General features: G+C 32.4%; 3 long non-coding RNA genes and 2 pseudogenes across 5 annotated transcripts; all 5 read right to left on the bottom strand.

Moving 5' to 3' along the window:
* Window positions 1-16,952: 16,952 nt before the first annotated feature.
* LOC112941378 (uncharacterized) lies at window positions 16,953-26,251 on the bottom strand. Its single transcript, XR_011220769.1, has 3 exons — window positions 18,478-26,251; window positions 18,091-18,196; window positions 16,953-17,196 (listed from the first exon to the last, which is right to left on the bottom strand). It is a non-coding gene; the product is annotated as an uncharacterized lncRNA (long non-coding RNA).
* A 7,254-nt stretch (window positions 26,252-33,505) lies between these two features.
* Window positions 33,506-64,559, bottom strand: LOC101249171 (uncharacterized). 3 transcript variants are annotated; one of them, XR_011220767.1, is made up of 6 exons: window positions 64,160-64,559; window positions 63,779-64,029; window positions 61,762-61,824; window positions 61,506-61,585; window positions 34,230-38,677; window positions 33,506-34,042 (listed from the first exon to the last, which is right to left on the bottom strand). It is a non-coding gene; the product is annotated as an uncharacterized lncRNA (long non-coding RNA). The 3 variants fall into 3 exon arrangements; XR_011220765.1 differs by lacking the exon at window positions 63,779-64,029; XR_011220766.1 differs by lacking the exon at window positions 63,779-64,029 and having other exon boundaries at window positions 34,230-37,554.
* A 2,426-nt stretch (window positions 64,560-66,985) lies between these two features.
* Window positions 66,986-72,529, bottom strand: LOC138348314 (uncharacterized). Its single transcript, XR_011220768.1, has 3 exons — window positions 71,654-72,529; window positions 69,108-69,983; window positions 66,986-67,101 (listed from the first exon to the last, which is right to left on the bottom strand). It is a non-coding gene; the product is annotated as an uncharacterized lncRNA (long non-coding RNA).
* Window positions 72,530-77,388: 4,859 nt separating this feature from the next.
* LOC112941314 (bZIP transcription factor 17-like) lies at window positions 77,389-78,727 on the bottom strand (annotated as a pseudogene).
* Window positions 78,728-94,817: 16,090 nt separating this feature from the next.
* LOC112941313 (bZIP transcription factor 17-like) lies at window positions 94,818-96,163 on the bottom strand (annotated as a pseudogene).
* Between the last annotated feature and the right edge of the window lie 21,435 nt (window positions 96,164-117,598).

The following is a 117,598-nucleotide window of genomic DNA, read 5'->3' as shown; positions in this document are numbered from 1 at the left end:
TAGGCACCATCAATACACACACATGTATGTCTCAAGGACTAACTTTCGAACGTCTTGGACGTTTGACCTCTAAACTTCATGAAACTCATAAAAATACCTAAAAACATCATTTTTAATCATTTAAGGACCTCATAAGCTTATGACACACACATAAGAACATAAAAACACATAAGGCTCCTTAGGTGACTAATCGTCGAATGTCTTGGTCATCCCTTGAGGTTTTACTTTCAAATGACTCCAAATCATGCATGCATACTTTAAATCACTTAATTAATCATTTTAACGAGAATATAGGCACAAGTGATTATCTATATACCCTAACTCATTTTGGGGGTCTAACAATGGAGATTTTATTCTAAAGTACTTATTGTGTGCATTTACTTTGATCAACCTCTAAAAGATTATTTCAATACTCTTTCTTAGATGGATAACTTTAAGTATTCAGTGAATGTAAATGGGATCTCAACCCATATTATTAGGACTTTTTATGTAAACTCTTTATTGTGATCATTATCTAAGGGTAGACCCTTGAGGATGTTTAGAGCAACCACATGGTCTGTAGGCATGGCTTCGATAAGATTTGAGGCTTAGGTACACCAAGTGATTCTCAATACAAATTTGGATTCGTAAGTCTTTAACAAAGTGAATTTACAGCTTTTGAGTACAATATAAAACTTCTTGAGTGGTGTAGTAATATCCCACATTATTTCCTACTCAAAAGGATTTAACGTGGAGATTTATTAGAATATTAGTTTTGCCTTTTCCTTTAATCGAGCACTTGATAACATCTAACTTTATGTTTTTCCTAGAAGTTTTTCATCTGAGAACCATGGAGCTTGTGTGATTTGATACCCACATAGGATATGGTAAGAAGCCCCACTATTAGTATAGTAGTGATAGCTTTTTGCCCCAAAGTGGACACTTCTCAGTAGAATCACAATCACTCTCAACTTATTAAACTCATGACGGTAATATATCAAGTTGTATATGGATTTTAGGTAGATTGTGATGTCCATGTGGACAGAGTTTAGGTTTGGCTTCCCGTGGTTTTCATTATGATTTTTAGGCCATCGGGTTCATTATATTCCAGTTGAGCCATCTCGACGGGTTGTGTTTGATAGGAAATGTCATGAATGTGGCGTGTAGATCCCCTTTGCTAAAATATTTATTAGATGTCATCTTCTTTGGAAGTAGGGTCAACATGTTTAATCCTCTAGGGCTTCGCCCAGTCATCTAGGGGTGGTCTTAGGGTGTTAGAGATGGTACCTAGTCTGGTAGAGGTAGTCAGGGAAGCTTATAACATTGTTCACCTAAACCTTAGCCTATATATGTTGCTATGATTATGGTGAGATTGACCATTGGCCTAGATAGTTCCCAAGTTGTGATTCAATAATTAAAACATTTCATGTGTTAGTCCTTTGACTAGGGTTGTTGGGGAATGTTATTCTTGTGGAGAGATGGGTCATTGGTATAGAGAGTCCCCGCTATGGGATAATATTCTGCCACATTTTATTGTTTGATATTGTTGGTTTTTCTTGTTGAGTATAAAATATCGCTTGAGTTATAGCTAGACTATCACTCCCTAGTTTGTATTTTTTTCATGTTACTCTGGTGCGCCTGGCTTAGGTCAATACTGTAACACCTCGTAAATTGATAGGCTAAACTAGAGATTTCATGAAGGTTTTAAAGTTTGACGTAAGGGTTAGAATCATAAAATGACTTCCCATACTTGGAATGAAGATTTTAGGGATAGGGAATAAAGGTACAACCACCCAACGGCTAACCAAGGGTCTTTGAGGGGGACGCAATATAGTATGTAAAATCTGCCCAAAAAGGGGCCACCTAAGATTGTGACTCACATACCGTATGTGGACCTGCACCTCATGGGAAAGGGTTGTGGCTCAATACGCCGAAAAGTAGACCCCCATCTACGATTAAATAACATGGATTTTGGATGCACTCACGGCCCATGGGTCAAGATTTCGTAGGTTGGGGCAGTTTGTTCTTAAGTTTGTTTAAGTGAGGGGTTAGGGGAAGGTTCTAGAATTAATTAGTTATTAAGTAGGGTCATTTTCTTAGTAATTATACTACCTATATAAACCTAAAAGACCCCTAAAATAAGTCAAACAAACCATTCTTATAAAAACCCAAAGCAAACCCAATTTCCTACAAAGAAATTCTCTTTAGAAAGTGAAGAAGAAGAAGGGTTTAAGCTAGGTCAAGTCCCCAATATTTCAAGCTTTATAGGGACATACATCTAAGGTGTATTAGCTTATTTATCCATGGATGCTTCCATCTATGGAGTCCCCTAGGATTCCCTAATTTTAAGAAGATTGTGTGGCTATTACAATGCATCTATAGGGACTTAAATTTGTGTGGCTATTACAATGTATCTATAGCCACGAACTTTAAGTTATGAATATAAAATTCATAGCAATCACCTCATAATAGCAAAACAAATTTTGCTTTCGTATCTATCTACTAATTTGTAAATTTTCTTAGCCATGAAATTGCTATTGTCAAAGCCAATTCTTCATTTATGCTACAATTATTAATATCCGAGGCAAAATTGACTAAATAGCTAAAACTTTGTTACTATAATAAAATTTTGTAACTGATAATAAGTTTTTGTCACGACATAAAAGTTTTTGTAGTAATAATAACCTTTTAGCCACAATAAACTATGTGAGACGATATATTGTAGCTAAATAAATATTTTTGCTTCAAATTATAAAAAAAAATTGTGACAATAGTTAAATGATGTAGCCACGTCTTTTCTGCTATGGTAAAACTTCGAAGTGAATAGTAGATTTTTGCCACGAGTTGAAATTTATTGTAATTATTGTAACATTTTAGCCACAATAAATTATTTGGCACAAAATATTGTATCTAAATAAATATTAGTGCTTCAAAATACAAATACGTGTGGCAATGTTAAATGATATAAAAGTTGTTGTAATAATAGTCTTCATAGCTTTAATTATTTGTCATAAAACATATTATAACCTCAGAATTAATATATTGATAAATTTCGTAGTTACTATTATTTTTTAGCATGAGTTGAAATGAAGTTATAGCAATACTAATCTAGTGTAATTATGTGTGTTAATTGTTTAATCCGATTCAATTTTAAAACTCTACTTATATTCAAATATAATTTCAATAAATAAGTGACTATATCTTGTAAATTTGGATTAACTAATTATATCGAATTTAAACATTATTTCAATTTTCATTGAAACTTCATCTTGATTAAGTGCTTTTAAAATTGTTGCTTGACTTAAACTTGTTTTTATCAAAATAATATGTTTATCAATATAATATAATTAGAAGTATTAATTGTTAGAATCCATTGAATTTTATAGCTTGCAAATCTATAATTTAACTTAAATATATAAATAAATATGTTTTCTTCTTGAAATATTACATATACACACTCTCGTCTATAATTAGTTCGTAATGATCTTTTATGCTAAAAAACTTCATCACTTTGACAGGTATATCAATGGAGTTAAAGCATATAAATGACAAGATCCGTGTAAATCATGCTAAGATTCAGTTGAACGTTGTGGAAGGAGAAATACGAGAAGAGTATATCACTTTGTACTCAAACAAGATAGTGTATTACAAGAGTTGTATCTAATTATAAATATTCTTAAAATTGTAAATTGTTATTATATGTAATTTGGGAAGTGTTTTGAAATCTTGAAAATTAATCCATAGCTACATTACGCAGCTCTTGGAACTAATAAAGCTTGCAAAAAAATCTCTAATCATATTAGAATTATATATTGAATGCAAAAATTTTTCTATATATATATCACGTTAAAGAAAGATTTGTATATAAATTTTTACTTTCCGTAGGAAATGGTTTTTTTAGCTAAAATTGTATATATTTCATGGCTAAAGATATGAATTTTTAGTTATAATTCGAAAATGCTTGTGGCAAATACTTCATGTTATAGCCATGAATTTTTTTAGTCATGACTAAATCATTTTTGACGTGGCAAGAGAATAAAGTTATTTGACACACACACACATATATATATTTATATTGCATGGCAAAAACTTTTTATCACTACATCTATAACTCAAAATTGTTGTAGCAATAGATATTAGTGCGCTTGGATGCATAAAGTAATAGAATCACTTAAACATTGATTGATTGTCGAGGACATTCTTCCATGAACCATGAGTGTTACTCAAGGCTTAATAATGAATCTAGGGGTGTATGCTAGGTCCGAAGTGGACGTTGACATTAGGATGGAGTGTCACACAAGGTAGGGTCCGGGCTCCGAGTTGAAAGGATAATCATATCTAGTTGATGTGAGGACCATCCAAGGTAAAAGGGAAAACTCTCACATAGTAGAGTCGGGTTTCCCCAAAGTTATGTCCCATGATATGGAAGTCTTCACCTAGAGAGTTAGGCTTTCTAGTAGAAACCTTCGTATGTAACACCATGGAAACTTGTAGGAGAAACTAAAGCCTAACAAGTTTGTTTATAAGTTTGATATGTGGTTTGAATGTATAGAATGTATTCCCGATCTTAGGATTAAGTTTTTAGGGGTTAGGCGTCAAGGTACGACCCCCAAGCACAACCCAAGGGTTCTTTAGGGGGAGCTAAAGTCTAACCCCAAGGTTGCCCCAACTAGCAAAAAAAAAAAACTGCCAAAAACCAAGGAGCTATGGATGTGACCTACGCTCCGTAGGTAAATCCATGCCCCTTGAATGGACTACGTGGGTCAAGACCCTAAATGGGAAGTCTCAAACCCAAACCACAAATACGCCGTATGGGGCATCACCCCACTCTCGTTCCGTGGGTTGGAGTCGTTAATCCCATATGCAAAGGCTGTCAAGTGTCTCAGCCAAGATGGAGGTAGGTAAGTAATTTCCTTTTTAGTTAGTTTTCATTAGAGGTCATTTTATATATAAATAAATTATTTTAAGTAATTGAATACCCTATTAACCCATTATATCTCAAGACCCCAAATCAAATCCCATAAGACCTCAAGTTCTCTCCAAAATATTCTCTCTCTAAGAACTCCATTAAAAATCAAGGGCAAGGTCAAGCTAGGGCGCCAAGAATCAACTTTATTCTCGAATTTCTTGTGAAAATCAACCTAAGTTATGGATGTTGTTCATCTTTGGGAAGCTATAACCCAAAGAACCCCAACAAACTAAGTTTTTAACATTCCATTTTCCCCAAACTTAGTGCTTTTTAATCTTCAACTTGGGTCTTCTTCAAATATAATTTCAATTGATTTATTAAGGTTGATAATGATAAATTAAGATGATATTGATGTGGATTATTGTTGTTTTATGATGCGAACTCCTCTTAGACCCATGAATCCCCCCCCCCCCCCCCCCTTACTACATTGACTTCATGATATGAGAAATGTTGAATATTGGTCCAATCATGTATTTTATGATTGTTATTGGTGTAATTACATGGTTTAAGTATAATCAAGCATGTATCCTTGATTAACCTAAGATCCTATGGTGAAAGTGATATAGTCTAGGGTTATGTATGAAAGAGGCAAATTGCGAATTTAGATGCGACCTCTTAAGATTGATGAACTTATTGATGAATTGCCTTATACTAGATCACCTAGACATGAATTGCTTATAAGTAAAGTTTGATGATATGAACTAACTTGATTAGGGTTTATACGAGGGATTGTGGTTGTTGAGTATTGAGATTGAGTTGATATCTCCTATATGACTATAATTAATATGAATGAGGCATGTGGTGAGGTTACCTTGAGAACTAGGCATACATGATGAACATGTGAGACATTTCTTGAGAGTAAGGCTTATACATGAAGATGACTCCTAAGACTTTAAGAGTAAAAGCTAAAATGAACAAACTAAGGAGGGTAAGTCTTTAATAACGAAGCTACTATGCATGTTTAGTTATATGTGGCATGTTGAGTTATATGTGACCTTAAGTGATCACAATATCTTTCAACTCACAATTTAAATTCAAATAATGATTTTATTCGCAAAATCATCATATGCGATATCTCGATGCACAATCATCACAATTGTAGCGGTCAATTCTTTACTCTTCCACACCACATATAACGATTGTTGGATTCAATCCATTCATCATTACAATCAACTAGTAATACTATTCTATTTCCCACTAATGATGTTGAAGATATATGAAGATATTATAACTTAGAACTAACTTAAAAAATTATATTTAAATATCATAGTTGTCATAAGTTATTCAGCACTTGCTGAAATAGATATAGCAATTGCTACAATTTATTCAACAACAACATTAACAATTGTTGTAAATTACTGGAATAGTTATATCAGTTGCTAAAAATTATTATATTTGTGGCAAGAACAATAATACAAAAATTAAATTTTAAATGAATAATACACACAATAATACTATTTACTTGTTAAAAATGATTGAAAATTACCTTTTAAGTAATTTCTAAAGTTTAGACCTTTTGAAATCACATGTTAAATTTAAATTTGTGATTTTCCCTTCTCAAAATTTTCAAATAAGAAGTCTACAACTGCAACACCAACAAAAGAACAACAAAAGGAAGAAGAAGAAGAAGAAGAGGAAGAGGAAGAGGAAGAGGAAGAGGAAGAAACACTAGAGAAGATTAGAAACAATAAAAATGTGAAAAACGCAGGAGTTAAGAGAACAAACTGATTTGGGGGCTTTCCTCATTACAAATTAGGGTTTTAATTAAAATTTTGGGTGAAAGTGTAAAAATAAAAAGTTGAGTACTTATAAGAAATAAGTCAATTACTTAAAAATTGTCACAGACACTTGATAATTTAAATTTGAGTCACTTTTTTTTTTTTTTTTTTTTATATTTCAACACTTTTTGGTACCTGTTATTTATTCTCCCATATCATTTCAAGTTTCGTACTTATTATATTAGTTCTAAATCAAAATTTTGCTAAACCATTAGCGAAAAATAATAATATTCGTACTTTATTTTCTTCATACAAATTATATGTTACACTATTTATTAAATTACAAACTCAAAAAGATTAATATGGGTAAAGTTGGATTATTGCACACATCATATGTGAATTTAAATGAGAGTGAATGTGATGACACCATAGAACTGGCTTCAACCATAGTTCATTCCAGAGTAGATGTTTTTATTTGCTACTAATGGATTTGTTGGGGGGGGGGGGGGAGGTTCTCGTACGAGGGATTCATATAGAGTATTCATATACAAAACTTCCTTCATATCCAATTCCATGAAATGTAAGGGAATTGATAGAGAAGAAACAATTTCCTAATGTTTTTATAGGAGAAGGTTCAAAAAGAGAAAATTACATTGCTAATAAATTTCTAAAATAAGCAATGCAATTTTCTCTTGTTAAACCTACCTCTTTTTTTAACATTAGGGAAGTGTTTCTTCTCTATTATTTTCCTTACATTTCCCAGAATTGAATGTGAAGGAAGTTTATGTCTGAATACCTGATCTGAATCCAGCGTAGGACAAGAACCCCCAACGAATTCATTAGCAGCAAAACATCTACTCTACAATGGCCTACTCGAAGCTAGGGACTGGGAAACCTTGTTTATACACCCTGCACTTCATGGCTACGGACTTCGTATCATAGTTCCTCATGTCAATCTGATGGAAAAGAGCTACAAAATTTTTAGTACAATTTCAAGAGGGTGCTTGCAAGCAATTTTGAGTGTCCAGTGAAGTAGAAAAAGTGATACAAATAACTATTAAATAGCTTCCACCCCCAAACATTGTTTGACTAATTCTAATTATTATTTTTCTAAAGTATTACAATAATAAATTTATACATTTATTCTTTCTTCCTACATTACCCATGAGAATATATTAAGTACCAATTGAAAATTTTCCTTTACAGACAAATATTGTGATAATGAGAAGGATATTTATATCATTTACCATAAGTATATAAAAAAATAAATTTATTATCCAAGGTAAGTAATTATTTTGGAAAGCGAAATATGGAATGTATTCTATCAATGTTTATTTAAATAATGTCCGTCAAAGATATTAAAGATTAAGGAATGTTAATGTAAATAATTTAGGTCAAAGAGATAAAAAATTAACTTAAATTATATCGGTCAAAGATATCAAATATTAAGGAATGTTAATTTAAATAATTTAGGTCAAAGATATGAAAGATTAATTTAAATAATGACGGTCAAAGATATCAAAGATTAACTTGAATTATATCGATCAAAGATATCAAATATTAAGGAATGTTTATTTAAATAATCCAGGCCAAAGATATCAAAGATTAATTTAAATAATGACGGTCAAAGATATCAAAGATTAAAGAATGTTATAATTTAAAGAATGTTGGTAAAAAATATATAAGATCAACAAATATTACTTTAAACAATGTCGGACAAAATTACAAAAATTTGTCAATATTGGGCCATTCGATATTTATGATTACACGTGACAATATATTCACACACTTTCATTTACATGTGCCAATATTTCTCATGCTCCTTTATTTACACATGCCAATTTTTCATGTCTTTGACATCGAACAATTATCTAATTTTTAAAAATAAGTAAAGGTTTAATTTGTTAGAATTATTATCGTAAGTTTAGGGTCATGGGGCGCCCATGTGGACCGACTCGATCCAAGAGATTAATGTCTGATAAGAAAGAAGAATTACTTATATCTTATTTGAAAAAGGAAGGGGGGGGGGGGGGCAATTATAAAATTGAAAACTTTGCAATCCCATTATTAATGGATTTATTCCTTTACGGTAAAAAAAAAGGATGTGAGAGATAACGTAAAAAAATAAAAAACAACAGAAACACCAAAAAAAAAGAGAACTTTTTATGTCTGAAGATACATTTAGTTTGTGAATCGATCTTTGATTCCTAGTGATTCAACACAGGACTTTGGAGCAATTGACTTTCGCTGCAAAACTGTAAGGTGCACATTTAATAATTTCTTCCTATAAATCCTACAAATGGCATCAGAGCCTAGTTGTTTTGCTCCTTGTTTGAAAATTGTACAAAATTGTTTCTTGTAATTTTTTGTTATGAGATAGTAGTTAATAATATATATGTTGAATTCTATGCAAGTAGACTCTTAATGTAAAATAAGTGTTACCTACTTGTTGGAAAGTATAGAAGAACAAATGCATGATTAAATATAAGAACCCTATGTCTTTTGAATGAGATATGTTGTTTGAGGCCCGCAAATTTGGAGTATGCTTTGTTTCTTTTATGAATTTTCAATGAATTAGAATAATTCAGGTTGAAAATATGATTTGGAAAACAAAAAGAAACGGTAGATGATTTAACATATCTAAATGTTATCCATTGTTCTTGACAGAATGAATAAATAAAAGAATAAATTATCTGATAGTTTTTTTATGATTTTTTTTCTTGAGATGATATATGACCTACTTATAATAGGAAATGTCCCAAAAAGTGGGCTGTCACATTTTTTTTAAAAAAAAATTGAGTTTGAATATTGAAAATGTTCAATCTTGCTACTTGGCGGAAATGAAAATTCCTTCATGGATGTGGAATTTTTGATATGGTCACTTTAATTTTGGTGGATTGAAGATCCTTCAAAGGAAGAGTATGGTGATGGGGCTTTATGAAATTGTTGTTTCGTCTCAAGTTTGTGAAGAATGTGTTGTTGGAAAACAACGTCATTTCAGTTTCCTAATAGTAAGTCATGGAGATCCAAGGAGGTATTAGGGCCAGTACACTCGGATATCTGTGGGTCATTAACATCAATCTCTAATGGGGGCAAAAGGTATTGTATTACCCTTATTGTTGAATATTTGAGTTAGACTTGGGTGTATATTCTGAAAGAAAAATCGGAGGCTTTTAATGTATTTAAAAGGTTCAAAGTACGTGTGGAGAATGAGATTGAAAGGGACATTAAGAACCTTCGGATAGATCACAGAGGAGAATAATAAATTAAGGTATTTGATGAATTCTGTGAGCCTCGTGACATTTGAAAAGAGCTCACAACAACATATACACCGCAGCAAAATGGTGTGACAGAGAGGAAGAATAGAACCATTCTTAACATGGTTCGTAGATTGCTGGCTCGGGGAAGAGTCCCAGAGGAATTTATGCCAAAATAGTGAAACGAAGTTGTTGGAATTCTGTCCCCCAAATTTTCCTAAGAAACAACTGTATTCTATATGTTCTTTTGTAGATTATAACAGTTACATTTTATGAAACAAATAAAATAATGACACAATATTTTATCGCGGAAAACCCCAACTCATAAAGGGTAAAAATAACGACCTATATATCTGTAAGATTTAACTCCACTTTATTTAACTCCGAACCTCAACATAACATTACAAGCCTATGTAACCTAAGAATTATAAACTCTAATTCCAAGCTAAGAAATTATAAACTCAAATTAATACCTACCCGAGACAAAAACCTCCAGGTTTAACTCTTCTATCGTCCGCCAAGTTTCTCAAACTTGTTAGACGAATCCTACACACACACTCGATTGTAATCAAAACTCTAAATTAAACTCTTACAACTTTTTCCTCACAAATTGGTAACACTCCCAGGTAACTCTCAAAATTCTTGATCGTGTTTTGATTGTCACTGTATGTAAATGCGCAATTTTTCTCAAGCGAAACTATCACCCTATTTATAGATTTGGACTTGAATCTAAAACCTATTTCAACTAGAAATCCTACTTGTGTTCTGCTTCCTTTTTCTCTTAAAACTTAGAAGCTCACACGTAGGATTCTTACATTGTGCGGAACTCGTCTTCGTCTTCAACTCTTTCTTCCACTAGAACATAACTTTGCCGCATCTTCAACTCGAACAACCTTGTGTTTGCCGCTGGAACAAAACCTTCTAGCATTAGGACTTCTCTTTGTACTTTGCATTGAAAGGAAACTTCTTACATGATTTTTCTTATGAACTATGCCATCTCAAACTATTTCCTTAAACAAGTAGAAAATAACTTTCTTTCTTTGTCTTGACTGCCTCAAACTATTTCCTTAACCAAGTAGGAAATAGATTTTCTTTCTCTGAATGAATTATAATAACTATAATATTATGCTTCTTTCATTGTCATTAGATTGTATTTTTTCTACTTTAAATCAGCCTCCTAATTCCTCTTCCAGTAAACTTTGGCGAGTGAATTCACATTTGCTCAGCTTGCTCCGTAATTCACCGGATTGTCAGTCTTCAAAATATACATATTCATATGTACCTAACAGGAGCATTCTTATCTTGAACATAAGTTCCACTTTTTCTCTTCGAGATGTAATACCCTAGGAAGTTTGGAGCAGAAGGAAACCGACAGTAGACCACTTCAAAATTTTGGATCCATTGCTTATGCACATATTTCAAAAGCAAAAAGAAATAAGCTTGATAATAGAGGTGATAAATCTGTTTTTCATGGTACTAGTTCTCGGAACGTGCATTGCACGTTTGTCCTCTAATTGATATTAGAATAGTTAATTTATATAGCTAAGTTAAAATCTAAAGTCCTTTCATATGTAAGTTTAACATAAGAATACAACTCTGCACAAAATATAACATGAAAATCTTGTGTTAGATGTTGGAGGTTTGATATTTTAAATATTTCATGAAAAATAAACGTTTTATTATATTAGAGGAAATAATATATTTTAATTAGAAAACATAAGTTTTAATAATCAAAAAAGAAATTGTCTATAGAAAAAGATACGTATAAGGAAAAATATTACAAAAATGTTTGGGCGGTATACCCTCAAATTTATAGAAAAATCTACAATTTCGAACGAAAAAAAGAGAAGTAAATAAAGACATGACATCCATAATAAAAGACATCACATTAAAACATATAGACAAAATATTTTCATACTAATTGATTTACATTTTGTTAGAAGTCTACATACTGTAGACAGAACATATCATATGTATAAAAAACTATAATCATATGATAATAATAAGAAAGATAAACAGACCAGAAAGCATAAATATGTTAAGAATAAACATGCATTATATTTATTGAACTATATATATATATATATAAATTAAATATGAATGTAACAATTAAGTACATGATTTTTTAAAACATTTGAGATGAGATATAGAAAGGAAAAAGTACAAATATGTTATTTTAAAAAGATAAATGATTATCAAAGAATGAAGAAGACATAATTATTATTCTTTGGGATTTAACATATTTACCCTCAAAATAATTTATAATAAATACAAATGAGATTAGCTTTACTATATATTCTAAAGATAGAAGAAAGGATGAACACAAAAAACAGTAGTCAATTACGAAGTTATATTAAAAAACTCAAAACGATGGAGATATTAAAAATAAAAATTTACTTACAACTTCATATATATTGTAGTATATTCATCTTGTAACTATCATAATTTACATATTTCTCAGAAAAAAGAAGATGAATATACATGAAATTTAAAGAATACGAATAAATAATATAGTAAGAATTCTTATATTACAAACTGGTAATGAAAATTTTACAACTGATGTAGTACCTATTCTAGAATGCAAGATGAGAAGGAATATAAATAATATGGTGTGAGTGTGTTTAATAGACTTTTCATTGCCCCTACTTATCTTACAAATTAAAATTGAAAGGCTATTAGACTCTTCATTAGCTATATTTAATTAGTACATGAATATATGATGCCTTAAGATCTTGTTTGATGCATTAATTCAAATATACTACAATTATTACTTAATATTCAATTGAGTAAATAGATATTAATATTAATTTATTTTAGGGATAAGATAAGGACAAAAAGGTAATTCAACTTTGAGGTTAGGAGCTTCCCACTTATAATAATATATGATTAGTAAAACATGGTGTGCTAGCATTTGATGCAAAAAATGAGGTTGCAGCAGTTGTACGTGTGCCTATTCCACCTGGGAGATATAGTGCGTTGACTTAGATAAATGATGAGCTATCCTATGTAACCGTTTACAACGATTGCGGGGACGTTTTTATGTTAGATATGTACGGAGCAATGGACATGAGTCTGAATCGTAGTGTGTGCATATATCTTGGACACAAGAAGTCTCGGCAAACATTGGAGAAAGATCACTTTGTTGACAATGGTACTGTGTTGTGCAACGTATTATTGTGTATAAACAGTGGTGATGACATTGTGGTGATCTACACAACTGAAAGGATATATCTTTATTACCTGAGTGGGCAAAAGGTGGAGATCTATTATTATGACTCTAGGAGAATTAAATCCTATAAGAGAAGATTCATACCGTACACAAACAGCCTCGCTGCGATATATGAGTTGAAAAAGTAGTTGTTTTGTTGCTGTCAAGTAAAATTCTCATGTTTAATTTCATCTTCTTTTGTAATAGACATGTTTTGGTTTGTCAATGTAGTCTAGACGTTTTTCCTCACTCATTTTTAATTATTTCTTACTTGATTCCGTGTTTTTACTTGTGAGTTCCTTTCAACTGCTACCATTTAAATTTGACGATGGAATGTGCGGTATGATCAACAAAAGAACAACTACTTCTTCAGCTCATGTAGCAGTATTAAGGAACTCACAAGCAAAAACAAGCAAAAAAGAAAAAATTAATTTAAAATGAGTGAAGGAAAAAAAAAGTTCAAACTACCTTGGCAATCAAAAACATGTATATTACAAAAACAGCTTAACTGCAATCCAAGTCATATAAAAACAAAAGAAGATGAAATTAAACATGAGATTTCTACTTGACAACAAAAAAAACAGCTACTTCTTTAGCTCATGTATCCAGCTAGGCTGTTTGTGTGTGGTATGAATCTTTTCTAAGGATTTAATTGTCCTGGAGTTATAATAGTAGATCTCCACCTTCTTCCCATTTAGGTAATGAAGATATATCCTTTCTGTTGTGTATATCACCACAATGTAATGACCACTATTTATACACGGTAATACGTCGTACAATACAGTACCATTGTCAACAAAGAGGTCTTTCTCCAATGTTTGCCGAGACTTCTTGTGTCCAAGATTTACGCACACACTATGATTAAGACTCATATTCATTCCTCCGAACATATCTAACATAAATACATCCTCGCAATTGTTGTAAACAGATACATAGGATAGCTCATCCTTTACCTGAGTCAACACACCATATCTCCCAGGTGGAATAGGCACAAGTACAACTGCTGCAACCTCATTTTTTGCATCATGCTAGCACATCATTTTCTCCATATAGCTTACATGCTATTCAATCCTTGACGAAGAAGGTTGTGACTAGAAGAGATGTTATTGATGAGAAGCATACTTGGTATTGGAATACACATCAATTACTCCAATGCTAATTAATAATGAAGTTGAAGAAGTAGTTTCAACCGCCAAAATTGCTGAAATTTCTACTGAAGCAGGTTATAATATTTCACCAGAAGTTCTGGAAAAAATTAATGCACCTGATCAGCCTCTTAGTTGTGCTTGCATATGGCCCACATAGATGATGGATTATAAGGTAACAACAATTCTTGTTAAGGAAGATGTTCCCCACTTTGCTTTATTTGCAGATTGTGATCCTACAACTTTTGAGAATGCTGTCAAAGAGGAGAAATGGAGAAAAGCTATGGATGGCATGATTCTATTAAAGGAAATAACACTTGGGAGTTAACATATATTCCAAACGAGCACAAAACCATTAGAGTCAAGTGGGTTAATAAGACGAAACTGAAAGGAAATAGTGAAATCTAGAAGCACTACAACATATTTGATTATTAGGGACAAATTATTTCGTCAGAAAAATTTTGTGACGAAAAGATTTCGTCATTCAGTCGTCACTAAAGGTGAGTCACTAAAGACGATTCAATATTTCGTCGCAAAAGAAATTCCATTAACTACAAAACAAAAAAATCGGCACAAAATGCATATTATTTGTGAAGAATTTGAATGTCATAAGATGTGTATTTTTTGTAGTTGATAAGAGTAATTTTGTCACTAAGAACGTTATTAACACCGACAAAACTATTTGGTCACTAATTATTTAGTTCAATTAGCGACGATACCAATCGTGTCTAAAATTTTATATATTTCGTAGTAGAACAAAAGAAATTTCGTCACTAATGACTACCTTTTATATACAAAAAAGTATTTCGGCCTCAAATGTATAAATTAGTGACAAGTTTATCACTCTAATGAAGATTAACAATTTTGTAGTCGAATATATCATCTTGTCATTAAAAGTATGTTTTTTATTGACATCATAAAATATTAAATTAATTCATATTCGATAAGGAGGGTACTAGAACAAATATATTTTCACTAAATGTATTCAAATTATGACAAACTAATTTAAGTTGTGATGAAATGTCTTGAAAAGTTATATATAGTAATCGCAAAATGTTCAATCTTTTGCCACTAATTAAAAACATTTGATGAAATTTAATTATTTCATTTTCATATTATATTTGACTTTAAATTGCATAAATTAAAAATAGAATAATTTAAAACCCATGATCATAAAATAAAGATTAACTAAAACTATACTAGATAATATCTCATTTCAAGCTCCTTAATAAAAGTAATTATGTCATATACTTGTGTTGAATGCCTTGAATCGGATCCGCTACAAACAGAAAGGACGGGGGTCTCGCTTTTGATTCTGTATGTTGGGCCCAAGCCTGTTAGGGCGTAGCTTAGCACTATATATAGACGCTATGGGAAACCCTATTCTGTAATTCTGTTTTTGCCTCTCCATAATAAAACTGCTCCCTCTCTTCCCGTGGACGTAGCCAATTTATTGGTGAACCACGTAAATCCGTTGTCTCGTTTTTCGCGTTTATATTTTCTCGTATTATCTCAAATTCCGCACAACAACTTGATAACTAAATATTACTCCTTAAAGTAAGACAAATACCTGGAGTTTCTTCTAAAGTATAAAAAATGTGGCGACATTTAGCTTTCAAGTAGTCTTGATTCAATTCTCACCTCTTATAACTGTGGAAAAAAAGGGACAAAATTATGATTTAATTTAGAGTGTGTTCATATTGAGGTAAAAAGATGGAATCTGTAACACAATCTGTGTATTCAATATGTTGTAATGATCAGTTTCATAAACACTAAATAGAAATGCAAGCATACTAATATGAAGGTCAATAAGTTGGAGCTGAAGATAAAACGATTTTATCCCATAAGTAATTGATTACGCTCCAAGAATGCTACTTACCTCCCTCGTCTCGTACCTTCTAAGGTCAATCTTCTTGATTTCCAACAGAGCAGCAACAATTTAGATGAGCTCAATGTCCAAGTTTAGGGGTGAATATCTAGGATCACATGTTACACAGAGTTCATCCATGGTTTTTCACTTTCCTTTTAGTTACTTCTTTAGTTTTAACATTTCTTTTCTTTTATCCTTTGTTTCCTTTTGCTTATTTCCTGTTTAGATAGTCATGACCTGTTCTTGGCCAGGCTTTTAGCTTTAGCTTGTATATAATTTGTTTTGAATAAATTGGACTTGAGCCAAACCATTTTATTTAAAAAATTAAAAAAGATCAACATTCAATTTGATCTGTATTATCCTTAAGATGTTGACTAAACCACATCATCTATTAGTGATAAAAGAGAGTATTGAATATTATCATGCATTAAAAGATATCTCAAATTAGAGCAAAAACCAAGTCTAAACATTTAACAGTAACATATTCTTGCATATCCAAGTCTTAGATTCCCAAGCATATCTAGACTTATGAGATCACTAAACTATGATCATAATATTATATACTATATCAGCTAAAGCAAGCATTAGAGTTGTTGTATAGGAGTATTAGCTTTTACTATACAAGTAGAAAATACACGAAAACTTTTGCCTACTAAGTATGAAAATCAGAATCAAATTAACGAGTAAATACAAATATAAAAGAGAAGAAAAAATAAAAATTGAAAAGTTGAGCACTTTGAACTTTCCTACTTTCCTCAACAGTATAATACTTCATTGATTAGAATTTACACGTCTTATTTTCCATGTTGTCCCAAAAAGAGTCTTATTTAAAAAGAAAATGATAGTTCTATGAGCTACTAGACTTCCCTAATAGTGAAAAATTTCCTATCAAGAATTAAGAAAAAATAGACCAAACCATCATTGAATAAGATGACTTACTTGAGTAAAGACAAAGAGATACATAGAGATAAATGACCTTGAAGGTGCCACCGCGTAGTGAACGTGAAAAACCCAAACAGAGGATATGATCCACTGACTGTATGATTGTACCTAAAGGAAATTATTTCATTTTGTAGTTAGGGTTATAAAATGCAACATACAACATATCGACACTCTTAACATTACTTTAAGTGAAAATTGAAACGAGCTATTGAATGAAAGCGAAAGAGGAAAAACGATCAGCCTGTCTAGAACTATTAGTACCACACGCATTGGTCAATTGTCACTATGATAGGCTATTATTACTTATGCATATTCAATAATATTTATAATTTTAGGTTGAAAACTAATATTATCTTATCGAAAACTAAAGGAACTCTTGATTTTGCATTTTTCCAATATGTTGACTTGTTCATAATACTAAATTATAATGTACTAACTATTCAACAACTCACATTAGGGTTCTCTTAACCATAAATGGATGCAAAGAACTTTAAAGCATTAAACATGTAAGTTTTTCTTAAACAAGGATCAATGTCTGAAGTTCAAGATAAATCATGAAGTTGATACAGCCTAGCGACTGAGGCATCTATATTTTTGCAGTTTATAGATTCTTCGTTTTCAAAATCATTTATTTTTTGACAGCACATTTGGCATTACTCCTTGAGATTACTTCAAACACATCAATTTCGAGTTGAGAGTCTATTGAAATTAATCACTTTAGTCCCGGCAAGAATAAGGTCTACTTACATCCTACTCTGCCCAAATATCCGTTATGAAACTATACTAGGTATGTTGTTGTTAGAGATATATGATAAAACATTAACATAAAATCCATACGTCAGATGGTTTATGATTTCTTATAAAAGGATCCACATTATCAAATTAATTTTATGACCAATATGCCCTACCATATCCTAGGTTTCTCAAGTAAATTTTAGCAAGAAATCCATTTTATGAACAAATAAGACTGAGCCTTTTATCTAATCAAAAGCTTCACCTCACCTCTTTGTTGTGCGGGTCTCCGTTTGATTAAATCTTCGTCGAAACTCCCAAATAAGACTGCATATCAAAGAATATATCTACTTTAGTTTTGTGCTTCTCCAAATAACTATAGCACTCCCAAACAAAATCGTACAATTTTCTGGTCCAAAAGCTTTGGATCTTATATCTAAAGAAGAAAATTAACCAAAAAAAAAAAGAATCGGTGGAAAAGCTGCAAATTAGGAAAAACATAATTTAACTTAATTGCAAGTGTAAAGAACAAGACATTTGTAGAATTGGAAGCAGCAACTCAATAGATTTTAGGTAAAACATAAATCAAAAGAATAAAGTAAAATCGAATTGCACTGGAAACTAAGTTAGTGGATCTATGATTTATGTTCACCTCACCTCTTTGTTGTGCGGGTCTCCGTTTGATTACATCTTTGTCGATACTCCCAATTAAGACTGCATATCAAAGAATATATCTACTTTGGCTTTGTGCTTCTCCAAATAACTATAGCATCCCCAAACAAAATCATACAATTTTCTGGTCCAAAAGCTTTGGATCTTATATAAAAAGAAGAAAACTAACCAGAAAAAAAAAGAATCGGTGGAAAAGCTGCAAATACGGAAAAACATAATTTAACTTAATTGCAAGTGTGAAGGACTAGACATTTGTAAAATTGGAAGCAACAACTCAGTAGATTTTGGGTAAAACATAAATCAAAAGAATAAAGTAAAATCCAATTGCACTGGAAACTAAATTAGTGGATCTATGATTTATGTTCACCTCACCTCTTTGTTGTGCGGGTCTCCGTTTGATTAAATCTTCATCGATACTCCCAATTAAGACTGCATATCAAAGAATATATCTACTTTGGCTTTGTGCTTCTGCAAATAACTATAGCATCCCCAAACAAAATCATACAATTTTATGGTCCAAAAGCTTTGGATCTTATATCAAAAGAAGAAAACAAAAAAAAAAGAATCGGTGGAAAAGCTGCAAATTAGAAAAACATAATTTAACTTAATTGCAAGTGTGAAGCACTAGACATTTGTAGAATTGGAAGCAACAACTCAGTAGATTTTGGGTTAAACATAAATCAAAAGAATAAAGTAAAACCGAATTGCACTGGAAACTAAATTAGTGGATCTATGATTTATGTTCACCTCACCTCTTTGTTGTGCAGGTCTCCGTTTGATTAAATCTTCGTCGATACTCCCAATTAAGACTGCATATCAAAGAATATATATACTTTGGCTTTGTGCTTCTCCAAATAACTATAACATCCCCTAACAAAATCATACAATTTTCTAGTCCAAAAGCTTTGGATCTTATATCAAAAGAAGAAAATTAACAAAAAAAAAGAATCGGTGGAAAAGCTGCAAATTAGGAAAAACATAATTTAACTTAATTGCAAGTGTAAAGCACTAGACATTTGTAGAATTGGAAGCAACAACTTAGTAGATTTAGGGTAAAACATAAATCAAAAGAATAAAGTTAAACGTAATTGCACTGAAACAAAATTAGTGGATCTATGATTTACGTTCACCTCACCTCTTTGTTGTGCGAGTCTCGTTTTGATTACATCTTCGTCAATACTCCCAAATAGGAAAAACATAATTTAACTTAACTGCTAGTGTGAAGCACTAGACATATGTAGAATTGGAAGCAACAAGTCAGTAGATTTTGGGTAAAACATAAATAAAAAAGAATAAAGTAAAACCTAATTGCACTGGAAACTAACTTAGTGGATCTATGATTTATGTTAACCTCTCCTCTTTGTTGTGTGTGTCTCTGTTTGATTACATCTTCGCCGATACTCCCAATTAAGACAGTATATCAAACAATATATCTACTTTGGCTTTGTTCTTCTCCAAATTACTATTGCATCCCCAAACAAAATCATACAATTTTCTGGTCCAAAAGCTTTGAATCTTATATCAAAAGAAGAAAATTAAAAAAAAAAATCGGTGAAAAAGCTGCAAATTAGGAAAAAGATAATTTAACTCAATTGCAAGTGGGAAGCACTAGACATTTGTAGAATTGGAAGCTACAAATCAATAGATTTTGGGTAAAACATAAATCAAAAGACTAAAGTAAAACCTAATTGCACTGGAAACTAAATTAGTGGATCTATGATTTATGTTCACCTCACCTCTTTGTTGTGTGGGCCTCGTTTGATTAGATCTTCGTCGATAGTCCCAATTAAGACTGCATATTAAAGAATATATATACTTTGGCTTTGTACTTCTCCAAATAACTATAGCATCCCCAAAAAAAATCATACAATTTTCTGGTCAAAAAGCTTTGGATCCTATTATCAAAAAAAGAAAATTAACAAAACAAAAAAAAGAACCGGCGGAAAAGCTGCAAATTAGGAAAAATATTATTTAACCTAATTGCAAGTGTGAATCACTAGACATTTGTAGAATTGTAAGCAACAACTCAGTAGATTTTGGGTAAAACATAAATCAAAAGTATAAAGTAAAACCTAATTGCACTGGAAACTAAATTAGTGGATCAATGATTTATGTTCACCTAACCTCTTTGTTGTGCGGGTCTCCGTTTGATTACATCTTCGTCGATACTCCCAATTAAGACTGTATATCAAACAATTTATCCACTTTTGCTTTGTTCTTCTCCAAATAACTATTGCATCCCCAAACAAAATCTTACAATTTTCTGGTCCAAAAGCTTTGGATCTTATATCAAAAGAAGAAAATTAACAAAACAACAAAAAGAATCGGTGGAAAAGCTGCAAATTAGGAAAAACATAATGTAACTTAATTGCAAGTGTAAAGCACTAGGCATTTATCGGGTCTCCGTTTAATTAGATCTTCGTCGATACTCCCAATTAAGAAAACATATCAAAGAATATATCTACTTTGGCTTTATGCTTCTCCAAATAACTATAGCATCCCCAAACAAAATCATACAATTTTCTATACCAAAAGCTTTGGATCTTATATCATAAGAAGAAAATTAACAAAAAAAAAAGAATCAGTGGAAAAGCAGCAAATTAGGAAAAATATTATTTAACTTAATTGCAAGTGTGAAGCACTAGAAATTTGTAGAATTGGAAGCAAACAACTCAGTAGATTTTGGGTAAAACATAAATAAAAAGAATAAAGTAAAACCTAATTGCACTGGAAACTAATTTAGTGGATCTATGATTTATGTTCACCTCACCTCTTTGTTGTGCGGGTCTCCGTTTGTTTATATATTTTTCGACACTCCCAATTAATACTGTATATCAAAGAATATATCTACTTTTGCTTTGTGCTTCTCCAAATAACTATTGCATCCCCAAACAAAATCATACAATTTTCTGGTCCAAAAGCTTTGTTGTTTTGTAAAAAAATAAGAAAATTAACAAAACAAAAAAAAGAATCGGTGGAAAAGCTACAAATTAGGAAAAACATAATGTAACCTTATTGCAAGTGTGAAGTACTATACATTTGTCGGGTATTCGTTTGATTAGATCTTCGTCGATACTCCAAATTAAGACTGCATATCAAAGAATATATCTACTTTGGCTTTGTGCTTCTCCAAATAACTATAGCATCCCCAAACAAAATCATACAATTTTCTGGACCAAAAGCTTTGGATCTTATATCAAAAGAAGAAAATTAACCAAAAAAAAGAATCAGTGGAAAAGCTGCAAATTAGGAAAATCATAATTTAACTTAATTGTAAGTGTGAAGCACTAGACATTTCTAGAATTGAAATCAACAACTCAGTAGATTTTGGTTAAAACATAAATTAAAAGAATAAAGTAAGACCTAATTGCACTGGAAACTAAATTAGTGGATCTATGATTTATGTTCACCTCACCTCGTTGTTGTGCGGGTCTCCGTTTGGTTAAATCTTCATCGATACTCCCAATTAAGACTGTATATCAAACAACATATCTACTTTGGCTTTGTGCTTCTCCAAATAACTATAGCATTCCCAAACAAAATCATACAATTTTATAGTCCAAAAGTTTTGGATCTTATATCAGAATAAGAAAATTAACAAAAAAAAAAGAGAATCGTTGGAAAAGCTGCAAATTAGGAAAAACAAAATTTAAAATAATTTCAAGTGTGAAAACTAGACATTTGTGGAATTGGAAGCAACAACTCAGTAGATTTTGGGTAAAACATAAATCAAAAGAATAAAGTAAAACCTAATTGCACTGGAAACTAAATTAGTGGATCTATGATTTATGTTCACCTCACCTCTTTGTTGTGCGGGTCTCTATTTGATTAGATCTTCGTCGATAGTCCCTATTAAGACTGCATATTAAAGAATATATATACTTTGGCTTTCTGCTTCTCCAAATAACTGTAGCCTCCCTAAACAAAATCATACAATTTTCTGGTCCAAAAGCTTTGGATCTTATATCAAAAAAAGAAAATTAACAAAACAAAAAAAGAGAATCGTTGGAAAAACTGCAAATTAGGAAAAATATAATTTAACCTAATTGCATGTGTGAATCACTAGACATTTGTAGAATTGGAAGCATAACCCAGTAGATTTTGGGTAAAACATAAATCAAAAGAATAAAGTAAAACCTAATTGCACTGAAACAATATTAGTGGATCTAAGATTTATGTTAACCTCACCTCTTTGTTGTGCGGATCTCCGTTTGATTACATCTTTGTTGATACTCCCAAATAAGACTGCATATCAAAGAATATATCTACTTTGGCTTTGTGCTTCTCCAAATAACCATAGCATCCCCAAAAACAATCATACAATTTTTTGGTCCAAAAGCTTTGGATCTTATATCAAAAGAATAAAATTACCAAAAAAAAAGAATCGGTGGAAATGCTGCAAATTAGGAAAAACATAATTTAACTTTATTGCAAGTTAGAAGCACTACGCATTTGTAGAATTTGAAGCTACAACTCAGTAGATTTTGGGTAAAACATAAATCAAAAGAATAAAGTAAAACCTAATTCTATTGGAAACTAAATTAGTGGATCTATGATTTATGTTCACCTCACCTCTTTGTTGTGCGGGTCTATGTTTGATTACATCTTCGTCGATACTCCCAATTAAGACTGTATATCAAACAATATATCTACTTTTGCTTTGTAGTTCACCAAATAACTATTGCATCGCAAACAAAATCATACAATTTTCTGGTCCAAAAGCTTTGGATCTTATATCGAAATAAGAAAATTAACAAAAAAGAAAAAGAATCGGTGGAAAAGCTGCAAATTAGGAAAAACATAATTTAACTTAATTGCAAGTGTGAAGCACTAGACATTTGTAGAATTGGAAGCAACAACTCAGTAGATTTTGGGTAAAACATAAATCAAAAGAATACAGTAAAAGCTAATTGCACTGAAACAAAATTAGTGGATCTATGATTTATTTTCACCTCACCTCTTTGTTGTGTGGGTCTCCGTTTGATTTAATCTTCGTCAATACTCCCAAATAAGACTGCATATCAAAGAATATATCTACTTTGGTTTTGTGCTTCTCCAAATAACTATAGCATCCCCAAACAAAATCATACAATTTTCTGGTCAAAAAGCTTTGGATCTTATATCAAAAGAAGAAAATTAACAAAAAAAAAAAAGAATCGGTGGAAAAGCTGCAAATTAGGAAAAACATAATTTAACTTAACTGCAAAGTGTGATGCACTAGACATATGTAGAATTGTAAGCAACAACTCAGTAGATTTTGGGTAAAATATAAATCAAAAGAATAAAGTAAAACCTAATTGCACCGGAAACTAAATTAGTGGATCTATGATTTATGTTCACCTCACCTCTTTGTTGTGTGGGTCTCCGTTTGTTTACATCTTTGTCGATACTCACAATTAAGACAGTATAGCAAACAATATATCTACTTTGGCTTTGTGCTTCTCCAAATAACTATTGCATCCCCAACCAAAATCATACAATTTTCTGGTCCAAAAGCTTTGGATCTTATATCAAAAGAAGAAAATTAAAAAAAAAAGAATCGGTGGAAAAGCTACAAATTAGGAAAAACATAATTTAACTTAATTGCAAGTGTGAAGCACTAGACATTTGTAGAATTGGAAGCTACAAGTCAGTAGATTTTGGGTAAAACATAAATCAAAAGAATAAAGTAAAACCTAATTGCACTAGAAACTAAATTAGTGGATCTATGATTTATGTTCACCTCAACTCATTGTTGTGCGGGTCTCTGTTTGATTCCATCTTCGTTGATACTCCCCAATAAGACTGTATATCAAACAATATATCTACTTTTACTTTGTAGTTCTCTAAATAACTACTGCATCCCCAAATAAAATCATACAATTTTATGGTCCAAAAGCTTTGGGTCTTATATCAAAAGAAGAAAATTAACAAAAAAAAATCGGTGGAAAAGCTGCAAATTAGATAAAATATAATGTAACTTAATTGCAAGTGTGAATCACTAGACATTTGTAGAATTGGAAGCAACAACTCAGTAGATTTTTGGTAAAACATAAATTAAAAGAATAAAGTAAAACCTTATTGCACTGGAAACTAAATTAGTGGATCTATTATTTATGTTCACCTCACCTCTTTGTTGTGCGGGTCTCCGTTTGATTAGATCTTCGTCGATAGTCCCAATTAAGACTGCATATTAAAGAATATATATACTTTGGCTTTGTGCTTCTCCAAATAACTATAGCATCCCCAAACAAAATCATACAATTTTCTTGTCCAAAAGCTTTGGATCTTATATCAAAAGAAGAAAATTAACAAAACAAAAAAAAAAAGAATCGGTAGAAAAACTGCAAATTAGGAAAAACATAATTTAACCTTATTGCAAGTGTGTATCACTAGACATTTGTAGAATTGGAATCAACAACTCAATAGATTTTGGGTAAAACATAAATCAAAAGAATAAAGTAAAACCTAATTGCACTGAAACAAAATTAGTGGATCTATGATTTATGTTCACCTCACCTCTTTGTTGTGCGGGTCTTCGTTTGATTACATCTTTGTCGGTACTCCCAAATAAGACTGCATAACAAAGAATATATCTACTTTGGCTTTGTGCTTCTCCAAATAACTATAGCATCCCCCAAACAAAATCATACAATTTTCTGGTCCAAAAGCTTTGGATTTTATATCAAAAGAAGAAAATTAACCAAAAAAAAAAGAATAGGTGGAAAAGCTGCAAATTAGGAAAAACATAATTCAACTTAATTGCAAGTGTGAAGCACTAGACATTTGTAGAATTGGAAGCAACTACTCAGTAGATTTTGGGTAAAACATAAATCAACAGAATAAAGTAAAACCTAATTGCACTTAAACTAATTAACGGCGTGTGTTTTGTATTTTGGGAAAATAATTAAAACAAAAATTTTGTTTGCCTATTGGAAAAATTTAGAGGTGTTAAATGAGAGTGTTGGTTGAATTTAAGGTAGTTAAAATAAATTGAATTAATAAATGAATGATTTATTGATTCATTCACAAGTTATTTAAGAAAAAATGTGGGTTATAATTCTCTCTCAATTTTACTAAGTCTTAATTGTTTTACTTGCTCTTTTATAATTTTAATTAAAAGTTATATTATTATAGCTAGATATAATATATCAAATAACAAAATAGTATTTATTTAAAATTATTTTGACAAGATTCATCATTAAATTATTTGGGCTATATATCAATTCAATATTTAATGGATGGAGTTAATACATAAGCGAGTCAATGACCCCGCTCAAAATTAAACAAACAAAATAAGTTGGGTTTGTTCTACCTCCCTAGAAAATAATTAAAATTTTAACCCACGACACACAAAAATTGTTGTAAAGGTCAGGTGATTTAAAATTGAAAAATTATTTAGTTATGTAATTTAAATTTTTAAAAGAAAAAACTACCTGATTGCATAGTTTCATACAAAATTTCATGTCAAATAAACCTAAATATATATTTTTTGCTATCATATAAACAAAAATAGGGATAGAGGCAAGTAAGATTCGCTTATGTATTCGCAATACATGTGAATCACATTAAATACAATTTAAATACATGTATCTTTTCTAATTCACATATAACTGAGATACCAGATAAACGATCGAGATAAGAGAGCGGTGAATGAAATTTGTCTATAATATCATGTGAATTACACTAGATACAAAAAATATACATGTATCTGATGTGATTCTATTGTATCGCATGTGATTCTTATGCATTTTGTCAAATTTTTTAGAGAATAGCCTCTTTTACCTGACAATGGACAAGAAAATTACAACATCAATTTATTTTTAGAAATGATTATTCCTCTTATTGTATTCACATATTATTAATATTTATATAAAATAACAAAAAAATATTTTATAGTAACTTGGACTCTAAATTAATTATAAGAGTTTTTTAGAATTCTTATTTGGTTTCCACTAATAAGAATGATTCTTTCACCTATTCTCGTCGTCAATCTTTTCACCTCTTTCTCCATCGACACTATTGAAGAAATTGGAGACAATAGCTTTTAATTCTTCTTAAAAACAATCTGGACTAATTAGTCTCATAAAAACTTATTCACAAGCTATTAAGTCTTTTTCGCAACATTAAAAAGTTGCTTAATAGGTGTTGCCATTGTTTCAGACTATGTTTTCTCTTCTTAGTTCATCCAATCAATAATACAATAATCGGAAAAGGGTCAAAAATACTCATGTAGTATTCAAAAAGATTTGAAATTACCTCTCATCCGTCTATTGTGATAAAAACACCCCTAAGTCAACCTTTATGGTCCACTATTACCCTTTAAACAAACCAACTTATATTTTGTAATTATTATTATTAATAATAATTATTAGGTAGCGTCTTTCTATTGGATAAAGTTTAATTCAAACCCACCAAACTTTCTTCTAACCCAACTTACCCATATTGACATCCCTTGACCCAAACCCGATTACAAGATCCATTAAAAAAATAAACTTGAATTATCTCTTCTCCCCTAAACATAATATTCTATTTTTCTTCTTCCCCTTTTCTTATTAAGAAATTTCAAGATCAATTTCACCAAATATATATATATATATATATATATATATATATATATATATAGGTCGAACTGATAAACAGATCCCCAAACTTGTTGGGTTTGTTCTTTCAGATACCTCAACTACCTCATTTTCCTACTGAATCATTGAGTCCCCCACAATTTATTCCTTTTAGGGAAAATGCGTAAGTACCCCTCAACCTATGCCCGAAATCCCAGAGACACTTATATTATACAAAGATCCTATTACCTCACTGAACTTATTTTATAAGTAATTTTCAACCCCTTTTCGTCCTACATGGCACTAGCTTGAAAAAAAAAGTCAACTAGCATTGGACCCACTAGATAGTGTCACGTAGGTCGAAAAGAGGTAGAAAATTATTAATAAAATAATTTCAAGGGATAATAGGACCTTAGCATAGTGTAAGTGTGTCTCTGAAATTTTTGGCATAGTTGAGGGGGTACTTGTGCATTATTTCTTCTTTTTAAACACTATTGACTTATTTTGATCGACTTTTCTATTGTAGCTGCCTTCAATTGTGTTCGTAATGCAATGATTTTGTTTGAAGGAATGAAAACAAATTGTGTGTTAGTCTCATTTGTTTTCTAATGTGTCCAAATGACTTGAAGTAAAAAACAATTATTCTCAAACATTTTCATTATCAATTGGACTAATGAGTTCTTGAACAACATATGTATATTATGTCACTACCCCTCATAAGATCTGATTTCCGCATCAGCCAATGATGTTTAAAAGGAAAAAATTATGGTTGGTTCAATGATTCAATCGGAAAATAGCATAGTTGAGAAATCTGAGGAGAAAATTCTAACAAGTTTAGGGATCTGTTTAAGTAAACATATTATAATTTGGTTAATTCTGAAAATTTCTTATGTGCAACATAAATTGTGACATAGTGTGTAAAATAATTATTTAAAAATTACATTACTTAAAAACATTATAAATCACAATAATTAACAATCTAAATATTTAAAATCATATTAAAAATTTTTGTGTGTCTCAATGTTTCTCGTGCCACGTAAATTAGGACAAAGTGAGTAACATATTATTTGAAAAATTATGTTAAAAGTACTATAAATTATGAAAATAACATTTTAAAATTTAAAAATAATATCAAAATTTAAATAGGTCTTTTAATTCTATTTATACCGCATAAATTCAAATTAATAAAGTAATATATATTGGGTGGGTGCTTACACTGGCTCTAGTAGATCTAGTGATAAAATATTTGCAAACTTATCGAGGCTTTTGATGATTTGGGAACATTGCTTCTAACTTTTTTGGTATTAAAATATTTTTATTAATTACATAATATTGGTATGGCGCTTGTCTACAGTATAACTTCAGATTTTCACTAAAAGAAAGGTTTGTATGGTTAATGTTTATGGATGGACAATATTTTTTATTTTTACTATATTTGAATTAAGTGTTTCTATTAATATTCATGTTATTTTAATCTATAATCAAATTTTTTTTGTATTTAATCATTTTATTAATTGACTACAAAATTTAAGTCACGGATATTTAATTATTTTTTTGTGATAATATTTTATTGTGATTAAATTATAGTTTAAATAGAGAAAATAATATAATTGTCACTAATTATTTGAATTAGTGACAAAAACTAAGGTCACAATTAAATTTTAAATTTTTTTGCTAAATTACACAAGGATTAACCACAAATTCTGATTTGTCACTATTGCATCGACATGCTTTTTCGTGACAAAAAAATTTGGTGTCCAAAATTTAATTAATTTAGGACAAATGAGATTCGTCACACAATGGGTACATACTTAGTGACAAAATAATGTGTGTCTAAGAACTTTAAATTCGTCACTAATACTTATTTTTTTTGCGGGAAATTTTAGTGGATAAAACTTTGTCACGAAATTTTATGTTTCGTCCTTGAAAGTATGTGCTTCATGTATTTCAATAAAAAATATAATTTTCATCACAAAAGGTGAACCATTGGTGACGAATCTCATGTCATAGCTAATAATTTTGTAGCTATATATGGTGTGGAATAAACTAAAGTTTTTGCTCCAGTTCATGACACAATTAGAATTGTAATTGCCTTCGCGGCACAAAATTTGTGGCCTATCTTTTAGTTGGATGTCAAATCAACTTCCCTACATTAATACTTGGACGCAGAGGTATTTATTGATAAAACTTCTAGTTATATCAAAATTGAAACTGTGCATAAAGTAGAGAAGTTAAAAAAACTCTTTTTGGACTAAAACAAGATGCGCGAGCTTGATATATTCACGTTGAGACTTATTTTTTAAAATTTGGTTTCCTGAAATGTCCATATGAGTATTCTCTCTTTGTTAAGATTTAAAAATCTAGGAAAATATTCATAGTGTGATTAAATGTTGATGTTCTGTAGGGGAGATATAAAATCTGTGAGTTGTCTACACACATGCTTTATGTTGTTCTCAAAGGCTTCAGGACTGGTGGCAAATGTAGATAAAAATAGTGTTTATTTTGGAGGAATCACGCAGTCTGTTGAAGATCAAATACTGAAAGGACTACGGTTTATCAAGGGAGAAATACCTTTTTAATACTTAGGGGTACTAAAAGAATTTATATAGTTCAATAGAAGCCTTTGATAGACAAGATGTTGAGTAAAGCCAACAACTGGGCTACCCAATTTCTATCCTATGTTGGAAGGGCACAATTGCCTAAGAAGATCCTGCATGTTAAAAGTATTTGTAGAAGGTTTCATTGTATATGGAATGTTGAGATTGTACAAAAATCACTTATTGCCAAGGAGAAATCATGTTGGTCAAAAGAAGCAAAGAAAGCACTTATTGCCTTGCCTAAGGAGTATGGGTCATACAGAAGAAAGAAGTGTCGTTGATTGTACAAAGGATCTTCAAGGAACACAAACATCTCCAGGTAGCTGGATATAATGAAAAAACTTTGTTGCTTATGGACCAGTACTCTATTAGGAATGTGTATAAGAAGATGAAAGGAAATATGGGGAAAGTGGAGTGGAGAAAGTGGTCTTGGAAAACTATGGGGCACCAAAATGGCTATTCATACTATATATTGCATTAATTTAAAGGGCTATCAACAAAAGTCGGATTAGCTAAATGGGGGATAGAAACAACCCGTGTGTCAAATGGATCATGAAGACATTTATCATCTATTCTTTGATTGTAGGATCTCAACATGCTAGATTAGGAAGTGGACTACAACAACTCGATGTATATTACTAAATGCATAGAGATAAATTTTCAAATGATAATGCTTGGGGCTTTATGTCCAAGCCTGTTGGTTGGTTATTTTGATTGCTTACTTTGGTAAATAAAATACTTTTTTTACCAAAAAAAAAAATATGTTGATGATCTTATATTTACTGGGAATGATAGTGCCATGTTTTTTCTGCTTTTAACAAATCTATGATGGTTGAATTTGAGATGAGATGCAATATTTTTTCAGCTCCTGCTCTACTCCATCTACATTACTTTTCATTTCTATAATTTCGTAGATGGATAATAAAGAGCACAAAATATTAATATTTTGTTAGGTTGTGGAGCCTGATTAATATTTGATGTACTTTCATATATTAATGTTCACGCGGAACTAAATACTCTGAGATGACAAAGCAAGTGGGAGTTGAGGTTGAGTTGGAGAAGAGTAACCCCAGAGATGTTGAAGCAGATACTCAACCAACTCCTATGAAGAATCTGAAGTAGAGCAAGTTAAACCTGAGCAGGTGTTAGGAGATCATCCAGAACCATCAGGGCACCATATAGATATTCACCTTCATAACACTATCTATTGCTGACTGATGAGAGGGAACCAGAGTCTTTTGATGAGGCCCTACAAGTGGAGGATTCTAGTAAGTGGGAGCAAGCCATGGATGATGAGATGAAGTCACTTGAGAAGAACGACACATGGGTGTTGACTGAGTTACCTGCAGGGAAGAGAGCTTTGCTGAACAAGTGGATGTTCATAATCAAGACTGAACCAGATGGCAAAAGAAGATTCAAGACTCGTTTAGTTGTTAAAGGATATTCACAAAGGAAAGGTATTGATTATGCTGAATATATTTTCTCTTGTTGTGAAGTTAACCTCTATTTGAATTCTGTTGAGTATTGTTGCATCGGAGAATTTGCATCTAGAGCAAATGGATGTAAAAACAACGTTTTTACATGGAGATATGGACAAAGAGACCTGTGTGCAGCAACCGGAAGGATTTGTGGTTCCAGGCAAGGAACACATGGTGTGCGAGCTCACTAGGAGCTTGTATGGACTAAAGCAAGCACCAAGGCAGTGGTACAAGAAGTTTGACTCTTCATGACCAAGGGTGGATTCTGCAAAGCTGAAAAGGATCAGTGTTGTTACCTCAAGAAATACACTGATTCATATGTATTTCTACTCTTGTATGTGGATGATATGTTAATTGCAGGATCTAGTTTGAGGGAGATTAATAATCTGAAGACAAGGTTGTCTGTAGCATTTGAGATGAAAGATTTGGGTCCAGCAAAGTAGATTTTGGGGATGAGGATTCTCGCGATAGATCTGCTGGCACTTTAAATCTATATCAGGAGTTGTACATTGAGAAGGTGTTTAGAAGATTCAGTGTTAATTATGCTAAACCCTGGACTACTCCATTGTAAAATCACTTTAAATTGTCAAAGAAGCAGTCACCCAAGACAACCGAGGAGCGTGAGCATATGTCACTTGTTCCATCTGCCTCAGCAGATGGGAGTTTGATGTATGCTATGGTCTGCACTAAACCTGATATAGTACATTCAGTTGGAGTTGTTAGCAGGTACATGACAAACCCGGGGAAAGAGCATTGGGAAGATGTGAAGTGGCTTCTGAGATTTATGAGAGGTACATTCAGTACTGCACTTTGTTTTGGAAAAGGCACGGTGACTCTACAGGGTTTTGTGGATGCTAATCTTGGTGGGGATGTGGACTCGAGCAAGAGTACATCTGGGTACATTTACACCATAGGTGGAACAACAGTGAGTTGGATGTCCAGGCTTCAGAAGTGTGTTTCTCTTTCATCTACTGAAGTTGAGTATGTGGAAATAGCTGAAGCTGGGAAAAAATGATATGGCTGGCAGGCTATCTGGAGGAATCGGGCAAGAAGCAGAGCGAGAAGATTCTTTACTCAGATAGCTAGAGTGCAATACAATTGGTGAAAAATCCAGTCTATCATTCGAAGACAAAGCACATCAGAAGGCGGTACCATTTCACTCCAAGGGCAGTGGAAGATGGTGATATGGGCTTGGAGAAGATAGAGGGTGGAAAGAACTCGACAGACATGCTGATGAAATGTGTTGATGTTTGGAAACTGGGGTTATGCAAAACCTCGGTTAGTCTTCTTTATTTGTTGCTATAGATGTTGCGGTGCGGTAAAGATATTGATGAAGAAGATATTTTTTTTGAGAATGTATTTTTTGGATGATTGAATCAGTCACCAAGTGGGAGAATTGTTAGGTTCTGAAGCCTGATTAATATTTGATGTACTGTCTGTCATATATTATTTTGTACTATTTATTCTCCATTTATTCTCTGTAACTAAATACTCTGAATTATTAATATATACCACACTGCCATGGAAGTTTACCCACCGGGTGTTACCACGAAATATTGGTCTCTGTCTTTCTCTCTCTAGATCTCTCATCTCTCTCTCTGTCAAAAGTTCTTGTATTCTTCATTTATTAAGTGTATGTGTGTGGATTCGAACCTAACATTTTTCCCCAAAGATGATGTCTGAATAGCTCCACACACATCAATGTAAAGCAATTCAAGTTTTTTAGCTGTCCTCCAGGTAGAACTTTTAGGAACTGCTTTACTGTGTACCTTACCATTTGAGATGTATAAAAATTTTTAATGTGAGTTCTCAAGTAAATCCTTAGTCAATCAAATTTCATACATATACTTAAAAGTAACATAGTTAAAAATGCACATATCTTTTGTACCACAATGATGACTCTCCCGGACTTGGAAAATTTGCACTATCAAACTTGTCGTCCTACAGGAAAAGTTTCATCCACCATTTCTTCTTTAACAATCAAAGTATCTTCAGAGTCAAAAACCAATGATAAGGAACAACCTTTGGACATAACTTGGCTAACACATAAAAAGTTACATGCTAAACAAGCTGTTGAGTTTCTCACTATGGTCAAGATCAAGCTGACAACAAACACACAACTAGAGAAAAGAAACCACAAATTATGAAAATACCTCAATTTTTATTTCGTGAGTTTTGTTATTATTGAGTGTGCCTCTATATGGATGTGTTCTCTTCTTTTATCCTTTCTTTTCTCTTTATGATAGGTGTGTGGTTGTATAATTGTTCTACCCTTATTTTCTTAATTCACCGAAATTCCAAGCTTTGGTTTCCTAGGTAAGATATCATATTATTTCGGAGAAATTAAAATGTTTTCTGGTTATTTGCTAATGTAAGGAATTGGCAACTACAATTGTAATTTTTGAGTAAATATCAAATGCACAAATATAATACATATAACTTAATGAACTGTTCGCTTGGTTATTTCGATATTTAAAGAGAGATAGTGTAGTATTATTGCATAAACATATTACACATAAAGAAGACGACCGATATGCTTCCGCTGTATGAATGTTCCATCTTCAGCGGCGTTCACTAGAGGAGCAGATCCTTTAAATGGAAGCATGAAAGAATAGGTTACATATTTGACAGTATCAATAAGCATAACAACGAATATCCGGGAGATCGACTTCGGACGTATGACGCCATCACCATGAACAAGAACAGGTACTACCATGCAAGAATGTGGCTAGTTCTCTTGCTTTCCATTTTTTCCTGTTTGTTCTTCAGAAATGTTGTGAGAGGGTCAAGAAAGGGAGACTGGAGGCCCATTGAGGATCCTTCTATTTCTGGGAGGCGCGTGTCATTCTTCCTTTCTTCCATAGATGTATCTCTAGCAGAAGATGACGCATCAAACTCGAACACTTTTGTACACATGCCCGACCTCAACAAAGGTCTTGCCCGAATGAACACAAAAATGAATTAAAATACTGGAGAGCAGAAGGTTATTCCAAAACATGAATTAAGTATGACCCAAATAAGCAATTAAATGTTCCTAAATTCTCAAAGAAAACACTAGAGGAATTCGTTTAAACTAAAAAAAATTATGAATTAATAGTCAGTCTAGATTTAACAACACTTACCGGCAAAACCTTCAAGGTACCACTCATGCGTAGTTGACTTTGCATTCTCTCTCCCCTCGGATGCAAGAATGCTTTGTCTCATTGCAGGACTTTGATAAAGGTGAGGATGGATTCCTGGGATAGCAGGGGCTAAATCACCTGTGAGGCCCGCCTTTCTATTTTTCTTATCATCACTTCCATGAAATACCATGGCTTTCTCACTTGCCAATACAGATTGAATTATCAACTTCCCATCAATCTAAACAAGTTTATCATTCCTTGGGACATACAGAGAGGCTGCCAGAGGATCACTACCATTTCCCATATGAGTAAACTCATCTGCAACCTAATTGGTATTTTTCATATTGCTTTCACCCTGACCTCCCCGGCAACAATGGGAGCTATGATCTTTACCACTGTATTTCCCATAACAACAAGTCCGATTCACATGATCGTCAATAGTCAAAACTTTTCCAAGACATTTTTCATAAAATTCAATCAAAAAAGCTAGTTGGGTTCATTTGATTTGAGTCGAAACCTGAATCCAACCCGAGACAGTCTGGTAGATTATGGGTTTTGAAATGCATCATCATTGATAGGGTTTGAAAAATTATCATTGAATGATTTATCAAGAATGATGGCATCTGCTGTCAAATTAACATTTGGAAATTCCATAGGGAAATCTTCAACATTTTCTTGGTATGTTGTGATCATGTGTAGGGCGTAAAAAGTACGGTCAAGAGGTATAGCTGCAAGACCGCCGAACACGTGATGAAGTTCGGTTCTTCCGCCGGTGGTGGATCGGCCATATCTAGAGTTCTTCAGCAATTGATAAGAGATTTAGGGAGAGACAGGGTAGGAATAGAAAAGAAACTTAAAGTTACTTTTCTTTTATAGTTTAATTTTTCGACGATCTTGAGATTGACCTATTAGATTTAGTAGTTATCATATCTAAGAAATAAAAATTTAGATTCTTGAAGTTTCAAAATTATTTTTGTAAGATTGTTTTAGTTGGTAATATTAATCATATTTTTAGTGTACTTTTACTTTTATTTAGTTTAATATAAAATGTTAGTTTTTTCTTTGGGTGGGGCACATCATTAAGACGACAAAGTGAAAAGACATTTTTATATATTCAACATATGCTCCTTAAATTAAAATTCTTCTTTATTTTGTAAAATTCCATATCAAAATAAGATTAGACAAATCTATATCTATATTTTTTTATCAGTCTATACTACCTAACTTAAAACACCAAATGTAATATATCTTTTTGTTTTTTATTTATTTATGTGTATTATACTATATTATACTAAAGACACACACATTTTGACATTGAAGGTTATGATATTTTCGAAGAGTTTTAACTTTGCAGATGTGTTGTGAGCTTTTAGAAGGGTTGTGACTCTTCTATAGGGTTATGACTTTTAGGAAGAGTTGTAACTTTTCCGAAGAGTGGTGACATTTCCGAAGAGTTATGACTTTTCTAATGAGTTGTGACCTTTTTGAAGGGTTGTGAGTTTTCTATAGCGTTGTGACATCTCTTTGATAACACACAATACATAGTTTTTTATACGCTACTCTTTGTTGCATATAAAAATAGGGGCTTCCTCAAATTTTTAAACTACATTTTTAAAAAAATATTCATTCTTGTTCTTTTTAAAACATCTTATTTAGTATATCTTCTATTTTTTTATGATGGAAAAATAGTGTGGTACATGATTTGATATTCACGTGCAACGCACATGCATCAAAACTAGTATTATATAAGTGGGAAAAAAAGTTAAAAATCAAATATCAAAATACCTCTATAAAGTTGAATTACTACAATAATACCATTAATAACACATATTTAAATAAATAATAAAATATCTAATAAAGAAATTACAGTTACTTATTAAGTTTATCATATTTTTATTTTTTAAAAATTAAATTAATTGCCAATAATCATCAATTTTAGTTAGTCATGAATGACCAAATTGTGGAGAATTTAAAAAGATGCAAAAAATGTTCTATATAGACCAAATCTACATCTATATCTATATTTACCCTTAAAACATTTACTCCTAACATGAATGTTAAATTACTATAATATCCCTAACTTAGGTTATGACTTTTTTGATAAGTTGTCACTTTTCTTATAAGTTGTGATTTTTTCAAAGGGTTGTGATTTTTTAATAAGTTTTGACTTTTCAAAGAGATGTGGCTTTTTAATACGTTGTGACTTCTCGAAAAGGTCATGATTTTTCAAATAAGACACAAAAAATATTTATTCGTATTACTCTTTGTTGATTATAAATGGAGGGACTTCCTCCCATTTTCCAACCACAATTTTTCCTAATCTTCTACTCTTCTACTTCTTGAATTAATTTATTTTTTTTTTGTATAATTTATTGTCGTTAAGTGAATTTGATGTTTAGTGGAATATGAGGTACCACTATTCTGATGACAGATGTATCTTACCTATAGATCTGTTTTTAAGAGACGTTTTTGTTCCTTTTCTTCTTAAACCTTTGTTCTTCATTCATATTTTAGCCCTAACTATTTGGTGAGAACTTTGATTTGGAGAAAATATAGGGGTTAAATTGGGGCTCTCAATCTCTCCGTAGGGATATGTCGTTGCCGGCGACATAGTCTGAGAATTTCGTTGTCGGTGGAAAGGTGGTAATGGCACATCAATTTTGGGATGATAAGGGTGGAGAGATTTGGCATATGCTACCGTGTGTACGTGCGTGTGGTTGGAAAGCTTGCTATATATTGAGGGGGCTTTTGACCAATTTCTCTTCCTTTAGAACTTTCTTATGTAGCGCGCTTATGATTTTAAGTTTATTTTAGAGTTAAGGTATGGTTGTCCAAAATAAATTTGGTATGCAACCCATATTTTTATATAATTTTGTATTATTTTGTATTGTTATGGAATTTTATTCATTTATTTTTGTGTTATTATTCTTGTAAGTTCTACTCAATTGATAAAACTTTTATTAATACCTGATGACTTTGATAATAATTGAATAGTTTAGCAATATGTTTCTTTTTTAAATACAAGTAATTTAAATAAATGATTGCTAAAAGATTATCACATTGAAAAAAGATTTTGATTGTGTTACTTTATAGTCAATTAACATAGTGTTGTGAATTATCATGCCCGGAGGCTACTCCCTTGATGTAAATGGGACCTATGATCAGGAGTGACCCCAACCTAACCCTGAAGCTCACCTATCATAAGCATACTGAGAATCTCTAAGAAAAACATGAACTAATGCGGAAGCTAAATCAAGTGATACCTGAAGGTGGAGAATACCCAAAATTGATATGAATGTATATAGCTTGCTAAGGTTCAGAGATACTGCACATTCACTCAAAGATAAAGCTTAATCAACTACTATGTCTAAAATGACTCTACTTACTAGAGTTAATGGGACATGCCCAGCTAACCCTAGCAAAACTGAAAACTAAACTAAAAGATTGAATATGAAAAAGAAAATGTCTATTGTCCTTAAAGTATGATATGAGGACTCATCTTTGAAGCTACTGGATACATATCTATGCGTGATCTAGATACTGAATACTTGAACCTACGTCATGAAAGGATGTAGCTTAAAGTATGTGTTAGTACTTGGAATGTACTGGGCATGCAGGATAGAAATAATATTTGTACAAATATATAGGTCGAACAAAGCATAACCGAGCAATGACATAATCTGAACATAATGAAGATACCAAATTTTTAACTGACAAATGAGTTAAATGTAATCAACAAGTATTGGTTATGAACATGACATGTGTGAGACTGAATACTAAACTAGAAACTGTAAACCTAGTCAAATGCACTAGAGTCTGATTGTAGGAGATACTATAAATCAACATAAAAGCACATGAGCCAAGACCAATGTCCGATGTATACGCCTTATGGATATAACCAAATATACCTTGCTATGAGTATAAAGGCATGACTGGCTTGATCACTAAATTTGATGCCCAATTGAGCGGACTTACAATCCTACGGGGGCATCTAGTTCTGGGACTATGAGGGTAGTCTGAACTCTAGTCCAACTTGGTGCTAATTCTACTTACAATGTAATATTCAATCTGAGGAATGTTTATTTGTTTAACTTGCCTAGCAAGTTTAATTCATGAACTAAGAAAATCTACACTACAAGAGTTTTGAGTTTCATGAAAGAAACCAAGCAACGTTTCTAGAAAACATGATAATTTGATTAAGAATACTATAACAACTAATTCACAACAATTCACAAGGTTTTAGAAAACCCTAGGTCGAAACAATATATAAAGAATCAAGAATCTAACCGAATTGTAGGGACCTAGTAGACGCAAGAAATCCACCAGTAAAATCCCACATACCTGGTGACAAAATCCAAAATCAAATCCTCTGATTTTGGGGGGTGGAACTTGAAGAATACCTTTTGCTTGTTCTGGAGAGGTTGGTAGACCTTCATCTTCATTTTACTCTATGTTTTGTCGAATTTTGGTCAATAATCGATTAGGGTAAGTTCCGACTAAATTACTAGGCTTAGACTGAGTAAAATGACATAGTTTAGGAGTTAAACAACACAATTTAAATGTCCAACACGTAGGGAAAAAGACCAAAATGACCCTAATTTAAAATTTAACGGAGGCCAAACTAGGGTGCCACTAACGGTCCGTCATTCAGACCACGACCAGCTAAGTGGGTTGATAATTGTAATGAATCATTTGTTTACAACTTCATGAAATTGGGACATAATATCTACTCCTTTAATAAGTATATGTATGTAATTAAAAAAAATTAAAATTATGTACATGTGGACGAATATATAATTTTTAATTTACAATTTTATACTGGCTACAAATTGTACATAGTAAAACGTGCATCCCACGTTCCCAAAACTAGTAAGATGCAAGGTTACATTCAAACTGAATAAAGAACAAAACAAATAAAAAATAAATTATTAACTTCCAGCCTGAAAAATTATAATAATGTAATGGGGCAATGGTCAAATATACTCTTATACTAAAGGAAATACTTTAAATATTATTTTCATTATACTCTTGCTCCAAATATACCCCTCATATTATACTTTGAGTCCAAATATATCCCTCTCATTATACTTTGATGCAAATATACCCTTATTTTTGACAGAAAAACATGTAACAAACTCAAAATAAAATTATTTACTCTCAATTTGCTTAGAAACTCACTTTAGTAACTCATTCCCTCCATTTTGAGCTGTTATTTTCATTTTCCCATTCATTTTCGATTGGGAAAATGCATAAGTACCACCTAGACTATGACCGAAATTACAAAGACACGCCTAAAATTAACGAGAGTCCTATTACCCCAAAACTAATTTATAATAGAATAAATACACCACAAACGCTGACATGTCCTAAAACGAATGCACACTCTCCTCAAGGCAAGTGATGAGTGCATAAATTGGACACATGTCATTTTTTAATTGGTCACTTTGTAATTAGGTAGTACACATAATTATTGATAATAAAACTTGTATATATTTAATGATTCTGTTTCTTTCTTTGTAAAATATTTATTTTAATTTCTTCACCTTGAATTTTTTTAATTTATTATCTTTTCACTTTTAATTATTTTTAATAAATTGTGTGTAATTTTTAGAAAATAATTTAAAACTGTCCTTTAATTTTAATGTTTTAATAGTTTTATGTTTTATTTGATTTTCTTCACGTATTTTCATATCCATACAAAATTAACTTATTTTGAATACAAGATATTTACAATCAAATCAAAACGAAAAAGACAAAAAAAATAAACTCAATAGAAAAATAAAATAGAAAAAATGAATGTAAGAAAAAAAATTATTTCGATACAAGGTAAAAAGATGTCAACTTAATTTAAATACAAGATAAATAATAAGAATTTTTTTCTTTGAAAAATTAAAATTTTATTTTTAAAAAAATTACAAAATATTAATTTTTTAAAAAATAAGAAATATTTTTAAATTTTTTAAAAAATATTTTCTAATTAAAAAAATTATTTATACACATAACGGGCGAGTGTGTACAAACACAACCAACTTGGGTGGTTAAAGGTGTCACATGAGCACAAAAGTTGCACAAAAATACGAATAAAATGAGCTCAGGGGTAATAGTATCTTAGTTATGTTTAAGTGGGTCTTTGCGATTTCGGTCAAAGGTTAAGAGATATTATGCATTATCCCTTCTCTATTTTTAATTTTTTGTACTAGAAATAATATAATATGCACATCACACATCATTGTGTTGAATTTTCACCTCGCAATTAAAAACCTTCAAATTTATTTCTATAAGGGGAAATGGACAAGTACCCCTAAACTATGACCGAAATTTCAGAAATACTCCTTAACTAAACTAAGGTTCTATTACCCCCCCCCCCCCGGATCTTAGTTTTATTGTAATTTTTTGCACCTTTTGTCTTACATGGCACACTCTGTGACTCTACGCAATTGAGGCGCGTGAGAGATATTTGAATACCACGTAAGTCAAAAAGGTGCACAAAATTACCAAAAAAAAAGTTTGAATACCACGTAAGCCAAAAAGATTCACAAAATTACAAAAAAGAGTTTAGGTGGTAATAGGACCTTAGTTTAATTAAGGTGTGTCTCTATGATTTCGGCCATAGTGTAGGGGTAGTTGTACATTTACCTTTCTATAAATTAATCATTGTACCCACATCTTCTTACTATTATAAAAGTACAAGAAAATTAATGAACGTAGGGAGTCATCGATTTTTGGATGCTGAAAATTCTTAGAACATATCTCAATAGTTTTTTTTTTATTAATATTGACACTTTTTAGAAGAGGTTAAACATGATAATTTTTTATTTAGAAAAACCTTAACTCAAAAGAAAGAAAAATCATTTTAGATTTTGAATACATAAGTTATTAGTTTCCTTTAAGATGATGCATAGAAAATAATTCAAGATGGAGGAAATGAGTTTCTTAAAAAAATTAAATATTTGAAATTCAAGATGGGTTATTTGATTTGAGCTTGTCACGTTTTTTTCGTTAAAATTGAGGGTAAATTTGTGTCAAAGTATAATCAGAAGGGTATATTTGGACTTAAAGTATAATGAAGTGTCTTTTTGAAATATTTCCAATAGAAGATGGTTAATATTTGAACATTTTCACTAATATAATTGTAAAAAATGTGGTGGGTAAAATTTAACTCTTTTCAAATTATGTATAATTGGATTTTAAAAAGAATACAAAAATTGTTCCTATATAAAGTAAGATATTTAATTCCTTAATTTGACTCAAAATGAGCACAAAATCAAATGTTCCTATATGAAGTCAGACATCTCTATAATCTCTATTTGTTAGTGGATACGATTGGTAAACTTTCTCCTTCTATTGTGTTTCTATATATGAGATTATATAAATATTTTCCCCTTTTGTTATAATTATTTTATTTCCTGTTTTGTGGTTAGGGTTGATATTTGAGATGTCTCTATTTTCAAATGTGATGAGTAGATTTTCTTGTTGTGTTGTGTTCCAAATTCTTATCCACCACCGTTCTACGCTTAATTCACCGACGTTAGCTTTAATTTGCCAAGGTAAGTTGTCCAATTTTTCTTTTTTGTTTTTACGCATTTAGATTTGTCTTTATTCAACAAAATAGGATTGTAATTTCCTTTTTTCTTCTATGTTCGGATCAAAGAGTCCTTTGTCCCGCTGCAGGACTTCGATAAAGGCTAGGATGGCTAAATCTCCAGGAACTGTGAGGTCTACCTCACCATTTTTCTTATCAGCATTTCCATGAGATATCATGGCTTTTTCACTTGCAAATAAAAACTGAATTATCGAGTTTCAGTAAATATTGACAAGTTTATCATTACTCGGTATGTACAAAGAGGCAAAAAGAGGATCACTACCATTTCCCACGTAAACAACTTATCTACAACTTTATTGGTATTTTTTTTAATTGATTTCACCCTGATCTCCTCAGCCACAATGTATGCGATGACCTGTTCCACTGTATTCCCAGAATTGCCAGTCCCATTAACATGCCCGTCAACAGTCAAAAACTCTTCCATAATGTTACCAAAAAATCCACTCACAAGAATCTCCACTCATAAATGGTTCCCTCATACCTCCATATCTCACTTTCAATGAAGGAATTAACCCACCTAACAGAAGCATGAAGAACAAAACACCAAGGAATCTAACAATAGAAACCTTCTTTGTTTTCACCTCACTCTTCTTTTTCTCCACTTTCTTGTTCCTTGTTGGCGTGGGCACTACTGCCTATCCTAGTCACTGTCCTAGTCGCTTCGTCATATAAGGTGGTTTATATGACATCCATGGAGGAGAATGGCGATAAATCCAGGGGGTGGCTGCACTAGAGGAGCTACACCAGTATCTCTAAGTTGTGCCTTTACAGTTACATTTTCTGCTGTTTCATTGGACATATTTGTATTCAAATGCTGAATAAAGTATTCTAACTCTTAAACATAATGCTTTTTTCATTGACTTGACAAGTGAGCACTTCCCCCGTTTTTCTAGCCATCTTCCTTTTTTCCTCATCATTACTAACATTATCACTCACGAAAAATATAGTGGATTTTTGGTGTTCCTTTACATTATTCGAGTCATCACTATGTTATTTCCTTTTCAACAAATAACTACAATTACATATAATTTAGCATTATATTTTTGTTCACAACTCCACCTTTTGCTGAATTACTTCCTATCTTCGGGGAAGAACGTACCAATCTATTAGAACTCAACAAATTATTCAACCCTTTTGAGAGATTGGAACCAAAATTCGCTGATGGCACGTTCAAGTACCCAGAGACATGGATAGAAATCTGGCGCAACAACACATACACTTTGTCCAAAAATCCTGAGCTGCTCCAACTACGAAGTAGCCCTGGCAATGACATGTCCTTAACAATCTCAACTAGCACTTCCTGATTGGGGGCAAAATTGCTCATTTCCTCCGACGTCAACTTGAAATTTCTAGAAGACTTGCTAAAATTCCTAATTAATTCACTCACAGGTTGACTAAAGCAATTAGGGTCCATTTGGAGTAGGTTTGATCCCGTAGCTTCCCCCTTGACAATCTCCTGAGGTTAACTTGATAGTTCCACAAGAATCATCAAAACTCCCTATCGATTGCCAAAGATATTTGCGTCCATCTGACCCGAGTCCAAACCTGACTCCGACCCAAGATAGTCAGGCATGTAACTAGGTGTTTGAAATGCATTATTATGGGTAGGGTTTCGAAAAGTATCATTAAATGATGCATAAAAAATGATGTCATCAGTTGAGATATCAATGTTCCAATATTTCATAGGAAAATCCTCAATATTTTCTTGATATGTTGCAGTTATGTGTACGGCATAAAAAGTATTTAGCAATTGATCATATATTTAGCGAGAGACAGAGTAAGAATAGAGAGGAACTTTGCATTTACTTTTGTTTTACATATTTATCTTTCGAGATTATTTAAATTGATATATCAGATATTGTAGATATCATATCTTAGAAACAAAAATTAAGATTCTTAAAGTTTCAAAAAAATAATATTTGTAAGGTAGTTTCATCAGTTGATTATGTGTATTTTACAAGTAAGAGGATACAAGAATCCACTTTTAAATGATCTAACCTTGAGGAATGATTGCTATTTTTCAATGAAGTAAGGAGTGTAAGTATGTGATCCAAGAACTATTTAGTTCTATTTTTTTTCTATGCCTCTATATTTCACACTTGGAAATTCATAATCTAGAGTTAAATGACTAGTATATCTTTTAAAAATGAATCTTTCTAGTTAAATCAAGAACACTAGTCTAACAGGTAATTAAGAAAGAAAGTTGAATTTTAGAAAACGTCAAAGCAACATACTTTTTACGTTCTACACATGACCAAAACATACTTTTTATGTCCTAAACATGACTGCGACATTTGAGCAAAAACATCGATAATTTCCTATGAAATTTTAGAACTTTGATTTCTCAATTAATTATATTATTTTTTATGCATCATTTGATAATACTTTTCCAAACCCTACCAATGATGATGCATTTCCAAACCCTAAGTACCTTCCTAACTGTCTCGGGTCAAATCTAGGTTTTACATCAGATTAGATGGACCCTAATAGCTTTCGTCAACCTTGGTGTCAACTGATGGGGAATTTTGACGATGCATCTTGAACATTGAAGTCAACCGCAGGATATTGTCTCGGGAATCTCTAGGATCGAACCCATTCCAGATGGGTTTTGATTGCTTATGTTCACCTGGGAATGAATTGGTTGGAAATTTTAGCGATTCTGTTAGAAATGTTAAGTTGACATTGAAGGAAATAAGCAATTTTGCCGGAAATCAGGCAGTGGGAGGTCTGATGGTTATGGAGCAGCTCAATATTTTTGGATGAAGTGCCTCCTTTATTGAACCATGTTTCCACGGATGTCTCCGGGTACTTGAATGTTCCATCTCCAAATCGAAGAAATTTGTCAGATTCGAAGAAATAGGTACATTCTTCTCCGAATTTAGGAAGTAATTAAGTAAAAGGTGGAGTTGTAAAAAATAAACTCAATGCTAATATAAGTAACCGTAGCTATTTTGTTGAAAAGGAAGAAGGGTAGTGAAGACTCAAACAATGTAAGCAAAAACCAAAAATTCACTATACTTACCTTGAGTGGCATTGTTAATAATTTATGAGGATAAAAAGAGGATTTCTAGATTATTAGGAATAAGGAAAGTGTTCACTTGGCAAGGAAGATACAAATGCATTATGTGGAGGAATTATAGTATAAAGTTAGCGTACTTCATTCAAATGTTACTTCATTCAACATTTGAATGTAAAGATATTTTATGAAATGGCAGAAAATGTAACTCTAAAGGCACAACTTGGAGAAAATGGTGAACTTCCTCAAGTGTCACCACTTCTGGAATGTATCCCCATCCTTTTCTAATGGATGTCACTATACAACCTTGTATGATGAAGCCACAACGAACATAAGTTCCATTGGTTCCCATTCCAAAGTTTAAACTACAAGCAGTAGTGCCCGTGCCAAAAAGTAGAAAGGAAGTGGAGAAAAAGAAGATTAGGTGAAAACAGAGAAGATTGCTAGTTTTAGATTCCTTGGTGTGTTGTTGCTATTTATGCTTCTCTTTAGTGAGTTGGTTCCTTTATTAAAGGTGATATATAGAGGTATGAGGGAACCATTTCTAAGTGGAGATTATTGTGAGTTGACTATTGATGGGCCTGTGAATTGGACTGGATATTCTCGAAAATGCGGTGGAAAAAAGCATATCTCACTTTGTGGATAGGGAGGTCAGGTTGAAAGAAATCAGAGAAGCACCAATAAGGCTGTAGATGAGTTTGTTTACGTGGGTTGTGGTTGTGATCATATGGCGGACTTTTTGTATGTCCCGAGGAATGATACACTTTTAAGGATATGCAGGGGATATTTTTAAAAGGTTCAAGCCTGTACCAACCCACTAGTTCACAATGAAAAGTTTTCAAAGTTTGAATGAAGTTAAGGCTGATCTAACAATTTATAGAAGTATAATTAGTATTGTGCTGTATTTGGCAGCAACAAGACCTTATCTCTTGTTCGCGACAAGTTGAGGTTTATGTTGGATCATTTTGGTGTTGCTAAACGAACATTGAGATATATCAAAGGAACTGTTGATTATGGTATTTGGTTCATAAAGGAAGAGCAACAAAAATTGATGGGTTATTCAGGTAGTAATTGGGCAGGAAGCTTGATGATATGCTTTTGCAAAGAAGAAATAAGTGGTTGTTTAATCTTCTGCAAAATCAGAACACATTGTCGTTGCTGGTGCAACTAATCAAGCTATTATGAGTGATTTGGAGAAAAATCTTATTGAATTTATTGTCATTAACAATGATGACATCTCAACAATAATTATGGTGCATATGAAAATGCAGTTTCATTCTATTCAGGCAAGCAGAAAAGGATGGATAGTTACACTTGTTCATTGCAGCTTAGATCAATAGATTGCAAACATAATGATCATGGCTCTTCCTAAGGGAAATTTTGAAGTTCTAAGGGATACGTTGGGAGTATCTAAGAAAAATATAAAGGAGGAGTGTTTGAAAATGAAAAATTCTTTTAATGGTTCTTTGTAAAGGAAAAGTAGTCCTTGTTTTATGGAATATGTCTTGTAACAACACACACTAGTGGTTCGATAGGAATGGTCTACTAACTTTTTAAAAAGTTTTGATAGCTCTGTGTGTGTTTGCCTTCTGTAATTTTAGAGTCAATGATGACTACGACAAAGGCAGAGTGAGAGATTTCAAAAAATCCAATGTAGAATGTTATTGTTGCTATAAATTTAGTAACTGTCATTCTGAATGTCGTACTAGGCTGCCTAATGAGAAAGAAGAAATGTCAAATTTTGTTGAGGATAAGGAAGGAGAAACCTTGTTAATGGCAATTCCTGCTAAAGTGAGCCTGGGGAGAAAGTTATTTGGTACATATGTGAATACCTACTGTAGTAATAATATGACTGAAAGTAAGTCTCTTTTACTAATTTAAGTGAAAACTTTTGGTCAACAGATAGTTTTGGTGATCTAACAATAGTGAATGTGATGGGAAAGGGTACAATATCAATTTTAGAACAAAAAATAAGTGTGTGGAAATCATATCAAATTTGTTGAGTGTTGGACCCATCAGCTGTTACAAAAAAAGGTATGCCATCAGGTTAAGTAATAATATATGTTAGATTTCTTGTCCCCAAATGAGTTATTGATTTTCTGAAAATGAGTCAAAACACATTGTTTCCTTTGAAGATTGAAAATGTTCGATCTTGCTACATGGCGGAAATGAAAATTCCTTCATGGCATTTTTTATATGGTCACTTGAATTTTGGTGGCTTGAATATCCTTCGAAGGAAGAGTATGGTAACGGGACTTCATGAAATTTTTGTTCCGTCTCAAGTTTGTGAAGAATGTGTTGTTGAAAAACAACGTCATTTAAATTTCCTAATAGTAAGCCATGGAGATTCAAGGAGGTATTAGGTCCATTACACTCGAACGTTAGTAGGCTATTAACACCAATCTCTAATGGGGGAAAAGGTATTTTATTACCCTTATTGATGATTATTCGTGTTAGACTTAGGTATATATTCTGAAAGAAAATTTGGAGGCTTTTAATGTATTTAAAAGCTTCAAAGTACGTGTGGAGAATGAGATTGGAAGGGCCATTAAGAACCTTCAGATAGATCATGGAGGAGAATAATGCTCTAAGGTATTTGATGAATTTTGTGAGACTAGTTACATTTTAAAAGAGCTCACAACAACATATACACTGCAACAAAATGGTGTGACTGAGAGGAAGAACATAACCATTCTTAACATGGTTCGTAGCTTGCTGGCTCGGGGAAGAGTTCCAGAGGAATTTATGCCAGAATAGTGAAATGGAGTTGTTGGAATTTTGACCCCCAAATTTTCCTAAGAAACAAGTGTATTCTATATATTCCTTTATAGATTACAACAATTATATTTTTTGAAACAAATAAAATAATGACACAATATTTTATCGCGGAAAACCCCAACTCATCATATATTATTATAAGCATGAAGCTCAAAACTTAAAAGTTGAATTACCATTCTGCCCCTCTTATAAATTAAAACTTATATAATTTATATATATATATATATATATATATAATCTTCTTATTCTCATTTCATAATCTTGACCTTTAAAATTTCTAACATAAATGTAAATAAAAATAAAAATGAATAATTGTCAAGAAATTAAAATAGATTCATGTATCTTTAAAGTAAATTTTGTTCTACATTTTATTAAAATAAAAAAGATTAAAAAAAAACTTTTAAACAGAAAACCATTCATTTTCTGCATTGAATTTGAATGTAGAAATTGTTCCATCTTCCCATAATTATTAAATGTTTGAATTAGTTAGTTATCACCGGTATTTATTTCAATTTTAATGTTTTATCTCTTTCATCTTCCATGTTAGTAATAGTTTTTTCATATTCTTCACAAAATTTTATAAATTTGCAAAATATATACATTGATCAATCAAATTATCACTCAAACATTTAATTTCTTGACAGAAACAATGTTAGAAAAGCAATCATAAGACAATTTTATATATTTGTTTCTTCAAGCATATATAATTGCCCTTCTCCTTCACTTCTCAGTAATCCTTTTAGATTTGTAAACCTTTTTATAAGTGTCAATTTTGATGCCGAATTGATCCTTTTCCTAGCAAGTCGTTCCAGGTATGAAAAAGTTGGTGCAAAAAATATTATGCCTCTTTGGGTTTTGATAATTGTATGAAACTTTATTTGGGTATTAGAAATATGCCGATTGTACTCCCATAATTTATGTATTAATATATGTTAATTATTTTTTGGATTTATATGATACTTCTTTTAGGATGGGTTGTAATAATAATTGTGTCCTATACATTTTTACTAATATTTCTTGCAATTGTCTTGCTGAAAATCCCTTCATTTTTTTCTTTTGTATAAATTAATCATATATTTTTCTCGCTTTGTATATTTTGATAAATAGGATTGTTGAGTTGCAATTATTTGGGTCTTTTGATAGGCTAATCTCTTGAATTATATGTCATGAGTTTTTTTTTTTTTGTAATTCTGCTTCTTCAGTAGAGAAGATATGGGATTAAATTATGAATTAGGAATTCTTTATAGTAGTGTTTCATATGCTTTTAAGTATGTAGTGCGAAGGATGATGACTCAAAAATTGTATTTAGAAAGTTATACTATAAAGTAAAGTCATAAGTTTTACATCGACTTTGTTGTTTATGTGATACAAATAATTAATAAATAAGAGTAAACAAAATAATTAATAAATAAGATTAAAAATTCAATAAGTGAAGCAAGTTGTTGTTGATACTCTTCTCTTTAAGGACTATGTAGTATAGCTTTTCATGTTAAATTTTTTATTTCATCTTGTTTGACTTGTGCAAATTAGGTATGCTAAGTTTCATTATGCTTTTAAGTGACTTGTACAAATTAGGTATGCTAAGTTTCATTATGCTTTTAAGTGTAAACTTGGATTATCATTTTACCTCTATGCTAAATTAAATATCTAACTAATTAAATAGTAAACAATATCATATATATTATACTAAATACTAAAAGTGAAAAGATGTTAAAAGTAAAAAATTGAATAGACTTTTAATTGCAATAAAATGAGAAAAACATTAACAAAGATGAAAGATCAAATATCAACACTTCTCATTTAATTTCTACAAATTAAATTTTAAAACTTCATCTTCCATTCTCTCATATTGAATGAAGGGAAAAATTGGTCTGCAAACAATAAATTATGCAATCGGTAATATCTTATAAATCATAAGAAATCGTAGTATTCAATTATTAATTTCAAAATCTTTTCTTTTATTTGATTCAATCTTCATATGTGTTTTAAAAATATTTAGTTGAGTTTGTTTAATTTTTCCTTCTTTCAGTTTTAGTGGCATCATATAAATCATAAATATAGGACAAGATATAGTGTATAACTATAATTATATGTGATAATTCAATGATTAACTATATTTGGTAAGATTCTCTTATTTCTTTAGAACATTTTTTATGTTCTGCAATATCAATTTCTAAACTTTTAAAATTTGTTGATTGCGAGAAAAATATGATATGCATACATTATTATTTGGAATAAACGTGCAACACACGTTTCTGAAAACTACTAAAGGGTAAAAACCACGACCTATACCTCTGTAGGATTTAATTCCACTTTATTAAACTCTGAACTTCTACATAAGATTACAATCCTATGTAACCTAAGGAATTATAAACTCTAATTCCAAGCTAAGAAATTATAAACTCTAATTCCTACCTACCCAAGACAAAAACCTCTAGGTTTAAGTCTTCCATCATCCGTCAAGTTTCTCAAATTTGTTAGACGAATCCTACACACACACTCGATTGCAATCAAAACTCTTAATTGCAATTTTAAAACTTTTTCCACACAAATTGTTAACACTCCCAAGTAACTCTCAAAACTCTTGATCGTGTTTTGATCGTCTCTCTATGTAAGTGCACATTTTTTCTCAAGCGAAACTATCGCCCTATTTATAGATTTGGACTTGAACTTAAAACCTATTTCAACTAGAAATCCTACTTCTGTTATGCTTCCTTTTTCTCTTGAAACTTAGAAGCTCACACGTAAGATTCCTACATTGTGTGAAATTCGCGTTCGACCCATCTTCAACTCTTTCTTCAACTAGAACATAACTTTGCCGCATCTTCAACTCGAACAACCTTGTCTTTGCCGCTGGAACAAAACCTTGTAGCATTAGGACTTCTCTTTATACTATGCATTGAAAGGAAACTTCATATATGATTTTCCTTATAAACTATGCCACCTCAAACTATTTACTTAAACAAGTAGAAAATAACTTTCCTTCTTTGTCTTGACTGCCTCAAACTATATCCTTAACAAAGTAGGAAATAGTTTTTCTTTCTCTGAATGAATTATAATAACTATAATCTTATGCTTCTTTTGTTGTCATTAGGTTGCAGTTTTCCTACTTTAAGTCAGCCTCCTAATTCCTCTTCCAGTAAACTTTGGCGACTCAATTCACATTTGCTCAGCTTGCTCCATAATTCACCGGATTGTCAGTCTTTAAAATATACATATTCATATGTACCTAACGGGAGCATTCTTATCTTGAACAGAAGTTCCACTTTTTGTCTTCGAGATGTAATACCCATGGAAGTTTGGAGCAGAAGGAAACCGACAGTAGACCACTTCAAAATTTTTGGATACATTGCTTATGCACATATTTCAAAAGCAAAAAGAAAGAAGCTTGATAATAGAGGTGATAAATGTGTTTTTCTTGGTATTAGTAAAACATGGTGTGCTAGCATTTGATGCAAAAAATGAGGTTGCACCAGTTGTACGTGTGCCTATTCCACCTGGGAGATATGGTGCGTTGACTCAGGTAAAGGATAAGCTATCCTATGTAACTGTTTACAATGATTGCACGGATGTTTTTATTTTAGATATGTATGGAGCAATGGACATGAGTCTGAATCGTAGTGTGTACATATATCTTGAACACAAGAAGTCTCGGCAAACATTGGAGAAACCCTTTGTTGACAATGGTATTGTGTTGTGCAACGTATTACCGTCTATAAACAGTGGTGATGACATTGTGAAGATCTACACAACTTAAAGGATATATCTTTATTACCTGAATGGACAAAAGGTGGAGATCTACTATTATGACTCTAGGACAATTAAATCCTAAGAGAAGATTCATACCGTACACAAACAGCCTCGCTACGTTACATGAGTTGAAGTAGTAGTTGTTCTGTTAATATCAAGTAGAATTCTCATGTTTAATTTCATCTTTTTTTTGTTATTACATGACTTGGATTTAAGATTAAGCTGCTTTGTAATAGACATGTTTTTGATTGCCAATGTAGTGTGAACATTTTTTCCTTCACTCATTTTTAATTATTTCTTGCTTGATTGGGTGTTTTTACTTGTGAGTTCCTTTCTACTACTACTGTTTAAATTTGACGATAGAATGTGTGGTATGATCTGCAACACAATAGCTACTTCTTCAGATCATGTAGCAGTAAAAAGGAACTCACAAGTAAAAACACGCAATCAAGCAAGAAATAATTAGAAATGGGTAAAGGAAAAATCGTTCAAACTACCTTGGCAATCCATGTCTATTACAAAAACAACTTAATCAGAAATTCAAGTCATATATAAACAAAAGAAGATGAAATTAAACATGAGAATTCTAATTGATTGCAACAGAATAAGTACTACTTCAGCTCATGTACCGTATCGAGGTTGTTTGTGTACGGTATGTATCTTCTCTTAGGATTTAATTGTCCTAGAGTCTTAATAGCAGATCTCCACATTCTGTCCATTCAAGTAATAAAGATATATCCTTTCAATTGTGTAGATCACAACAATGTCATTACCACTGTTTATACACGGTAATACGTTGCGCAACACAGTACGACTGTCAACAAAGGGATGTTTCTCCAATGTTTGCCGAGACTTCTTGTGTCAAAGATTTACGCACACACTACAATTCACACTCATGTCCATTCCTCCGTACATATCTAACATAAAAACACCCCACAATCGTTGTAAATAGTTACATAGGATAGTCATCCTTTACTTGAGTCAACGCACCATATCTCCAAGGTGGAATAGGCACGCGTACCATATCTCTCAATTTTGGTGGATATAAATCATAAATATAGGACAAGATATAGTGTATGACTAGAATTATATGTGATAATTCAATAATTAACTATATTGATTTAGTAAGAATCTCTTATTTCTTTATAACATTTTTTTATGTTCTACAATATCAATTTCTGAACTTTAAAAATTTATTGGTTGCATGAAAAATATAATATGCATGCATTATTATTTGGAATAAACGTGCAACGCACGTTTCTGAAAACTAGTAAAGGGTAAAAACCACGACATATACATCTGTAGGATTTAATTCCACTTTATTAAACTCCAAACTTCTACATAAGATTACAAGCCTATGTAACCTAAGGAATTGTAAACTCTAATTCCAACCTAAGAAATTATAAACTCTAATTCCTACCTACCCAAGACAAAAACCTCTAGGTTTAAGTCTTCCATCGTCCGTCAAGTTTCTCAAATTTGTTAGACGAATCCTACACACACACACACACTATTGCAATCAAAACTCTTAATTACAATTTTAAAAATTTTTCCTCACAAATTGGTAACACTCCCAAGTAACTCTCAAAACTCTTGATCGTGTTTTGATCGTCTCTCTATGTAAGTGCACATTTTTTCTCAAGCGAAACTATCACCCTATTTATAGATTTGGACTTGAATTTAAAATCTATTTCAACTAGAAATCCTACTTCTGTTATGCTTCCTTTTTCTCTTGAAACTTAGAAGCTCACACGTAAGATTCCTATATTGTGTGAAATTCGCGTTCGACCCATCTTAAACTCTTTCTTCAACTAGAACATAACTTTGCCGCATCTTCAACTCGAACAACCTTGTCTTTGCCACTGGAACAAAACCTTGTAGCATTAGGACTTCTCTTTATACTATGCATTGAAAGGAAACTTCATATATGATTTTCCTTATAAACTATGCCACCTCAAACTATTTACTTAAACAAGTAGAAAATAACTTTCCTTCTTTGTCTTGACTGCCTCAAACTATATCCTTAACCAAGTAGGAAATAGTTTTTCTTTCTCTGAATGAATTATAATAACTATAATCTTATGCTTCTTTTGTTGTCATTAGGTTGCAGTTTTCCTACTTTAAGTCAGCCTCCTAATTCCTCTTCCAGTAAACTTTGGCGACTCAATTCACATTTGCTCAGCTTGCTCCATAATTCACCGGATTGTCAGTCTATAAAATATACATATTCATATGTACCTAACAGGAGCATTCTTATCTTGAACAGAAGTTCCACTTTTTGTCTTCGAGATGTAATACCCATGGAAGTTTGGAGCAGAAGGAAATCAACAGTAGACCACTTCAAAAATTTAGGATACATTGCTTATGCACATATTTCAAAAGCAAAAAGAAAGAAGCTTGATAATAGAGGTGATAAATGTGTTTTTCTTGGTATTAGTAAAACATGGTGTGCTAGCATTTGATGCAAAAAATGAGGTTGCAGTAGTTGTACATGTTCCTATTCCACCTGGGAGACAAGGTGCGTTGACTCAGGTAAAGGATTAGTTATCCTATGTAACTGTTTACAACGATTGCAGGGATGTTTTTATGTTAGATATGTACGGAGCAATGGACATGAGTCTGAATCATAGTGTGTACATATATCTTGAACACAAGAAGTCTCGGCAAACATTGGAGAAACCCTTTGTTGACAATTGTACTATTTTGTGCGACGCATTGCCGTGTATAAACAGTGGTGATGACATTGTGGTGATCTACACACCTGAAAGAATACATCTTTATTACCTGAATGGACAAAAGGTGGAGATCTACTATTATGACTCTAGGACAATTAAATCCTAAGAGAAGATTCATACCGTACACAAACAGCCTCGCTACGTCACATGAGGTGAAGTAGTAGTTGTTCTGTTAATGTCAAGTAGAATTCTCATGTTTAATTTCATCTTTTTTCGTTATTATATGACTTGGAATTCAGATTAAGCTGTTTTGTAATAGACATGTTTTAGATTACCAATGTAGTGTGAACATTTTTTCCTTCACTCATTTTTAATTATTTCTTGCTTGATTGGGTGTTTTTACTTGTGAGTTCCTTTCTACTACTACTGTTTAAATTTTACGATAGAATGTGTGGTATGATCTGCAACACAATAGCTACTTCTTCAGATCATGTAGCAGTAAAAAGGAACTCACAAGTAAAAACACGCAATCAAGCAAGAAATAATTAGAAATGGGTAAAGGAAAAATCGTTCAAACTACCTTGGCAATCCATGTCTATTACAAAAACAACTTAATCTGAAATTCAAGTCATATAAAAACAAAAGAAGATGAAATTAAACATGAGAATTCTACTTGATTGCAACAGAATAAGTACTACTTCAGCTCATGCACCGTGTCGAGGTTGTTTGTGTCTGGTATGTATCTTCTCTTAGGATTTAATTGTCCTAGAGTCTTATAGCAGATCTCCACCTTCTGTCCATTCAAGTAATAAAGATATATCCTTTCAATTGTGTAGATCACAACAATGTCATTACCACTGTTTATACCTGGTAATACGTTGCGCAACAAAGTACGACTGTCAACAAAGGGATGTTTCTTCAATGTTTGCCGAGACTTCTTGTGTCAAAGATTTACGCACACACTACAATTCACACTCATGTCCATTCCTCCGTACATATCTAACATAAAAACACCCCACAATCGTTGTAAATAGTTACATAGGATAGTCATCCTTTACTTGAGTCAACGCACCATATCTCCAAGGTGGAATAGGCACACGTACCATATCTCTCAATTTTGGTGGATATAAATCATAAATATAGGACAACATATAGTGTATAACTAGAGTTATATGTGATAATTCAATAATTAACTATATTGATTTGGTAAGAATCTCTTATTTCTTTATAACATTTTTTTTATGTTCTACAATATCAATTTCTGAACTTTAAAAATTTATTGGTTGCATGAAAAATATAATATGCATGCATTATTATTTGGAATAAACGTGCAACGCACGTTTCTGAAAACTAGTAAAGGGTAAAAACCACGACATATACCTCTGTAGGATTTAATTCCACTTTATTAAACTCCAAACTTCTACATAAGATTACAAGCCTATGTAACCTAAGGAATTGTAAACTCTAATTCCAACCTAAGAAATTATAAACTCTAATTCCTACCTACCCAAGACAAAAACCTCTAGGTTTAAGTCTTCCATCGTCCGTCAAGTTTCTCAAATTTGTTAGACGAATCCTCTACACACACTCTATTGCAATCAAAACTCTTAATTACAATTTTAAAACTTTTTCCTCACAAATTGGTAACACTCCCAAGTAACTCTTAAAACACTTGATCGTATTTTGCTCGTCTCTCTATGTAAGTGCACATTTTTTCTCAAGCGAAACTATCGTCCTATTTATAGATTTGGACTTGAATTTAAAACCTATTTCAACTAGAAATCCTACTTCTGTTATGCTTCCTTTTTCTCTTGAAACTTAGAAGCTCACACGTAAGATTCCTACATTGTGTGAAATTCGCGTTCGACCCATCTTCAACTCTTTCTTCAACTAGATCATAACTTTGCCGCATCTTCAACTCGAACAACCTTGTCTTTGCCGCTGGAACAAAACCTTGTAGCAATAGGACTTCTCTTTATACTATGCATTGAAAGGAATCTTCATATATGTTTTTCCTTATAAACTATGCCACCTCAAACTATTTACTTAAACAAGTAGAAAATAACTCTCCTTCTTTGTCTTGACTTCCTCAAACTATATCCTTAACCAAGTAGGAAATAGTTTTTCTTTCTCTGAATGAATTATAATAACTATAATCTTATGCTTCTTTTGTTGTCATTAGGTTGCAGTTTTCCTACTTTAAGTCAGCCTCCTAATTCCTCTTCCAGTAAACTTTGGCGACTCAATTCACATTTGCTCAGCTTGCTCCATAATTCACCGGATTGTCAGTCTTTAAAATATACATATTCATATGTACCTAACAGGAGCATTCTTATCTTGAACAGAAGTTCCACTTTTTCTCTTCGAGATGTAATACCCATGGAAGTTTGGAGCAGAAGGAAATCGACAGTAGACAACTTCAAAATTTTTGGATACATTGCTTATGCACATATTTCAAAAGCAAAAAGAAAGAAGCTTGATAATAGATGTGATAAATGTGTTTTTCTTGGTATTAGTAAAACATGGTGTGCTAGTATTTGATGCAAAAAATGAGGTTGCAGCAGTTGTACATGTTCCTATTCCACCTGGGAGATATGGTGCGTTGACTCAGGTAAAGGATGAGCTATCCTATGTAACTGTTTACAACGACTGCAGGGATGTTTTTATGTTAGATATGTACGGAGCAATGGACATGAGTCTGAATCATAGTGTGTACATATATCTTGAACACAAGAAGTCTCGGCAAACATTGGAGAAACCCTTTGTTGACAATGGTACTGTTTTGTGCGACGCATTGCCGTGTATAAACAGTGGTGATGACATTGTGGTGATCTACACAACTGAAAGAATACATCTTTATTACTTGAATGGACTAAAGGTGGAGATCTACTATTATGACTCTAGGACAATTAAATCCTAAGAGAAGATTCATACCGTACACAAACAGCCTCGCTATGTTACATGAGCTGAAGTAGTAGTTGTTCTATTAATTTCAAGTAGAATTCTCATGTTTAATTTCATCTTTTTTCGTTATTATATGACTTGGAATTCAGATTAAGCTGTTTTGTAATAGACATGTTTTTGATTACCAATGTAGTATGAACATTTTTTCCTTCACTCATTTTTAATTATTTTCTTGATTGGGTGTTTTTACTTGTGAGTTCCTTTCTACTACTACTGTTTAAATTTGACGATAGAATGTGTGGTATGATCTGCAACACAATAGCTACTTCTTCAGATAATGTAGCAGTAAAAAGGAACTCACAAGTAAAAACACGCAATCAAGCAAGAAATAATTAGAAATGGGTAAAGGAAAAATCGTTCAAACTACCTTGGCAATCCATGTCTATTACAAAACAACTTAATCAGAAATTCAAGTCATATAAAAACAAAAGAAGATGAAATTAAACATGAGAATTCTACTTGATTGCAACAGAATAAGTACTACTTCAGCTCATGTACCGTATCGAGGTTGTTTGTGTACGGTATGTATCTTCTCTTAGGATTTAATTGTCCTATAGTCTTAATAGCAGATCTCCACCTTCTGTCCATTCAAGTAATAAAGATATATCCTTTCAATTGTGTAGATCACAACAATGTCATTACCACTGTTTATACACGGTAATACGTTGCGCAACACAGTACGACCGTCAACAAAGGGATGTTTCTCCAATGTTTGCCGAGACTTCTTGTGTCAAAGATTTACGCACACACTACAATTCACACTCATGTCCATTCCTCCGTACATATCTAACATAAAAACACCCCACAATCGTTGTAAATAGTTACATAGGATAGTCATCCTTTACTTGAGTCAACGCACCATATCTCCAAGGTGGAATAGGCACACGTACCATATCTCTCAATTTTGGTGGATATAAATCATAAATATAGGACAAGATATAGTGTATAACTAGAATTATATGTGATAATTCAACAATTAACTATATTGATTTGGTAAGAATCTCTTATTTCTTTATAACATTTTTTTTATGTTCTACAATATCAATTTCTGAACTTTGAAAATTTATTGGTTGCATGAAAAATATAATATGCATGCATTATTATTTGGAATAAATGTGCAACGCACGTTTCTGAAAACTAGTAAAGGGTAAAAACCACAACATATACATCTGTAGGATTTAATTCCACTTTATTAAACTCCAAACTTCTACATAAGATTACAAGCCTATGTAACCTAAGGAATTATAAACTCTAATTCCAAGCTAAGAAATTATAAACTCTAATTCCTACCTACCCAAGAAAAAAACCTCAAGGTTTAAGTCTTCCATCGTCCGTCAAGTTTCTCAAATTTGTTAGACGAATCCTACACACACACTTGATTTTAATCAAAACTCTTAATTACAATTTTACAACTTTTTCCTCACAAATTGGTAACACTCCCAAGTAACTCTCAAAACTCTTGATCGTGTTTTGATCGTCTCTCTATGTAAGTGCACATTTTTTCTCAAGCGAAACTATCACCCTGTTTATAGATTTGGACTTGAATCTAAAATCTATTTCAACTAGAAATCCTACTTCTGTTATGCTTCCTTTTTCTTTTGAAACTTAGAAGCTCACACGTAGGATTCCTACTTTGTGTGAAACTCGCCTTCGCCCCATCTTCAACTCTTTCTTCAACTAGTACATAACTTTGTCGCATCTTCAAGTCAAAACAACCTTGTCTTTGCCGCTGGAACAAAACCTTGTAGCATTAGGACTTTTCTTTGTACTTTGCATTGAAAGGTAACTTCTTATATGATTTTCCTTATAAACTATGCCACCTCAAACTATTTCCTTAAACAAGTAGAAAATAACTTTCCTTCTTTGTCTTGACTGCCTCAAACTATATCCTTAACCAAGTAGGAAATAGTTTTTCTTTTTCTGAATTAATTATAATAACTATAATCTTATGCTTCTTTCGTTGTCATTAGGTTGCAGTTTTCCTACTTTATGTCAGCCTCCTAATTCCTCTACAAGTAAACTTTGGCGACTCAATTCACATTTGCTCAGCTTGCTCCATAATTCACCGGATTGTCAGTCTATAAAATATACATATTCATATGTACCTAACAGGAGCATTCTTATCTTGAACAGAAGTTCCACTTTTTCTCTTCGAGATGTAATATCCATGGAAGTTTGGAGCAGAAGGAAACCGACAGTAGACCACTTCAAAATTTTTGGATACATTGCTTATGCACATATTTCATAAGCAAAAAGAAAGAAGCTTAATAATAGAGGTGATAAATGTGTTTTTCTTGGTATTAGTAAAACATGGTGTGCTAGCATTTGATGCAAAAAATGAGGTTGCACCAGTTGTACATGTTCCTATTCCACCTGGGAGATAAGGTGCGTTGACTCAGGTAAAGGATGAGCTATCCTATGTAACTGTTTACAACGATTGCACGGATGTTTTTATGTTAGATATGTATGGAGCAATGGACATGAGTCTGAATCGTAGTGTGTACATATATCTTGAACACAAGAAGTCTCGACAAACATTGGAGAAACCCTTTGTTGACAATGGTACTGTGTTGTGCAATATATTACCGTCTATAAACAGTGGTGATGACATTGTGGTGATCTACCCAACTGAAAGGATATATCTTTATTACCTGAATGGACAAAAGGTGGAGATCTACGATTATAACTCTAGGACAATTAAATCCTAAGAGAAGATTCATACCGTACACAAACAACTTCGCTACGTTACATGAGCTGAAGTAGTAGTTGTTCTATTAATGTCAAGTAGAATTCTCATGTTTAATTTCATCTTTTTTTGTTGTTATATGACTTGGATTTCAGATTAAGCTGTTTTGTAATAGACATGTTTTTGATTGCCATTGTAGTGTGAACATTTTTTCCTTCACTCATTTTTAATTATTTCTTGCTTAATTGGGTGTTTTTACTTGTGAGTTCCTTTCTACTACTACTGTTTAAATTTGACGATAGAATGTGTGGTATGATCTGCAACACAATAGCTACTTCTTCAGATCATGTAGCAGTAGAAAGGAACTTACAAGTAAAAACACGCAATCAAGCAAGAAATAATTAGAAATGGGTAAAGGAAAAAACGTTCAAACTACCTTGGCAATCCATGTCTATTACAAAAACAACTTAATCTGAAATTCAAGTCATATAAAAACAAAAGAAGATGAAATTAAACATGAGAATTCTACTTGACTGCAACAGAATAAGTGCTACTTCAGCTTATGTACCGTATCGAGGTTGTTTGTGTACGGTATGTATCTTCTCTTAGGATTTAATTGTCCTATAGTCTTAATAGCAGATCTCCACCTTCTGTCCATTCAAGTAATAAAGATATATCCTTTCAATTGTGTAGATCACAACAATGTCATTACCACTGTTTATACACGGTAATACGTTGCGCAACACAGTACGACTGTCAACAAAGGGATGTTTCTCCAATGTTTGCCGAGACTTCTTGTGTCTAAGATTTACGCACACACTACAATTCACACTCATGTCCATTCCTCCATACATATCTAACATAAAAACACCCCACAATCGTTGTAAATAGTTACATAGGATAGTCATCCTTTACCTGAGTCAACGCACCATAACTCCAAGGTGGAATAGGCACACGTACCATATCTCTCAATTTTGGTGGCTATAAATCATAAATATAGGATAAGATATTGTGTATAACTATAATTATATGTGATAATTTAATAATTAACTATATTTATCTGGTAAGAATCTCTTATTTCTTTATAACAATTTTTTTATGTTCTACAATATCAATTTCTGAACTTTAAAAATTTATTGGTTGCGTGAAAAATATAATATGCATGCATTATTATTTGGAATAAACGTGCTACATAAGATTACAAGCCTATGTAACCTAAGGAATTATAAACTCTAATTCCAAGCTAAGAAATTATAAACTCTAATTCCTACCTATCCAAGACAGAAACCTCTAGGTTTAAGTCTTCCATCGTCCGTCAAGTTTCTCAAATTTGTTAGACGAATCCTACACACACACTCGATTGTAGTCAAAACTCTTAGTTACAATTTTACAACTTTTTCCTCACAAATTGGTAACACTCCCAAGTAACTCTCAAAACTCTTGATCGTGTTTTGATCGTCTCTCTATGTAAGTGCACATTTTTTCTCAAGCGATACTATCGCCCTATTTATAGATTTGGACTTGAATCTAAAACCTATTTCAACTAGAAATCCTACTTCTGTTATGCTTCCTTTTTCCCTTGAAACTTAGAAGCTCACACGTAGGATTCCTACAATAAATATTAACTAAAACTATACATATTAACTAAAACTATTCTATAAATAGAATAATTAAACACCCATGATCATACAATAAATATTAACTAAAACTATACTAGATAATATCTCATTTCAAGCTCCTTAATAAAAGTAAATATGTCATATACTTGATAACTAAATATTACTCCTTAAAGTAAGACAAATACCTGGAGTTTCCTCTAAAGTATAAAAAATATGGCGACATTTAGCTTTCAAGTAGTCTTGATTCAATTCTCACTTCTTATAACTGTGGAAAAAAAGGGGCAAAATTATCATTTAATTCAAAGTGTGTTCATATTGAGGTAAAAAGATGGAATCTGTAACACAATCTATGTATTCAATATGTTGTAATGATCATAAACACTAAATAAAATTGCAAGCAAACTAATATGAAGGTCATATTGGGTGAGCAAGACTATGTACCTTGAAAGAACAATTTTTTTGTTATTTTAGAGAGCAATGAGCACACCATTATCCTCGCACAACCTGCTACACATGTATTATCAAAATGCTGATATTTGAGAACTGTATTAACTCAACTCTTAATATGTGAAGTATTAGAATCTATGAACATTTAATGTGCAATTTAGCTAATCCCTAACAATTGAACAAAATAAAATGATTAAAGACAACGTTGCATGCATTGCCTAGATCGATGAAAAGTCATGCATCATGTTGGAGTTCGTATTAACAAAACCTCACCTACTACCTAAACACTATTTTGTCCATCTATTTATTGTAGATCTTTTGTCAGCCCCAATAACGAATATGAGTTCATAAGTATTCAACTCAAGAATTAAAACAAATATCAACTTTCAAAACCTTAATTCTATATCAAGTCTACCATACAAGTAAAAAAATTAGAAGCTTACCAAGCATTTGCTGTAATAAAACTGCTTCATGTAATTCACAACTAGGACCCAATATCTTAATCATAATTAATTCACTAAATAAATATACATATGAAAAATATCATTCTTAATCTTCAACAAGAAAGAGGAGCAACAATGGGTTTTTAGTAAAATCTGCATTACTAGTCTACCTTATAAATTAACTTTCTATTTATGGATCCTATGAAAGTGAAAATTATCAGTGGGTGATATGTTATGCAAGAAAGGTATATCTATTTTGTCTTTATATTGCACAATTAGAAAGATCAAGTAAGGGCAGTATATGGGGTTTCATAACACCTATGCATATAATCCTTAAGTTATGTACAACTAGTGTCTTTTTGGACTTTGTTGCAACAGAATTTGACTTCACATGATTCGATTCACATATCTTTAGTTGGATGATAAAATCTTTAGTTATTTTGAGGCTGCTAGTTAGGAGGGTTTTGTTTTCAAACTTACACATAATAAAGCTTCATTCCTTCTACATTCATCACTGGTTCATGTAATATTGACTAAGCTGCATATATAATTCATGAAAATGTTGAACTATCTTCCATTGATGTAACTTTCTATACCAATGACAGAATGTACATAGCTCTCCATTCCTTAAACTTTCACCGCTAATTTATATTCAAGAACTCTATCACCTCCAAGTCTATATGCAGTAAACAAAGTCTCTTATTTGAGTTCTTCAAAGCAAACTTGCTAGCAAATCATGGTCTTGTGCTGTATAATTCTTGATGAGTACTGACAACTCTTTCACGTTAGTTTGGACTTTTTTTGTGGGATGAATTTTATCAGTGGTCTCACGAGTTCTTTTTCCTTGGACAATGTGTTAACAAAGAATTTGTTAAGCAAGAATGGTGCAGGTGTTGTGAGATCTATCAACAGGAAACTATGCTACATTTGCTCTTAACAAGAGATTATGCTAAGAACATCTGAACACACCTTGCTGCAATAGCTTAAGGGCTCATTTATTCAGTTAAATCAAGTTGCAACACAATTGTGGAAAGCTGACGGTTCTTCTAATTAACTGAAACCACTATATCTTACTGTCCCAGCCATCATATATGGAATCTACGGAAGAAAAGAAATATCTTTTTCAAGAAGGTTCAATATCATGAAATAGAGTTATTAATGACATAAATCAGAACCTCAATCTCTTGGCTAGAATGAGGTTCCCCATGGGAACCAAAGATCTCTAACATCTGGCCACTTATGATGCAAAAGTTGGAAATCTACAAACCCAATCATCAAGAAGGTGATTGATGAAGATTGTAACAGTCCATGGCCTATTAGTATGGAGGTTCAGAAGATCTAAGAGTGGGAGAGAAGGAGGGATTTCCAGGTGTTACGTATTCTAAGAGAACGGAACCAGCTAGCCGATTCTTTAGCTAATAAAGCTTTTATACAAGAAATATATCAGATGATTCATAACTTCAAAGTGATAAATAAAAAACTAACAAGAAATATCAAACATGCTCAGCTAATAACAATCAAACAGATGACGCAAAGAAAAGTGCAATCGAGATGCTGAAATGACTTACAGCTTGGGGTGATGAACTTTAGGGTTCTGAAGAAGATGTCATATAGAACCTCATTATCAAGAAGCATGCACTCATCGGCATTTTTAACCAATTGATGATGCACGGCAAAGGTAGCATTATAAGGCTCAACAACAATGTCAGGAACTTTAGGTGAAGTGAAAACGGAGAAGGTAAGCATTATTCTGTCCAGGTATTCTTCTCTGATCTTTAAGATCAGAAGTGTTCCCATAAAAAAAACCTCTTCCCCTACCCTATGAATGCCACAATTGAAATCCGAAAAATCAAACACATAGAACGTAAATAAATCCTCAAAATGCATAGATCTACAAAAACACCAAATGAACACAAAATGTTAAAGAAAATCCTGGTAGAAACACAAACCTTGAAGGCAGTCAGAGTTTTCGACTTCCTTATTAACTAGATCGATAACGACATCAATCTATTCAGCACCTTCGGTGTAATGTACTTTAGCCCAATTGTTACCAGCACCAGCTTGTCCAAAAACAAAGTTATCATGATGGAGTGTCTGTCCATAAGGACCAGATTTAATATTGTCCATGGTGCTCTAAATCAATAAGAACATCCCTAGGAACAAATCTTCCACTGGTAACCTCATTGTAATACACTAATTCTCTCAAGTGGAGATCAGAATCACCATTGTAACGACGCGTAGAATCAATGTCATGTTTGGCACAAAAACCTTCCCGAAACTTGGCACCAATTTGGTTACCACATTGTCCACCTTGAATACCAATGATTTCACGCATTTTTGAACTGAGATCTGGAGAAATATGCACAAATGAAGAGAACATGGGTAGATCTTACAAAATTGGAACACAAATGAGAAGTGAAATAAATGCAGGGAAAAGGGAAGAGAGGGGTGGTGGTGTTTTATTGTCTCTATTCAATGCAATAATTTTCAGGAACTCCCATCAGAAGCTAAAAAGATAATTCACACACATAAACAACAAAATCCAAGTATATGTGCAGACAATAAGATTTGCGCCTAGAAAACAATAATCAAGAACGAAAAATTATAGCAACAATCGATTTTCTCTTTTCAAATGCGAGTGTTACAATTTCTATGATTCCTCTGAATTCGCCTTTTCAAATATATATTCAAGGGCTTTAAAGCTTGTTGTTGAATCTTTATTCAACTTGAACTTGAACTTTATCTTGATCTTGACTTTTATTTGAATTCAAGGGCTTCGAGCTTGTTCTTGAATTCAATGGTCTTGATCTTGATCGTTCTTGAATTTGAATGCTTGAATTCTTAAACTTGTAGCTTTGTAGAGAATTAAACGGTGTTTGCACCACGGATTTTCTCTAGCTTCTTGCTTAGAATTTTCTTGGTTCTCTTTTTCTAAATTATGAGACCCCTATTTATAGTTTTAGAATGGAGGAGTTGCGATTGGAAAATAATTCTCTTCGGCCAATTAGATTTAAGTGAAATATCATATGGGTTTTATGGAGCGGACTTTAATTAAATTCATATTTATCTGAATTTAAATAATTAAATCAATTATGTTAATCCCATAATATTTATTTGGACTAATATATTCATTAATTTAATATAATCCGAATAACTTCATAAATTTATATTCAATAAATTTTAAGTGACTACAATATGATTCAAGGTGATAAGAGAAAGGGAACAAAATTAAATGGCTATTTCCAACACAACGGCTAGGACTGATTAACAAAAATTGAGTAAGCCAAAGGTCCAAACAGTAAATCATTTGCGAAAACACAACAGGAAGTAAAAATATAGGATTTTACAATTCCATTTGGAAAGCTAGTTCGTGGATTCTATTGTGATTTTTCTGGTATGTGGTATCAATTGCCTTGGAGGTTCATTCTGCTAGAAGAAAAACAATGAAAATTACAAACAAGGCACTCCTAATAAAGCCTACCTCAATAGTTAAGGACTATCTGTCATCTTAAACTTCAGCTTCATCTTATATCATTTCTCCTCAAGTTTGAGAAAGGATTCTTTTGGGTAAGAAGTCACTTCTCCTATCAGATCCTGCAGGTGTCTCATAGTGGCATCACCCAAAACTTGAGATAGAAATGTCATCAATAAGTTGGAGCTGAAGATAAAACGATTTTATCGCACAAGAAATTGATTACGCTCCAAGAATGCTACTTACCTCCCTCGTCTCTTACCTTCTAAGGTCAATCTTGTTGATTTCCGACAGAGCAGCAACAATTTAGATGAGCTCAATGTCCAAGTTTAGGGGTGAATATCTAGGATCACATGTTACACAGAGTTCATCCATGGGTTTTTCACTTTCCTTTTAGTTACTTCTTTAGTTTTAACATTTCTTTTCTTTTATCCTTTGTTTCATTTTGCTTATTTCCTGTTTAGATAGTCATGACCTGTTCTTGGCCAGGTTTTTAGCTTTAGCTTGTATATAATTTGTTTTGAATAAATTGGCCTTGAGCCAAACCATTTTATTTAAAAAAATTAAAAAAGATCAACATTCAATTTGATCTGTATTATCCTTAAGATGTTGACTAAACCACATCATCTATTAGTGAATTGGATTTACTTTCGCAAAGTAACACATCTCCAAGACAACTCAATTGTCTAATTAATGAACTCAACAAAGTATGATAAAAGAGAGTATCATGGATAAAAAGATATCTCAAATTAGAGCAAAAACCAAGTCTAAACATTTAACAGTAACATATTCTTGCATATCCAAGTCTTAGATTCCCAAGCATATACAGATGGTTGGCATGTTAAAAAAATCAACCAATATATTAATTAGTCTCAATCATATCTAGACTTATGAAATCACTAAATTATGATCATAATATTATATACTATATCAGCTAAAGCAAGCATTAGAGTTGTTGTATAGGAGTATTAACTTTTACTATACAAGTAGAAAATACACGAAAACTTTCGCCTACTAAGTATGAAAATCATAATCAAATTAACGAGTAAATACAAATATAAAAGAGAAAAAAAAATATAAATTGAAAATTTGAGCACTTTGAACTTTCCTACTTTCCTCAACAGTATAATACTTCATTGATTACAATTTACACGTCTTACTTTCCTTTTTAGTTTGTCCCAAAAAGAGTTATTTAAAAAGAAAATGATAGTTCTATGAGCTGCTAGACTTCCCTAATACTGAAAAATTTCCTAACAAGAATTAAGAAAAAATAGACCAAACCATCATTGAATAAGATGACTTACTTGATTGAGTAAAGACAAAGAGATACATAGAGATAAATGACCTTGAAGGTGCCACCGCGTAGTGAACGTGAAAAACCCAAACAGAGGATATGATCCACTGACTGTATGATTGTACCTAAAGGAAATTATTGCATTTTGTAGTTAGGGTTATAAAATGCAACATACAACATATCGACACTCTTAACATTACTTTAAGTGAAAATTGAAACGAGCTATTGAATGAAAGCGAAAGAGGAAAAACGATCATCCTGTCTAGAACTATTAGTACCACACGCATTGGTCAATTGTCACTATGATAGGCTATTATTACATATGCATATTAAATAATATTTACAATGTTAGGTTAAAAACTAATAATATCTGATCGAAAACTAAAGGAACTCCTGATTTTGCATTTTTCCTATATGTTGACTTGTTCATAATACTTAATTATAATGTACTAACTATTTAACAACTCACATTAGGGTTCGCTCAAATTAGGGTTCTCTCAACCATAAATGGCTACAAGAATTATATAATTTTAAATAGTAACTTGGAATAGCAAAGAACGTTAAAGCATTAAACATGCAAGTTTTTCTTAAACAAGGATCAATATGTGAAGTTCAAAAGAAATCATGAAGTTGATACAGCCTAGCGAGTGAGGCATCTATATTTTTGCAGTTTATAGATTTTTCGTTTTCAAAATAATTTATTTTTTGACAGCACATTACTCATGGCATTACTCTTTGAGATTACTTCAAACACATCAATTTCGAGTTGAGAGCCTATTGAAAACAATCACTTTAGCCCCAGCAAGAATAAGGTCTACTTACATCCTACTCTGCCTAAATATCCGTTATGAAACTATACTAGGTATGTTGTTGTTGGAGATATATGTAAAACATTAACATAAAATCCATACGTCGGATGGTTTATGATTTCTTTTAAAAGGATCCACATTATCAAATTAATTTTATGACCAATATGCCCTACCATATCCTAGGTTTCCCAAGTAAATTTTAGCAAGAAATCCATTTTATGAACAAATAAGACTGAGCCTTTAATCTAATCAAAAGTTTCAGGCGTAATTTTGGATTCCATCTGTCATTACCACCAACCCTCCACCTTCTCACACACAAAACATAGGCTTCAGCTCAATTTACGTTGAACCCTATGGACTCTAACAGTCATATTTTAAGAATCAAATGTAGCGTGAAAAAACATAGCAAATGAAACAAAATTAAGGAGGAGATTCAAAAGGGTTGCTTTATATTACCTGAATGGATCAATTTTTGACCATAACAGAGGAAACAAAAGAATACAAGAAAATCTATAAACACAGAAAAATTAGTGGATCTATGATTTATGTTCACCTCACCTCTTTGTTGTGTAGGTCTCCGTTTGATTACATCTTCGTCGATACTCCCAATTAATACTGCATATCAAAGAATATATCTACTTTGGCTTTGTGCTTCTCCAAATAACTATAGCATCCCCAAACAAAATCATACAATTTTCTGGTCCAAAAGCTTTGGATCTTATATCAAAAGAAGAAAATTAACCAAAAAAAAAAGAATCGATGGAAAAGCTGCAAATTAGGAAAAACATAATTTAACTAAATTGCAAGTATGAAGCACTAGACATTTGTAGAATTGGAAGCAACAACTCAGTAGATTTTAGGTAAAACATAAATCAAAAGAATAAAGTAAAACCTAATTGCACTGCAAACTAAATTAGTGGATCTATGATTTATGTTCACCTCACCTCTTTGTTGTACGGGTCTCCGTTTGATTACATCTTCGTCGATACTCCCAATTAAGACTGCATATCAAAGAATATATCTACTTTGGCTTTGTGCTTCTCCAAATAACTATAGCATCCTCAAACAAAATCATACAATTTTCTGGTCCAAAAGCTTTGGATCTTGTATCAAAAGAACAAAATTAACAAAAAAAACAAAAAGAAGCTGCAAATTAGGAAAAACATAATGTAACTTAATTGCAAGTGTGAAGCACTAAACATTTGTAGAATTGGAAGCAACAAATCAGTAGATTTTGGATAAAACATAAATCAAAAGAATAAAGTAAAACCTAAATGCACTGGAAAGTAAATTAGTGGATCTATGATTTATGTTCACCTCACCTCTTTGTTGTGCGGGTCTCTGTTTGATTAGATCTTCGTCTATACTCCCAATCAAGACTGCATATCAAAGAATATATCTACTGTGGCTTTGTGCTTCTCCAAATAACTATAGCATCCCCAAACAAAATCATACAATTTTCTGGTCCAAAAGCTTTGGATCTTATATCAAAAGAAGAAAATTAACAAAAAAAAATCGGTGGAAAAGATGCAAATTAGGAAAAACATAATTTAACTTAATTACAAGTGTGAGGCTCTAGACATTTGTAGAATTGGAAGCAACAACTCAGTAGATTTTTGGTAAAACATAAATCAAAAGAATAAAGTAAAACCTAATTGCACTGGAAAGTAAATTAGTGGATCTATTATTTATGTTCACCTCACCTATTTGTTGTGCGGGTCTTCGTTTGATTACATTTTCGTCGATACTCCCAGTTAAGACTGCATATCAAAGAATATATCTACTTTGGCTTTGTGCTTCTCCAAATAACTATAGCATCCCCAAACAAAATCATACAATTTTATGGTCCAAAAGCTTTGGATCTTTATCAAAAGAAGAAAATTAACAAAATAAAACAAAAAGAATCGTTGGAAAAGCTGCAAATTAGGAAAAACATAATTTAACTTAATTGCAAGTGTGAAGCACTAGACATTTGTAGAATTGGAAGCAACAACTCAGTAGATTTTGGGTAAAATATAAATCAAAAGAATAAAGTAAAACCTAATTGCACTGCAAACTAAATTAGTGGATCTATGATTTATATTCACCTCACCTCTTTGCTGTGCGGTTCTCTGTTTGATTAGATCTTCGTCGATACTCCCAAATAAGACTGCATATCAAAGAATATATCTACTTTGGCTTTGTGCTTCTCCAAATAACTATAGCATCCCCAAAAAAATCATACAATTTTCTGGTCCAAAAGCTTTGGATCTTATATCAAAAGAAGAAAATTAACAAAAAAAAAAAGAATCGGTGGAAAAGCTGCAAATTAGGAAAAACATAATGTAACTTAATTGCAAGTGAGAAGCACTAGACATTTGTAGAATTTGAAGCAACAACTCAGTAGATTTTGGGTAAAACATAAATCAAAAGAATAAAGTAAAACCTAATTGCAATGGAAACTAAATTAGTGGATCTTGTTTACATCCCTACTCTTTTAAAATAGGGTGAAACGTCGCGACAACTCGAAAATATATTAATTGATTCAATTTTAACAAAGTTTTAAAAATAAACGAGTTTTAAAAAGAGTCGCCACCTAATTTTGTAGGAAAACTAGGAAACCATTAAATAATTTACGAAACCAATTTGATTCTAGGTAAGGGGTTCAAGTTATTCCGAAGGGAAGGGGTTAGGCACCCTTCGGAATCCATAATTGTGGTCCAGACTGAATTCAATTTTTTTTCAAATTGAGGAAGAATATAAAATAATATACAGATATAATAAACATGCAATATACAAAATAAAACAAAATAACAATCGGCCTAAAGTTTGCCTAACATCAATATTCACAAGATAATGAAATTAAAAGTATGATTCGAACTTCATTCGAATAATTTTAAGGAGATGCACCTCTGGATACCTGTAAACACTTAGTAAAAGAGTTAGTATCAAACAAATATAAATAAAAATGAATAACTCACATAATAACTAAAAAATAAAAATTCGTCTTATTAACATGGGAGGCCTTGAAAATCGACGGTAGTTTCTTCATCGGCCAATTCCAACAACTAAGATTATATATAAACTTGAATTAGATTTCCGTCTTTTAAAATGGAAAGGCTCTTAAAACCAACGGAGAGTTTTTTTATTGGCCCAATTTAACAATAAAAATTTTAACTTTAATTAAATTTCCATCTTTTAAAATGGAAAGGCCTCTAAACCCGACGAATAGATTTTTCATCGGCCCTTAACATGTAACTAACTATTGTCATAGTAAGGCTAACAACAATAATATCACATAACTCACTTAAAAAAAATAAGTAAACAACTCATAAGAAATCAAGAATTTTCAAATTAGTCCTCTAATAATATAACATCAATACAAGAGACGAAACAATTATGAAACATCAATAAACAATAAGCAAATGGAGAAACCATTAGTATAAAAATGAGGAAAACTAAAATAAAAATAAAGAAACCAATAAACACAATGACCATACATATTATATTAACATATAAATTTTAAATGTGAAAAACTTAAACCAGATATGATAAAAGTGACACAAATGAACAAAAGAAAGGATTCTAGCAGAAGCATGTGTATCATTTCTACTAATAACAAAAATAAAACTAAAACCAATTAGTTAATAATTATAACCCACCAATAGAGAATTAAAAGAATTGAACGCAAACAAATTATAAATTTCTAACTATGAATATGAAATTACCCATTAATATAGCTAAGTGAACATCACAACAACAAAATAAAACAGATAAATAAAGCAAGAATAAAATTATATAATGTAAACAATCCACAAAAAAATGAAAACATAGATTAATACTAATCAACATTAAGAACAAAATTAAAGGGTTCGGTTTGAGTTCTAACCATTGTTGGGCATTGTAGAGTTGTTGTTGTAGTGTGGGCTTGGGCATCATAATCATGGTAGATGTATTTGTGTCCATTACCCCATTTAGGAAGACTATCACTGGTAGAAGGAGTGCGAGAATTCCCAAAAGGGATTTGCGCTTTAGGAGAGGCAATGGGGCCTGTATTCTTCCCGAAACCCTAAAACGCCATTAAACCTTATACAAAAAAAACAACAATCAATATGAATATGAACTCTTCAACTGCATCTCGGATTCTCAATCGCTTCCTGCTTCCCTCAGTTTACCCTTCCACCATTTCCCTTTTTTTTCCCGCTAAACTTAAAACTTAACAAACCAACATGAATCACCTCCTTCTCTTTATCTTCCGAGCACTACTCCACAGAGGGGTTTTGGATGACATTTTCCGGGAGGGTGGCGGGTCCGGCAGCGAAGTTGAAGACCCGATCAGATGGGGTGGTAGGGGGTGTTTTTAAGTTGTTTGTATGCTGTCTAGTGGAGACGTTGGAACGATTTTTAAGCTGTTTTCTGATGAAGTTCTGGTGGTTTTACGCCGAAAGGAAGGAAGAAGAGAAGAGGGAAAGGGGGAGAATAGGGAGGTAGAGAGGCTGACGGGAGAGGGAAAAAGGGAGAGGAAAGGGGGCGACGGGAAGGGAGGCGGCTGTGGAGAGAAGAGAGAGGGGAGAGGAAGAGGAAAGGGGGCGGCTGGTCTGTGAGAGGGAGGCGGTTAGGGGGTGTTTGGAGGAGAAGTTGAATGGAGAAAGGGGAGGAGGAGAGGCGGCTGGGAAAGGGAAAGGGAAGGAAGGGAGAAAGGGGAGGGGCTGGCGGCTGTGGAGAGCGGGCTCCTTTTTTTTTCCTGAAAATTAATTCTCCCCCCCCCCCCCACATATTTTGACCTAGTTAATAACTTAAATAAAAAAAACACAAAATGGGCTCAAATGACGGGCTTAGTATTGTGGCCCAAAATTACAATTTTTTGAAAATCTTAAACCAAAATTGGGTGTTAACAATCCTGAGGTCGAATTGAGTTTTCTAGATGAATCAGAACTCCCCAACAATTGAATCTTAGGTTGACCAAAGCTATTCGGGTTCATTTGACTTTAGGCGAAACCTGACTTCGACCCGAGACAGTCTGTCAAACTATTAGGTTTTGAAATGCATCATCATTGATAGTGTTTGGAAAACTATCATTGAATGATTCAATAAGAATGATGGCATCGGTTGTGAAATTGACATTTGGAAATTCCATAAGGAAACCTTCAACATTTTCTTGGTATGTTGTGTGTAGGGCGTAAAAAGTACGGTCAAGAGGTATAGCTGCAAGTCCGTCGAACACCCGATGAAGTTCGCTTCTTCCACCGGTGGTGGATCGGCCATATCTAGAGTTTTTCAGCAATTGATAAGAGATTTAGGGAGAGACAAGGTATGAATAGAAAGGAAACATAAAGTTACATTTCTTTTATAGTTTTATTTTTCAATGATCTTAAGATTGATCTATTAGATTTAGTAGATATCATATCTAAGAAATAAAAATTTAGATTCTTGAAGTTTCAAAATTAATTTTGTAAGATTGTTTTTGTTGGTAATATTAATCATATCATCGGATAATATATATAAATACACACACACACAACCTTAAAAGCATGAACTCCGTAACTTGAATGTCAAATTACTAAAATACCCCAACATAAAACACTAAATTTAGTATATATGTTACATATTTAATATTATATTTATTTACGCTATATTATATTAAATGCATACACATTTTCACATTGATGGCCAGTTACTCTTCCGAAAGGTTGCAACTTTTTAATAGTGTTGTGACTTATTCGATGAGTTATGACATTTTCAAAAAGTTGTGATTTTTCTAAAGGATTGTGACTTCTCTCAAAAGACGCAATAAGAACCTTCATAATATCCATTCATGTCTTTAAAATAGAGGGTGTTTCTCACACTTTTAAACTACAAATTTTATAAGTTTTCTATTCTTCTCCTTAAAATAAGGAAGATTGTAAGAGTTGTTCAATCAAGCAATTGCAATATTTTTGGTTTTCTATTCTTCTTTTTAAAATAAGGAAGACTGTGAGAGTTTTTCAATCATGCAATTACAATATTTTTTTGATTGTAAATTAGATAGATCACCGATTATTGATTCGACAAAGAGAATGAAATAACTCAACTTCAAATGAGAAGAGTATTTTGATAATTCATACTTACTCATTTTCATAACAATAAAATATACTTTTGTAGCAACTTCTACTTGACAAGAAAATCAATGATTTTCTGTAACAAAAACTACCACTTGGTTTTCAAAATCTGAAAAGTATTAAACTGTTGGAGAAAAAGTATTTGATCAAAACATATTTGAAGAGTCCAAACTACATCTAGTAAGTACTCTTTCCTTTCAGATTTTTAAGTGTATTTTTACTTTTATTTAGTTTTATATACAATGTTATTTTTTCTTTGGTGTGGGGCACATAAATAAGACCATAAAGTTAAAAGACATATTTATATATTCAACATATACTCCTTATATTAAAATTCTTCTTTATTTTGTAAAATTTCATATCAAATTAAGATTAGACCAATCTATATCTATATTTTTTATATGTCTATATTACCTAACTTAAAACACCAAATGTAGTACATCTTTTTGTTTTTTATATTGTATTTTATTTATTTATGTGAGTTTTCTATAGGATTGTGACATCTCTTTTGATAACGCACAATAAGTACTTTTCCATAAGCTACCCTTTGTTGCATATAAAAATAGGGGCTTCCTCAAATTTTCAAATTACATTTTTTAAAAGAATATTCATTCTTGTTCTTCTTAAAACATCCTATTTAGTATATCTTATATTTTTTTTATGATGGAAAAATAGTGTGGTACTTGATTTTATATTCACGTGCAATGCACGTACGTCAAAACTAGAATATATAAGTGGGAAAAAAGTTAAAAATCAAATATCAAAATACCCCTATAAAGTTGATTTACTACAATAAAACCATTAATAACACATAGTTAAATAAATAATAAAATATCTAAAAAACATATTACAGTTACTTATTAAGTTTATGATGTTTTTTATTTTTTAAATATTAAATTAATTGGCAATAATCATCAATTCTAGTTAGTGATGAATGACCAAATTATGGAGAATTTGGAAAGTTGCGAAAATTGTTCTATATAGACTAAATATATATATCTATATCTATATTTACCTTAAAAACATGTACTCCTAACCTGAATGTTAAATTACTATAATATCTCTAACTTATGTCTTCTTAAACCTTTGTTCTTCATTCATATTTTAGCACTAACTATTTGGTGAGAACTTTGATTTGGAGAAGTATTGGGGTTTAAATTGGGGGCTCTCTTTGTCTCTCGGGAGGGATATGTCGTCGCCGGCAACATAGTCTTAAAATTTTGCTGCCGCCACCATCTCCACCTATGCCTTTGTAATTTATCCGACTTCACCATTAGCTCCTCCACTTACTCAAAGAACTCTCCACCATTTATTTCAAATGAAAAAGCTCGAAAAAGAGAATATTCATACCATCACAAAGACCAATATGAGTCTAATTTGGTTGAAATTATTTTTTGGTGATTGGAGATGGTAGATTTGATTTTTTTTTTCAAAATTCTTACATGAGAGTTGTTAAGAAATTTACAATAATGAATCTAGTGGAGAGGTGGTAGTGGCTCATCTATTTTGGGATTATAAGGGTGGAGAGATTTGGCATATGCTACCTTGCATACATGCGTGTGGTTGGAAAGTTGGCTATAGATTAAGGGGACTTTTGACCATTTTATCTTCCTTTAGAACTTTGTTATGTAGATCGCTTATGATTATAAGTTTTTCTTTCCATTTTGGAGTTAAGGTATGGTTGTCCAAAATAAATTTGGTATGAACCCATATTTTTATGTAATTTTGTATTATTTTGTTATGGAATTTCTTTATGTGTTATTATTCTTTTAAGTGATGCTTAGTTGATAAAACTTTTATTAATACCTGCTGAGTTTGATAATAATTGAATAGTTTAGCAATATGTTTCTTTTTAAATACAAGTAATTTAAATAAAGATTGCTAAAAGATTATTACTTTGTAAACAAGATTTTGATTGTGTTACTTTATAGTCAATTAACATAGTTTTGTGAATTGTCATGTCCGGAGGCTACTCCTTTGATGTAACACGGGACCTAGGATCACGAGTAACCCAAGCTAACCGTGAGGCTTGCATATCATAAGCATACTAAGAATCTCTAAGAAAAACATGAACTAATGCGGAAGCTAAATCAAGTGATAACTGAAGGTGGAGAATACCCAAAATTGATATGAATGTATTTAACTTGTTAAGGGTTCAGAGATACTACACATTCACTCAAAGCTAAAGCTTAATCTAATACTATGTCTAATAAGAATCTACCGATCTAGAGTTAATGGGACATTCCCCAGCTAACCCTAGCAAAACTTAAGACTGAACTAAAAGACTGAATATGAATAAAATATGTCTATTGTCCTCAAAGTATGAGGACTCATCATTGAAGCTACTCGATACAAATTTATGCGTGATCTAGATGCTGAATATTTGAACCTATATCATGAAAGAATGTAGCGTAAAGTACGTGTTAGTACTTGGAATGTACTGGGCATACAGGATACCAATAATATTTATACAAATATATAGGTCGGACATAGCATAACTGAGCAATGACATAATCTGAACATAAGGTATGTCTCTGTTATTTCGGTCATAGTCTAGGGGGTAGTTGTCATTTTCCCTTTCTATAAAATTAATCATTGAACACCACATCTTCGTACTATTATAAAAGTACAAGAAAATTAATGAACGTAGGAAGTCATCGATTTTTGAATGCTGGAAACTCTTAGAGCATATCTCAATAGTGTATTTTCTTTGATTAATATTGACACTTTTTCGAAGAGGTTAAGCATGATAATTTTTTATTTATAAGAACCTCAATTAGAAAGAAAGAAAAATCATATTAGTTTTTGAATACGATAAATTATTAACTTCTTTTAAGAAGAAGATGCATAGAAAAGAATTCAAAACGGAGGAAATGAGTTTCTTAAAACATTAAATATTTGAATTCGAGATGGGTTATTTGATTATGAGCTTGTCACGTATTTTTCATTAAAATTGAGGGTAAATTTGTGTCAAAGTATAATCAGAAGGGTATATTTGGACTTAAAGTATAACAAAGTGTCTATTTAAAATATTTCCAATAAAAGCAGGGTAATATTTGACCATTTGCCCTAATATAATTGTAAGAAATGTCGTTGGTAAAATTTACTTCTTTTCAAATTGTGTATAATTGGATTTTAAAAAGAAAACAAAAATTGTTCCTATATCAAGTAAGATATTTAATTCCTTAATTTTTGACTCAAAAGGGGCACAAAATCAAATGTTCCTATATGAAGTCAGACATCTCTCTAATCTCTATTTGTTACTAGATCTGATTGGTAAGCTTTCTCCTTTTATTGTGTTTCTATATATGAGATTATATAAAGATTCTCCCCTTTTGTTATAATTATTTTATTTCATGCTTTGGGTTAGGGTTGATATTTGAGATGTCTCTGATTTCAAATGTGATGAGTAGATTTGCTTGTTGTAGTGTGTTCCAAATTCTTATCCACCACCGTTCTACGCTTAAATCACCGACATGACAAGCTTTAATTTGCCCAGGTAAGTTCTCCTATTTTCTTTTTTGTTTTACGTATTTAGATTTGTCTTTGTATAACAAAATAGGATTGTAATTTCCCTTTTTCTTCTATGTTCGGATCCAAGAGTTTTTTGTCCCGCTGCAGGACTTCGATAAAGGCAAGGATGGCTAAATCTCCAGGAACTGTGAGGTCTACCTCATCATTTTTCTTATCAGCACTTCCATGAGATGTCATGGCTTTTTCACTTGCAAATGCAGGCTGAATTATCGAGTTTTAGTGAATATTGATAATTTTATCATTACTCGGTATGTACAAAGAGGCAAAAATAGGATCACTGCCATTTCCCATGTAAACAAACTTATTTGCAGCTTTATTGGTATTTTTTTTATTGATTTCACAAAATCTCCCTAGCCACAATGTAAGTGATGATCAAGTCCACCGTATTTCCCAGAATAACCAGTCCCATTCACAGGCCCGTCAACAGTCAAAACTCTTCCATGATGTTACCAAAAAATCCACTCACAAGAATCTCCACTCATAAATGGTTCCCTCATACCTCCATATCTCACTTTCAATGAAGGAACTAACCCACCAAAAAGAAGCATGAAGAACAACTCACCAAGGAAGATAACAGTAGCAACCTTCTTTGTTTTCATCTCACTTTTCTTTTTCTCCACTTTCTTGCTACTTGTTGGGCGGGCACAACTGCCTACCGTAGTCACTATCCTAGTCGCTTCGTTATATAAGGTGGTGTACATGACATCCATGGAGGAGGATGGGGATACATCTCGGGGGGTTGCTGCACTTGAGGAGCTACACCAGCTGCTCCAAGTGTTTCCTTTAGAGTTACATTTTCTGTTATTTCATACGATATATTTGCATTCAAATGTTGAATGAATTATTCTAACTCCTTAACATAATGCTTTTTTGATTGCCTTGACAAGTGAGCACTTCCCCCGTTTTTCTAGCCATCTTCCTTTTTTTCCTCATCATTATTAACGTTATCACTCAAGAAAAATATAGTGGATTTTTTTGTTTGTTTACAGTATTCGAGTCATTACTATGTTATTTCCTTTTCAACAAATAACTACATTAGCATTGAATTTCTGTTCTACAACTCCACCTTTTGTTGAATTACTTCCTAACTTAGGGGAAGAATGTACCAATCTGTTAGAACTCAACAGATTATTCAACCCTTTTGAGAGACCGGAACCACAATTTGCTGATGGCATGTTCAAGTACCCGGAGACATGGGTAGAAATCTGGCTCAATAACACATACACTTCATCCAAAACTCCTGAGCTTCTCCAACTACGAAGTAGCCCTGGAGATGACATGTCCTTAACCATCTCAACTACCGCTTCCTGATTGGGGGCAAAATTGCTCATTTCCCTCGACGTCAACTTGAAATTTCTAGAAGAATCTCTAAAATTCCTAATTAATTCACTCGCAAGTTGAGTAAAATCAACTAGGGTCCATATGGAGCAGGTTTGATCCTGTAGCTCTTCCCCTTTGACAATCTCCTGAGGTTGACTTCATAGTTCCAAAAGCATCATCAAAAAACCCTATCGATTGCCAAAGATATTTAGTTCCATCTGACCCGAGTCCAAACCTGACTCCGACCCGAGATAGTAAGGCATGTATCTAGGTGTATGAAATGCATCATTATGGGTAGGGTTTTGAAAAATATCATTAAATGATGCGTCAAAAATGATGACATCAGTTGAGAAATCAATGTTCCAAAATTTCATAGGAAAATCCTCAATATTTTCTTGATATGTTGCAGTCTTGTGTGCGGCGTAAAAAGTATTTAGCAATTGATCACAGATTTAGTGAGAGAGAGAGAGAGCGTAGGAATAGAGAGGAAACTTGCATTTACTTTTGTTTTATATATTTTATCTTTCGAGATTGTTCAAATTGATATATTAGATTTTTTAGATATCATATCTTAGAAACAAAAATTAAGATTCTTAAAGTTTCAAAAAAAAAGAATTGTAAGGTAGTTTCATCAGTTGATTATGTGTATTTAGTTCTATTTATTTTTTCTATGCCTGTATATTTCGCACTTAGAAGTTCATAATCTAGAGTTCAATGGCTTGTATATCTTTTTAAATGAATCTTTCTAGTTAAATCAGGAGCACTAGTCTAACTAGAAATTAAGATAGAAAGTTGAATTTTAGAAAACGTCAAAGCAACATACTTTTTACGTCCTACATATGACCACAACATACTTTTTATGTCCTAAACATGACTGCAACATTTGAAAAAAACGTAGATAAATTTCTTTGAAATTTTAGAACTTTTTTTTGATGCATCATTCGATGATACTTTTCCAAACCCTACCGATGATGATGCATTTCAAACGCCTAAGTACCTTCTTAGCTGTCTCGGGTCAAAGCTACGTTTGAAATTATATTAGATGGACCCAAATAGCTTCGGTCAACCCGGGAGTCAACTGATGGGGAATTTTGACAATGCATCTTGAACGTTTAAGTCAACCTCGGGAGATTGTCTCGGGAAGCTCTAGGATCGAACCCATTCCATATGGGTTTTTATTGCTTAAATCCACTTGGCAATGAATTGATTGGAAATTTTAGCGATTCTATTAGAAATGTTAAGTTGACATTGAAGGAAATGAGCAATTTTGTCGGAAATCAGGCAGTGGGAGGTCTGATGGTTATGGACATGTCATCGCCGGGACTACTTCATAGTTGGAGCAGCTCAATATTTTCGTATGAAGTGCCTCCATCGTTGCACCATGTTTCTAGGGATGTCTCCGGGTACATGAAGTGCCTCAATCATTGTAGGATGTCTTGTAACAACATACACTAGTAGTTCGATAAGTATGGTTTCTACTAACTTTTTTTGAAAGATTTTATAGCTCTATGTGTGTTTGCCTTCTGTAATTTTAGAGCCCATGATGACTACGACAAAGGCATAGGGAGAGATTTAAAAAAATCCAATGTAGAATGTTATCCTTGCTATAAATTTAGTCATTGTCATTCTGAATATCGTACTAGGCTACCTAATCAGAAAGAAGAAAAGTCAACTTTTGTTGAGGATAAGGAAGGAGAAACCTTGTTAATGGCGGTTCATGTTAAAGTGAGCTCAGGGAGCAAGTTATTTGGTACACATGTGAATACCTCTTGTAGTAACAATATGATTGGAAGTAAGTCTGCTTTTACTAATTTAAGTGAAAACTATTGGTGAATAGATAGTTTTGGTGATCTATCAATAGTGAATGTGATGCGAAAAGGTACAATATCAATTCTAAAACAAAAAATAGGTGTGTGGAAATCGTATCAACTCTGTTGAGTGTTGTCCCCATCAGCTGTTACAAAAAAGGGTATGCCATCACGTTAAGGAATGATACATGTGAGATTTCTAGTCACCCAGATGAGTTATTAATTTTGTGAAAATGAATCAAAACAGTTTGTTTCCTTTGAAAATTGAAAATGTTCAATCATGCTACGTGGCGGAATTGAAAATTCCTTCATGTCATTTTTTATATGAACACTTGAATTTTGGTGGCTTGAAGATCCTTCAAAGGAAGAGTATGGTGATGGGGCTTTATGAAATTGTTGTTCCATCTCAAGTTTGTGAAGAATGTGTTGTTAGAAAACAACATCGTTTCAGTTTCCTAACAGTAAGTCACGGAGATCCAAGGAGGTATTAGGGTAAGCACACTTGGATATCTGTGGGCCATTAACACCAATCTCTAATGGGGCAAACAGTATTTTATTACCCTTATTGATGATTATTCCAGTTAGACTGGGGTGTATATTCTGAAAGAAAATTTGGAGGCTTTTAATGTATTTAAAAGCTTCAAAGTACGTCTGGAGAATTAGATTGGAAGGGTAACTAAGAACATTCTGATAGATCCCGGAGGAGAATAATGCTCTAAGGTATTTGATGAATTTTGTGAGACTCATGACATTTAAAAAGATCTCTCAACAACATATACACCACAACAAAATAGTGTGATAGAGAGGAAGAATGGAATCATTTTTAAACATGGTTTGTAGCTTGCTGGCTCGGGGAAGATTTCCAGAGGAATTTATGCCAAAACAGTGAAATGGAGCTGTTGGAATTCTGACCCCCAAATTTTCCTAAGGAACAAGTATTTTCTATATATTCCTTTGTAGATTACAATAGTTACGTTATGTTAAATAAATAAAATAATGACACAATATTTTGTCGCATTCAAAACTCTTGATCGTGTTTTGATCTTCTCTCTATGTAAGTGCGTGATTGTTCTCAAGCGAAACTATCGTCCTATTTATAGATTTAGACTTGAATCCAAAACCTATTTTAACTAGAAATCCACATGTGCTCTGCTGCCTTTTTCATTTGAAACTTAGAAGCTCATGCGTAGAATTCCTACATTGTGCGGAACTTGTCTTTGTCCCATCTTCAATTCTTTCTTCAACTAGAACATAACTTTGCCGCATCTTCAACTCGAACATCATTGTCTTTCCCGATGGAACAAAACTTTGTAGGATTAGGACTTCTCTTTGTACTTTGCATTTAAAGAAAACTTCTTACGTGATTTTCCTTATATACTATGCAACCTCAAACTATTTCCTTAAACAAGTAGAAAATAGTTTTCCTTCTTTGTATTGACCGCCTCAAACTAGTTCCTTAACCAAGCAGGAAATAGCTTTTCCTTCTATGAATGAATTATAATAACTATAAACTTATGCTTATTTCCTTATCTAATTAGGTTGTTGTTTTCCTACTTTATGATAGCCTCCTATTTCCTCTTCCAGTAAGCCTTCCCGACTTAATTCACATTTGCTCAACTTGCTCCATAATACACCGGATTGTCAGTCTTCAAAATATACATAAAAATATGTACCTAACAGGAGCATTCTTATCTTAAACAGAAGTTCTACTTTTGCTCTTCGAGATGTAATACCATAGGAAATTTGGAGCGGAAGGAAATTAATAGTAGACCACTTCAAAAATTTTGGATCCATTGCTTATGCACATATTTCAAAAGCAAAAATAAAGAAGCTTGATAATAGAGGTTATAAATGTGTTTTTCTTGGTATTACTAAAACATGGTGTGCTAGAATTTGATGCAAAAAATGAGGTTGCAGCAGTTGTACGTGTGCCTATTCCACCTGGGAGATATGGTGTGTTTACTCAAGTAAAGGATGAGCTATCCTATGTAACTGTTTACAACGATTGCGGGGATGTTTTAATGTTAGATATGTACGGAGCACTGGACATGAGTCTGAATTGTAGTGTGTGCATATATCTTGGACACAAGAAGTCTCGGCAAACATTGGAGAAAGATTCCTTTGTTGACAATGGTACTATGTTGTGCAACGTATTACCGTCTATAAACAGTGGTGATGACATTGTGGTGATATACACAACTGAAAGGATATATCTTTATTACTTGAATGGGCAGAAGGTGGAGATCTACTATTATAACTCCAGGACAATTAAATCCTAAGAGAAGATTCATACCGTACACAAACAGTCTCGTTGCGATATATGAGCTGAAAAAGTAGTTGTTTTGTTGCTGTCAAGGAAAATTCTCATGTTTAAGTTCATCTTCTTTTGTTTTTATATGACTCGGATTGCAGATTAAGTTGTTTTTGTAATAAACATGTTTTGGATTGCCAATGTAGTCTAAACGTTTTTCCTCACTCATTTTGAAATTGTGCCTTCCTCCTTTTCCAAAAGCTATCAATTTATTATAGGAACTTCCAATTATGTCAGCAAAGAATTATATATATATATATATATATATATATATATATATATATATATATATATATATATATAAATATATATATATATATATATATATAAATATATATATATATATATATATATATATATATTAGAAGGGGTTATGTATATTTATCTAATTCATCCCATTCTTCTTTTCTTTATAGTATTTATAGTACAAGTACACTATTTCAGTAAACTTCGCCTTTATGTCGTCGTTCGCCTCTGAAATCCCGGGTTTTTGAAAACGAATTTCTTGAATTTTCATATATCTATTTTTCATATAGATCTATGGGTACAGAAATAGTACTTCAAGATCCATTACGTGTCCAAGGACTTTTTTTCACCTTAAGTAATTGAGCGTGAGAGCCAAATGAACCGAAAGATTCATGTTTGGTTCGGGAAGGGATTATGGAATTTTGGAAAGGAATGGAAAAATAATCTCAATTATTTCTTACTAGATTGCGCGTTTTTACTTGTGAGTTCCTTTCTACTGCTACCATTTAAATTTGACGATGAAATGTGCGGTATGATCAGCAATAGAACAACTACTTCTTCAGCTCATGTAGCAGTAGAAAGGAACTCACAAGTAAAAACAAGCAATAAAGCAAGAAATAATTTAAAATGAGTGAAGGAAAAAACGTTCAAACTACCTTGGCAATCCAAAACATGTATATTACAAAAACAGCTTAACTGCAATCCAAGTCATATAAAAACAAAAGAAGATGAAACTAAACATGAGATTTCTACTTGACAACAAAAAAATAGCTACTTCTTCAGCTCATGTATCGCAGCTAGGCTGTTTGTGTACGGTATGAATCTTCTCTACGGATTTAATTATCCTGGAGTTATAGTAGTAGATCTCCACCTTCTGCCCATTCAGGTAATAAAGATATATCCTTTCCGTTATGTATATCACCACAATGTAATCACCACTATTTTTACACGGTAATACGTTGCACAATACAGTACCATTGTCAACAAAGGGATCTTTCTCCAATGTTTGCCGAGACTTCTTGTGTCCAAGATTTACGCACACACTACGATTAAGACTCATATACATTCCTCCATACATATCTAACATAAAAACATCCCCGCAATCGTTGTAAACAGTTACATAGGATAGCTCATCCTTTACCTGAGTCAAAACTCCATATCTCCCAGGTGGAATAGGAACAAGTACAACTGCTGCAACCTCATTTTTTGCATCAAATGCTAGCACACCATTTTCTCCATATGCAGCATACAAGTTATTCAATCCTTGACAAAGAAGGTTGTAACTAGAAGAGATGTTTTTGATGAGGAGAATACTTGATATTGGAATATACATCAGTCTACTCCAATCCTAATTAATAATGAAGTCGAAGAAGTAGTTGCAACACCCAAATTTGCTGAAATTTCTACTGAAGCAGGCTATGATATTTCATCACAAGTTTTGGAAGAAACTAATGCACCTGATCAGCCTTTTAGTTGTGCTTGCATAAGGCCCACATAGATGATGGATTATAGGGTAACAACAATTCTTGCTAATGCAGTTGTTCCCCACTTTGCTTTGTTTGCAGACTGTGATCCTACAACTTTTGAGAATGCTATCAAAGAGGAGAAATGGAGAAAAGCTATGGATGACATGATTCTATTGAAGGAAATAACACTTGGGAGTTAACAAATATTCAAAAGCTCACAAAATCATCGGAGTCAAATGGGTTTTTAAGACGAAACTGAAAGGAAATAGTGAAATCTATTACAACAAATATGATTATAAGGGACAAATTATTTCGTTATTTATAAAGAATATTTTCTCAAAAAAAAATTTGTGAGACGAAAAAAATTTTCATCAGTCAGTTGTCACTAAAGGTGGGTCACTAGAGACGATTTAGTGTTTTGTCACTAAAGAAATTCCATCAACTACAAAAAAAACCCACAAAATGCATATCATTTGTGACGAATTTGACCGTCATAAAATGTGTTTTTTTTGGTAGTTGATAAGAGTAATTTTGTCACTAAAAACATTATTAACACCGACAAAACTATTTGGTTACTAATTATTTAGTTCAATTAGTGACGATACCAATCGTCTCTAAAATTTTATATATTTCATAGTAGAACAAAAGATATTTCGTCCCTAATGACTACCTTTTATATACAAAAAAGTATTTCGTCCTTAAATGTATAAATTAGTGACAAGTTTATCACTCTAATGAAGATTAACAATTTTGTAGTCGAATATAGCATCTTCTCATTAAAAGTATGATTTTTATTGACATCATAAAACATTAAATTAATTCATATTCAATAAGGAGGGTACTAGAACAAATATATTGTCACCAAATGTATTAAGATTATGACAAACTAATTTAATTTGTGGTGACAGTGTCTTGAAAAGTTATACATAGTAATCGCAAAATGTTAAAATCTTTTGCCACTAATTAAAAACATTTGATGAAATTTAATTATTTCATATTCATATTATATTTGAATTTAAATTTCATAAATTGAAAATAGAATAATAAAACACCCATGATCACACAATAAAGATCAACTAAAATTATACTAGATAATATCTCATTTCAAGCTCCTTATTAAAAGTAAATATGTCATATACTTGATTACTAAATATTACTCCTTAAAGTAAGACAAATACCTGGAGTTTCTTCCAAAATATGTGGAGACATTTAGCTTTCAAGTAGTCTTGATTCAATTCTCACCTCTTATACCTGTAGGAAAAAAAGAGAGGACAAAATTAGGAATTTAATTTAAAATGTGTTCATATTGAGGTAAACAGATGGAATCTGTAACACAATCTATGTATTCAATATGTTGTAATGATTAGTTTCATAAACACTAAATAAAAATGCAAGCATACTAATATGAAGGTCATCTTGGGTGAGCAAGACTATGTACCTGGAAAGAACTTTTTTAAAAAAAAATTGGAAAGCAATGAACATACTATTATCCTCGCATAACCTGCTACACATGAATTATCAAAATGTTGATATTTGAGAACTGTATTAACTCAACTTTTAACATGTGAAGCATTAGAATCTATGAACATTTAATGTGCAATTTAACTAATCCCTGACAATTGAACAAAATAAAATGATTAAAGACAATGTTGCATGCATTGCCTAGATCTATAAAGAGTCATGCATCATGTTGGAGTTCATATTAACAAAACTTCACTTACTACCTTAGCACTATTTTGTCCATTTATTTATTGTTGATCTTTAGTCAGCGTCAATAACGACTATGAGTTCAAAAGTATTCAACTCAGGAATTAAAACAAATATCAACTTTCAAAACCTTAATTCTATAAAAAGTCTACCATACAAGTAAAAAATTTAGAAGCCTACCAAACATTTGCTGCAATAAAACTGCTTCATGTAGTTCAACACTAGGACCCAACATCTTGATCATAATTAATTCACTAAATAAAGCTATGTATGAATAATATCATTTTTAATCTTCAGCAGGAAAGAGGCACAACAATGGGTTTTTAGTAAAATGTGCATTACCAGTCTACCTTACAAATTATCTTTCTATTTATGGGTCGTATAAAGAGAAAATTATCAGTGGGTGATATGTTATGCAAGAAAGGTATATCTATTTTGTCTTTATATTGCACAATTAGAAAGATCAAGTAACGGTAGTATATGGGGTTTCATAACATCTATGTATATAATCCTTAAATTATGTACAACTAGTGGCTTTTTGGACTTTTAGCAATAGAGTTTGACTTCAGATGATTCGATTCACATATCTTTAGTTGGATGATAAAAATTTTGGTGATTTTGAGGCTGCTAGTTAGGAGGGTTATGTTTTAAAACTTACACATAATAAAGTTTCATTTCTTCTACTTTCATCACTAGTTCATGTAATATTGACTAAGCTGCATATTAGTTAATGAAAATGTTGAACTATCCTCCATTTATGTAACTTTCTGTACCAACGATAGAATGTACATAGCTCTCCATTCCTTAACCTTTCACTGCTAATTTAGTATATATATATTATAAATTTAATATTATATTCATTTACGCTATATTATATTAAAAGCATACATAGTTTTACATTAATGGGCAGTGACTCTTTCGAAAGGTTACGACTTCTGAATAGTGTTGTGACTTATTCGATGAATGTGACATTTTCGAAAAGACATTTTCAAAAGACGCAATAAGAATATTTTCATAATATACTTTCATATCTTTAAATAGAGGGGGTTTCTCACACTTTTAAACTACAAGTTTTATAAGTTTTCTATTCTTCTACTTAAAATAAGGAAGATTGTAAGAGTAGTTCAATCATGCAATTACAATTTTTTTTGGTTTTCTATTCTTCTTCTTAAAATAAGGAAAGATTGTGAGAGTTTTTCAATCATGCTATTACAATATTTGTTGATTGTAAATTAGATAGGTCATCGATAATTGATTTGACAAAGAGAATGAAATAACTCAACTTCAAATGAGAAGAGTATCTTGATAATTCTTATTTACTCATTTTCACAACAATCAAATATACTTTTGTAACAGCTTCTACTTGACAAGAAGATCAATGATTTTCTATAGCACAAATTATCACTTGGTTTTCAAAATCTGTAAAGTATCAAACTGTTGGAGAAAAAGTATTTGATCAAAATATTTGAATAGTCCAAACTACATTTAGTAAATACTCATTCATTTCAGATTTTTTTTGTGTACTTTTACGTTTATTTAGTTTAATATAAAATGTTATTTTTTCATTAGGTGGGGCAAATCATTAAGACCACAAAGTGAAAAGACATTTTATATATTCAAGATATAGTCCTTAAATTAAAATTCTTCTTTGTTTTGTAAAAATTCCATATCAAATTAAGATCAGACCAATCTATATCTATATATTTTTATCTGTCTATACTACCTAACTTAAAACACCAAATGTAGTATATTTTCTTGTTTTTATATTTTATTTTATTTATTTATGTGTATTATACTATATTATACTAAAGACATACACATTTTGACATTGAAGGTTATGATATTTTCGAAGAGTTTTAGCTTTTCAAATATGTTGTGAGCTTTAAGAAGGGTTGTGACTCTTCTATAGTGTTACGACTTTTTCAGAAGAGTTGTAACCTTTCCAGTTGGTTGTGACATTTTCGAAGAGTTATGAATTTTCTAATGAGTTGTGACCTTTCATAAGGGTTGTGAGTTTTCTATCGGATTGTGAAATCTCTTTGATAACGCACAATAAGTAGTTTTCCATACACTACCCTTTGTTGCCTATAAAAAGAGCGGCTTCCTCAAATTTTAAAAGTACATTTTTAAAAAAAATTCATTCTTGTTCTTTTTAAAACATTCTATTTAGTATATCTTCTATTTTTATGATGGAAAAATACTGGTGGTATGTGATTTGATATTCACGTGCAACGCACGGTTGCAAGTGCGTCAATACTAGTATATATATAAGTGGAGAAAAAAAGTTAAAAGTCAAAATATCAAAATACCCCTATAAAGTTGATTTACTACAATAATACCACTAATAACACATAGTTAAATAAATAAGAAAATATCTAAAAAAACATATTATAGTTATTTATTAAGTTTATGATATTTTTTATTTTAAAAAATTAAATTAATTGGTAATAATCATCAATTTTAGTTGGTCATGAATGACGAAATTATGGCGAATTTTAAAAGTTGCGAAAATTATTCTATAGAGACCAAATCTATATCTATATCTATATTTACCTTAAAAACATGTACTCCTAACCAGAATGTTAAATTACTATAATATCCCTAACTTAGGTTGTGACTTTTTTTATGAGTTGTCACTTTTCTGATAAGTTGTAATTTTTTTCAAAGCGTTGTGATTTTTCAATGAGTTGTGACTTTTCAAAGAGTTGTGGCTTTTTCAATAATTTGTGACTTTTTCAAAGAGTTATGACTTTTTGAATAAGTTGTGACTTCTCGAGAAGTTCATGATTTTTCAAATAAGACACAAAAAAATTTGTTCGTACATCTCTTTGTTGATTATAAATAGAGGTTCTTCTTCTCATTTTCAAACCACATTTTTTCCAATCTTCTACTCTTCTTCTTTTTTCATTTAATTTTTTTTTGTATAATTTATTATCGTTAAATGAGTTTGAAGTTTAGTGGAATATGAGGTACCACTATTTCTGATGACATGTGTATTTCACCTTTAGATATTTTTTTAAGAGACATTTTTCTTCTTTTCTTTTTAAACCTTTGTTCTTCATTTATATTTTAGCCCTAACTAATTGGTGAGAACTTTGATTTGGAGAAAATAAGGGAGTTAAATTGGGGGCTCTCTTTTGTCTCTCTGTAGGGATATATCGTCGCCGGCGACATAGTTTGACAATTTTGCTGCCGCCACCATCTCCACCTATTCCTTTATAATTTATCTGCCTTCACCATTATCTCTTCCACTTACACAAAGAATTCTCCGCCATTTCTTTCAAATAAAAAACCCCGAAAAAGAGAATATTTATACCACCACCAAGACCACTATGAGTTTAATCTAATTTAAAATATTTTTTGGTGATTGGAGATGGTGGATTTGATTTATTTTTTGTCAAAATTCTTATATGGGAGCTGTTACGAAATTTACAATAATGAATCTGGTGGAGAAGTGGTAATGGCTCATCAATTTTGGGATGATAAGGGCGGAGAGATTTGGCATATGCTACCGTGCGGGTGATTGGAAATCTGGCTATAGATTGAGGGGGTTTTCTACCATTTTCTGTTTCTTTAGATATTTCTTATGTAGAGCGCTTATAATTTTAAGTTTTTCTTTCCATTTTGGAGTTAAGGTATGGTTGTCCAAAATAAATTTGGTATGCAAGTTTTATGTAATTTTGTACTATTTTGTATTGTTATGGAATTTTTTAAATTCATTTTTGTGTTATTATTCTTTTAATTTCTACTTAATATGATAAAACTTATATTAATACCTGATGAGTTTAATCTATGGAGGCACGTAGTTATGGGACTATAAGGGTAGTCTGAACCCTAGTCAACCTTGGTGCTAATTCTACTGACAATGTAACATTCAAAATCTGAGGAATGTTTATTTGTTTAACTTTCCTAGCAAGTGTACTTCATGAACTAAGATAATTTTTCATAACAAGAGTTTTATGTTTGATGCAATGAACCAAGCAAGGTTTCCAGAAAACATGATAATTCGATTAAGAATACTATAACAACTAATTCACAACAATTCCCAAGATTAGAAAACCCTAGGTCTAAACAATATATAAAGAATTAAGAATCTAACTGAATTGTAGGGACCTAGTGGATGCAAACAACCCACTAGTGAAAACCCACATACTTGGTGACGAAATCTAAAGAGAAATCCTTTGATTTCGGGGGTGGAACTTTAAGAAAACCTTTTTCTTGTTCTTGAGAGGTTGGTAGACTTTCCTCTTCTTTTTGCTCTAAGTTTTGTCTAATTTTGGTGAACAATCGATTAGGGTAAGTTCCGACTAAATTACTAGGCTGAGACTGAGTAAAACGACATAGTTTAGGATTTAAATGACATAGTTTAAATGTCCAACACGTAAGGAAAAAAAAACTAAAATGACCCTAACTTAAAATCTAACGGAGGCCAACCAGGACACCAGTAACTGTCTGTCGTTGGGACCACGACCCTTTAAGTGGGTTGATAATAGTAATGAATCGTTCGTTTACAAGTTCATGAAATAGAGACATAATATCTACTCCTTTAACAAGTATATGTATATAATCAGAAAAATATTATGTATATGTGGATGAATGTATAATTTTTTATTTACAATTTTATAATGGCTACAAATTGTATATAGTAATATGGGACAAACGCGCATCCCGCGTTCCCAAAACTAGTAAGATACAATGTTACAATCAAACTGAATAAAAAACAAAACAAATAAAAAGTAAATTATAAATTTTCGGCCTGAAAAATTATAATATTGTAATGGGCAAAGGGTCAAATATACCCTTATACTAAAGGAAATAGTTTATCTATATTCTTCGTTTTACTTTTGGTCCAAATATACCCCTCATGTTATACTTTGAGTCCAAATATATCCCTCTCATTATACTTTGATGTAAATATACCCTTAATTTAGACATAAAAACATATGACAAACTAGAAATAAAATCATTTACTCTCAATTTGCTTAGAAACTCACTTGTGCAACTCATTCCCTCCGTTTTGAGCTGTTATTTTCATTTTCCTATTCATTTTCTATTGGAAAATGCATAGATACCCCCAACCCAAATCATAGAGACACATATAAACTTAACTAGAGTACTATTACCCGCCTAAACTAATTTAAAATGAAATGAATACACCACGAACGCAGACATGTCCTAGAAAGAATGCACACTCTCTTGAAGGCAAGTGATGAGTGCACAAATTGGACATATGTTATTTTTAAATTTGTCACTTTGTAATTAGTTAGTACACATATTTATTGATAATAAAACTTATATATATTTTAATTATTTTGTTTCTTTTAATTATTTTGTTTCTTTCTTTGTAAAATATTTATTTTAATTTCTTCACTTAAATTTTTTATGATTTATCGTCTTTCCACTTTTAATTATTTTTAATAAATTGTGTGTATTTTTTAAAAAACAATTTAAAAGTGTACTTTAATTTTAATGTTTTAATATTTTAATATTTTTTATGTTTTATTTGATTTTATTCACGTATTTCGATATCTGTTCAAAATTAACTTATTTTAAATACAAGACATTTGAAATCAAATTAAAACAAAAGACCAAAAAAAAAAAATTAAAATCAATAGAAAAATTAAAAGTAAAATAAAAAGTTTCAATACAAGGTAAAAAAATTGTTAACTTAATTAAAATACAAGATAAAAAATAAGAATATGTTTCTTTAAAAAATTAATTATTTTTTAAAAGAAATTATATAATATTATTTGTAGAAAATAAAGAAATATTTTTTGAATTTTATTTAAAAAAATTATTTACACACATGACGTGCGAGTGTGTACAAACACAACCTACTTGGGTGGTTGAAGGTGTCACATGAGTACAAAAGGTGCACAAAAATATGAATAAAATTAGTTTAGGGGGTAATAAGATCTTAGTTAAGTTAAGCTGTCTCTGAGATTTCGGTCATAGGCTAAGGGATACTTATACATTATCCCTTCTCTATTTTTAAATATTTGTACTAGAAATAATAAAATAGAAAAGGGCCTAAAATATCCTTGAAGAAATAAAAATGGTATACAACTACCCCTAATCTACCTATTGACTCCAAAATACCCTCCTCATCCACCTATTGACTCACAAATACCTTTCCCATCCATCTTTAGGTCCACTTTTAGACACTTCAATAATATAGACCCATTTAAACTAATTAAATAATCTATTTAATTACATGGCGCTCAACCATTGGTTGACATTTAATTATTTAATATAATTTTAAACTTATCCATTACCCACCCATTTTTAACTAAACCTGCCCCAATACTTATTAAACTCGCCAGACCCAATACAAAAAGAACCCATTCTCTTCACGATAGACATGGGTTGGACCTGCTAGATGATGGTGTTAACTAGTGAGTAGTTCGGTTTGAAAGACAAATGGGTTTCACTCCATGTTATTGAGTAGAGACTTAATTGACTTGCATTGAGATTTGGGAATATACTGCAAATAAGTGGTGTTGACATTCTTAATTACTTGGGCTAAGAAATGATCATTTCTCTTATTACAAGGAAAAAACTACTAGTGAGTTTCTGTTTTTATTTTCTTTTTTGCCAAGAAATAATTCTATCGAATAAGCTGCACCACCGATGAGGTAATGAGTGTATGCAGAAAAATTCACTGGACTTGACTCTTCTATGCAACCAAGGAATCAATGAAGTCCAATGCAAGAATTATGTTTTCTTTCCCCTTAAAGCATCAGCCGTTTCTGCTAAACCTATGCAGAAGATAAACTTCTTGGTGCATAGCTGGTGATAATGTTTCATTCTTTACCATTGCACATTGAACTCCGAGTCACTTGTCTTTCTTCTATGAGATCACGATTCCATTTAAATTATATGTTTTCTATGGGAAGCTCTTAAAGGTTCAATTTGCTTAAGAAATAAGAGTGGGTTCTTTTTGTATTGGGTCTGGAGGATTCAATAAGTATTGGGGCGGATTTAGATAAAAATGGGTGAGTAATGGGTAGGTTTAAAACTATATTAAATAATTAAATTTCAACCAATGGTTTAGCTCCATATAATGAAAAGGATTATTTCATTATTTTAAATGGTGCTCCATTATTGTAGTGACTAAAATTGGACCTAAAGGTGGATGGAGAAGGTATTTGTGAGCCAATAGGTGGATGAGAAGGGTATTTTGGATCCAATACATGAATGAGGGTTAGTTGGTACTATTTTCAATACTTCGAGAGTATTTTAGGTTTTTCTCGATAATAAAATATGCACATCACACAACATCATTGTTCTGCCTTTTCACCTTTCAAATTAAAAATCTTCAAATTTATTTCTATATGGGGAAATTCACAAGTACCCCCTAGACTATGACCGAAATTTAAGGGACACATCTTAATGACATTTAAGAGAGACATTTGAATACCACGTAAGCAAAAAAGGTGTACAAAATTATAAAAAGAAAAAAAGTTTAGGGGGTAATAGGATCTTAGTTTAGTTAAAGTGTGCATCTGTGACTTTGGTCATAGTCTAGGGGTCGTGGTACATTTTCCCTTTCTATAAAATTAATCATTGTACCCACATGTTCTTTCTATTATAAAAGTACAAGAAAATTAATGAACGTAGGGAGTCATCGATTTTTGGATGCTGAAAATTCTTAGAACATATTTCAATAATGTATTTTCTTTGATTAATATTGACACTTTTAGAAGAGGTTAAGCATGACAATTTTTTATTTAGAAAAACCTCAATTCGACAGAAAGAAAAATCATATTAGTTTTTGAATACGATAAATTATTAGCTTCTTTTAAAAAGAAGATGCATAGAAAAGAATTCAAAAAGGAGGAGATGAGTTTCTAAAAAAATTATATTTGAAATTCGAGATGAATTATTTGATTTTGAGTTTGTCACGTGTTTTTTGTTAAAATTGAGGGTAAATTTGTGTCAAAGTATAATCAAAAGGGTATATTTGGACCTAACATATAACAAAGTGTATATTTAAAATATTTCCAGTAATAGAAGGGTAATATTTGACCATTTTCCCTAATATAATTGTAAAAAATATGGTTGGTAAAATTTTCTTCTTTCCAAATTGTGTATAATTGGATTTTAAAAGGAAAACAAAAATTGTTCCTATATCAAGTCAGAAATTTGATTCCTTAATTTTTGACTCCAAAGGGGCACAAAATCAAATGTCCTTGTACTGTGAGCACAAATCAAATGTTCCTACATGAAATCAGACATCTCTCTAATCTCTATTTGTTAGTGGATCTGAATGGTAAGCTTTCTCCTTCTATTGTCTTTCTATATATGAGATTATATAAAAAAAAATTCTGGTTTTGTTATAATTATTTTATTTCCTGATTTGTGGTTAGGGTTGATATTTGAGATGTCTTTGTTTACAAATATGATGAGTAGATTTCCTTGTTGTGCTGTGTTCCAAATTTTATCCACTATCCTTCTACGCTAAATTCACGGGGTTACAAGCTGTAATTTGCCCAAGTAAGTTGTCCAATTTTTCTTTTTTGGTTTTACGTACTTAGATTTGTCTTTGTTCAACAAAATAAGATTATAATTTGCCTTTTTCTTCTATGTTAGGATCCAAGAGTCCTTTGTCCCGCTGCAGGAGTTCGATAAAGGCAAGGATGGCTAAATCTCCAAGAACTGTGAGGTTTGCCTCACTATTTTTCTTATTAGCAATTCCATGAGATGTCATGGCTTTCTCACTTGCAAATACAGGCTGAATTATCGAGTTCCAGTGAATATTGACAAGTTTTTCATTAATTGGTATGTACAAAGAGGTTTCAAGAGGATCCCTAAATCCTAAATCCTAAACTATTTCCCACGTAAACAAACTTATCTGCACCTTCATTGGTACATTTTTTATTGCTTTCACCCTGATCTCCCCAACTACAATGTAAGCAATGATCTATTCCACCGTATTTCCTAGAATAACCAGTCCCATTCATAGACCCGTCAATAGTAAAAACTCTTCCATGATGTTACCAAAAAATCCACTCACATGAATCTCCACTCATAAATTGTTCCCTCATACCTCCATATCTACTTTCGATAAAGGAACCAAGCCACCAAACAGAAGCATGAAGAACAACACACCAAGGAAGCTAACACTAGCAACCTTCTTTGTTTTCACCTCACTCTTCTTTTTCTCAACTTTCTTTCTACTTGTTGATGCGGGCACTATTGCCTGTGGTTTCAACTTTGGAAATGAAACCAATGTCACTATCCTAGTTGCTTCATCATATAAGGTGGTGTATATGACATCCATGGAGGAGGATGGGAATACATCCTGGGGGGTGGCTGCACTTGAGGAGCTACACCAGTACCTCCAAGTTTTGCATATTCTGTTTTTTCATAGGATATATTTGCATTCAAATGTTGAATTGGTGAATGAAGTATCCTAACTCCTCAACATAATGGTTTTTTCATTGCCTTGACAAGTGAGCACTATCCCCTTTTTTCTAGCTGTCTTCTATTTTTCCTCATCATTATTAACATTATCACTCAAGAAAAATATAGTGAATTTTTGGTGTTTGGTTACATTATTCGAGTCTACACTATGTTATTTCCTTTCAACAAATAACTACAGTTACTTATATTAGCATTGAGTTTCTGTTCTACAACTCCACCTTTTGCTGAATTACTTCCTAACTTCAGGGAAGAATGTAGCAATCTATTAGAACTCAACAGATTATTCAACCCTTTTGAGAGATTGGAACCATTATTCGTTGATGGCACGTTCAAGTACCCGGAGACATTGGTAAAAACCTAGTGCAACAAAACAAACACTTCATCCAACACTCTTGAGCTGCTCCAACTACGAAGTAGCCTTGGCGATGACATGTACTTAACCATCTCAACTACCGCTTCCTGATTGGGGGCAAAATTTCTCATTTCCCCCGACGTCAACTTGAAATTTCTATAATAATTGCTATAATTCCTAATTAATTCATCGTAGGTTGACTAAAGCAATTAGGGTCCATATGAAGCAGGTTTGGTACCGTAGATTCCCCTTGACAATCTCTCAAGGTTGACTTGATAGTTCCAAAAGCATCATCCAAACTCCCTATTGGTTACCGAAGTTATTTGGGTCCATCTGACCCGAGTTCAAACCCGACTCCGACCCAAGATAGTCAGGCATATATCTAGGTGTTTGCAATGCATCATTATGGGTAGGGTTTCGGAAAATATCATTGAACGATGCATAAAAATAGATGTCATCAGTTAGGAAATTAATGTTCCAAAATTTCATTAAAAATCCTCAATATTTTCTTGATATGTTGTAGTTGACGTGTAGGGTGTAAAAAGTATTTAGCAATTGATCAAAGATTTAACGAGAGACAGAGTAGGAATAGAGAGGAAACTGTCATTTACTTTTCTTTTATAGCTTTATCTTTTGAGATTATTCAGATTGATATATTAGATTTTGTAGATATCATATCTTAGAAACAAAAAATAAGATCCTTAAAGTTTCAAAAAATAAATTTCTAAGGTAGTTTCATCAGTTGATTATGTGTATTTTACCACTAAGACCATGTATGGATACAAGAATCCTCTTTTAAATGATAGAACCTTGAGGAAAGATTGCTATTTTTCAATGAAGTAAGGGGTGTAAGTATGTGATCCAAGAACTATTTAGTTCTATTTATTTTCTCTATGCCTCTTATTTCACACATGGAAGTTCATAATCTAGAGTTCAGTGACTAGTATATCTTATAAAAAAAATGAACTTTTCTAGTTAAATCAAGAACACCAGGTAACTAAGAAAGAAAGTTGAATTTTAGAAAACGTCCTGCACATGTCCGCAACATTTTTTTTAAGTCCTACACATGAAATCAACATACTTTTTACGTCCTACACATGACCACAACATATTTTGTATGTCCTACACATGACCGCTACATTTGAAAAAAACATCGATAATTTTCAATGAAATTTTAGAAGTTAAATTTCTCAATTAATGACATTATTTTTTTATGCATCATTTGATGATACTTTTCCAAACCCTATCGATTATGATGCATTCCAAACGTCCAAGTACATTCTTAACTGTCTCGGGTCAAAGCTAGGTTTGAAATCAGATTAGATGGACCCAAATAGCTTTGGTCAACATTGGAGTCCACTGATGGGAAATTTTGACGATACATCTTGAGCATTTAAGTCAACCTCGAGAGATTGTCTCGTGAAGATCTAGGATTGAACCTATTCCAGATGGGCTTTTATTGCTTATGTCCACCTGGGAATGAATTGATTGAAAATTTTAGCGTTTCTGTTAGAAATGTTAAGTTGACATTGAAGGAAATGAGGAATTTTGCTGGAAATCAGGCAGTGGAGGTGTGATAGTTATGGACATGTCATCGCCGGGGCTACTTCATAGTTGGAGCAGTTCATGATTTTTGGATGAAGTGCCTCAATCGTTGCACCGTGTTTCTATGGATGTTCCCGGGTACTTGAATGTTCCATCTCCAAATCGTGGGTCCAATCTCACAAAAGAGGTGAATAATCTATTAGATTTGAACAAATTGGTACATCCTTCTCAAAATTTAGGAAGTAATTTACTAAAAGGTGGAGTTGTAGAAAATAAACTCAATGCTTATATAAGTAACTGTAGCCATTTGTTGAAAAGGAAGAAGGGTAGTGAACACTCAAACAATGTAAGCAAACACCAAAATTTCACTATATTTACCTTGAGTGACATTGTTAATAATTCACTATATTTAAGAATAGGAAAAATTTTATCATGAGTGAGGTACAACTACTAGTTGTATGAGGAGTTATTTTATTGCTATTATATTTTTTGGGACCCAAGCTTTATTGTTCTTTTTTGCCTTTTGTTTCTCTTTTACATTTCTCATTTTCTCTAGATTAATTAGGAATAAGGGAGTGTTCACTTGTCAAGGCAAATTAAAATGCATTATGTGGAGGAATTATAGTATAAAGATAGCATACTTCATTCAACATTTAAATGCAAAGATATTCTATGAAATGGCGGAAAATGTAAATCTAAAGGCACAACTTGGAGAAAATGGTTTACCTCCTCAAGTGGTGCCACCCCCGGAATGTACCCCTACCTCTTCTTATGGATTTCATTGTACAACCTTGTATGATGAAGCCACAACGACCACAAGTGCCATTGATTCCCATTCCAAAGTTTAAACCACAACGGTAGAGCCCATGACAAAAAGTAGCAAGAAAGTGGAGAATAAGAAGAGTTAGGTGAAAATAGAGAATGTTGCGAGTTGTAGCTTCCTTGGTGTGTTATTCTTCATGCTTCTCTTTGGTGGGTTGGTTCCTTTATTGAAGGTGAGATATGGATGTATGAGGGAACCAATTCTGAGTGGAGATTCTTGTGAGTTGATATTTTCATAAAGCATCATGGAAGAGTGTTGACTATTGATGGGCCCGTGAATGGGACTGGTAATTCTCGGAAATACGGTGAAAAAGATCATTCTCACTTTTGGGACAGGGTGTCAGGGTGAAAGCAATCAGAAAAGTACCAATATGGTTGTGGATGAGTTTGTTTACGTGGGTTGTGGTTTGATTCTCTGGCAGACTTTTTGTATATCCCGAGGAATGATACACTTTTAAGAATACGCAGGGGATATTCTTAAAAGGTTCAAGCCTGTACCAACCCACTAATTCACAGTGAAAAGTTTTCAAATTTTAAATAAGGTTAGGGCTGATCTAACTGTTTATAGAAGTATAACTAGTAGTTTATTGTATTTGATAGCAACAAGACCTGATCTCATGTTCGCGACAAGTCTTCTGCTGAGGTTTATGCTAGATCATTTTGGTGTTGCTAAATGAACATTGAGATATATTAAAGGAACTGTTGATTATGGTATTTTATTTAAAAAGGAAGATCAAGGGAAATTGATAGGTTATTCAGGTAGTGATAGGGAAGGAAGCCTTATTATGTACTTTTGCAAAGAAGAAAGAAGTGGTTGTTCAATCTTCTGTGAAAGCAAAACATATTCCTGTTGCTGGTGCAACTTATCAAGTTTTATGGTTAAGAAAGATTCTGAGTGATCTGGAGAAAAATCTTATTGAATCTATTGTCATTAAGAATGACAACATCTCAACAATAATTATGGTGCATAAAAAAGTGTAGTTTCATTATATTTAGGCAAGTAGAGAAGGATGGGGAAGTTACACTTGTTCATTGCAGCTTAGATAAGTAGATTGCAAACATAATGATCATGGCTCTTCCTAAGGGAAATTATGAAGTTCTAAGGGCTACGTTGGAAGTATCCAACAAGAATATCAAGGAGGAGTGTTTGAAAATGAAATATGTTTTTGATAATTCTTTGTAAAGGAAAGGTCGCCATGTTTTATGGAATATGTCTTGTAAGAACATAAACTAGTGGTTCAATAGGTATGGTTTCTACTAAGTTTTTTTAAAAGCTTTTATAGCTCTACGTGTGTTTGCATTCTGTAATTTTAAAGCCAATGATGCCTACAACAAAGACAGAGGGAGAGATTTCAAAAAATCCGATGTAGAATGTTATCGTTGCTATAAATTTAGTCAGTGTCATTCTGAATGTTGTAATAGGATGCCTATTAAGAAAGAAGAAAAGTCAAATTTTGTTGAGGATAAAGAAGGAGAAACCTTGTTAATGGTATATATGTGAATACCACCAGTTGTAACAATATGACTGGAAGTAAGTCTTCTTTTACTAATTTAAGCAAAAATGTTTAGTCAAAAGTTAGTTTTGGTGATCTATAAATAGTGAATGTGATGGGAAAGGGTACAATATCAATTTTAGAACAAAAAATAGGTGTGTGGAAGTCATATCAAATCTGTTGAGAGTTGTCCCCGTCAGCTGTTGCAAAAAAGGGTATGTCATCATGTTAAGGAATGATAAATGTGAAATTTCTAGTCCCCCTAGACGATTTATTAATTCTGTGAAAATGAGTCAAAACACATTGTTTCCTTTGAATATTGAAAATGTTCAATCTTGCTACTTGGCGGAAATGAAAATTCCATCATGGTTGTGGCATTTTTGATATGGTCACTTGAATTTTGGTGGCTTGAAGGTCCTTCAAAGGAAGAGTATGGTGATGGGGCATTATGAAATTGTTGTTCCGTCTCAAGTTTGTGAAGAATGTGTTGTTGTAAAACAATATCGTTTCAATTTCCTAATAGTAAGTCATGGAGATCCAAGGAGGTATTAGGCCAGTACACTCGGATGTCTTTGGGCCATTAACACCAATCTCTAATGGGGGCAAAAGGTATTTTATTACCTTTATTGATGATTATTCGAGGGATACTTGGTGTACATTCTGAAAGAAAAATTAAAGGCTTTGAATGTATTTAAAAGCTTCAAAGTGTGTGTGGCGATTGAGACTGGAAGGGCCATTAAGAACCTTCTGATAGATCACGAATATGAATAATTATCTAAGGTATTTGATGAATTTTTTGAGACTCGTGACATTTTAAAAGAGCTTAGAACACATATACTCCACAGCAAAATGGTGTGACCGAGAGGAAGAATAGAACCATTCTTAACATGGTTCTTAGCTTGCTGGCTCAGGGAAGAGCTCCATAGGAATTTATGCCAGAACGGTAAAATGGAGAATTCTTATCTAGAACAGAAGTTCCACTTTTTCTCTTCGAGATGTAATACCTGAGAAAGTGTGGAGCGGAAGGAAACCGGCAGTAGGCCACTACAAAAATTTTGGATCCATTGCTTATGCACATATTCCAAAAGAAAAAAGAAAGAAGCTTGATGATAGAGATGATGAATGTGTTTTTCTTGGTGTTAGTGAAACATGGTGTGCTAGCATTTGATCTAAAAAATGAGGTTGCAGCAGTTGTACGTGTGCCTATTCCACCTGGGAGATATTGTGTGTTGACTCAGGTAAAGGATTAGCTATCCAATGTAACTGTTTACAACGATTGCGGGGATGTTTTTTTTTAGATATGTACGGAGGAATGGACATGATTATGAATCGTACTGTGTAAGTAACTCTTGGACGCAAGAAGTCTCGACAAACATTGGAGAAATATCCCTTTGTTGACAATGGTACCGCGTTGTGTAGCGTATTACCGTGTCTAAACGGTGGTGATGACATTGTGGTGATCTACAAAACTGAAAGGATATATATTTTTTACCAGAATGGGAAGAAGATGGAGACTATTATGACTCCACCACAATTAAATCCTAATAGAAGATTCATACCATACACAAACAGCCTGCTGTGATATATGAGCTGAAGAAGTAGTTGTTCTTTCAAGTAGAATTCTCATGTTTAATTTCATCCTCTTTTGTTTTTATGTGACTTGGATTGTAGATTAAGTTGTTTTTAGAATAGACATGTTTTGGATTGCCAATATAGTTTGAACGTTTTTTCCTCCACTCATTTTGTATTATTTCTTGCTTGATTTTATTGTTTTACTTGTGATTTCCTTTCTACAGTTACTGTTTAAATTTGATGATGGAATGTGCGGTATGATCAACACATTCCACTTTCACTAGAACAGAACTCACAAGTAAAAACACACAATCAAGCAAGAAATAACTAAAAATGAGTGATGGAAAAAACGTTCAAACTACCTTGGCAATCCAAAATATGTCTATCACAAAAAGAACATAATATACAATCCAAGCCATATAAAAACAAAAGAAGATGAAATTTAAGATGAGAATTCTACTTGACAACAACAACAACAGAACAACTACTTCTTCAACTCATGTATCGCAATGAGGCTGTTTGTGTACGGTATGAAAGTTCTCTTAGGATTTAATTGTCCTGGAGTCATAATAGTCTCCACCTTCTGCCTATTCAGGTAATAAAGATATATCCTTTCAGTTGTGTAGATCACCACAATGTCATCACCACTGTTTATAAATGGTAATACACTACACAACAATGTATCATTGTCAACAAAGGGATCTTTCTCCAATGTTTGCCGATACTTCTTATCTCCAAGATTTATGCACACACTACGATTCAGACTCATGTCCATTCCTCCTTACATATCTAACATAAAAACATCCCCACAATCATTGTAAACAGTTACATAGGATAGCTCATCCTTTACCTGAGTCAACACACCATATCTCCCAGGTGGAATAGGCACACGTAGAACTGCTGCAACCTCATTTTTTACATCAAATGCTAGCACACCATTTTCTCCATATTCATCATATAAGATATTCAATTCTTGAAAAAAAGGTTGTGACTAGAAGAGATGTTTTTGATGAGGATTATACTTTGGATTGGAATATACATTAGTATACTTCAATCCAAATTAATAATGAAGTCAAAGAAGTAGTTACCACACCCAAAATTGCTGAAATTTCTACTGAAGCAGGTTATGATATTTCACCACAAAGTTTTGAAAGAAATTAATGCTCCTGATCAGCCTCTTATTTGTGCTTGCATAAGGCCCACATAGATGATGGATTATATGGTAACAACAATTCTTGTTAATGAAGATTCCCCACTTTGCTTTGTTTGTAGACTGTGATCCTACAACTTTTGAGAATGTTGTCAAAGAGGAGAAATGGAAAAAAGCTCACTACTACAAAAATCACTTTTAGCGGCAATTATTTAATGGCAATAATATAAATGCCGCTAAATTATCTTATACAATCCATTATTAGCGGCAATTGACCATTAGTTGGTAATAATTGACCCATTAAGGACAATTATTTCTTACTTAATGAAATAACTAATAGACCATTTCATTAAAAGAATACCTTTTATTCCAAAATACCCCCAACATTCTGTACAGTGCTATAGCTAAACTCATTTCACCCCCAACCCCCCCCCCCCAGATTCTAAAAAAAGGCAATTCCAAATTACGACGTCTTCATCTGAAACGCAATCCAAGATTCACCACATTGGCATGAAGCACCATCAATTTCTTTGAAGCTTCATCTTCTTTGTCTTCGACTTCATCGTTTGTATCTCTGTTTTCTTCATCCGCCATCAAATTTCTCAATCCTTTGTCACCTCTTCGAGGTACGCCACATTTTGTTTTATTTTTTTGGAATGTGATTAGATGACGATAAATGTTTTTTGTACGAGCGATGAAATTACCATATATAAGAACTGCACTCTTCCAATGAAGTTTAGTTTGCTGAGATAGAGTTGTAATTTGTTCATGGTGTGTTGTGATAAGCTCGATCTGTAAATAATTTTGCTCTGTATTTTCCTTTACTCTATTTCAGTTTGCTTGGTATATAATGCAACAATTTGTATCTTGCTTAATGCAATCATTGTCTATTTTATGATTTTCTTTTTCAAACCATGCGTTTACTAATAAGGTTTTTTTGTGTATGACTATAAAATATGATATATAAGGATTAGTATATGTAGTGTTCAGAGAGTTGGTGCTCTATGCATTGTACTAAGCTCTAATTCGTTAATTTGTGCTCTATGCATTGTACTAATCTCTAATCCGTTAATTTGACTACTTTTAGATTTCGCTTTCTCAAAACTTGAATTTGATTTGATTAGCCTAATATAGTTTTGATGAACATAGCTTAGAAAATCTGTATATATTATTAGATTTCGTTTTCTTTTGAATTTAGCTCGAGAAGATGAGTTAAAATTCTCTGTAGCTTAGAACACTATTAAAGATTTCACAACAAAACTAAGAGCAGCCTCTTGCAGGTGCGTTTCCATTGTTGTTTCCTTTAATAGTTTGTTTGCAAGTTTTCACATATTAGTATGTGTATGCCTAATTCGTAAGCATGCCATTGAAAAATCATGAAATTTGTCAAATAAACTTGTCACTTCACCCAGCTTCCAATAGTCTACAGCCTCTTAGACTCATCATCCAATGATATGATGTTGCTTGCATAGTAAATGAAATATCCAATCTCTTGTGCAACTGTCTGGATCAATAAATCTATGACCTTCTCCACCTCTTGTTACTTCACCCAGCTTCCAATATTCTACAGCCTCTTAGACTCATCATCCAATGATCTGATGTTGCTTGCATAGTAAATGAAATATCCAATCTCTTGTGCAACTGTCTGGATCAATAAATATATGACCTTTTCCACAACTTGAGATAAGAATTGGAATATTCCGGTTCGTGATGGATTACAGTAAAGTTAGTAAAATGTATTTTTCTTTTAGAGGTTTGAAGAAAAATAGATAATAGTTAAGCTTGAAGTACGAAAATATGCAAACTAGACTTGGTAGCAGATTGATAATTGAACAATGTCTTGATGAAGAAGTGCAGTCTTATATTCACGAATTATTAAAAGGTCAGAGTTGCTCCATATCTATCATATATATATATATATATATATATATATATATATATATAAGTGGGAAGCCACAAAAGTGAAAGTTGAAATGCTATTTTACTCCTATATTTATTCAAAATATTGTAATAAGCAATTAAATATTAAATAATAATTATATAATATTATATTAAATACTTAAAATAAAAATGTGTTTTAAAACGCATTTTAAGAATGTCTCTCCATTCTCCAACATAACTTTTGAGTTTTCTATAGAATTCTAGACAAACTTTTGGCTTATAAATATCATGTGCATAAGGTAAAATTATTAATGGCAAATACATAAGCTAATTCGCCTTTCATAGCTACGAAGAAAAGAGAAATTGATTTCATCAATTATACAAAATGCTTAAGCATGGAGATCATAAATTAAGGAAAAGGGTTGCAGTGGAGCGTTCTTTTGCTTTCCGAAAGGTTTAGACTTAGTGGTGTCTGTTGTAGTACTACTCTTATTCTTGTACAGTCTTTCTTTTGCTTTCCACCACCAATTGTTTTTATGTTGTTTAGTTATTGCACTTTTTTATTGTTGTTGTTATTGTTTTCACAATAGTTGTTATAGTATTATATTAAATTCTCTTCACTTTCATTTTTATTTATGAAACAATAATGTACAAAACTCTTCAAATTTTGTGATTTTTTGAATTTTGAAACTAAATAAATTTATCTACAATTCTTTTTTCTTCTCCTAGATTATGATATGAATACAAGTCATCAAGAAGCTAACTGGGAGAAGAACAAATAGTTTCATTTTGAAATTAAAAGAGAAGTTTTTTGTAGAATATAGTTCAACTATTAAACTTAATGGTATAAGATATGACTTATATATTTCTTTAATTCTTTTTTATGTTAGACTATGATTTTATGTTTTTCTTTCTCACTTTGTAGTTTAGGTATGGTTGATCAAACTGGATTGGTATGCAATCCATATTTTTATGTAATTATGTATTATTTTGCATTGCTATGAAAAAAATTTCTTTGTTTTCGTGTTATCATATATATATATATATATATATATATATATATATATATTTGTTGAATTAGAAATTGTACTTAATTCTTTTTATGTTGACTGCCATAGAGTTAGTATTGAATCTTTAAATAAAGTTCGTGGACCTTGATTAAAAGATTTTGTTATCTACCCTTGGGAAAGACAATTGTTGTGCAATTTAATAGTCGTAATCAATCAATTGGAAAAGAGGGTCGAAAGCTTGCTAGCTTTCTAGGCATCATTGCTAGAAACCCAGATTTGACACCATTAAATGCAAATGATTGGCGAGTGTTTGACGAAGAAGAAAAGAAAGTATTGGTGGAGTTTGTGAGGGCATGAAAATACTATTCTTAACAAGTATCATTTCTTTTTATTCATGATATCGTCTTTTTAACTTTTGTCTATCTTTTCAGAAAAAGATATCAATTCCAACACATGGAGAAGAGTTTGTGGAAAAGTCAATAGGAAAAAAATGGAGGGACTATAAACGTGACTTAAAGGCTATGTATGTGACCAATTATAAGACCAAAGATGCCTTGATGAAAAATAGACCAAGTCACATACCAAGAGATCAATGGAGTTGTCTCATCTCGTATTGGCTTTCTGAAAAAACAAAGGTTAGTGATAGTTTTGTTTTATTAGTACTGACCTGTTTTATTGAATTTTGTAACTATGTAGTTCCATATCCAAAATATGTTTGAACTGATAAATAGTTGTACTATCTTAAAATGTGACTTAGCTTCCGATGATCCCCCTTTCCTTGAGGCAATATTGACACGAATAAGGAAATCAGCAAGAACTGATGTTTTATTTTCTCCTTTTATAGGTGTAGTCAAACAAATATAATTAGTAGATCTAAGCAAAATATGACTCAGACCTGAGGGTCCAAAAGCATAGAAACCTTGATGAATGAACATGTATTCATGCATACATTACTTACTATAATATTTTACAACTCATTTCAATCATGACTTATTCATTAGGAATGAATTGTACTTGATTAGGCTATAGATGGAATAGATCCTACACTTGCAAAAGTCTACGTATTAACTCTTACAAAACGCAAAGTTGATAGACCATTGGATGAGGAGTCTTCAAATGTAGTTGTAAGATTTCTTACCCTTTTAACTTTTAAGATTAAAGTATGAGTAGTTAATAGCACATCACTTGATATCATTTATCTTGTCATAAATTATAGTCTTCATTATTCTCAGAACATGATGAAAGAGAAGTTGGTTAATGGTGAGACATCTGAGGAACAATCACATGGCAATGTTGCCTGGGAAGGAGATGTGTATTCTCAAGTGTTGGGAAATGAAAAAAGTGGTTATGTTCGTGGTTTAGGACTTGGTCCAACCCCTTCTCTGTTATGGGGCAGTAAGTCTTTCTTACGAAATGTTGTTGTTGATGATTTGTGTGATGAGGCCGATATGCACATAAGCTAGAACAACAGATAAATGAGTTGAAAGAGTTGAACAAGAACAGGATGAAGAAATGTCTTCGAAAGAAATATCTTGATAATTCTTATTTACTCATTTTCACAACAATCAAATATACTTTTGTAGCAGCTTCTACTTGACAAGAAGGTCAATGATTTTCTATAGCACAAACTATCACTTTGTTTTCAAAATCTGAAAAATATCAAATTGCTGGAGAAAAAGTATTTGATCAAAATATATTTGAATAGTCCAAACTACATTTAGTAAGTACTCTTTCGTTTCAGATTTTTTAGTGTACTTTTACTTTTATTTAGTTTAATATAAAATATTATTTTTTCTTTAGGTGGGGCACATCATTAAGACCACAAAGTGAAAAGACATTTTTATATATTCAACATATACTCCTTAAATTAAAAATCTTCTTTGTTTTGTATAAATTCGATTTCTAATTAAGATCAGACCAATCTATATCTATATATTTTTATCTGTCTATACTACCTAACATAAAACACCAAATCTAGTATATTTTTTTGTTTTTATATTGTATTTTATTTATTTATGTGTATTATACTAAACACAGACACATTTTGACATTGAAGGTTATGATATTTTCGAAGAGTTTTAGCTTTTCAGATATGTTGTGAGCTTTAAGAAGGGTTGTGACTCTTCTATAGTGTTACGACTTTTCAGAAGAGTTGTAACCTTTCCAATGGGTTGTGACATTTTTGAATAGTTATGAATTTTCAAATGAGTTGTGACCTTTCAGAAGGATTGTGAGTTTTCTATAGGATTGTGAAATCTCTTTGATAACACCCAATAAGTAGTTGTCCATACACTACCCTTTGTTGCTTATAAAAAGAGGGGCTTCCTCAAATTTACAACTACATTTTTTAAAAAATAAATTCATTCTTGTTCTTCTTAAAACATTCTATTTAGTAATATCTTCTATTTTTTATGATGAAAAAACACTGGTGGTACGTGGTTTGATATTCACGTGCAACGCACAGTTGCAAGTGCGTCAATACTTGTATATATATAAGTGGGAAAAAAGTTAAAAGTCAAAATATCAAAATACCCCTATAAAGTTAAATTACAGTTATTTATTAAGTTTATGATATTTTTTATTTTTTAAAAATTAAATTAATTGGTAATAATCATCAATTTTAGTTGGTCATGAATGACCAAATTATGGAGAATTTTAAAAGTTGTGAAAATTGTTCTATATAGACCAAATCTATATCTATATCTATATTTACCTTAAAAACATGTACTCCTGACCTGAATGTTAAATTACTATAATATTCCTAACTTAGATTATGACTTTTTTTATGAGTTGTCGCTTTTCTGATAAGTTTGTAATTTTTTTCAAAGCGTTGTGATTTTTCAATGAGTTGTGACTTTTCAAAGAGTTGTGGATTTTTCAATAAGTTGTGACTTTTCCAAAGAGCTATGACTTTTTGAATAAGTTGTGACTTCTCGAGAAGGTCATGATTTTTTAAATAAGACACAAAAAATATTTGTTCGTACTACTCTATGTTGATTATGAATAGAGGGTCTTCCTCTCATTTTCAAACAACAATTTTTCCCAATCTTCTACTCTTCTTCTTCTTGCATTTAATTTTTTTTTTTGTATAATTTATTATCGTTAAGTGAGTTTGAAGTTTAGTGGAATATGAGGTACCACTATTTCTGATGACATGTGTATTTCACCTTTAGATCTTTTTTTTAAGAGGCATTTTTCATCTTTTCTTCTTAAACCTTTGTTCTTCATTCATATTTTAGCCCTAACTATTTGGTGAGAACTTTGATATGGAGAAAATAAGGGGGTTAAATTGGGGGCTCTCTTTTGTCTCCCTGTAGGGATATGTCGTCAACGGCGACATAGTGTGACAATTTGGTTGCCGCCACCATTCTCCACCTATGCCTTTATAATTTATCTGCCTTCACCATTAGCTCCTCCACTTACTCAAAGAAAAATCTGCCATTTCTTTCAAATAAAAAAAGCCCGAAAAAGAGAATGTTTATACCACCACCAACACCCCTATGAGTTTAATTTGATTAGAATCATTTTTTGGTGATTGGAGATGGTGCATTTGATTTATTTTTTTTTCAAAATTCTTATATGGGAGTTGTTAAGAAATTTATAATAATGAATTTGGTGGAGAAGTGGTAATGGCTCATCAATTTTGGGATGATAAGGGTGGAGAGATTTGGCATATGCTACCGTGCGTGCGATTGGAAATCTAGCTATAGATTAAGGGGGCTTTCTACCATTTTTTCTTCCTTTAGATCTTTCTTATGTAGTGCGCTCATGATTTTGAGTTTTTCTTTCCATTTTGGAGTTAAGGTATGGTTGTCCAAAATAAATTTGGTATGCAAGTTTTATGTAATTTTGTACTATTTTGTATTGTTATGGAATTTTTTAAATTTATTTTTGTGTTATTATTCTTTTAATTTCTACTTTATATGATAAAACTTATATTAATATCTGATGAGTTTAATAATAATTGAATAGTTTAGCAATATGTTTCTTTTTAAATACAAGTAATTTACATAAAGATTGCTAAAAGATTATTACTTTGAAAAAAAGATTTTGATTGTGTTACTGTATAGTCAATTAACAGTGTTGTGAATTGTCATGCCCGGAGGATACTCCCTTGATGTAACACGTGACCTAAGATCACGAGTGACCCCAAGCTAACCCTGAAACTTGCATATTCTAAGCATACTAAGAATCTCTAAGAAAAACATAAACTAATGTGGAAGCTAAGTTAAGTGATAACTGAAGGTGGAGAATACCCAAAATTGATATGAATGTATATAACTTGCTAAGGGTTCAGAGATACTGCACATTCACTCAAAGCTAAAAGTTAACATAATACTATGCCTAATAAGACTCTATTGACTAGAGTTATGGGAATATGAAGGCAGTCTGAACCCTAGTCAAACTTGCTGCTAATTCTACTGACAATGTTACATTCAAAATCTGAGGAATGTTTATTTGTTTCACTAGCCTAGCAAGTGTAATTCATGAACTAAGAAAATTTTTTATAACAAGAGTTTTGAGTTTCATGCAAGGAACGAAGCAACGTTTCCAGAAAACATGATAATTCGATTAAGAATACAATAACAACTAATTCACAACAATTCCCAAGGTTAGAAAACCCTAGGTCTAAACAATGTATAAAGATCAAGAATCTAACTGAATTGTAGGGACCTAGTGGATGCGAAGAACCCACTAGTGAAAACCCATATACCTGTTTACGAAATCTAAAGAGAAATCCATTGATTTCGGTGGTGGAACTTTAACAAAGCCTTTTTCTTGTTCTTGAGAGGTTGGTAGACTTTCCTGTTCTTTTTTATCTAAGTTTTGTCTAATTTTTGTCAACAATCGATTAGGGTAAGTTCTGACTAAATAACGAGGCTGAGACTGAGTAAAACGACATAGTTTAGGATTTCAATTACATAGTTTAAATGTCCAACATGTAAGGAAAAAAAATACTAAAATGACCGTAACTGAAAATCTAACGGAGGCCAACCACGACACCAATAACTGTCCGTCGTTGGGACCACAACCCTTTAAGTGGGTTGATAATAGTAATGAATCGTTTTTTACAAATTCATGAAATTGGGACATAATATCTACTCCTTTAACAAGTATATGTATATAATCAGAAAAACATTATGTATATGTGGTTGAATATAACTTTTAATTTACAATTTTATACTGGCTACCAATTGTATATAGTAATATGGGACAAACGCGCATCCCGCATTCCCAAAACTAGTAAGATACAAGGTTACAGTCAAACTGAATAAAAAACAAAACAAATAAAAAGTAAATTATTAACTTTCGGCCTGAAAAATTATAATAATATAATGGGCAGAGGGTCAAATATACCCTTATACTAAAGGAAATAGTTTATCTATATTCTTCGTTTTACTTTTGGTTCAAATATACCCCTCATGTTATACTTTGAGTCCAAATATATCCCTCTCATTATACTTTGTTGTAAATATACCCTTTATTTTGACAGAAAAACATGTGACAAACTCAAAATAAAATTATTTACTCTCAATTTGCTTAGAAACTCACTTGTGCAACTCATTCCCTCCGTTTTGAGCTGTTGTTTTCATTTTATTATTCATTTTCTATTGGAAAATGCATAAATACCCCCAACCGAAATCATAGAGACACATCTAAACTTAACTAGAGTCCTATTACCCGCCTAAACTAATTTAAAATAAAATGAATACACCGCGAAGGCAGACATGTCCTAGAAAGAATGCACACACTCTTGAAGGCAAGTGATGAGTACACAAATTGGACATATGTTATTTTTAAATTTGTCACTTTGTAATTAGTTAGTACACATATTTATTGATAATAAAACTTATATATATTTAATTATTTTGTTTCTTTCTTTGTAAAATATTTATTTTAATTTCTTCACTTAAATTTTTTTTGATTTATTGTCTTTCCACTGTTAATTATTTTTAATAAATTGTGTGTTTTTTTTAAAAAACAATTTAAAAGTGTCATTTAATTTTAATGTTTTAATATTTTAATATTTTTATGTTTTATTTGATTTTATTCACGTATTTCGATATCTGTTCAAAATTAACTTATTTTAAAAATGAGACATTTGAAATCAAATTAAAACAAAAGACAAAAAAAAAACTCAATAGAAAAATGAATGCAAGTAAAATAAGAAGTTTCAATACAAGGTAAAAAAATTGTTAACTTAATTAAAATGCAAGATAAAAAATAAGATATGTTTCTTTAAAAAATTAAAAATTATTTTTAAAAGAAATTACATAATATTATTTTTAAACAATAAAGAAATATTTTTTTAATTTTATTTAAAAAAATTTTTTTATTAAAAAAATTATTTACACACATGACGTGCGCGTGTGTACAAACCAACCTACTTGGGTGGTCGAAGGTGTCACATGAGTACAAAAGGTGCACAAAAATATGAATAAAATTAGTTTAGGGGGTAATAAGATCTTACTTAAGTTTTGGTGTCTTCGATATTTCGGTCATAGGCTAAGGGATACTTATACATTATCCCTTTTCTATTTTTAAATTTTTGTACTAGAAATAATAAAATAGAAAAGGGCCTAAAATACCCTTGAAGTATTGAAAATGGTATACAACTACCCCTGATCTACCTATTGACTCCAAAATACCCTCCTCATCCACCTATTGACTCATAAATACCTTTCCCATCCATCTTTATGTCACATTTTAGACACTTCAATAATATAGACCCATTTAAACTAATTAAATAATCTATTTAATTACATGGCCCTCAACCATTGGTTGACATTTGATTATTTAATATAATTTTAAACATATCCATTACCCACCCATTTTTAACTAAACCTGCTCCAATACTTATTGAACTCGCTAGACCCAATACAAATAGAACCCATTCTCTTCATGATAGACATGGGTTGGACCTGCTAGATGATGGTGTTAACTAGTGAGTAGTTCGGTTTGAAAGACAAATGGGTTTCACTCCATGTTATTGAGTAGAGACTAAATTGACTTGCATTGGGATTTGGGAATATACTACAAATAAGTGGTGTTGGCATTCTTAATTACTTAGGCTAAGAAATGATCATTTCTCTTATTACAAGGAAAAAACTACTAGTGAGTTTCTGTTTTTATTTCCTTTTTTTCCAAGAAATAATTTTATCGAATAAGCTGCACCACCGAGGAGGTAATGAGTGTATGCAGAAAATTCACTAGACTTGACTCTTCTATGCAACCAAGGAATCAATGAAGTGCAATGCAAGAATTATGTTTTCTTTCCCCTTACAGCATCAGTCATTTCTGCTAAACCTATGTGTTGAATGCCTTGAATCGGACCCGTATTTGGCCCTTAATTATCTGTCAATTCTGTATTTTTGGCCCAAGCCTATTAGGGCGTAGCTTAGCACTATATATAGACGCTATGGCAAACCCTATTCTGTAATTCTGTTTTTTGCCTCTCCATAATAAAATTGCTCCCTCTCTTCCCGTGGACGTAGCCAATTTATTGGTGAACCACGTAAATATGTTGTTTTGATTTTTGCATTTATATTTTCTCGTATTATCTCGAATTCCGCATAACAAATTGGTATCAGAGCCTCTCGGTTAATCGGTGTTCTTGGAGAATTTCGAGATGTCTGCTTTGAACGTGAAAATCGACAAATTCACAGGGAGGAACAGTTTCAGTTTATGGCAGATCAAGATGCGGGCTTTGTTGAAACAGCAAGGCTTCTGGGCGCCATTGTCGAAAGACAAGAACGTCGTCGTTACTCCTGAGATGGCGATTCTGGAGGAAAAGGCGCACTCGACGATCATGCTGTATCTCCCGGATGACGTCATCATGGAGGTCTCGGATGAAGAGACTGCTGCTGGTCTGTGGTTGAAGCTGGAGAGTTTGTACATGACAAAATCTCTAACCAACAAGCTGCTTCTGAAACAACGTCTATTCGGTTTACAAATGGCTGAAGGTACACAACTCAGGGAACATTTAGAGCAATTGAATACTTTGTTATTAGAATTGCGTAATATCGATGTGAAGATCGAGGATGAAGATGCTGCCCTGATTCTGTTAGTATCTCTCCCAATGTCGTTTGATAATTTTGTTCAATCGCTCATTGTTGGGAAAGATACTGTGTCGCTCGAAGGGTGCAAAGCCGGATGATGTTTGTAATTACTGCAAGGAGAAAGGACATTGGAAATTTGATTGTCCAAAGAAGAAGAAGCAATCGAAAAAACAATCAGTTTCTGCTGCTGTTGCTGAAGAAGACACCAATTCTGAAGAAGACATTGCCCTAGTTGCGGATGAGCACACTCATCATTCAGATTTGTGGGTTCTCGATTCAGGGGCATCCTATCACATCTGTCCTAGGAAAGAGTGGTTCACGACTTATGAGCAGGTAGACGGAGGCAGCATCTCGATGGCCAACAGTTTTGTCTGCAAGGTGGTTGGGACAGGCTCGATCAAGATAAGGACACATGACAGTAGCTTCTGCACATTGAATGAGGTCAGGAACGTTCCATTGATGACGAAAAATCTGATATGTCTCAGTCTTTTGGACAGCAAGGGATTCAGTTGGTCGGGAAAAGATGGAGTCTTGCGGGTCTGGAAGGGTTCAAATCTGATTCTGAAAGGTGTCATGCGTGGTACTTTATATCTTCTACAAGGTTCCACGGTTACAGTTTCAGCCCATGTTGCATCGTCAGAAGTTCACCAGGAGGATATGACTAAGTTATGGCACATGAGACTTGGTCATATGGGTGAAAGAGGGATGCAAATTCTGTCAAAGGAGGATCTTCTTGCTGGTCATAAGGTTAAAAGCCTAGAGTTTTGTGCACATTGTGTCTTTGGAAAACTACATTGCAACAAGTTTCCAAAGGCCATTCACAGAACAAAAGTCACACTTGATTATATCCATTCTGATTGCTGGGGTCCATGCCGTGTTGAGTCTTTGGGAGGCTGCAGATTTTTTGTGTCCATTATTGATGACTACTCAAGGATGACTTGGGTGTACATGATGAAGCATAAAAATGAAGCTTTCCAGAAGTTCAAGGAGTGGAAAATTTTGATGGAAAATCAAACAGGGAAAAAGATCAAGAGGTTGCGAACTGATAATGGGCTGGAATTCTACTGGTCTGAATTTAATCAATTCTGTAAGGATGAAGGGATTTCTCGACATCATACAGTCAGAAATACACCACAAAAGAACGGTGTAGCTGAGCGGATGAATCAAACACTTCTGGAGAGAGCAAGGTGCATGCTCTCTAATGCTGGGCTAGATAGAAGATTCTGGGCAGAAGCGGTTAGTACAGCTTGCTACTTGGTTAACCGCGGACCACATACAGGCATACAGTGCAAAACACCTATGAAGATGTGGTCAGGAAAAGCTGCTGATTATTCACATCTGAAAACTTTTGGTTGTACGGCTTACTATCACATCAGTGAAGGTAAGTTAGAACCAAGAGCCAAAAAGAGAGTATTTGTGGGCTACGGAGATGGAGTGAAAGGTTTCAGAATCTGGTCTCTAGCAGAAAAGAGGGTTATTATGAGCAGGAACGTTGTCTTTGATGAAAGTTCTCTGCTTAGAACCATTGTGAAGCCTACAACTACGTCAGAAACTGGGAGTCTTGATAAACAGGTGGAGTTTCAAGTCATTCAGAACGAGAGCGATTTGAAAGAACCTGAAGAGGAGGATCAAGAGCCACAGACAGAAACTGATATTCCAAAATCTATGCCATCAGATATCCATCAGAGTATAGCTCAAGATCGGCCAAGGAGGGTTGGAGTTCGGCCACCTACGAGGTATGGATTTGAGGACATGGTGGGTTATGCACTGCAGGTTGCTGAAGATGTAGATACATCTGAGCCATCTACTTACAAAGAAGCCATTTTAAGTCCTACTTCTGAAAAATGGTTTGTTGCTCTGTGAGATGAGATGGAGTCCCTACACAAGAATCAGACATGGGATTTGGTCGTACAGCCTTCGGGGAGAAAGATTATTACTTGCAAATGGGTTTTCAAGAAGAAGGAAGGGATATCACCAGCAGAAGGAGTCAAGTATAAAGCCAGGGTTGTTGCCAGAGGTTTTAACCAAAGAGAGAGAGTGGACTACAATGAGATCTTCTCACCAGTGGTCAGACATACTTCCATCCAAGTGTTACTAGCAATAGTTACACATCAGAATCTGGAGCTTGAACAACTTGATGTGAAGACAGCGTTTCTACATGGAGAGTTGGAGGAAGAGATATACATGACTCAGCCGGATGGTTTCCAAGTTCCAGGGAAGGAAAATCACGTCTGCAAGTTGAAGAAATCCTTATATGGACTTAAGCAGTCTCCAAGGCAGTAGTACAAAAGGTTTGACAGCTATATGGTGAAGTTGGGCTTTACTCGGAGCTCATATGATTGTTGTGTCTACTATAATAGGCTCAAGGATGATTCATTCATCTATCTGGTGCTTTATGTAGATGATATACTGATATCTGCAAAGAAGAAGTATGACATTCAAAAGCTGAAGGGTTTACTTAGTGCTGAGTTTGAGATGAAGGATCTGGGAGCCGCTCGAAAGATTCTAGGGATGGAGATCATTAGAGACAGAGAGAGAAGGAAACTTTTCTTGTCACAGAGAAGCTACATTCAGAAGGTCTTGGCGAGGTTTGGCATGTCTTCATCTAAGCCTATTGATACCCCCAGTGCTGACAATATCCATCTCATTGCCATGTTCGCTCCACAGTCAGAAGAAGAGAAGGAGTATATGTCACGAGTCCCTTATGCCAGTGCCGTAGGAAGTTTGATGTATGCTATGGTTTGTACAACGCCAGATTTAGCACATGCAGTCAGTGTAGTGAGCAGACTCATGGGACAACCAGGGAAAGAACATTGGCAGGCTTTGAAGAGAATTTTCCGGTACCTTAGAGGTACATCTGACGTTGGTCTCATTTATGGAGATGATACTCAGTGCTTGATTACTGGCTATTCTGATTCTGACTTTGCTGGAGATGTTGACACAAGAAGATCGATGATTGGCTATGTGTTTACCCTTGGAGGATCTGTCGTTAGTTGGAAGACAACTTTGCAACCTACAGTGACTTTGTCTACTACGGAAGCGGAGTACATGGCCTTGACTGAGGCTGCAAAAGAAGGGATTTGGCTGAAAGGGCTGGTTAGTAATCTTGGTCTGCATCATGATCAGGCTACGGTGTATTGTGATAGTTTGAGCGCAATTTGTCTAGCCAAGGATCAAGTCCATCATGAGAGAACCAAGCATATTGACGTGAGGTATCATTTTCAGAGAAGTGAGAAGAGAATCAAGGTGAAGAAAGTAGGAACTGCTGATAATCCTGCTGATATGTTCACAAAGCCGGTTCCACAGAGCAAGTTTCAACACTGTTTAGACTTGCTCAACATCAGAAGCTGTTAATTGCCCTGCGGGGCAATTCTGAGGAAGAGGGGGAGGCCTGGCACTATCATAGTGCGTCTGAAGAATATGTTTTGAGAATTCAAGTCAAGGTGGAGATTTGTTGAATGCCTTGAATCGGACCCGTATTGGGCCCTTAATTATCTGTCAATTCTGTATTTTGGGCCCAAGCCTGTTAGGGCGTAGCTTAGCACTATATATAGACGATATGGCAAACCCTATTCTGTAATTCTGTTTTTTGCGTCTCCATAATAAAACTGCTCCCCCTCTTCCCGTGGACGTAGCCAATTTATTGGTGAACCACGTAAATCTGTTGTTTTGATTTTCGCATTTATATTTTCTCATATTATCTTGAAATCCACATAACACTATGCAAAAGATAAACTTCTTGGTGCATAGCTGTTGATAATGTTTCATTCTTTACCATTCCACATTGAACTCCGAGTCACTTGTCTTTCTTCTATGAGATCACGATTCCATTTACATTATATGTTTTCTATGGGAAGCTCTGTTAGTTCTTTTAAAGGTTCAATTTGCTTAAGAAATAAGAGTGGGTTCTTTTTGTATTGGGTCTGGAGGATTTAATAAGTATTGGGGCGGATTTAGTTAAGAATGAGTGAGTAAGGATAGGTTTAAAACTATATTAAATGATTAAATTTCAACCAATGGTTAAGCGCCATAT

Source organism: Solanum lycopersicum, chromosome 4 (assembly GCF_036512215.1).
Source record: "Solanum lycopersicum chromosome 4, SLM_r2.1".
In the NCBI taxonomy this organism is placed as follows: domain Eukaryota; kingdom Viridiplantae; phylum Streptophyta; class Magnoliopsida; order Solanales; family Solanaceae; genus Solanum; species Solanum lycopersicum.
This window is presented reverse-complemented; position numbering and strand designations above follow the sequence as displayed.